Source organism: Caretta caretta, chromosome 4 (assembly GCF_965140235.1).
Source record: "Caretta caretta isolate rCarCar2 chromosome 4, rCarCar1.hap1, whole genome shotgun sequence".
In the NCBI taxonomy this organism is placed as follows: domain Eukaryota; kingdom Metazoa; phylum Chordata; order Testudines; family Cheloniidae; genus Caretta; species Caretta caretta.
In genome coordinates, this window is record NC_134209.1 from 63,108,485 (window position 1) to 63,252,663 (window position 144,179).

At 42.8% G+C, this 144,179-nt stretch overlaps 1 protein-coding gene across 2 annotated transcripts; it reads left to right on the forward strand.

The window, feature by feature from the left end:
• Positions 1-18,645: 18,645 nt before the first annotated feature.
• Positions 18,646-117,806, forward strand: IL15 (interleukin 15). 2 transcript variants are annotated; one of them, XM_048847035.2, is made up of 7 exons: positions 18,646-19,163; positions 57,447-57,576; positions 108,708-108,817; positions 111,309-111,402; positions 112,010-112,051; positions 113,181-113,345; positions 113,910-117,806. In XM_048847035.2, exons 2-7 carry the CDS (start codon positions 57,514-57,516, stop codon positions 114,033-114,035), a joined length of 600 nt encoding a protein of 199 aa, XP_048702992.1. In that variant the 5' UTR covers positions 18,646-19,163; positions 57,447-57,513; the 3' UTR covers positions 114,036-117,806. The 2 variants fall into 2 exon arrangements, with proteins under 2 accessions (XP_048702992.1, XP_048702993.1); XM_048847036.2 differs by lacking the exons at positions 18,646-19,163; positions 57,447-57,576 and adding an exon at positions 69,284-69,478.
• Positions 117,807-144,179: the final 26,373 nt, after the last annotated feature.

The following is a 144,179-nucleotide window of genomic DNA, read 5'->3' on the forward strand; positions in this document are numbered from 1 at the left end:
TGAATCCATGCTGACTGTTCCTGATCCCTTTCCTCTCCTCTAAGTGCTTCCGAATTGATTCCTTGAGGACCTGCTCCATGATTTTTCCAGGGACTGAGGTGAGGCTGACTGGCCTGTAGTTCCCCGGATCCTCCTCCTTCCTTTTTTTAAAGATGGGCACTACATTAGCCTTTTTCCAGTTGACCGGGACTTCCCCCGATTGCCATGAGTTTTCAAAGATAATGGCCAATGGCTCTGCAATCACATCCGCCAACTCCTTTAGCACTCTCGGATGCAGCGCATCCGGCCCCATGGACTTGTGCTCGTCCAGCTTTTCTAAATAGTCCTGAACCATTTCTTTCTCCACAGAGGGCTGGTCACCTCCTCCCCATGCTGTGCTGCCCCGTGCAGCAGTCTGGGAGCTGACCTTGTTCGTGAAGACAGAGGCAAAAAATGCATTGAGTACATTAGCTTTTTCCACATCCTCTGTCGCTAGGTTGCCTCCCTCATTCAGTAAGGGGCCCACACTTTCCTTGGCTTTCTTCTTGTTGCTAACATACCTGAAGAAACCCTTCTTGTTACTCTTAACATCTCTTGCTAGCTACAACTCCAAGTGTGATTTGGCCTTCCTGATTTCACTCCTGCATGCCCAAGCAATATTTTTATACTCCTCCCTGGTCATTTGTCCAGTCTTCCACTTCTTGTAAGCTTCTTTTTTGTGTTTAAGATCAGGAAGGATTTCACTGTTAAGCCAAGCTGGTCGCCTGCCATATTTATTATTCTTTCTGTACATCAGGATGGTTTGTTCCTGTAACCTCAAGGATTCTTTAAAATACAGCCAGCTTTCCTGGACTCCTTTCCCCCTCATGTTGTTCTCCCAGGGGATCCTGCCCATCAGTTCCCTGAGGGAGTCAAGGTCTGCTTTTCTGAAGTCCAGGGTCTGTATTCTGCGGCTCTCCTTTCTTCCTTGTGTCAGGATCCTGAACTCGACCGTCTCATGGTCACTGCCTCCCAGGTTCCCATCCACTTTTGTTTCCCCTACTAATTCTTCTCAGCTTGTGAGCAGCAGGTCAAGAAGAGTTCTGCCTCAGTTGGTTCCTCCAGCACTTGCACCAGGAAATTGTCCCCTACACTTTCCAAAAACTTCCTGGATTGTCTGTGCACCACTGTATTGCTCTCCCAGCAGATATCAGGGTGATTGAAGTCTCCCATGAGAACCAGGGCCTGTGATCTAGTAACTTCCGTTAGTTTCCAGAAGAAAGCCTCGTCCACCTCACCCCCCTGGCCTGGTGGTCTATAGCAGACTCCCATCACTACATCACCTTTGTTGCTCACACTTCTAAACTTAATCCAGAGACACTCAGGATTTTCTGCAGTTTCATACCAGAGGTCTGAGCAGTCATACTGCTCTCTTACGTACAATGCAACTCCCCCACCTTTTCTGCTCTGCCTGTCCTTCCTGAACAGTTTATATCCATTCATGACAGTACTCCAGTCATGTGAGTTATCCTACCAAGTCTCTGTTATTCCAATCACATCATAATTCCTTGACTGTGCCAGGACTTCCAGTTCTTCCTGTTGTTTCCCAGGCTTCTTGCATTTGTGTATAGGCACTTAAACACACTGATCATCCTGCTTTCTTTCTGTGGCAGGAGCCCTCCCCTCTTGCGCTCTCCTGCTCGTGCTTCCTCCTGGTATCCCACGTCCCCACTTACCTCAGGGCTTTGATCTCCTTCCCACAGTGAACCTAGTTTAAAGCCCTCCTCACTAGGTTAGCCAGCCTGCTTGCAAAGATGCTCTTCCCTCTCTTTGTTAGGTGGAGCCCGTCTCTGCCTAGCACTCCTCCTTCTTGGAACACCATCCCATGGTCAAAGAATCCAAAGCTTTCTCTCCGACACCACCTGTGTAGCCATTCGTTGACTTCCACGATTCAACCATCTCTACCCAGGCCTTTTCCTTCCACAGGGAGGATGGACGAGAACACCACTTGAGCCTCAAACTCCTTTATCCTTCTTCCCAGAGCCACACAGTCTGCAGTGATCTGCTCAAGGTCATTTTTGGCAGTATCATTGGTGCCCACGTGGAGAAGCAGGAATGGATAGTGATCCGAGGGCTTGATGAGTCTCAGCAGTCTCTCCTTCGCATCGTGAATCCTAGCTCCTGGCAAGCAGTAGACTTCTCTGTTTTCCCGGTCAGGGGCGGCAGATAGATGACTCAGTCCGCGTGAGGAGGGAGTCCCTGACCACCACCACCCGCCTCCTTCTGTTGGGAGCGGTCGTCGTGGAACCCCCATCCGTAGGACAGTGCATCTCATGCCTTCCAATTGGCGGAGTCTCCTTCTGCTCCCTTCCCTCAGATGTATCATCTAGTCCACTCTCCGCATTAGTACCTGTGGAGAGAACATGAAAACGATTGCTCACTTGTATCTGCATTGCTGGTACATGAACGCACCCCTTTCTTCTTCTGGAGGTCACATGCTGCCAAATTTCTTCACCATCCTTCTGTCCCCGCTGCGCAGCCTGCTCTGAATCTTCAGAATGTTGTGTCCGTAGAAGCATATCCGGACGTCTGTCCAGGAAATCTTCAGTTTCTCTTATGCAACGCAGGGTCGATACTTGTTTCTCCAGACCTTGAACCTTCTCTTCCAATATGGAGACCAGCTTGCACTTTGTACAGACAAAGTCGCTTCTGTCCTGTGGAAGAAAGACAAACATGGCACATCCTGTGCAGGTAACAACAGCTGAATGCTTACCATCCATATTACCTTCCTTCTAAGAGCTTCCTCAGGTGCTGTAGTAACTACTCAGAGAAGCCTGCAAGATGAAAGCCTCAGTGGGCTCTCCCCAGTGAACTTCCCTAATTGATCAGTGACGTAACAACAAAACAGTGTTAACCGGGACGACTTTAAGTGAGGAGTTACTGTACGTAGTATTCCAATACTCTGTTTCTCCCCCTCTCTGTGTTACCTTTGGGAATGAGGAAGCGGAGGTGGAGATAAGTTAGGACCTGATTGGATCCGATTGCTCGGTGGAAGCCGAAACACGGATATAGAAGAGCACAAAGTGTTTTCTCTCGACGCTTCTCCTTGTGCCCCTGCACAGTAGCTGGGACATATTGCAGTCTTTATGCTCCTTGGGAAGTCCTGCCCCCAGCACACGCACTGGCAAGCAAAGCTGGCCAAGTTCACAGAGTGAAACTATACTAAACCCATTTAAGGGGTGTAGAACCAGGCATGCTCCCCTTGTATGCTGGGAGTGCCTAAAACAAAAACCATCTCAGAGATCCAGAGTCAAATTAAGACAATCCAGGGCCTAGACACAACCCATAAGATCCCCATCGAACACATCCCCAGGCCACCCCTCTTTGCCATGGCAATGGGTCTCAATTAAGATGAATGGGGCAATATATATTGTGACGCTGGCAGACCAGGTATCACCAGCTCACGCCAAGGCCACTGGGCCTCATTGAACAATGCATAGCTGGAAACCAGTCTGGCTCGCCTGAGTGCTGGTATTGTTAAAATAGGTATATTAGAGTTATAAGGATGTGTTTAATGTTTAGATTTTATGAAGTGCTTGTAGGATGCTGCATATGTTAATCTTACTTATAATGTCTGTATCCTATGTTATAAGGCAATATTTAAGTGTTTGCGCTGTAACTATAAGAAAAGGAGTACTTGTGGCACCTTAGAAACTAACCAATTTATTTGAGCATGAGCTTTCGTGAGCTACAGCTCACTTCATCGGATGCATACTGTGGAAACTGCAGAAGACATTATATATACACAGAGACCATGAAACAATACCTCCTCCCACCCCACTCTCCTGCTGGTAATAGCTTATCTAAAGTGATCATCAAGTTGGGCCATTTCCAGCACAAATCCAGGTTTTCTCACCCTCCTCCCCCACACACAAACTCACTCTCCTGCTGGTAATAGCCCATCCAAAGTGACCACTCTCTTTAAAATGTGTATGATAATCAAGGTGGGCCATTTCCAGCACAAATCCAGGTTTTCTCACCCCCCCTACCCCCCTCCAAAAACCACACACACAAACTCACTCTCCTGCTGGTAATAGCTCATCCAAAGCGACCACTCTCCCTACAATGTGCATGATAATCAAGGTGGGCCATTTCCAGCATAAATACAGGTTTTCTCACCTCCCCACCCCCATACACACACAAACTCACTCTCCTGCTGGCAATAGCTCATTCAAACTGACCACTCTCCTTACAATGTGCATGATAATCAAGGTGGGCCATTTCCAGCATAAATCCAAGTTTAACCAGAACGTCGGGGGGGGGGGAGGGTAGAAAAAAGCAAGGGGAAATAGGCTACCTTGCATAATGACTTAGCCACTCCCAGTCTCTATTTAAGCCTAAATTAATAGTATCCAATCTGCAAATGAATTCCAATTCAGCAGTTTCTCGCTGGAGTCTGGATTTTGGGGGGCTGTCTGTAGGCAAGGAGTCAGTCCTTGCCTACAGACAGCCCCCCAACCTGAAGCAAATACTCACCAGCAACCACATACCACACAACAGAACCACTAACCCAGGAACCTATCCTTGCAACAAAGCCCGTTGCCAACTGTGCCCACATATCTATTCAGGGGACACCATCAAAGGGCTTAATAACATCAGCCACACTATCAGAGGCTCGTTCACCTGCACATCCACCAATGTGATATATGCCATCATGTGCCAGCAATGCCCCTCTGCCATGTACATTGGTCAAACTAGACAGTCTCTATGTAAAAGAATAAATGGACACAAATCAGATGTCAAGAATTATAACATTCATAAACCAGTCGGAGAACACTTCAATCTCTCTGGTCACGCAATCACAGACATGAAGGTCGCTATCTTACAACAAAAAAACTTCAAATCCAGACTCCAGCGAGAAACTGCTGAATTGGAATTCATTTGCAAATTGGATACTATTAATTTAGGCTTAAATAGAGACTGGGAGTGGCTAAGTCATTATGCAAGGTAGCCTATTTCCTCTTGTTTTTTCCTACCCCCCTCCCCCAGATGTTCTGGTTTAACTTGGATTTAAACTTGGAGAGTGGTCAGTTTGGATGAGCTATTACCAGCAGGAGAGTGAGTTTGTGTGTGTATGGGGGTGGGGGGGATGTGAGAAAACCTGGATTTCTCACATGAGGCTAGCGCAGGGCCTGTTTGTGTATGTTTGTGAAAGAAAGACTCGTTAAAGAGGAATGTATAGGTCTTAATGTTTAACATAGGAGTTATGTGCTTAATATAACCTTTTACTGCTTGTGTAATTCCTCCTTAATAAACTGCTGTGTATTGCAGATAATTACTGTGGACCAGTGGTGGACAACGTGCGGCCCATCAAGGCAAGCTGCTGGCAGGCCACCAGACCATTTGTTTACATTTGCACGGCAGCCCCGCAGCTCCAAGTGGCTGTGGTTCACTAAGTAATTTTCGTAAAGTAGTTTTCCCTCCGTTGATACACCTTCTTGTCAACTGTTGAGAATGGGCCACATCCACCCTGATTGAATTGGCCTCGTTAGCACTGACCCCTCCACTTGGTTAGGCAACTCCCATCTTTTCAAGTGCTGTATATTTATACCAGCCTACTGTATTTTTCACGCCATGAATCTGATGAAGTGGGTTATAGCCCACGAAAGCTAATGCCAAAATAAATGTGTTAGTCTCTAAGGTGCCACAAGGACTCCTCGTTATTTCAACTAGTTTGGGGTTTGTGCCCTGCTTCTTGACAGTCTGCCCTGAGGTTGGCACCCACGTTCATGAGCCACTCTAGACAACCTGACACATATCTCTTGGAGTTATTGTTTCAAGTTGTTTACGGAGTCAGACAGCATGTGTTACACTCAGGTCCAAGCTTTTCTTTGCATCCTTGAGGGCTAAAAAGTAAATTTTTTAATGAGAGCTGACATTTTAGTCTCATTAGGTGACGTAAGGAGCAATGGCCCTAAACATAGGCACTATATGCTCAGATTTATAATGGCATTTAAGCATTGCTCTGCTTGGTGTTGCAAGGCCGAAGTGACTTTGCAGTCTAATTCTCATTTTCAAAAGTGACATTTGCAGTTTGGCCCAGATCCTCACAAATATTTAGGTGTCTAACTCATTCTGATTTCAAACACTGAAACACTCAGTGGAGCAGTGCCAAAATACACTGTCGTTCCTATGTATTATTCAAGCCTCCTGATACTCTCTCAGGCAAGGAAGTTCCGAACAGCCCCGTACCAGAGGCTCTGCCTAAAGGTATGGTTGAGCCCTTAATGACACTAACTAATTTTCTTTCTTTCTCTCTGATCACCTGATATTTAATAAAGGTATGACGGATTCTTTATTATCGGATTTATCGGATTCTTTCCATATTGCTGATTTTTTCCTATCTCTGCAGCATGTTTAGAAAACTTACATTTCTACATACTTGCCCAGATAATATAGTTTGACCTTTCACAGGGGTTTTGCCTTTGTTAAAATCATGTGAATTAAATGAAATCTGCTACCTTTCAAGGTAATTGGATTAATCTGAACTTTTCAGTGCCTGCGTCAAGCGGGTATAAATGGTATGACATCAAATGGGGTTAAAAAGTCCCCTATAAACCACCACTGCTGTTATTAAATTTAATTAAGATACAACAGCAGGCAATTTAAATAGGAAAGTGTTGTGTAAAAATGGCAGCACAGACAAATGACTCTGATGTTGTCATTAGAGCTAATTGGAAGCAGGGGTTTCTAAAGGAAGATGTAATTAACAGGCTAATGAATACCATATTAGGGTTGTTATTAACAATGACATTTACAAACATACATGAAAAACCAGTTGCAGATACAATATTATTAGAGCTATTACAATGTAAATCTCTTCAAACAAATTATATAGCAGTTTATCAGTTAATATAGTGCCCTAACAGAACAGCAGTAATAAAGCCTTCTTCCTTTCACCTTCCACTTCCACAAATTAAGTACTAATTACCACATAGTAGCTGTAATGTATATGTTTTCAGTAAATTGGCCATTCTAATGCTTCTATGCAAGTTTAACCAAAGAAATATTTTTGAAAGGTAACTGTCAGCATTTAAAGGAAATCACATAAATGCTCCATCATGTTACTATGATGCATGGAACACATGTAGCTAAGTTAATCATTCTGTAGAAAGTAGCCCCGACTGGCATTCATCACTAAAAATATGTTCCATATAGTTGAACAAAAAGCTTCTGCAAAATTAAACTGATTTAAGCTAATTTATGCATACAAGATTTTGAGCTAATTTATGCATACAAGAAATTTTTTTTATCTGAAAAGGATGACATGCTCAGCCTGTAGTAGGAGGTATCGGACAGGCTACTTTTCTAAAGACCCCTGCTAGGTGACAGAGAGCAGAGCTAATTCAGATCTTAAAGGAGATTAACCTCTGCATGGCAATCTGTATAGTTTTAGTGCCTGAAAAGGAGAAATGGAGCTTTTAAGGGTGGGAAAAGCAGGCTAAGAGTTCTGAGTGGGAGTGAAACAAGGAAAAGTGGCAGCTACACACAAGTAAAAAAGAAATCGATGTAACTATTAGTTTAAAATTAGGTACTTTTGAGCACAGCTCTGGTTTGGTGGTTCAGACCATTTGGTCTGAAAATCAGGCAGGATACCTAGTAAGACTGAATGCAGCCGATGAAGTGAGCTGTAGCTCACGAAAGCTTATGCTCAAATAAATTTGTGAGTCTCTAAGGTGCCACAAGTCCTCCTTTTCTTTTTGCGGATAGAGACTAACACGGCTGCTACTCTGAAACTTGTTAGTAAGACAAGTGTTATGTATGAGCTTTCCAATATTTCCTGGTTTTAGGTGAGTTGGAAATAGCTCAAGAATATAGTCCGAGGATAAAAATTTCAAAAGTACATAGGGTGACCAGATAGCAAATGTGAAAAATTGGGACAGATGGGGCTAGCATATCCAGCTCATGTAATATCTTCCTCCTGCAGACTGGAAATTCCAAAATTTGTTATTCCAAAAAGGACTACAAAGTACTCCATGCAACCATAGACAAGTTAGGGACAAAATATTTTAAAATTACGGGATTTAATGAGAGACGGTCTAGAAAAATATAACTTGATTGAAGGCACAGAGGCTGGAATTTAGGAGAAATTTTACTGAACTAACAGCTGGGAGCAAAGAGAGATGACAAAACATTACGCAAAGATCGGGAGAGACTGTAGGGAGGAAAGAAGGAAAAATTCACATTTTTCCGCAGTTGTACTGGATGGATAGCAGTATCTTGCTCTAGGGAGCGTACAAGTATTGAATGCCCCAGGAGAATACCAGACTTTAACAATATTTGTTATTATGAAGAAAAGTTAATAAGATTAAACTTATTCTTACTCGGGGGAAAAAAAGAGTTCAGTGGCCACTGACTGAAATCCTTCAACAAGAAAAAAAAATACATTGTGGTTGAAACCTGGCCTCTCTGAGTTTGATGGGAGTTTTGCCATTGACTTCAACAGGACCAGGATTTCACCCAATATATTTCTCTCTTATGGACATGATGGAGCTAGGAAAATATCCATGAAAACGGATCAATCTTAATTCCTACACGAGGTTGCTAATTATTACTTTTTATAATGAGAGACAAGGTGCGTGAGGTAATATCTTTTATTGGACCAATGTCTGTTTGGAGACATTGCTTTCAAGCTTTCAAGAGACAAGCTTTCAAGCTACACGGAGCTCTTCCTTAGGTCTGGGAAAGGTACTCAGAGTGTCACAGCTAAACACAAGGTCGAATAGATAGTTTAGCATAAGTTGGTAGCACATATTCCAAGGGACCATTCAAGGTGAAGTGGTTTATTAACACCTTTGTGGTCAAAGGACAAAAAGTGGGGTTAATAGGTTACAAATTGCTGTAATAAGCCATAAATCCAATGTATTTATTAAGACCATGATTTTTAGTGTCTAGCAAAGTTATGAATTTAAGCTCCCATACTCATCTTTTGAAAGTGTTGTGCAGGTTTCCTTTGAGGATGAGGACAGATAGTGCAGATATAGAGTGATCGCTTTGGGAAAAGTGTTCACCCAAAGCTAATAGGGTGTTTTTGTCTTTTGTAATTTTCTTGTGTGAGTTCATTCGGGAGTGTAATGATTGTCTGGTTTCACCCATATAGCTGTTATTGAGGCATTTAATGCAGTGGATGAGGCACACCGCATGTTGGGACAGGCATGTGCAGCACTCATGGATCCTGAAACGGGGGTGTTGATCATTGTACCAATGGAAATGTGTCTGCAGATTTTGCATCTCTTGTTCTGGCAGAGTCTGATTCCTGCCCAGAGCACAGTCCATCCTGTGCATTGAGCTTGTGCGAACTGAGATTTTTCAAAGGCTTATAACACAACAATATTTTGGCAGTTTTTAAACAGGAACAGCAAAAGGTGCACCCCAACGTGAAAGCAGCCCCCTGCCACATTTCAGGCACTAGCACTTCTCAGCAAAACCTGAGATTTACTGTTATAAAAGCAGAGCAACATATTTCCACTGATCTCGTTGTTGGAAATAGCTGAACCAAGTTTGCTGGAACTTTCCAGAATTATCTAGCCTGAGGAAGATGATGCCCAGCATGAAAAATTTCAGCCCAAACTGTTGAGGTCTGACTAAGTTATAAGTAGGTCTGTAAGTTTGTCATGATGCAGAAAACGTCATGGATACCGTGATTTCTCAGTTTGTATGTGACTTCTCTGTCTGTCTGTGACTGCCTGCAGGAAGGCTCTAGGTGAGTAGGTCACTGGGCAGGTGTGGAGGGGAGGCCCTGGGATTGGGGTCAAAACACTGCTCAAGTGTGGCCTGACTGCCCCTCTCTTGGTTCTGCAACCCCATGTGCAAGGTCATAATGCTTGGAGTGGGGAGCTGGGCCCACCCCTGGGGACACAGGAGCTGCCACTTCTGGGTGAAGTGTGGGATGGGCTCCCTCGCCATTCCCAGGCCCAGCAGTTTTGGCTCCCAAACTCCCCTGCCTTGCCCCTGCACCCTCCATGCTGACCTGCTGCCATGCATCCCTGCCCCCCACCACATGAGCCCGGCACCAGGGAGAGAGATCATGGCCAGTTCTGGTCTCTCTGGTGGAAAGGGAGGGGGAAGAGGTCTCAGCCAAGGAAGGAAATACTGGGACGTGCCAAGCCCAGGCCCCCGGTGCCAGGGCGGGGCACAGCCGAGAAAGCACAAGGGAGATACTGTACAGCCCTATGGGCCCCTTACATCCCTACTCCTCATGGAAAGCCATGGCCTCTGGGCTGCAGCCCTCTTTCCCACTCCTTTCCTGCCTGGGCAGGAGGCTCGGGGAAGTGCTGGAGCCTCTCCTCCAAGCCTGCAGCACTGGGACTCACACAGGGGCTCCACTGTTGTGTGGGGATGTAGGCACCCCAGCCCATTACCTCCTGTGCAGGTGGCAGGTCCCCCGACACTTCTGTCTTTGGCCTGGCCATGAGGAAAGGAGTGGCAGCTGCTGGGCTCTGCTCAGAGCTGGCCAAGGTGGGGCAGTCCTGGGATTCTTGGCTCTCTCCCCTTTGTTGCACTCCTAGAGACAAGGAGGAGGAGGAGTCAGAGAAGAAGGGTGCTGGCCTTTGAGACGTGGTTGAATTTCATTTATCATGGCATTTTTTATAAAAAATTAGGGAGCAGTCATGGAAAATTTAGTAACCTGTGACTTTTACTAAATTTACCATGATTCTCCCTTTTTATACAAAATACTGTGACAAACCTGCAGCCCTAGTTATAAGAAACTAAAAATATGGTTTCAGAGTAGCAGCCATGTTAGTCTGTATTCGCAAAAAGAAAAGGAGTACTTGTGGCACCTTAGAGACTAACCAATTTATTTGAGCATAAGCTTTCGGGAGCTACAGCTCACATCATCGGATGCAAATAATAATAAATAAATGCTCAAATAAATTGGTTAGTCTCTAAGGTGCCACTAGTACTCCTTTTCTTTTTAAAAATATGGTCTTATAAGAGCAAGAGTTACCCAACCTTAACTATAGCCAGTGTTATCCGCTTTGCCTATAATATTTGTGACACATGGCCAATGCTATACTAATAAAATAAAAACCAGCAGGATCTTATTAAAGGGAAAAAAGCAAAATACCACATTTATTGTGAATACAGAAAGAATCATAGTAAGCAGCTAGTTATAGTTATAACATTCCACTCAATTTCATATTTATTCACACATTCATTCATCCAAACGCACACACGCAAGGTAGTTATTATAGTTACCAGCCTTGGAGTTGCTCATGCCAAGCCACTGGCCAGGTGGCCTGGACATGAGGAGGGAGCAGGGCCTTGACAAATGCTCATCTGATGCTCCTGGAAGTTGGTTTTCAGAATCAGACCCCAAAGTTCTCACTTTCGAGAGTCCATTTTTATAGGAGTTTCTTCTTATGCCAGTCTATGGGAATTGCTTCATCATGCTGTTGCTAAATCAATCAGCAGATGGCACATTCCTGACGGCTCCATGCTGCTGGATGTTATCTTGTTCTTTGGTTCTCCCATTCTTGAGGCTGTTGGGTGGATTCCAGTCTGCCCTCTGGGGGGTCCTCTGGTTATTTCCAATTGACGCCTTCTTCAGCCAATGGACACTGCATTCTTAGGCTGGCACCTCCCTGATCATTCAGTTATTGTCCATACCAAGCATCCATTCACATACATCCTCTACCTCTATTTTAATCACAATTGTTAATACAACAAAAGGGCGGGGAGTCTCTGGGTGCTGTTTCTGTTGTTACAGAGTATTGCTTTGAGTCTCTCTCTGTGTGAATTGCTTTGAGAACAGACTCTGTCTTAGAATGTACTAACGCAATTAGCAGCTTGCAAGTTTCACACAGAGAGGGAGAGAAACAGTACTAAAAACCAAGAGACCTCTTAATTAGTAATACCCTGGAATTTAAACTATGGGGAATCAAATTCATTTGTGATTTTAATAGAGAACTTCTTTAATATGATCCAACACCAGAACGGGTTAAACATCCTGCAAAATAAATGACTCAAATTCAACCCTTAAAGACATGTGGGAATATAATGTTTGTGTTTTCGTGTATTTACATATGTATCGGTAGTGGTCAACAATGTAATCAACAATGCTGTATTCTGATAATTCATTTATTTGAACGTAAGCTTACGTGAGCTACAGCTCACTTCATCGAATACATTCAGTGGAAATTTGTTAGTCTCTAAATAAATTTAAATAATCTAAATAAATAAATTGGTTAGTCTCTAAGGTGCCACAAGTACTCCTTTTCTTTTTGCGGATACAGACTAACACAGCTGCTACTCTGAAATCTGATAATTCAAAAATCAAAAAAAAATCCTAGTATTTAAATGAAGTGTAAACATGGCATATCTCTGTAGTCATCTCTCTCTGAAATGTATAGCAAATTGTCGGTGAATGGTGGAGGAAAAGGTGATTGTCTTATGTTAAATACCAGTGATAAACTTCCTTATGTTAATCTGTGTGAATAATTAACTATGCTGCTTAGGAAATAAGGGTCTGTTGTTCCCTGAGGGATTCCAACTTGTCAAAGACTAACTGTAATTTATATAAAGGATCCTTGGGTCCTGACCCTTTTTTTCTCAGATTAGTTTAAGCTTCATCAGGGGATACAGTATTATGGTACTTACTATATTTCACAAACTTAAAAACATTCCTATTTTCTTGTATATATTGCTATTTACTTTAGAAATGATCCAGTAATCTCCCTCCAGTAATCCAGTAATCTCCTTCCACATTACCATGACTTTACCAATTTATCAATTGTATGTCTTCAGCCTGTGACAATGGATGACTTTCATTTGTTAAAACAATCTAGCTCAAGTAAAGCTTGCTCATGTTTAATGGTAATGTTAGATAAATTGCAATATGCCAGAACTACCATGCATACTTCAGAAAGGCAGAATATTAATGTCCTACCCATGTGTCTAGACAATTAAATAGCATTTTTAAGATGCCAAAAGTTTTTAATAACCAATCTGAAGAGTCTGTAATGTAAGATTCATTATAGTTTAATTCTGAGAGGCGATGAGTCTATGAAATGCTATATAGATCATAAAGTGGGAGTTAGCCAGTTTTCTCATAGGGCAAACATTCACATCTAAAATATATTTGCAATAAATGTAAATCCATACATTTAAATGTATTGCAAGTTATAATATAAATCCAGATCTGCCCTACAGTCTTTCAATGTTTATAGATTGTTTTTTGTACTATAACTGACCCTGGGAAATTACCAAATGCCATTGTTTATATGATATTTTGAATACTATAACTTGCACAGCAAGTCAGGTAAAGGTTAGACTTAGTTTACTGTCAGCCCATAGTAAGGGATACTGCATCTGCACTATCCAAGAGCAGATGAGTGAAGGAACTGTGACTTAATAACAATTTCCTCCTTGACTCCCCCTTATTTCTGGGGGAAAGCAATCTGCTACTGGCTGTAATGAGTACCACCAAGGTTCTCGACTGTTTACACACTAGTATTCCCTTCCTACTTTGCCAAAATACATCTTCCTCCCTCTCCATTTAAGATGGGAAAGGCTCAGCTCCACTGACTGCTGCATTGGGGAGAAGCCAAAAATTACAACTATTTGTCATTCCTGTCTAGGCACTCCCATCCCCGAGCTATTAGGGAAGGAGAACAGCCAGTTCTTCAGAGTCCACTCTTTCCTCCACATTCCTAGAGTCTAGCTCACCATATCATCAGACAAGTAGTTCACTCCTGCAGAAATATTTTGGGATGCAGGGGTAGGGCTTTGGTTAAAAATTCTCAGGAAGCAATTCCCTCCCAAACTCCTATGTTTGCTTGTGCCATTGGCACTCAGATGACTTCTACATCTCTACCTTTCCACAAATCATGATGAAACCCTGGAATTTCACTCAAAAAAGTGTCGTAATCAGTAACACTCTAATTTTTAGATAGGCTAGCTGCTTGAGGGTGTGTAAGGAGAGAAGGCCTCAGTTTCGGTCTGGCTGAAAAAGAACTAATGTGAGCAAATGAGGGACCATGTTCATCTTTAATCATGTAGGAGTTTATAGAAGCAGCACGGGCCTATGCAGAATTGGTTGGGGACATACCTGAGGTGAAATCTTCCCTTTCAAGCGCATGGACTCTTGCTTTTATGCAAGGGTGGAATGTTCAACATCAGCTGACTTTCTTTTATGTTCATGTGTGACCCTAAGAACACCTTAATGCCAACTGGCAAGGGGTATACAAGAATATCATACCAGAATCAGAACATGGAGGAAAGAGTGGACTCTAAAGAACTGGCTGTTCTCCTTCCCTAATAGGTAGGGGATGGGAGTTCACCGAAGAATGTCATGTCATGGTTCACCAATGAATGTCATGTCAGGTATCAAAGAAAAGCTGGTGTCACACTGGTTATGACTATCATCATAAAATTTATGTGCTGCCATTATCTCAGGTGTTACCTTATAGTTTGTATCAAGGTGTTAATCCCCAGAAAAGGTGAAACACTGATTTTCTGCCAGACCAGAGATGTTTATCCATCTACCTATTGAAATATAAACTCAGTATTGTCTCATTCGGAATCAGCAGTCTGAGTTAAGTGAGTGTGAATGCTTGTGAAATTTTACAGGAAGAGAAGAACAGCAATGGGAAAAGAGCCTTATCGGGGGGCGCACTTCAAAGGTTTACGGGACTATAACTGGATGACAAGGAAAGCACCATGTTATCCTGCACCTAAGAAGTAAACAAACAGTATGTTTACATTTATGAAAATGGGATCACAACCAGCCTTGGTTGGAAATGCTGCAGAAGGCTTTTGGTGGAATAAGGCTGTTCAAGACAGGTAATGCACCTATTAAGTTTAGTCTGTAGAAAGTGTGTATTGATTTTGCTTTATATGTAACCCTTCTGTTTCCTTTATCCTTACTCACTAGCTCTTAAATCTTGATCTATGATAAGAAATGTATGATAGTTTTCACTATAAATATATCTGCGTGTTTTGGTATTACATAAGGAGCTGTTCATAAGTTGAATCAAGTGTGTTAGTGTTCCCTTGGGGACAGCAAACCTTGTATTACTGTGAGTTTTCAGTGGATAAGGGCCTGGACACTACAGGGGAAATGCTTCAAAGGAGCTTGGGGACTGGGGTGCACCTACTGTTAACCTGCAAGGCAACATAAGGGCTGGCGTAGACCAGACTGGGTGAATGTCTGGGTGATTAACAGGCTGGTGGTGTCGGGGAGCTGACATCCATTTAAGCATATGCAAGTCTCTTTCTCACTGGAGGTGGGAAGGGGGGAACAAAGTGACTCCCAACCCTGAGCACCCTGAGAACGGTCATATCTTGTTGGTTATTTATTATTTGTATTGTATAGGAACCCCAGTCATGCACCATTGTATTAAGTGTTGTATATGGAGCCTTGTAAACACCGCACAGTATTCCTATTCTCCCTGCTGTCCCCCATGAGTTTATGGTTCTTATATACAACACATTTCTATTATAGATGCTGATAGTACTCTTTTTTTTCTCTCTATAAGCAATGCTTTAGGGCCAAATCCTGCACCCATTGTTCCGTGACAAAACTGATCTTGACTTCATTGGAACTGAAGTGCAAATAAAAACTGATTTCTTCTTGTGGAGCCACAATTGCAGGGAAGGTGATGTTTTTTAAATTGGGGTGCTCAATATTATTATATGTCAGTAATCACATTTTTATTTTAAAATTACATTTATACTTATACTTTCAGTTTAATATACACACATTCTAAATTAGTCACTTTCTTTGTCACTGCACTTAAATTACTAAATTGTCATTTAGTTGCTCATTAGTGAGAGTAATTGTCAATATCTTGCCAAATAGCCTGTGTCCACTAGAAATAAGACTTGCATAAATTTAAAAGGGATATTTTGCTGGTAGTCAACGTACCACAATAATTTATGCTATAAATAATCACCATGCTATGGCTAGTAGTGTTTAGGCAGCTGTAAAATGCCTTTTGTGTAACTAGGAAGCACATTTTTATATCATTAAGAAAATTGATGAGAGTTAAATGTTGAGGGAATGCAGGTGGTATATTGTCTGAAACCTGCATAATTTTTACATGCTACTAATGTACTTTTAACTTTAGGTATGGTTTTATAATGAAACTGGTGACTATATTTTAACCTGTTAAATGCTAGAGAAATATACTTCTCAAAAGCAACCAGAGGAAGCTTATTAGAGCTGATCAAAAAATGGGAGGAAAAAAAAAATCTCACACACACAGAAATAAAAATTTTAAAGTGTTTCCATTTTGCAGGGTTTGAAATGGATTTTTCTTCACTTTTTTTTGGAAAAACAAACAAATGTTTGTGTATGCCTCCTTCCTTCCCCCTCTTTGCCACTGAGTGCAATAAAATTCATGATGCCCACTACTGGCTTTTTAGAATCTGTAACTTTTCCATAGTTGAGGAAGTTTTGAAAAGTTACAGTCTACAGAGTGGCAAAAGGGAAAATGGGAAATAAAGAAAAATGAAAAAGTGAAAAAACTCTCTCTCTCTCAATAGCATTCACTCTACTGCCTTCAGTGACAAAAAGGAAAAAGAGGAAGGCATCTATATTTCAAATATCAAAATATTCAGGCTTGGGAAAAAAAACCCCAAAGAATATATTGAAACCCAAAAAGATTCCTATGAAACCTGTTGATTTAGGGGGAAGAGCCATTTCTTTGATCAGAAGAAGGTTTTTGAATTTTTTTTTTATCAGCTCAGACTTGTGCTTAGGCAGGTGTTTGTTTCACACACAAAGGAAAAAAAATAAATAGCGGAAATATTGCTGGTGACTCCTGCCTGGGGAGTCTCCTTTTCACTTGTACTTTCACACCAGCAGCTGGAATTCCTGCAGCAGTCACCTACCCTAGAGTTCCTGCTCTCAGCTTTTCTTTGCTCACTGCTTTCCAGTCAGAGGGGGCAGTAGGTCCCAGGTCTACACTGATTTTGTGGAGGGAAGACTGGTGCTTAACATCAACCAGTTCCTCGTCACAGATCCTACTGCTTGTCCACCTGGCTTCAATCTGCCACATTGTCAGTGGGCCCTTCTTAACTGACTCCGGACTGTGCAGCCAATCAGCACTGTCGAGGTCTTCGAGACCATCCAAGGTCTTCGAGACCATCTGTAGTGCAGATCAAGCAATGATATGCACTGTCGAGGAGTGCCCACTAACCAAATTCAGCGGTGGGCTTCGAGAGCTCCATTTGGCCACTACGAACACTATTACTTGGCTTGGCGAGTACGCAAACGCTAAATAAATACTACTCTTTACAAAGTGACGTTTGAGCCTCTTAACTGAAAGAGACCCGAGCAGGAACCCATACAGATTTCCTTCTGGAGAAACCAAGATCCAGCTTATACAGTCTGCACAGCCGAGCATGAGTTTCCAGGGTTGGATAAGATTTGAGTTCTGATCTTAGGTTTTTCTACTAACTGGTAATAATATTTTTGTGTAGTTCAGAACCATTATTAATTACCAAGATCTTATATCGGTGTGCTAGGAAACAGAAAACTATCATTTCCTAAATTTTATAAATGGAGTACCTGAAAAAGTGCCCAAGGTCATTCCAGGCAGAGGAAGGAGAAGAAACTGGGTTGCTAATGTGACAGAGCCACATCCGCTGTATCACACTGCCTTTTAAAATAATGCCAGGTTTCAGAGTAACAGCCGTGTTAGTCTGTATTCGCAAAAAGAAAAGGAGGACTTGGGGCACTGTAGAGACTAACTAATTTAATTGAGCATAAGCTTTTGGGAGCTACAGCTCAGATAAATTGGTTAGTCTCTAAGGTGCCACAAGTCCTCCTTTTCTTTTTGCCTTTTAAAATGAATGTGCCAAATCTATAAGCTGAAAGCCATTGCTGTCACCACTAGACACCAATCTGCTGCTCCCTGAGCTAAGAATAAGAACCCAGGTGTCCAGATAGTGAACATCCCATAACTGCCAAAGTTTGTGTTCCATTCTAATGATTCTTCCTCCACACAGAGGACCACTGCCTACTTCTACTAGTTACTCCATGAGCTTAAGTGAAAGAGGTGAAGCGAAGGTCCTTGGTACAAACCCATGCAGGGAAAATGGTAACAACGACAGTTCTAGTGCATATACACAAATTGACAGAATTAAGCTTCTACAGACAGGACACACCATAATTATATTTAACTTCCCAGTGTTTGACTTTGCAACGTTTTTAGTGTAGATTTAGTAAATAAATAAAACAAGCCAGCCTCCTCCCCCTCCCTTAAAATTGCACGTATTGCGTGATTCCTGCAAGACTCAGAGCAGCTAATGAATTACAGAGCCTTTCCTCCAGAGGTCTCCAGTTGAAAGCTCAGTAGGGATTAACTGCTACCCTGGAGATAAACAGAGGCTTTCCCGCACTGGAGCTGCGAAGGCTCGTGCCCTTTCACTAGCACTAGCTTAATACTCCTTTTAAAGCTGAAATGCATGGTTACACCCCCCTTGTTTGCAAATGAGTTTATTAAATGTGCATAGGTCAAATCGCTGCACAAAACTCGCCACCTGTGCCCTGTCTGCCCTGGCACCGCCTCTCTGCCCCCCTCTGACTTCTCAAGGGGTTGTTCCCTCTTTGCTCCGCCACCCCTTTTTTCCTAAGGGCCAACTCTTGCCTCAACTGCGGGCTGCTCTGGCGGAAAGCCGCCTGTTTGGGGCGCAGGGCCGGGGAAGAGGCCGAAGCAGCCCGTCCGGGTGAGGCATGCCCGGGAGCCCCGTCTGCAGCGCTCCAACCGGGAAGGGGACACCATTGGGCTGTGCAGGGGGGAGGGGACTCTGTATAGACGGGTTGCACCTTTTCCTTCCCCTTTAGGGACTGATAGACAGCTGGCTGTACAGCCGTGACAGCCCAGGGCGCCGAAGGGCTTGTTAACCTCCCAGCCTTCAGGTCCCTGGCTGCCCCCGCCGCCGCCGTAGTTTTCTTTTCTTTGCAAACCGAGCAGCCTGACAGGGCGCAGAAGGAAGAATTCCCCGCGGCCGTTCCTGGATTAGCCCCAGTCTCCGTCAGTCACAGCTCGAGCGGCTGAGGCGCCGCTCGCCTCCCTCCCTTTCGTAACAACCGAAAGTAAAAGAGGCCGGGGCGGGCTGCGGGGGGGACGTGATTTGCTGTCATTGGTCGCAGCTCTCTCCACCGGTGCTGTCTCTGCGGCCACGTTCCCAGGCTTGTGAGTACTTTACAAACGTCAGCAACATTGTGTTTCTTTGCTTTCAGATCATTGTATCTTTGTTGTCGAAAGAAGGACTGTGGTCTGCTTCACTTTTCGGGGTGATCTAATCAGTAGTTTCCAGTCCTGCGTTTGCCTCTGATTGCCCCACCGGTTCTTCATAATTGTGCAGTCACCTTGCTGCTGTGGGAAAGACTTACGCAAACAAGGAAAATCAACTGTAGTCAGTGAATGTAACTATGCAGAAAATAGTGCAAAATACACAAAGTAAACGTTGTGAGCGGACGATAAGGAAGTTCCAGTCGTCTTGGGAGCTACTTCTAGCAATGATGGGTTAAATAGAGACAGAAGTGCAGGGTTTTTTAATTGACGGCATCTCTTTAAACCAGGGTCTTTGAAATAGCTTAATGACAAGGTGTAATTAAACATCAAGATGTATTACCATAGGACCCTACAACCTAGATGAAGTCCCATTGAAGTAAAGGGTGCTGGGGCATGCTAGCTCTTTCCAGTGTTAGGACTGTGCTCTTAACGGACCACTATGCTAGATGGGGCAAATGCATTAGTAGTTTTGCTCTTTAAAAAAATGCCTGTTGTATTTTCCATATAAAGATAGTCAAATGGCATGGGTCGCCTTGTTTATGCCTGCAAAATTACTTGGATAAAATCCACAAAAGCAAGAAAATTCACCATATTGTGCCCAGGAAGTGTCTTTGAGGGGATCTCTTCCTCTGTCTCTAGCCTGCATACCTATGCCTGGTTCTTTTAAGATATATTTTATTATGGATTACAATGTCAAATACAGTGGAACATGCTAGTAGTTCTTTGTTATAATAATCAGCTTGTGTTATGTGAATACCTGTCAAATGATCAGCAACGTGGCAGCCCCTTTGGCCATTATTTACGTTTCCCTGTATTTACATATGTCCATTTATTTGCCTCATGCAGGACAGGTGAAATAAATACAAAAGTGATCCCTTTTCATTTTGCCCTAAAATAAGGAGACACTCAATATTATAGTGCAATTAGAATTTAATATAAGGAAATATTCTTTACACAGCAGTAACATTGACCCATGGAATACACTCCCTTGAGAGGTTGTTGACACAAATGTTTTGGCTCGATTTTAAAATAGTTGGGAATAATTTAATTTATAATAAATAATAATTTATACGACTATTAATGACATTTTAACCATGCAAACTAAAAGAACAGATGGAAGCAACTCTCATGCTTTGAGGTATAAACTGATAGCGTGTTGGGATTCAGATGGGATTTCCTATGATCTACACTGTGCATTCTGAAGTTCACTAGCATTGCTCTGAAGTATTGGACATAAAATGGTCAGACTTTGGTGTAGCAGTGTACTATAAATAACTTAGACTCTGAGATGTCTCCTCCCTCTTCATTTGGCAGTCAGCTGGCTTTGTGAGAAGATATGCAAACAAATCTTGAAGCTGTTCAGCAATTAATTTTATGCCAAACTTTAGAACCCTGCCACTTCAACATCCAAAACACTTATAAGTCTTCAGTTTGTTCTGTGTTGACTGCTCCCCTCTACTACATGGTATGGAGAATGAAAACATGGAAAAGGAAGTAGGAGCTGTGCTGAACAGAAGCCTGGCTATGCTGCAGCATTTTCTTTTTCTCAATTTCATCTATCTCTAGTACTTCTATGTTTATAATTATGGAACTCAGCTTCATGGAGCCTGGGTATTGTGGCAGGGGAGAAGAGGAGCCAAGGAAAAGCTGCCCCCTGCCCCCGACATGGCATATTGTCCTGTTGAATTTAGGGTTGCCTACTGTCTAATCACACAAACCCAAACACCCTTGCCTCGCCCCTTCTGAGGTCCCACCCTGCTCACTCCATCCCCCGCTCAATCGCTTGCTTTCCCCCATCCTCCCTCACTTTCACTGGGCTGGGGCAGGGGGGTGGGGTGCGGGAGGGAGTGTGGGCTCTGGGCTGGGAGGTGGGGCTGAGGGGTTTGGAGTGTGGGAAGGGGCTCCGGGCTGAGCCTGGGTCAAGGGTTTGGGGTGCAGGAAGGGGTGCGGGGTGCAAGCTCTGGTAGGGAGTTTGGGTGCTGAAGGGGATTGGGGGGCGGGTGAGGGCTTTGGGAGGGAGTTTGGGTGCGGGAGGGGATGAGGGCTCTGGATGCAGGAGAGAGCTCCAATCGGGTTGGGGTGCAGGAGAGGTGCGGGGTGCAGGCTGCAGCTGGGAGGTGCTTATCTTGGGTGGCTCCTGGTCGGTGGCACAGCAGGGCTTAGGCAGACTCCCTGCATGCCATGGCCTCACGCTGCTCCCAGAAGTGGCTGGCACATCCCTGCGGCCCCAGGGAACTCCATGCACTGCCCACGTTCACATGCACCGCCTCCGCAGCTCCCATTGGCTGCAGTTCCCGGCCAACGGGAGCCAGGGAGTTGGCACTGCGGGGGAGGCAGAGTGCAGAGCCACCTGCTTTCAGGAGTGGCATGAGGGCAGGGTAGGCAGGGAACCTGCCTTAGCCCCGCTGCGTTGCCGGAGTGTCAGTGTGTAAAATCTCCCGGTTTGGCTTTAGTAGCCTCCGGGAGATAGGGTGAGAAATCGGGAGGGTTGGCAATGCTAGTTGAACTTGTGTTGCAAAATGCATCTAAATTAGTGCTTCTCAGAGACACTGTGTAGGGAATATGGGTGTTTAGATTTCAGGGGGTGTCAGGGTTTCCTCCCTCTGAACTCTGGGGTACAGATGTGGGGACCCGCATGAAAGACCCCATAAACTTATTTCTACCAGCTTAGGTTAAAACTTCCCCAAGGCACAAATCTTTCCTTGTCCTTGGATAAGTACTGCTGCCACCACCAAGCAAGTTAGACAAAGATTCAGGAAAAGGACCACTTGGAGTTCCTGTTTCCCCAAAATATCCCCCCAAGCCCATTCACCCCCTTTCCTGGGGAGGCTTGAGAATAATCTACCAACCAGATAGGTAAACAAGGTGAGCACAGACCAGACCCTTTGGTTTTTAGGACACTAAAAACCAATCAAATTCTTAAAAAACCAGACTTTATTGTAAAGAAAAAAAAAAGAGTAAAAGAAGCACCTCTGTAAAATCAGGATGGAAGGTAACTTTACAGGGTGATAAGATTCCAAACACAGAGGATTCCCCTCTAGGCAAAACTTTAAAGTTACAAAAAAACAGGGATAACTCTCCCTCTAAGCACAGGGAAAATTCACAAGCTAAACCAAAAGATAAACTAACGCATTCTCTTGCTATACTTACAGTTTGTAAACTTAGAAGCTTATTCCAGGTATGGTTTTAGGAGAGGTGTTTTTTTTTTTTTTTCTGCCTGGTCCCTCTCTTTGTCCCGAGAGAATGCAAAGAAAAGCCTTCCCCCACAGATTTGAAAGTATCTTCTTCCCTTATTGGTCCTTTTGGTCAGGTGCCAACCAGATTATCTGAGCTTCTTAACCCTTTACAGGTAAAGGAGGGATTTTATGCTACCCTTAGCTGTACGTTTATGATGGGGGGGGGGGGGATATCTGGCAAGGCAGAACCAGGGCTGCCAGCTCTTGTGATTTTTGGCTGGCGCCAGAGCCAATCTAGTAGTGATGTGAGAAGCTCCAGCCATCCCATGAATTTCAACTCTGTCCTGGGGAAACCCCCCCTCTGATGGGCTGCTTTCTCCACTGCCCTGTCTCAGGGGGAAAGTGGCTCTGCAGGCATGTTGCAGGAAGCAAGCAGGACTGTCCCCCTCACCACCATTTTCACAGAAGGGGAGGGGAGAAAAAAAGGGAGCATAAAAAGCCCAACAGCTCAGAATGGCACTGCTCCCGCCGCCCCATCTTCTTTTGTGAACGGTGGGGCAGTTCCTCTGCTTCTCAACTCTCCCTCCCTTGCTACACCAGACATAGGAAGGAACAGAAGGGGGAGAAGAGGGACCCCACTGCAGCTCACCCCAGGCCTGGGAGAGTAGGAAGAAGCTTCCTAGGAGCTGTAGGAGGGGCAGGGATGAGGCAGCAAGGCAGAAGTGGGGGTGAGAACTCCTGCAGCAGGGACCAAATGCTGAATACCTTTGAGAGCACTGGCAATGCTAATTGTCAATACACACAATGGGGATGGGCAGGAAGAGGTCAAAAATCAAGACAGACCAAAACACATTAAAATAATCTCATTTGGGTGAGTGGGTGGGGTCTTGCTCATGATTGTTTAACACTTGAGACTGGCAATACTTGGATTGTGCCTGTTCATTTACTCTGTAAAATAATGAACATATTATTTGTTTATTTAAAAAAAAATTCTGCTCTTGTGAATTTCAGCAGATTGCATGCTCACAAGAATAGACCAGACCTGCAAGAGCTGAGGGCAAAAGAGGCTTAATTTAACAACAAATAAAATTCTGACGCACAGTGTCTACAGAGACCAAGTATAATGTCATTGCAAATTAAAATAATACAAAACAAGGAAAATAATGTTACACTAACGCATACTAACAAGGATATTTTAGTGTACAGAGCAATGTATATATATTTATATATGGTTGGGCAGTTCTGCTTCTTGTTTTTCTATCCAGTCGTATATTTGGTTAGTCTATTATCTGAGCCATGGATTCTCTACTTGGTATGTTTCAGAGTAGCAGCCGTGTTAGTCTGTATTCGCAAAAAGAAAAGGAGTACTTGTGGCACCTTACAGTTAGTCTCTAAGGTGCCACAAGAACTCCTTTTCTTTCTACTTGGTATGATGACTTCGTCTATAAAAATCACCACTATTCCTGCCAGGCATAATGAGTCTTATTTAAAACTCATCAAAGTTGGACCCAGACCCTGTAGCTGCCTTCCTAATTTTTCGCACAAGCCAGCTGACTTTAGGAGATTTCAGAGAATGGAAGCATATGCTCCGCCATAACAAATGAAACCACCATCACTGATGTCAAAAACTGAGGCAGTAAGCCTTAGCTAGAATTAATAAGAATACTGAAATGATTATTTCAAAAATTTTAGCAGCAGATATGAGAATTACTGATTTGAAAAATACAATTGAGAAATATTAATGTGTTATAATGAATGGTTTATATAACTAATAACATCTCTTAGGCCAATATCCTCCACATTGTGTTTACAAACAAGCAGAAAGCCCCTCTTGTTAAGACCTCTAACTCCAGGGCCATTGCTTCACTCCTGTTTCAGCCCTGCTCGTAGCAGAATAGTAAAAATAAACAATAAAGCCGTGAGTTCTTGTGGCTTAAAGAGCCAGAAGAAACAGGGGTCTTGACCTGTACGCGCACTCCTTCAGGTTTCTCCATATCCTTGAGGGCTCAACAACAACAACCCAAGTTCAACAAATGCTACAAGGACTATTCATATGCAAGTGAAAAAATAATTATATACTACAAGGAAAGCACTCCTTTGGACAGCATGGAGGACGAGGTTGTAGGGTTGAAAAAAATTAGTGTGAGATGAAAGACATATCTACCAAAAATTTAAGGCATGTCTTATCTGTAGTAGTCCCTGATCCTGCAGACACTTAAGCATGTATGCCACTGTAAACATCTGACTAGTCCATAAAGTCAGTGGGACTACTCACATGGTTAAAGTTACACATGTGTTTTTAGGACCAGCACTTTTTAATTTGGTGCCCCAGATGAATTGCCTGCTCCTTTCTTTCCTGCTTGGGGCTGGGCTCCCGTGCTGGACCTGCAGTTCATTTCTCTCCCTTTCTGCCTCCTAGGCTCTCTGGACTGGAATGACTGCTATTTCTGTTCTCTGCGCAACACATGGATTTCCTAGATGGATGGCTGCACCAATAGAGAGGTGGTCATCAGAAATAGAGCACTCACTTGCTACATTACAAAATGTGGAAATTAAAAGGTCAGCATATTTTCAGCAGCATTAAGGAAGGAATGGATGCTCAAATTAGGTGCAAAACTGATTACTGAATGAAAATTATCTAAGCTATTATATGACATACAATTCTAAAAGGTCAGCCAGATGTGGCCTTAAATAAAAGGGGCTATTTTATCACATTTTACTCCAGCTAAGTCACTGGTTGACATTAAGCATAGACCCAGACTTCTGGAAAATATTAGTTATTTGGCTGCCAAACAGTTGTAACTCGGCACTGGAGAGTTCAAAAATCTAGGAAATTTTATGGAATATAATTTTTATATATTTATATATTTCAGTATACTGACATTTTACAAGAATAGATGGTTACGTGTGAGGGAAAGTTACTCACATGTGAGCCTTTCACTACAGAGAAAATGTGCACTAACTTATTGTAGAGTCTCAAACAATGCATTTTATCAATAAAATTAGCTATGCAGCCTCCTTTGTAGTAACAGCATTCCATCGGGTCTCTTAGAACAGATTTTACTTAGAATAGAATAAGGTTGATCAAATTTTGCACCTACTAACCTTGATTAGATTAATGTTCCACTAGCATAAATAATGCTATTTGTAAAGTGACATATTTGGACTTTGACTAAGTTGTCCAACAGTTGACTAATGCAAAGGCAAGAGACCTATCTCAATTAGTGATGCGGGTGAAAACACTGGCTGTCAAGAACAGGAAAAATTGATTTGTTTGAAAGAAAAGCATGTGCTGTGCAGCTTGGTTACTAATATAAACTTGCAAATTCTAGCAAACTCAAGTTTTTCCTTGTGACTTCTCTAATCAAAATCTGTCTGTCTGAAAGATCCACAACTTCTGATTCTGGACTCTTCAGTAAACTGAAGATTTGTCCAAATTGAAATAGGCTTCTCGACTTTTTCACATTAGCCTTGATTGTGTGTGTATATTTCCATACGTTGACCTGTTTCTTTCACATGCTGTAGAAGATGGAAGAAGCTAAAGTAAATGGGTAGCAACAGGAATCCGAGATTGTTTGTACAAAGGCCTTGCCATCATGTTGTAGGAGTAATATGCTTGGCAGATTCCCAGATTGTACTCCTGGACCAAATACCTGAAGAGGTTCTGCAACATTTGAAAAGTACTTTTCCAACATCTGGTCTAAGTGTGTTGCTTGTTTTTAGAATACAGTCAAATGCTGTAACAATGCTATCATCACTAACATTGCTACTTTTGATCCAAGAAGTTTGCAGCAGCATATATTGGTTTGTAAATAAATTCCTCCCGTCTGCGAAATAAAATCCTTCACTTTTACTTCTTTGTGACATGTGAGTGGAGATGCACTTATTCTCAAAAACAGTAAACTTTATCTTTGCCATAAATTGAGGAATGTCTGACAAAATTACTTTGTCTGATTCAGATACAATGATTGCAGAAGCAGTTGGATGTAGAATCTTCAGAGAGTTCTGCAGGTGAACACAGATGATATGACAGTGTGCCATACCCTTTTAAATACTTTAAGATTTTCAATTATCACTGTTTCTTGAAAAGATTCTTTGTTTTTAATAAACTGTCAAATGACATCACATTTCCCTATTTTGTTTTGCTGGAAAGTTTCAGTGTTACCATTTTTATCCTTATCATGTTTTTCATCCTACTACTTCTTAAAGACAGCAGCTACAATATGAGTAGTTTAAATTTATTTTATAACTTCTTTTGCTCTTGTAAAGATGTTTTCCAATATGCCAACCTTCATAAAGTCATTAAGAAGCAGGTTTAGGCCACAGGAAGCACAGCCTCTTGCAGTAGTATGTGGATATTTGTCCATTATAATATCCCTTGCTGCTTTCATATTAGTGGCATTATCAGTCATCAGAACAAATACTTTCCCACTTCCAATCTTCTTTAGTACTTCACATATTTCACTAATATACTCTGTAGTTTGTCGGTTCTCAGTAGTATATACCTCAAATAGTATTCATCACCATGTATTTTTTGAAAGCTTTCCCCGCCCTATTTTGGGCTTATGTCCTGCCCTCCATTCCCGTGTCTGTTGGTGTTGAGGTTTGGCACCACCGCCATTTTGAACTTTTTAAAGAAAAAATATTTTTATGTTTGAATAGGGGGAATGTTGCGTGCTTGTGCTTTGATATGTTTGGTTGATTGTTTAGAGAAAAAGTTTGAAAGAATAGAAAGAGGGGCCTTAAAGATTAAAAAAAAAAAGATTTGGTTAGGTTTAGAGGACAAAAAGAAAGAAAGGTTATTAAACAAAAGAAAGAGTGTTTGGTTAGGTTTAGTAAGGTCAGATGATTTTAAAGGACTAGTCTGGCATGTTATTAAAGAATCAAAATTTTTTGAAATAAATTTAACATATTTATTAAATATAAAGTTAGGTTAAAAAAGAACACAGAGCAGAAAAAAGTGAATTTTATAAAGCAGAAACTGTTTAGTAAGCACATGGTAAAAAATTATAAAGGCAGGTTAATAAAGAAACATTTTAAAACTTGAAAATATTAAATATAAAGGTAGGTTAAGAAAAGAGAATTTTAAAATATTAAATAGGTTAAAAGAGCACTTGGCAGTAAAAAGGGAATTTTATAAAGCAGAGACTGTTTAGTAAGCATATGGTAAAAATATAAAGGTCGGTTAATAGGAAAGCATTTAAAATTTGAAATATAAGGATAGGTTAAGAAAAGAGGATTTAAAAATATTAAATAAAAGAAACATTTTAAGATGGCAGAAAAGAAAGCCCCTTTGCAAAGGGCAAAGATAGGTAGCACGTGGTTGAGTCAGAGAGAGATCTTACCCTTGTGACTGTTCCTGTGGAAAGAGAGAGATGCCAAGGCTTAAAACCACTCAGGTTAGTTATCTCCGCCTTTGGGTCGGACCAATCAGATGCTGTTCTACAGCTGTGTCATAGAATACATTTTCCTGAACCAATCCTATAGTCCCAAGATTTTTAAACAAGAACCATCTTCCTCCCCTCCCCTCACTACTTCCCCTTTAACTGCCTTCTGTTAGATGTCCAGAACGTAGAGATAAGAAGTTTTGTTCCTTTTCAAATTTTTGAACAAAAGCAAGTAAAAGTTATATTAAGTTTTGTAAAGAAATAAAGCTTTATTTTATAATCACTTAAAAAGACAAGCCTATTTGAAGAAACAGCCCTTTATTTATAGGTGTTTTAATAAAAAAATGAGCATGCAGAAATACCCCAGGGTTAAACTACAGACCACCAGTTTATCAAAGTAATTTATAGTAATAAAAAAATTTCCCCTATACTTTTGCTAGCATTGGTTATTTTTTAGTGAGGACAGTTTGAAGCAGCCTTTCAAAGTTAGTGGATTAGAAAAGAAGACCGCTTTGCAAGACAAGCCTATCTGAAGAAATATCCCTCCATTTAACACTTTTACAGGTGTGTTCCAATAAAAAATGAGCATGCAGAAGCATCCCAGGGTTAAACCCACAAACCCTTACTAACAAATAGGGTTTAAAAGCTTTTCCCTATGCTTTTAATGAGGACAGTTTGAAGCTGCAGCAAAAACAGCATCTTTGAGCCAGTGGATCAGAGATAAGAAGATTGCTTCTTTCCCTACTTTTTAACCAATAGAGGTGAAAGTTATCTTAACCTTTTATAAAGGAATAAACACTTTAAAAGACAAGCCAATTTGAAGTAACAACCCTCCATTTCGCACTTTTACATATGCATTTCAATAATAAGTTAGTATGCAGAAACCATCCCGGTATAAAACCACGGACAAACTGTTTATAAAAGTAATTTATAGTGATATTGTTTTCCCCCTGTGTTTTAGACTAACTTCATTTTTTAGTGAGGACAGTTTGAAGCAGCATGCTTTTGCAGGAAAGCCACTTTAGCAAAAACAGCATCTGTGAGGCAGTGGATCAGAGATAAGAAGGCAGCTTCTTCCCCCACTTTTTAACAAATACAAGTGAAAGTTATATTAAGTTTTGTAAAGGAATAAACACTCTAAAAGGAAAGCCTATATGAAGATACAGCCCTTTTTAAAACATTTTTACAGGTGTGTTTCAATAAAAAAAAGGAGCATGCAGAAACACCCCAGAATTAAAACCACAGAACCTTAGTAACTGTTAGTTTATATTCCCCATATTCTGTAATCCACTGGACCAGAGAGAAGTTTATTTTCCTCCCCACTTTTTAACAAATCCATGTGAAAGTTATATTAAGCTTTCATTTTCTTAGGACTTCTAGATTTAAGTATGAATTTTTCTGTTGTATTATCAGAATGTCTTTGTTTTTAAATGTTTGCATCCCATGTGCTGAGACACAGGTACAATCTCCTGTGTTTGTTTTGGGTCCATAGGTGTTATTAAAATAATACATCACAGGCTGGAGCTGTGGTTTTCTCTGCATTTTACAAACCGATAAGACTAATTAGGCTAGCCAGTGATCCATGCACCATAGTCTGCCTTAGCAATGCTCTAGGGCAGGGGTTCTCAAACTGGGGGTCGGGACCCCTGAGGGGGTCACGAGGTTATTACATGGGGGAGTCGTGAGCTGTCAGCCTCCACCCCAAGCCCCACTTTGCCTCCAGCATTTATAATGGTTTTAAATATATTTTAAAAATGTTTTTTAATTTATAAGGGCAGTTGCACTCAGACGCTTGCTATGTGAATGGGATCACCAGTACAAAAGTTTGAGAACCACTGCTCTAGGGGGTCAACCCTTCCCTTTGCTTGTTGTTTTACACAGACTTCTTTCCTAACTTTTTAAACACTGGCTTCAGAGTAGCAGCCGTGTTAGTCTGTATTCGCAAAAAGAAAAGGAGTACTTGTGGCACCTTAGAGACTAACCAATTTATTTGAGCATAAGCTTTCGTAAACTACAGCTCACTTCATTGGATGCATTCAGTGGAAAATACAGTCGGGAGATTTATATACACAGAGAACATGGAACAATGGGTGTTATCATACACACTGTAAGGAGAGTGATCCCTTAAGATGAGCTAATACCAGCAGGAGAGCGGGGGGACGGGGAGGGAGGAAGGGGAAGAAAACCTTTTGTAGTGATAATAAAGGTTGGCCATTTCCAGTAGTTGACAAGAACGTCTGAGGAACAGTGTGTGTGTGTGTGTGGGGGGAATAAACGTGGGGAAATAGTTTTACTTTGTGTAATGACCCATCCACTCCCAGTCTCTATTCAAGCCTAAGTTAATTGTATCCAGTTTGCAAATTAATTCCAATTCAGCAGTCGCTCGTTGGAGTCTGTTTTTGAAGTCTTTTTGTTATAATATTGCGCATTTTAGGTCTGTAATTGAGTGACCAGAGTGATTGAAGTGTTCTCCGACTGGTTTATGAATGTTATAATTCTTGACATCTGATTTGTGTCCATTTATTCTTTTGCATAGAGATTGTCCAGTTTGACCAATGTACATGGCAGAGGGGCATTGCTGGCACATGATAGCATATATCACATTGGTAGATGTGAGGTGAACGAGCCTCTGATAGTGTGGCTGATGTGATTAGGCCGTATGATGGTGTCCCCTGAATAGGTATGTGGACACAGTTGGCAACGGGCTTTGTTGCAAGGATAGGTTCCTGGGTTAGTGGTTCTGTTGTGTGGTTGCTGGTGAGTATTTGCTTCAGGTTGGGGGGCTGTCTGTAAGCAAGGACTGACCTGTCTCCCAAGATCTGTGAGAGTGATGGGTCATCCTTCAGGATAAGTTGTAGATCCTTGATGATGCGCTGGAGAGGTTTTATTTGGGTGCTGAAGGTGATGGCTAGTGGCGTTCTGTTATTTTCTTTGTTGGGCCTGTCCTATAGTAGGTGACTTCTGGGTACTCTTCTGGCTCTGTCAATCTGTTTCTTCACTTCAGCAGGTGGGTATTGTAGTTGTAAGAATGCTTGAGAGAGATCATGTAGGTGTTTGTCTGAGGGGTTGGAGCAAATGCGGTTGTATCCTAGAGCTTGGCTGTAGACAATGGATCGTATGGTGTGATCTGGGTGAAAACTGGAAGCATGTAGGTAGGAATAGTGGTCAGTAGGTTTCCGGTATAGGGTGGTGTTTATGTGACCATCGCTTATTAGTACCGTAGTGTCCAGGAAATGGATCTCTTGTGTGGACTGGTCCAAGCTAAGGTTGATGGTGGGATGGAAATTTTTGAAATCATGGTGGAATTCCTCAAGGGCTTCTTTTCCATGGGTCCAGATGATGAAGATGTCATTAATATAGCGCAAGTAGAGTAGGGGAGGGATACAATTAACCTAGGCTTGAATAGAGACTGGGAGTGGATGGGTCATTACAGAAAGTAAATCGATTTCCCCATGTTTATCCCCCCCCCACCCCGTTCCTCAGACGTTCTTGTCAACTACTGGAAATGGGCCACCGTGATTATCACTACAAAAGGTTTTCTTCCCCTTCCTCCCTCCCACCCCTGTTCTCCTGCTGGTATTAGCTGATCTTAAGTGATCGCTCTCCTTACAGTGTGTATGATAACACCCATTGTTTCATGTTCTCTGTGTATATAAATCTCCCCACTGTATTTTCCACTGAATGCATCCGATGAAGTGAGCTGTAGCTCATGAAAGCTTATGCTCAAATAAATTGGTTAGTCTCTAAGGTGCCACAAGTACTCCTTTTTTAAACACTGTTCAAATTTTAACAAATGGTGAGATTACATTGAAAGACACTTTGTGAAAGTTTTCAAAAGTATTTTATTTCATTTACTGATTGTGAAAGACAAAACCATTGGTTTGTGGCTGCATGAAGCTCAGATATAGCCTATCTGAAGAACACCCCCCTCTCTACTTTCCCCCCCATACTTTTAACACTTGCTAAACATGCAGTGTTTCATTATATTAAATAAAGGTTTTTTTAACATTTAACATGAGAATACAGCATTGACTGAGATGCAACATAACATGACCTTTTTAAAGGATATTCCGTATGCAGTGAGGCCTATTTGAAGCATTTTGGTTTTGTTGGTTTTGTTTGTTTTAAAGTTTAACGTGAAAAAACAGTATTGACTGAGCTGCAACAAAACAAGGCCACTCTTAGGGATATTTTGTAGAAGTTCTGTGAACTAAAAATGTTTAAGATACTAGCCCATTCTTTTAAAAAACAGTATTTTTAAAGTACCAAAACGGCAACTGGCTAAGAATATGAAAACTAGCAATTGAGGGGAGTTTACATGTGTGTGTTAATAAAAAAAAATTTTTTTAAAGTTTGGATTTATACAAAATACACAAGAAAAAATTAGCTTATGTAAAAAAGTTAGTTCTCCCCCCGCTCCCAGAGATAAGGAGTCAGCCCCCTCACTGACCCACTTTCTTCTTTTCTAATGTTTTTTTAAAATATAAACCGAGGACAAACAATTTTTTTTAAAAAGCCACAGTGATCAGGCCATGGGGTAAGAAAGCTGTTCTGAGTTTTAGGGGGAATGTTGATCACTCTTTTAGTGAAAGTTTGTAGGCAGCCATTCTGTGTTAGTTGTTATGCTTTAGCACGGGCAAGCGCTTGTCATTTGGAAATACTTTCCCACTTTATGAGGTATTATCTCCCCCATTCTATGGCCTATCAGAAATATTAACAAAAACAAACTTAAAGATATGTTGTAGCCGTGCCTGCAAAGCAACAATTTCACTGGCTTACAAAAGCTGTTTTTGCTAACAGTGGTTTTGCTGCAAAAGCATGCTACTTCAGATTGTCCTTACTAAAAAATAACCAATGCTAGTCTAAAACGTAGGGGGAAACTTTTTTATCACTATAAATTACTTCTATAAACAGGTTCTGTGTTTTTAACCCTGGGATGTTTATGCATGCTCATTTATTATTGAAACACACCTATGTAACGATGCTACCTCTGGTGGGACACTGCTGAGAGTATCAATACAGGACAAATTGCTTAGAGCAGGGCAGTTACAGCCCAAAGCTGGGGTTTTTCCACTTATAAGGCACACCAAATCAGTCAGACAGAGAGGACTTTGGTTTTACCCCACTGGCTAACCATAAGTCATACAATCAATTCCCTTAGACACTCCAGTTTCTCAGTATCACCACTAGTGCCACTCGTTATGGGGATGAATGGTTATGAAAACCAATACCCCAGTAAAAGAAAAAAGGTTCTCTCGATCCCAAAGGACCACGCCTCAGACCCAGGTCAATATACCAGTCAGATCTGACCCACAAATCATGCTGTTGCCAATCCTTTAGAATCTAAAATCTAAAGGTTTATTCATAAAAAGAAAGAAATATAGATGAGAGCGAGAATTGGTTAAATGGAATCAATTACATGCAGTAATGGCAAAGTTCTTGGTTCAGACTTGTAGCGGTCATGGGATAAACTGCAGGCTCAAATCAAGTCTCTGGAGTACATCCATAGCTGGGATGGATCATTCAGTCCTTTGTTCAGAGCTTCAGTTTGTAGCAAGGTTCCTCCAGAGATCAGAAACAGGATTGAAGACAAGATGGAGGAGATGGCAGCAGCCTTTTATAGTCTCTTGCCATGTGGCCTCTGCTTTCTTTGTTTCAAAGACAAGCTATGCAACACAAAGCACAAAAAACCCTTAGGTTTCAGAGTAGCAGCCGTGTTAGTCTGTATTCGCAAAAAGAAAAGGAGTACTTGTGGCACCTTAGAGACTAACCAGTTTATTTGAGTATAAGCTTTCGTGAGCTACAGCTCACTTCATTGGATGCAACATTATGCTCAAATAAATTGGTTAGTCTCTAAGGTGCCACAAGTACTCCTTTTCTTTTTTTTTAAAAAAACCTTAGAGTTCTGTCCCTGCATGCCTTGCTGAATCACAAGGTGTATCTGCCTTCTCTTAATGGGTTGATTGTATAGCTGATGGTCCTTAATGGGCCATCAAGCAGGCTAGGCAGTGCTGACACCAAATTGTCTGTCTGGGGTGTCACCCGGAAGCATAGCACAAATACAGACAGTATAGAGCCAATACTTATAACTTGAAATACAAAAATGATACACGCGTACAGATAGCATAATCATAACCAGCAAACCATAACCTTGTCCTAGACACCTTATTTGACTCTCGTTAAACAAGATTTGGTGCCACTACAGGACCTTGGTTGCAAAAGTGATCTATAAGGTCCCAGTTCATGTTAATAACATCACACCCCCGACACAAAATTGATGCAGGAAGGGGTGAGACAAACACCACTGACTGCATCCCAAGAACTCCCTATCCTTGGTTCTGTCTTACAACAGCTAGTATTGGTATATAACAGAAATGGGTTATCAAAGTCATGTTCAATAACATGATTGAATTTCTTTACAAACTCAAGGTAAAACTTGGTTAGAACAATAGTGGTTTGGATCTGCTCTTGCAGCATGGTTCCTGTATGTCTTATGTGATCTTGCCAAGAGCTAAAGAACATAGCTACTTTAACCATACAACCTCTAGCAAATCTTTGGAACCCAATTAATATCAAGACAATGTAAATATTAAAAATCTTGGCATTTAGCTGTGAAAGCAATATGGTAGTGTGCCTCAGTTTCCCTTTTCATACAGCACATCAGGTCTGGAATGTCTTTTCTCCTATGAAAATTTCTAAGACTGTTTACAGCCATTAACGGTGAAACATCACTATAACAAGGCCTTTTAACATAAAGCGTGTTCTTATGTATTCCTTTTAACATGTTCAAGGGTTTTTTCAAAAGATTAGGCACATTGTACATTTTTACAGTTCTTAGTAATAGCAACACATTAGTTACAAAAATCACCATTAGCAATAACAACAAATCCATTGCAGGTCTCCATTTACAATCATTTTTATTATGCCACACTTTTGGCTCAATACCATTGGGGTTTGGGCCTTTTAGGGTTACCCTGTGGCTTCCCTTGGCAAAATTAAGTTCTCTTTTTTCCTCCTTGTTCTGTAGGATCAAACCCTGATTTCTTTTGCTTAACAGAATCCACTGGCTGATTGGGTGTGATCTCTTTGCTAACCGCTATTAGCAAGTCTTTCTTCTCTCTGTCAGCCAAGTAAGTTGCACCAACACAGACAGGAGCTTGTTCACCAGTTTTTAGATCCTTAACTGCTACCAATTCCAAGGCTGCACTCTGTCTTAAAGAGATACCATCCATTTTCACTAGCAAGTTAGACTCCTCAAGGTTCTGTGGTCCTTCCATTACCAACCTCTGCTTCCACATGAAATCAGATGTTAAGTCCACTGAGGGTATGTCTACACTACAGAATAAGGTCGAATTTATAGAAGTCGTTTTTTTAGAAATCGGTTTTATATATTCGAGTGTGTGTGTCCCCACAGAAAATGCTCTAAGTGCATTAACTCGGCGGAGTGCTTCCACAGTACCGAGGCTAGAGTCGACTTCTGGAGCGTTGCACTGTGGGTAACTATCCCACAGTTCCCGCAGTCTCTGCTGCCCATTGGAATTCTGGGTTGAGATCCCAATGCCTGATGGGGCTAAAACATTGTTGCGGGTGGTTCTGGGTACATATCGTCAGGCCCCCCTTCCCTCCCTCCCTCCATGAAAGCAAGGGCAGACAATTGTTTCGCGCCTTTTTTCCTGAGTTACCTGTGCAGACGTCATACCACGGCAAGCATGGAGCCCGCTCAGGTAACCGTCACCGTATGTCTCCTGGGTGCTGGCAGACGCGGTACGGCATTGCTACACAGTAGCAGCAACCCATTGCCTTCTGGCAGCAGACGGTGCAATACGACTGGTAGCCGTCATCGTCGTGTCTGAGGTGCTCCTGACCATGTCGGCTGGGAGCGCCTGGGCAGACAAGGGCGCAGGGACTAAATTTGGAGTGACTTGACCAGGTCATTCTCTTTAGTCCTGCAGTCAGTCCTATTGAACCGTCTTATGGTGAGCGGGCAGGCGATACGGATTGCTAGCAGTTGTACTGTACCATCTTCTGCCGGGCAGGCAAGAGATGAGGATGACTAGCAGTCGTACTGTACCATCTTCTGCCGAGCAGCCATGAGATGTGGATGGCATGCAGTCCTTCTGCACCGTCTGCTGCCAGCCAAAGTTGTAAAAGATAGATGGAGTGGATCAAAACAAGAAATAGACCAGATTTGTTTTGTACTCATTTGCTTCCCCCCCTCCCCTGTCTAGGGGACTCATTCCTCTAGGTCACACTGTAGTCACTCACAGAGAAGGTGCAGCGAGGTAAATCTAGCCATGTATCAATCAGAGGCCAGACTAACCTCCTTGTTCCAATAAGAACAATTACTTAGGTGCACCATTTCTTATTGGAACCCTCCGTGAAGTCCTGCCTGAAATACTCCTTGATGTAAAGCCACCCACTTTGTTGATTTTAGCTCACTGAAGCCAACCCTGTAAGCCGTGTCGCCAGTCGCCCCTCCCTCCGTTGGAGCAACGGCAGACAATCGTTCCGCACCTTTTTTCTGTGCAGACGCCATACCAAGGCAAGCATGGAGGCCACTCAGCTCACTTTGGCAATTAGGAGCACATTAAACACCACACGCATTATCCAGCAGTATATGCAGCACCAGAACCTGGCAAAGTGATACCGGGTGGGGAGGTGACGTCAGCACGGTCACATGAGTGATCAGGACATGGACACAGATTTATCTGAAAGCATGGGCCCTGCCAATGCATGCATCATGGTGCAAATAGGGCAGGTTCATGCTGTGGAACGCCGATTCTGGGCTCGGGAAACAAGCACAGACTGGTGGGACCCCATAGTGTTGCAGGTCTGGGACGATTCCCAGTGGCTGCGAAACTTTTGCATGCGTAAGGGCACTTTCATGGAACTTTGTGACTTGCTTTCCCCTGACCTGAAGCGCATGAATACCAAGATGAGAGCAGCCCTCACAGTTGAGAAGAGAGTGGCGATAGCCCTGTGGAAGCTTGCAACGCCAGACAGCTACCGGTCAGTTGGGAATCAATTTGGAGTGGGCAAATCTACTGTTGGGGCTGCTGTGATGCAAGTAGACCACGCAATCAAAGATCTGCTGATATCAAGGGTAGTGACCCTGGGAAATGTGCAGGTCATAGTGGATGGCTTTGCTGCAATGGGATTCCCTAACTGTGGTGGGGCCATAGACGGAACCCATATCCCTGTCTTGGCACCGGAGCACCAAGCCGCCGAGTACATAAACCACAAGGGGTACTTTTCAATAGTGCTGCAAGCTCTGGTGGATCACAAGGGACGTTTCACCAACATCAATGTGGGATGGCCGGGAAAGGTACATGACGCTCGCATCTTCAGGAACTCTGGTCTGTTTCAAAAGCTGCAGGAAGGGACTTTCTTCCCAGACCAGAAAATAACTGTTGGGGATGTTGAAATGCCTATATGTATCCTTGGGGACCCAGCCTACCCCTTAACGCCGTGGCTCATGAAGCCATACACAGGCAGCCTGGACAGTAGTCAGGAGCTGTTCAACTACAGGCTGAGCAAGTGCAGAATGGTGGTAGAATGTGCATTTGGACGTTTAAAGGCGTGTTGGCGCAGTTTACTGACTCACTTAGACCTCAGCGAAAGCAATATTCCCACTGTTATTACTGCTTGCTGTATGCTCCACAATAACTGTGAGAGTAAGGAGGAGACGTTTATGGCGAGGTGGGAGGTTGAGGCAAATCGCCTGGCTGCTGGTTACGCTCAGCCAGACACCAGGGTGGTTAGAAGAGCACAGGAGGGCACGGTACGCATCAGAGAAGCTTTGAAAACCAGTTTCATGACTGGCCAGGCTACGGTGTGAAAGTTCTCTTTGTTTCTCCTTGATGAAACCCTCCCGCCCCTTGGTTCACTCTACTTCCCTGTAAGCTAACCACCCTCCCCTCCTCCCTTCGATCACTACTTGCAGAGGCAATAAAGTCATTGTTGCTTCACATTCATGCATTCTTTATTCATTCATCACACATATAGGGGGATGACTACCAAGGTAGCCCAGGAGGGGTGGTGGAGGAGGGAAGGAAAATGCCACACAGCACTTTAAAAGTTTACAACTTTAAAATTTATTGAATGCCAGCCTTCTTTTTTTTGGGCAATCCTCTGTGGCGGAGTGGCTGGTTGGCCGGTGGCCCCCCCCACCGCGTTCTTGGGCGTCTGGATGTGGAGGCTATGGAACTTGGGGAGGAGGGCGGTTGGTTACACAGGGGCTGTAGTGGCAGTCTGTGCTCCAGCTGTCTTTGCTGCAGCTCAGCCATACACTGGAGCATACTGGTTTGGTCCTCCAGCAGCCTCAGCATTGAATCCTGCCTCCTCTCATCATTCTGCCACCACATTTGAGCTTCAGCCTGTCACTTACTCTCTTCAGCCCGCCACCTCTCCTCCCGGTCATTTTGTGCTTTCCTGCACTCTGACATTATTTGCCTCCACGCATTCGTCTGTGCTCTGTCAGTGTGGGAGGACAGCATGAGCTCAGAGAACATTTCATCTTGAGTGCATTTTTTTTTCTTTCTAAGCTTCACTAGCCTCTGGGAAGGAGAAGATCCTGTGATCATTGAAACACATGCAGCTGGTGGAGAAAAAAAAGGGACAGCGGTATTTAAAAAGACACATTTTATAAAACAGTGGCTACACTCTTTCAGGGTAAACCTTGCTGTTAACATTACATACATAGCACATGTGCTTTCGTTACAAGGTCGCATTTTGCCTCCCCCCTCACGTGGCTACCCCCTCAACCCTCCCCCCTCCCCGTGGCTAACAGCAGGGAACATTTCTGTTTAGCCACAGGCAAACAGCCCAGTAGGAACGGGCTCCTCTGAGTGTCCCCTGAAGAAAAGCACTCTATTTCAACCAGGTGACCATGAATGATATCTCACTCTCCTGAGGATAACACAGAGAGATAAAGAACGGATGTTGTTTGAACGCCAGCAAACATACACTGCAATACTTTGTTGTACAATGATTCCCGAGTACGTGTTACTGGCCTGGAGTGGTAAGTGTCCTACCATGAAGGACGCAATAAGGCTGCCCTCCCCAGAAACCTTTTGCAAAGGCTTTGGGAGTACATCCAGGAGAGCCGCGAATGCCAGGGCAAATTAATCCTTTCACATGCTTGCTTTTAAACCATGTATAGTATTTTAAAAGGTACACTCACCGGAGGTCCTTTCTCCACCTGCCGGGTCCAGGAGGCAGCCTTGGGTGGGTTTGGGGGGTACTGGCTCCAGGTCCAGGGTGAGAAACAGTTCCTGGCTGTCGGGAAAACCGGTTTCTCCGCTTGCTTGCTGTGAGCTATCTACAACCTCATCATCATCATCATCAATCATCATCTTCTTCTTCTTCTTCTTCTTCCCCAAAACCTGCTTCCGTGTTGCCTCCATCTCCATTGAAGGAGTCAAACAACACGGCCGGGGAGTGGTGGCTGAACCCCCTAAAATGGCATGCAGCTCATCATAGAAGCGGCATGTTTGGGGCTCTGACCCAGAGCAGCCGTTCGCCTCTCTGGTTTTCTGGTAGGCTTGCCTCAGCTCCTTAAGTTTCATGCGGCACTGCTTCAGGTCCCTGTTATGGCCTCTGTCCTTCATGCCCTGGGAGATTTTGACAAAGGCTTTGGCATTTCGAAAACTAGAAAGGAGTTTTGATAGCACGGATTCCTCTCCCCATACAGCGATCAGATCCTGTACCTCCCATTCGGTCCATGCTGGAGCTCTTTTGCGATGCTGAGACTCCATCATGGTCACCTGTGCTGATGAGCTCTGCATGGTCACCTGCAGCTTGCCACGCTGACGAAACAGGAAATGAGATTCAAAAGTTCGCGGTTCTTTTCCTGTCTACCTGGCCAGTGCATCTGAGTTGAGAGTGCTGTCCAGAGCGGTCACAATGGAACACTCTGGGATAGCTCCCGGAGGCCAATACCGGCAAATTGTGTCTACAGTACCCCAATTCGAGCCGGCAAGGCCGATTTAAGCGCTAATCCACTTGTCAGGGGTGGAGTAAGGAAATCGATTTTAAGAGCCCTTTAAGTCGAAATAAAGGGCTTCATCGTGTGGACGGGTGCAGGTTTACATCGATTTAACGCTGCTAAATTCGACCTAAAGTCCTAGTGTAGACCAGGGCTGAGAGACTACAAGTCATATCCAAAGTGTCTAGAGCTGAGAGTATACCTGCCATCCCCTGCATTCCTCAAGAGATTAACTGCACAGCTGTTCTGCTCTGCAGACTCAGCTACCCAGTCTTCCCTCTGAACCTGAGACACAGACTGTTCACTTAAAGAATTATCATAGAGACATTCCTCTCTTAACAACGTTGTCTTCCTAACAAACTGGTCAAACACAGCCTCTTTTTTATAGGGCTGTTCAACTTTCTTAACAGCTTTTACTCCATCTAAGACCTTCTTAAAGCTATCCACACTGGGTCTTTCAAAAGGAAAGTCAGTGGATCCATTCACAACAGAAAATTTCTGGCTGTTAGGAACTGAAACTTCCTTGATTAATGACAGGTTTCAGAGTAGCAGCCGTGTTAGTCTGTATTCGCAAAAAGAAAAGGAGGACTGGTGGCACCTTAGAGACTAACCAATTTATTTGAGCATCAGCTTTCGTGAGCTACAGCAACTCCCTGAAAAAGCACAAGAACAAATCCGCACAGACACACCCCTGGAACCCCGACCTGGGATATTCTCTCTGCTACTCAAGATCCATAAACGGGGAAATCCTGGACGCCCTATCATCTCAGGCATTGGTACCCTGAAAGCAGGATTGTCTGGCTATGTAGACTCCCTCCTCAGGCCCTACGCTACCAGCACTCCCAGCTATCTTCAAGACACCACTGACTTCCTGAGGAAACTACAGTCCATTGGTGATCTTCCTGATAACACCATCCTGGCCACTATGGATGTAGAAGCCCTCTACACCAACATTCCACAGAAAGATGGACTACAAGCCGTCAGGAACAGTATCCCTGATAATGTCACAGCAAACCTGGTGGCTGAACTTTGTGACTTTGTCCTCACCCATAACTATTTCACATTTGGGGACAATGTATACCTTCAAATCAGCAGCACTACTATGGGTACCCGCATGGCCCCACAGTATGCCAACATTTTATGGCTGACTTAGAACAATGCTTCCTCAGCTCTCGTCCCCTAACGCCCCTACTCTACTTGCGCTATATTGATGACATCTTCATCATCTGGACCCATGGAAAAGAAGCCCTTGAGGAATTCCACCATGATTTCAACAATTTCCATCCCACCATCAACCTCAGCCTGGACCAGTCCACACAAGAGATCCACTTCCTGGACACTATGGTGCTAATAAGCGATGGTCACATAAACACCCCCCTATACCGGAAACCTACTGACCGCTATTCCTACCTACATGCCTCTAGCTTTCATCCAGACCACACCACACAATCCATTGTCTACAGCCAAGCTCTATGATACAACCGCATTTGCTCCAACCCCTCAGACAGAGACAAACACCTACAAGATCTCTCTCAAGCATTCTTACAACTACAATACCCACCTGCTGAAGTGAAGAAACAGATTGACAGAGCCAGAAGAGTACCCAGAAGTCACCTACTACCGGACAGGCCCAGCAAAGAAAAAGGAATGCTTCCGATTAAGTGAGCTGAAGCTCACGAAAGCTTATGCTCAAATAAATTTGTTAGTCTCTAAGGTGCCACAAGTCCTCCTTTTCTTTTCTTGATTATATCACTTCCACAGCCTTCCGCAACAGCAAACTGCTTCCATGGATTACCATGAGGATTTCTTTCCCTAGGAGCTTCTCTAAGCAACAATTCACCCCTCACAGAAATTCTTCCCTTACCCTCTTCACCTAGGTCTTGCTCTAAAGGAACACTTTCCTGAGCAACAACAGATTCTTTCTGGGGTTTATTTACACCCAGGATTACCTTTGGCCCATCAGGTGGACTCCTACACCATCCCCTTTCAGGCAAATTTATAGACTCACTAGATAAAAGGTTAGAAGCATTCTCCTTCCCTTTGCCACACACAAGTTCAGGAATCTTTTCCTTCTTGCTAGAAGTTTCCAAACTGTCAGTAGGTAACACAATTAAATCACCTTTATGCTTTTCTTGTGCCCTGACTAGGATATCACCCTGATCAGACAGAATTAAGAATTTTATTCAGATGATGTTAAAATAAAAAAGAAAATGGTAAAGAGTTTAAGTATAGAAGTTTCTGGTTATCCGGGAATAACATACAGATTATCAAGGGATGCCAAGTTCGGTTTAGTGCTACACTCTTTCCCAGCCACACATTAGCAACAGGCAAAATACAAGCACCAGAATTGTCTGGTGTCTGGGATTTTGCTAGGACACTACCTGGATGCAACCTAGTTACAGTGCCATTCTCTCAAGTAGACACAAATTCAGGACCATTCCCTTCCTGGGCTTTAGTTGAATCCAGAACCAACTCTGAGACAACTGTACTATTCTCAACCATCACAGGCTGAAAGCACCTTCTGTCTGCTCCACAGACAAAGAAGAGCTGGAGAAACTTCCCCTTTAACAGACACACAGTTTGGGATTTCCTTTCCCTTGTCCCAGCACACAGGGCTGTTCACAGACAACTGCTTGGAGGCTGGGGTAGCTCCCTCCTTAGGCAAGTCATTACCCCAACAGACACAGGCATATTTTCTTCACTGTCACAATTCTCCACACAGGTAACAGGTAAGGTATAGGGACACTCCTCTTCCACTATCCTTGCCTTCCCAAACTGCTGACTAGATAAAGCTCTCAGGTCACAAGGCTGCCTAGGCTTATCCAAACTTTCCTTACCAGGCACATTGCCACTCCCAACAGATAAACTTCTGCTCTTCTCACTACACTTAGGGCATGGCTACACTTGCAGATGTAGAGTGCTGTGAGTTAAATCCTCCTTCGTAGAGCGCAGTAGGGAAAGCGCTGCAGTCTGTCCATAGTGCCAGTTGCAAGCACACTGACGTGGCCATATTTGCGGCACTTGCAGCGGCATTGGGAGCGGTGCATTGTGGGCAGCTATCCCACAGAACACCTCTTCCCATTCTGGCGCTGTGGCTTGTGGGAAGGGGGCAGGGGGTGTGGGGCATTCTGGGTCCTGTCCCAATGCCCCGTGATGCATCCCAGCATTCCCTTTGCTTCCGTCCACATTTGGCGCCATCTTTCAACGTTTTTTGCACTGCGCGCTCTGTGTTCCCTTTTGGTTTGCGGGAATGGAGCCCGAATTGCTGAGGAATATGCTGACTAGTGTCGCCAGCGCATCACGTTTGGCAGTTGAGTTATTCCTTAAGATTCAAAGCAACAGTGAGGACTCTGACGATGCTATCGACTGGAGTAACGCAAACGACATGAGTTTGCTTGTTTGCATTCATGGACGTGCTCACCACCATGGAATGCCACTTTTGGGCTTGGGAAACAAGCACTGAGTGGTGGGATCACATCGTCATGCAAGTCTGGGATGACGAGCAGTGGCTGCAGAACTTTCGGATGAGAAAAGCCACTTTCATGGGACTGTGTGAGGAGCTCGCCCCCACCCTGCGGCTCAAGGACACGAGATTGAGAGCTTCCCTGATGGTGGAGAAGCGGGTGGCTATTGCAATCTGGAAGCTGGCAACTCCAGACAGCTACTGATGGGTTGCTAACCAGTTTGGAGTGGGAAAGTCAACTGTTGGAATCGTGTTGATGCGAGTTTGCAGGGCCATTAATTGCATCCTGCTCAGAAGAACCGTGACTCCGGGTAACGTGCATGACATTGTGGCTGGCTTTGTACAAATGGGTTTCCCTAACTGTGGAGGGGTGATAGATGGGACGCATATTCCAATTCTGGCACCAGCCCACCTAGCCTCCGAGTACGTTAATCGGAAGGGGTATTTCTCTATGGTTCTCCAGGTGCTTGTGGATCACTGTGGGCGTTTCGTTGACATTAGTGCAGGCTGGCCCAGAAAGGTGCATGACGCACGCATCTTTTTGTAACACTGGCCTGTTGAGGAAGCTGCAAGCCAGAACGTTTTTTTCCCAGACCAGAAGATCACCATAGGGGAAGTCAAAATGCCCATTGTGATCCTTTGAGACCCTGCTTACTCTTTGATGCCGTGGCTCATGAAACCCTACACAGGGAGCCTTGACAGCAGCAAGGAGCAGTTCAACAACAGGCTGAGTCGGTGCAGAATGACTGTGGAGTGTGCTTTTGGCCATTTAAAGGATCGCTGGCGCTCTCTGTATGGGAAGCTGGACCTGGCCGATAACAGCATCCCTGCAGTTATATCTGTGTGCTGTACCCTCCATAACATTTGTGAAGGGAAGGGTGAAAGATTCACTCAGACATGGAACTTGGAGGTTCAACACTTGGAGGCTGAATTTGAACAGCCAGGGCTATTAGAGGGGCCCAACGTGGGGCTGCAAGGATTAGGAATGCCTTGAGGGAGCAATTTGAGGCTGAAAGCCAACAGTAATGTCTGGTGTGCTGCCCTGCACGGGAGTGAAGTGTGGTAGGAATCTGTGTTTGCTACATATAATACACTGACTTGCGGTGCCTGTTGATTTCCTGGGCTAAGGTTTCTTTTACGTTGTGCAATAATAAAGAATGTTTTCAAAGCCAAAAAAAAAAACCATTTATTGAAAAGAAACACAACACAACTGCTTGGGAAACACAAAGGGCAATGATGTGGGTTGGGGAATGGTAAATCACAGATTTGCGAATGCCCTGTTTGGAGTGCTGTGCAATGCGTGCTGCACTTCAGGATGGCTATACTGCATGGTGATGGGGGTTGAGTGCAGTGGGTAAGGGTCGTAGTTTTCAGGGCTGGGTGGTGAAGCTACAGGTGTTGGAGGCAGCAGGTGGCGGTAAGAACCCGGATGTTGGGGAAAGTCGTTTGGAGGTGACATGGTGGCACAAGGGAAAGAGTTTTGGGACAAGGGCTGCGGGGGGCAGTAGTGTTCCACCTGCATGGCTACGAGTGCCTGGATCGAGTCTGCTTGGCGCTCCATTATACTTATCAGCCGCTCTGTGCTTTGGTGCTAGGGGACCCTCCTTTCACTCTCCTGCCACTCCTGCACTTTTTTATTTTCATTAGTTGAATGCTGCATGACTTCATGCAGCATGTCCTTTTTGCTCCTACATGGCCTCTTCCTGATTCTTTGCAGCCTCTCGGCCATCGATAACACAGATGATTGAGATCTCAAGGTTGCATCTGTAAAGGCAAAATGCAACACTTAACAGAGGCAGCATTGTTCACACCAGACAGAGGAATGATTCCCCCGTACTCAAGGGCAAGCACAGTCTACAGTAAGCCTAACCACATTTTTTTTTTAATCTTTAAGGCCTCTCTTTCTGTTCTTTCAACCTTTTTCTCTAAACAGTCAACCAAACGTATCAAAGCACAAGCATGCAATATTCCCCCTATTCAAACATAAATTTTTTTTAAAAATAATTTCAAAATGGCCAAACCTCGACACCAATGGAAACAGGAATGGAGGACGGGACATAAGCCCAAAATGGGGTGTGAAAACCTGTCAAAAAATAAATGGTGATGAATACTATCAAGGTATATGTGACGTGCCCCTGGTGTTATCTGGACCAGTGATCTGCTAGGTCACTCCAATCCTTGACTCTGGGAGCCAGCCTTATTCTGCTCTGCTGTGAGAACCCCCACTCCTGGGCTGTTCACGCACAGCCTCTAGCATGTAAACTGCTCCCAGCTATGTAGTTGAGCGCTTTTGGCCAGCTGCTGCTTGGATTGTGCAACCGAATGACACTAGCCAATATCTCCGGTACCAGACACAACCCAAGGAACCTCCGTCTTGCATTGTCCTGTTATGCCCGCTAAACACTGCAAGTTTATGAGTTCGTCAATTTAACGAAGAAATTGATATGTACCAGGCTTGTTATCCCAAGGGGAGTCTCTGACATGATCCAAGCCAAACACACTGCTTCAGGTAGAATAAACAAATTTATTAACTACAAAAGATAGATTTTTAAGTCAAAGCACAAGTCAGATTTGGTCAAATGAGAAAAGCAAAACGCATTCTAAGCTGATCTTAACACTTTCAGTGCCCTTACAAACTTAGATGCTTCTCATCACAGGCTGGCTGGTTGCCCTTCAGCCAGGCTCTCCCCTTTGATCAGCGCTTCAGTCACTTGGTGTTGTGTCTGTAGATGGAGGTGGAAGAGAGAGAACATGGCAAATGTCTCTCCCTTTTATCATGTTCTTTCTTCTCTCTTGGCTTCTCCCCCCCCTCCTGCCCCTTCAGAGTCAGGTGAGCATTACCTCAGTGTAGTCCCAAACTGACCACCGGAAGAGGGGTGACTCATTCCAGAGTCCAACAGATCCTCTGTTGCTGCCTAGGCCAGTGTCCTTTGTTCTTGTGAGGCTGGGCTGGGTTTGTCCCATACATGCCCTGATGAGGTGTGAACTGCCCCTCTGCTCCTGGAGAGTTTTTCCTGGGTTTGTTTTAAACCCCGAGGACACATTTTCAGCCTCATAACTATGTACATGAAATTACAACCTATAACATTACTATAACAATGCTCAGTGCACCGCGAGCCTTCCAAAGACACCTGGACATGACAAACTTTGCATTGGATACCACACAATCATAAGGATAAACATGGGGGTGCAGGGTGTTCCCCCGAGGTACAGAGTGTTACAGTATATACTACTGTTCACTCCTGTTTCAATGCTCTTGTAAAAAACTGGTTGAGGTGTTATCACAAAGGTTATAATTCCTCCCTCCCAGACATTTGTGCACCCATTTGTAAGTACTGCTAGACAAAGAACTCCATTAATTTTTTCTGGCACAGTTTGTATTACACGTTCAGATTATGACTGTAGAAAAGGCTTGCTCAAAGACTGTCTAATGGGTAATTGGTCTTAATGGTTTAAATGCTGCCTGCCAATAATTGTTTTCAGTGACTGATAATGGAGTACCAGAAGCCAATATTGCTCTTGTGAGAACTTGGTCAATTTTTTGTTGATATTCAGATGTCATCTTGTCTATAAATGAAGTCATTTTGGGGAGTTTTTTGGATATGACTGGTTAAAATGCCTATTGTTTTCCTGATGTTTGAACTTGAGTGAACAATACTTCCAGATGATGATGTCACAGAAGCAGGATCACAAACATTTGTTGCAAGTGCAACTACTCTCAGTGTCATCTACTTTATGCTTGTCTCCTTTGACCTTCATTTCCACTCATGAAAGATAGTTTAATGTCTGTAGGACGTTTCAGACATTCAAAAATGTGTTTGGTCATCCTGGTAGCATTTGGAAATGCATATTTCATTTGGCAGTATTTGCAAAATACAAGTCCTTTTTTGTCTGAATGACTTTCAGTGTGGAAATACTTCCATATGTTAGAAGATGTCACACCATCTTTTCTGAGGAAGACAAACCAAAAACTAAAAAACCAAGAGCTCCTCCTCGCCAGGGCTGTTGATTCCTCCTGTGGACCTCTGGGTCAGGATTCAGAGCAGGATTCATTCCAGCCCCTCAAGTTTCTCCCTGACTCTTTTTATCTGCCCCAGTGGCTCTGCACAAGCAAGCAGGCAGAAAATGGTTCCCCTGCCAGGTTGAGGGTGTCAACCTGTCAGGCCACTGCGGAGAGAAGGTCGGTTGGATGAATGGGCTGCTCCCCAGGGCTAGTCAAGAGGATAGCAGTTTCAGGGTAGCAGCTGCTTGTCCCAATCTTCTCACATTGTCTCCACACCAAACACCACTTCCAGGACAGAAATCAAGGGAGGCAGACAGGTGGCAAGCCACAAGGAAGGGCCCCTGAACTCAGTCCTGTTCTCTAGTTAAAATGGCATTTCTCTCTACTGACTGAGGGTTACATAGATATATATGGTATATAGGCCTACTAGTATATAGGAATTACAATTGCCTAATAATGTAAGTTTTGAAATAAACTTCATTTGAAATATTAGTTATTAAAAACATTTTGAAGGACTCAAGTGTAGCAATTACATTATCATTTTAAACATTACTCTAAAATTCTGTCACTGGTCATGCTGAGAGGAAATATAAGAACAGCCATACGAGGTCAGACCAAAGGTCCATCTAGCCCAGTATCCTATCCTCCGACAGTGGCCAATGCCAGGTGCTTCAGAGGGAAGGAACAGAACAGGTAATCATCAAGTGATCCATCCCCTGTCACCCATTCCCAGCTTCTGGCAAAAAGAATATTTCACAAAGTTTTTTTCAATTTCCCCTCAATTTTTCCACACCAAGCCTCTGGAAGAAATGGGGAAAAAAGCCTAGTTTTGTTCTGAAAGTTTCCAGGTTATTTCCAGAACCTCATGTATCTAGCTGTGTTGCCTGTTGTCCATCCCCATGATCACTGTGCTGGTCAGGACTGCAGTGACTGGGCCATTCTCCTAGCCTGCTTCTGAAGCCGATCCTCTAACCCTAGATTCAGGCTGTATTTAGGTCTCCTAGAAGCAGCAGCAACAGCATGTGCTTCCACCTAAGCTCTCTTCACCCCCATCCCTGTGCCAGCCCATTGGCCCAGAGCCACCAAGGTGGCCTCTCCCCACTTGGGGAGGGCAGAGCTCCCTCTATGCCATGGCATTACTGACTTCCCCAGTGAGAGGTAGTCTGGCAACAGGAAGTCAAAGGTGGGATTTCCTCCCCATCCTCTAATCAACCAGGGCTCTGGGGCCATCTCTCTTTTCTGTCTGGCCACCAATCAGTCAAGGATTGTAGGGGTAGGCTTGGCCCTTTCACACTGTAGACATGTGCATCTAAACAGTGAGGGCTCCACAAATGTTTCTGCTATAACCCTTCTGCCAGGCGGTGGTGGCAGCAAAAAGTGTCGAATTCAATACCTAGGGGTTCAGAACCATCTAGAACCAGCTTGAGACCCCACCCTGAAATCTGGGAAAGCTAGCCACCAGCCCAGGTGCCTCTAAGAGGCAATACTTCCCCACTCACAAGCACTAAATCTATGTACCACAAAAGTAAACTTATTAAAAGGTGAGGGTGCCGTGCGTTAACTTGGGAAAACACCAGCATGGCAATTCATAAGGAAGCAAACAATAAGGAAACACCAACCCCACGGTATCTTGGGCAGTCATCCTTTGCCTCAGTTTCTGCCCTTGCTAAGTGAAAGTCTGATGGATGAAAGTCCCTTTAACATCCCGCTCCTCTATTTCCCCTGCACTGCAACTCACTTACGGTTGGTTGCCCGAGGTCAGCGAAGGCCCAGAATGCCTGTACCACTGCCGCTGCTTTGCTGCTGTTGCCTCTGCTGCTCTTGCTGCCCCCTGGCATCACTGGCCCCTCTGCCACTGCCTGCTCATGATGCTGCCACTTCTGTTGCTGCTACTGCCTCTACCACCGTTGCTGCCCACTGGTCTTGCTGCTGTCTTCGCTTGCTGTTGCCTTTAGCTGCGGTGCCGTGAGCTGAAGCTCCACCGCTTAGCCCCATTCTTAGTGATTTGCCTGCTAGTGGGGAACCTCAGTGTTTCTTCCTCCGCATTGCTTTTCAACCGGACACCATCCCCAAACCAGCCTCCGAGGCTAGCTCATCAATGATTTCAGTTCTAGTGGTCACTGAGAAGAAATAAGGCCTCTCAGTTGAGTCAGATCAGCTCTGTCTTTAAACACTGGAAGAGGAGAATCAAATAGCATCTAGAACTCCTTTAGCAGAGTCTACAGCACCAGGTAGGAACACCTATCCCCACTCGTTCCTTTCACTTGGATTTGGCATCACTTCCACCCCTGCCCCCAATCACTTGGTGAGTGAGGTTAACATTAGATGGACCCCTCCCCATTAGGGCATATTAAATTCAGTTCAGCTGCCCTTTAGTCATACAGTAAGGATAACATTTTATTATCCCTTCATCCAACACTAAGGTGAATTTTAACCCCAAACCTGCCAAAGTTGATCACTTCCGCAAAGTAGGACTGCCTGCTGATCATCTAGGCAAAGAAGGTGTGTCTGTGCAAATATGGTCTGGTCTAGAGGTCTTTTCCCCCAGTTCATCAATAGATGGCAGAGCCCATTCAGACTGTAGCTTATACTACATTTAAACCATTTGCTGAAGTCTCAGTCTTCCGGTCATTAAGTAAAGTGCCAGTGTAAAATCAGGGGGATGAGACGATAAAGCTTAAGTATTTTTTTTTTCATTAAGAAGTTGGTGAAAAGCAGCAATAATATTTGGAAGTCAGTCATTTGGCAGCAGGAGAGGTACTGTATAATTAAACTGTCACCCTGTCTGATAGGTTATTACCAGCAGGTGGTAATAAGATATGTGCGTCATTGCGAATCATTATATGGTATGTCATGCTACAACAGATTAGGTATGATTTCAATGGCAGCACAGGGTGATCACTTAGAGATTGTTATCGTTATGGGCCTTATAAATCACAATCAACAGTGTAATAGTTTAACAGCTATCTGTACTGGCAATGCTGGAAAATTGTTTAGCAATGAATGGCTGATTTTTTCAGATGAAGAATGATTTAAAAAGACTGCATTGTAAAAATACCTGTAAATGACAAAGTTGGCTTATACATTTAACAATTTTATTTTTTTATTTTCTACAGAAAGATGCTTAAATAAAAAAAAACTTGGATTGGTATTTACCGTTTAAAATAATTTTCTAGATTCATTTCTAGGCATTATAATATATTTAAAGTGAGTTTGGTGGTTGCCATCCATTTTTGAGCATCATAAACAACAACAAATGGCACTAACTTCCCCCTTGCTGCAGTCTCAGCAGAGAGGCCAAGAACTGAGTAAGCATGGTAATTCCCTCCCATATGGGTTTTGTTTGCGCTAGAGTTGAGGCACATTCGTGGGGGCAGTGTGGGGAAGATTGTATAGCTGCTGCCCATTCTCTGACTGCTAGAGAAAGAACTTCAGTCTATGGTGTTGTTAAGCCAATGTTTTCAACAAACTATACATTTGCAAAATATGATGATATAGGTGAAGAGTTTGTGGGTGTTTCTGAAAGCAACACACCCGTGGAAGAGTAGTTTTGAGTGGGGGAATAATGACAGTGTCTCTGGCCCTTTTTTTTGTTTTGTACATCTGTTTGTACGTCTGTTTTGTATCTCAAATAATGTCATACTAATTAGCCTATTCTTTATTTAACATGATGAGAAATTGAGCACGAGCTCAGTGAGCTGGTAACTTCTTCAAGCTGCAGAGCTGGTTTTATAGCCTTGGCCAGTGCACCAGTGTTGGCTGCATGTCTCTCCCTTAGAAGCCACAATAATTATTAATTCCTTCCTGGAAGGAGCAATAGGAGTTAAGGATCTTCTCTTCCCCTCCCACAGCTCAGAAAGAGGTTGCAAGAGCTGGGAATTCTTGTTCCCTACGAATCTGAAGGCTGCACCTGATTGTTGCCATCCACCAGACCTCAGCCTGCTTGGATGGGTGTTTTAAAAAAGAAATAAATGAAAGTTAAAGAATCTGTTGAGAAGAAAAAGGTAACCATTAAAATTGCAGTCCAGTGGTTTCAGCAGTGATAAGATGGCATCCATGGAAGCAAAAAAGGAGGCCAAAAGAAGTGCTGCTAAGCTAAAAATTTGGCATGTGATGAGCTATATAACTGACTGGGAGGGAGAAAAGACCAGCTACAAACTTGCTAAGGCAAGAGCAAAAACGATGCAGGGTGTAAATGAGTTTTCTCATATTAGAAATGAACATAGACTATTGCGAATGAATGGTGACTCAGCCAAGTCTGGAGTGATCATTTGAATGAGTGAGGAGAATCCAAAGGAGGAATTAAGAATATGTAAAATGAACTGGGCCAGGATAGATTGCATACAGGAAGAAGAGGCTGTAGAAGGACTGAGGAAAATGGAAAAGGAGAAAGCACTTGGGCGTGATGAAGTACCAATGGGTTTGTTGAAGTCATTGGGAAAGGAAGGTGTCAAGTATTTTACAAGTCTCTTCAGTGACATTCTTAAGAAAGAAAACGCCAGATGAATGGCATAAAAGCTTTGTGGTGACTATTTTTAAACACAAAGAAGATATTACACTGTGTGCTAATTATCACGCAATTAAGCTGACATCCAACACGGTAAAAGCATAGGAGAAGATTATTGAAAAGCGTCTGCATGGAACAATTGAAATTTGGAAGGGTCTGTATGGATTTAGGCTGGGAAGGAGTACATTTGATGCCATATTTGGTCTATGAATCCTCATGGAGAAGCTCAGAGGAAAGAGGCAGCAATGGAGTATGGTCTTGTGGGCTTGGAGAAGGTGTACCATCACGCACCAAGAGAAGTCATTTGGTGGAGTTTTGTGACGGAGAGGTGTGCCAGAAGCCTGTGTCCATTTTGTCCAGGACATGTGTGATGGAGTGGCTACCGTTGGCAAACCTGAATGGAGCTACAGCCTTGTTTGTTTGTGGTTGTTATGGATGTAACGAATGAGATTATCCTGAGAGAGCCGCCTTGGAATATGCTGCTCACTGGTGATTGAGTGATGTGTGTGTAAAACTGTGAGACCCTGCAAACGAAATTTGAACGGTGGCAACACAGTTTTGAGCAGGTGGGACTTAGAGTGAATGTTGATAGGACTGAGGCTTTCATAACTGAGGGAGCAGACCCACAATAAAGGATATTACAGGCAGAGAACTTAGAAGAGTGAAAGAATTTAAATACCTAGGATCAATGGTTGCTGACAATAGCGCCTTACTGAGTGATGCCCGGCATCATACCAAAGCTGCTTGGTGCAAATGGCAGGAGTTGACCCCCAGTTGTCTGTGATTAAAAAGATGCCAGTAAAGTTAAATATAGAGTATTGTGCGAGTGCCCGCGAGGGCCGGGGCCAGGGTGGGGAGATACCAGCGAAAGGAGGACACTCTGGCCTAAGAATAGTAAACTGCTTTATGGAAGGAAGGAAGGAAGAACTTACGCTCCAATCTGTGCGGGGAGCCCTTAGGACGCGCGGAGGGGCTGCAGGGGACTCTGGCCATTCGGGACAGCTGACCAGGCAGGACTCCGCCGGGGGGAGTCCTCTGCGGCGCTATATTCTCCGTGTTTGTCTCACGGTTACATGGGGTCAACAGCTGGTTACATTCTTATATGTCTGATTTATGCTTATTACATACACTAACTTATTTACAGGCAAAAATATGCTGAGCTATGCTACAATATCTTTTTGGCAGGGTCTGTCGGACAAAGTTAATTGAAACTGCCTGCATCCTCCGCTTACATCCAGTCACATACTCAGTCCACCACTTAGCTCCTTGCCAATCTTCCGCAGCCTTGCCCCTACAAGTATAATACTGTATTTCAATCCATCCTGATATATGGAACAGAGACTTGGCCAGCCACAAGAAAAGATACGTGTACTGGATATCAGTGGACCATAGAGAGACCAATTTTCATGATAGCTATGTGTACAGTCATGAGTTTTGGAGAGTTTTATAGCCTTTTCCCAACCCTGAATAGGGAAACTGCAGGAAAGGAGAAGTGCTCTTGTGGTTATAAACTCTTCTGTTTCTGTCCCACAAAGCCCGATCTCCCCTTCTCTTCCTATCCCATCCATCCTGCCGCTGTTCCCAGCCCTCCTCCCCCTGCCAGTTCCTGCCTCATTCTCCCTCCCCATCCCAAATTCCTGTCTCAGTCTCCTGCCCAGTTCCTACATTCATCTCTCAATATTCAGGTCCTTCTCCTTCATGCTGGTTGTGTGCCAGCAAGGGGTTCAGCGAGAGCACAGGAGAGACAATCTCCTTTCTCTGAGTTCCCGTGCCTGTCACCACAGCACCCCTAACTTCCAGAAGAAACAATTGCGGGGAAAGCCTCACTCTGCCTTGGAACTCTGGATGGAATCTTTGGAGAATTTAGGTAGCAAGCTCCAACAAACCGCTACTGAGCATATGCAAATTAAGATTTTTAAAGGCTTACAACTTTGCCAAATTTTCCATGCAGTCAAATTTCAAATCCTTGCTCAGAAACATGGGCTTCTACAGCTTTTCAGTGAAATCACTGTAAGAATTTAAAATTAGCCAAACTATGCATTTTCCCCTAATTTTGTTCTTGGAAATGCTTGAACCATTTTTGATGGAACTTAAAAAAATCAGTCAGCCTGAGGCAGTCACTCAGCATGGAAATTTTCAGTCCAAATGGTTAAAGTTTGGCCAAGTTATAAGCAAAGGACAACAGGATCTTACAATAGAAAGGGGTAGGCAACTTTAACTCTAAGCATCACTTTCTTTGGGCCTGCTCCCATTGAATTCAATGGCAAAAGCCCCATTGGGGACACAATCATATTCCCATTCTAACCAAACAGTAGCATTGGTGTGACATTATTGACTTAAACTGTGACCGTATAGATCATTGTTATATATTTGCAGCAAATATTGTACAAAGGTTATCATGTAAGGTGTCTATGGAAAGGTTCTGATTTGCTGGTTCTGATTATGCTATCTGTATATGTGTATCATTTTTGTAGTTGAAGTTATGAATATTGGCTATGGACTTGTATCTCTATGTGTTTTGATTCTAAGTAGGCTCAGTGACGTATTTGGTCAGCTTAGTGAGAAAGGACTATTCTCAGTAAGTGCCCAATCAAGAAACATTTAACTGACAATGAACTTTGGGACACGCCAATCCACATCTGAGCTTTCCTGGGAACATTCAAACTAACATGAAAACAATGGCGTCGGCCTGCAAACTGAATCATGTGTGGACATGTGATTTGCCCATGTGACTTCAGACTCCATCTTGCTGCTGTGATTTTCCACAGTAAGAACAAGGGATGTCCTTCCACAGGCAGAGAATATAAAAGGCCATGAAAACCCGTCCATCTTGTCTTCAGTCCTGCTTCTAACGTTGGGAGGAACCTTGCTACAAACTGAAGCTCTGAATAAAGGACTGAATGTTCCATCCCAGCTGTGGATGTACTCCAGAGCCTTGCTACAAGTCTGAACCAAGAACTTTGCCATTACTGCATGTAATTGATTCCAGTTAGCCAATTTTAACTCTCATCTATATTTCTTTCTTTTTATGAATAAACCTTTAGATTTTAGACTCTGAAGGATTGACAACAGCGTGATTTGTGGGTCAGATCTGACTGGTATATTGACCTGGGTCTGGGGCGTGGTCTTTTGTGATCGGGAGAACCTTTTTTTTTCTTTTAGTGGGGTATTGGTTTTCATAACCATTCGTCCCCATAACGAGTGGCACTGGTGGTGATACTGGGAAACTGGAGTGTCTAAGGGAATTTTTTGTGTAACTTATGGTTAGCCAGTGGGGTAAAACCAAAGTCCTCTCTGTCCGTCTGGTTTGGTGTGTCTTAGTGGAGAACCCCCACTAGGTGATACCTAGCTTTGGGTTGTGACTGCCCTGCTCTAAGCAATTTATCCTGAATTGATACTCTCAGAAGTGTCCCACCAAAGACAGCATTGTTACAACTGGTAAAGTGTTTTAATCAGTATTTTGGTGTGTGATGTAATGGTATTATATAGTAATTTGTTTGCTAGATTTGTTGTAGCTATTAATATTGAAAATAAAATACAAGTATTAATTATATAAATATTTATTTTACAGAAAGCTTTAGGTCTCAGAGTATTGGGTACTTTGTTTTCATAAATATTATGGTTAAGAAAGATTTATTAAGACATTGGATTGTTATTTGCTTTTGGTTGTAACACATCCAGCCAACAGAAAAAGTTCTTCTCAAAAAGTACATGGGAAAACTATGCTATCTGGGCCTCAGGCCATAGAAAGAAAGTGGTGAATTACTGGACTGGGTTGTTCTGCCCCTTGTGGTAGGTTGGGCAAACTTCCCCTACTCCTCTTTGACCAGTTTCAATTTAGTAAGCTCCCCTTCTCCAGGTGCAGCATGCTCTGCAGGTGTGCCTAATTGACACTGCCTCAGTGCAGGGATGCTTGTTAGACTGGGTGTCAGTGGGATGGGGGCCTTTCCCATCACACCCTGTTCGCAACAATTTTGACTTTATGATTAAGCCTACCCGTAAAAAACAGCTGGTACAAGTTAAAGGGACTCTCTCAGGCAGAGCTGTAACTAAGCATTTTAGCACTGGGACAAGCAAGCCTATTTGTGTCCCCTGCCACTTTTTTCATAATTTTTGTGCCCCATTCGGAGATGACACATAACTATTAATAGTAGGGTATGGGGGAAATGTGACCGCCCCATAGAGGTTTTCAAACTGTTGGGCATGCTCCCTTAGGGGGCGAGTGGCCCTGCGTGGTGGGACTTTGGGAGGGAGCGCCACTTCCATCCCCTGACTCACCTCAGTCCATGTGCCCCCTTCTGCCCCCCCCCCACACACACATCGCTTCTGGCCCTGTTTTTCCACCCCTGTGGCTTTGCGCACTGAGTGGCTGCCTTGCTTGCCCCACCATGGTTACAGTTCTGGTCTCAGGTGAAATGTTTTCCATATTTTCCTTTTTGTAAAATGGGTTTTTACAGAATTTAAGACCAATAGAAATATTCCATAAATGTTGTTTAAATTAAAATGGCAACAGATTTTTTTTAAACAAATAAACATTCTCCCAAACACTTGTGCAAGTGCACCAGAACCCATGAGTGCAAAAAACAAAAGCTGACTCTAAAACAGAAACAAAATTTACTAGTTTACTTTCATTGTTTTAGCTGAGACAAATATAATATAAAAGGGAATGGGCTGTTAACAGGATAGTAGGAGATACTGGCTGGGCAGCTGTCGTGTTGCCCCCACTACAGAAGCACTGCTTAAATAAAGCTGGTGGAAAAAACAATGGGTAGCTTCTTAAGAACTGGCCTACCTGACATGTTATGATAATTACTTAATTCACTTTGTTTTTAGCTTCTTTCATAGAATCATAGGGTTGGAAGAGACCTCAGGAGGTCATCTAGTCCAATCCCCTGCTCAAAGCAGGACCAACACCAACTAAATTATCCCAGCCAGGGCTTTGTCAAGCCGGGCCTTAGAAACTTCAAAGGATTGAGGTTTCACCACATCCCTAGGTAACCCTTTCTAGTGCTTCACCACCCTCCTAATGAAACAGTGTTTGCTAATATCCAACCTAGACCTCCCCCACTGCAACTGGAGACCATTGCTTCTTGTTCTGTCATCTGCCACGACTGAGAACAGCCTAGCTCCATCCTCTTTGGAACCCCCCTTCAGGTAGTGATTAAAGCAAGAGTTTTCCTACATCTGCATTGTACATTTGTCTGTGCAGGGGGCGAGTGTGTGTGTGTGTACATGTGCATGCACAAAAAGCAAAGTTTCAGTATTGTTAGGGCAACCCTTCTGCCATTGCATCAAGCATGGAACTGTATTGACATTAATGGTACTAGTACTGCTCCTTTTCTAACTTAGGTTCAGTCTCTCTTGTGACTTGTCATTATCAATCACAAAAAGTGATTCTGCCAAAACACCCCTTTCCAAAATAACCCCAAAACATACTTCAGCATTCAAAGATGACAGAAGCAAGATGGGTCTCCGGCACTGAACAGATAAATGCAATCTTTTAAAAGTCCATGTCTTGTTTTTCTAACGTTTAGAAGATTTAAAGATGACTTGCAAAGATAAATTACAAAATTTCAGCAACTGAATGCCCCCAATAGTTGTAATGTTCTGAATGCCTTTCAGCCCAGCATTAAACCTACTGGGTTTTTTTCACCTCTAGGTCCTCAAAAGAACTTTTCTGATGTAGCTAATCTGCTTCTGATTTGAGTGATGTCCCAGTAGGCACCATGCTGGTGATGGCATGGCCACCATGGAACTCTGTTGGAGCATGGCACTGGCTAGGGACTCAGGTAAGTCACATTTGTTACCAAGGTTTAAGAATATTTTATGTTCCAAAGGGTGTAAAATAATTCAACAATTCCAACCCTATACTTTTATGATGCTCAAAACTGTTATGATATTTAAAACTTTAAATTAACCCTAATTTTTTAGATGACAGAATTGGTTCTCTTGTGTTTTTTCACTCCCTATTACCCATTCTTACCAGAATGATTCAAAGAATGCTGAAGGTTCGTAGTTTATTAAATTGTTATTAATGTTCTTTATTTAGCACAGCAACGTCTAGTATCAGTTTTATTTCTTTCTCATTTGCTGGTTTGTTATTTAATAAACCTCAAGATAGTTACATCTAGGCCAAAGGGATTTGATGGAGGGAAAACAGCAGCTGAAGTTACTGCTGCCATTTTGCTTGTGTCCTGTATGGACATTACAGTGCTGTATAGTTATTTCAGAACGACGCAGTATGAGTTTGAACTTTCAGAAGTGACACAGTTTCTATTGTGCATGTGCAAAAGTGGTGATTTTACATGGATTATAACTTGGTAAAATCTGGATGGATTTTCATGGGGACAGTGAATGGCTGACCTCAGAACTATTCCTTTCTCAAACTTCAAGTTCCTATTTCAAACCACTGAGATGCTAGAGCTGTTCAAAAGATGGTGGGAATTTTATTTTTTAATGTAGCCAAAACTTTCTATTTTTCATTTACCTCTTTCTTGAAAATGGCTACACTGTTTTTGATTAATCCTCCCTCTTCTCCCAAAAAAAAATCAACTTAAGGCAGTCTGCAACCATGGAAGACTTCATCCCGAAAGATTAACATTTGTCAAAGTTATAAACAATTGAAAACAGGGGGATCATGGAAATGGTTAGGCTACCTTAATAACAGACATCATGATTACTTTGTGTGCAAAATCTCTCAGCAATGGTCTGAAGCCATACAGTTTCCAAGCAAACTATGGAAAGTTGAACATTGTCAATATTTGGGGGAGAGACTTTCAAGGAAAATCAGAGTGATGCAAATAGTGGGATGTTTGTGATTTAGCAGTTGATTTTTTTTCTCTCTGACTGTTCTGATACAGAGACCAAGTATATTATTAAACTGCACAGTACTATGAAAAGTACTTTTTCTATTGCAACATAAAACAACCTGCTTGACTCGCTTTTGGGTTTTCAACATCTCATGTTACTTTGTTGCAGAAGTAGAACTATTAGTCTTAATGTCCTGGCCAAATTCCTGTTTAGCTACAGTAATGAGCCAGTTAAGCCAGTTTTGCAGCAGCCAGAGAAAGGACCAAAGATTTGGCTGTTTCCTTCAATTCATATCCCTAAATTGCTGTGTGACAATACTGTGTGTCACTACCAGTTGAATTTTTTCCCAGAGACAGCTACCTTTCGATGGTGAGATGATTTCAATATCTCCTACCTCCCTCTAAGAGGTATTGTGGAATATAATTAATGGTTGTGATATACTTGCACAGACTTTTTGAGTAAAGGAACTAAATAAATGTAAAATAATATATTTAATAGACTTTATCTTTGAACCTGCAAGTCTGATCATTTTGTTTCTCACAAAAAGAGACTTTCTTCCATTATCCTTTCTCACATTATTAAAGATAATGTCCCCTTCTGTCTCCTACCCTTGCTTCAACTCCGAATTAGTATACTATCATAATTATGCTTGTTCTAGAATTTTCTGACATACTGTAGATGATTTTAAACCTTCCAAGAGAGAACTTTCTGGTGTTACTGAATAGTTACAATTCTAAAGCTGTCTGAAATATATTGTGAACTCCAATTGCATCATTACATTAATGCAATCAAGGGGGAGATGACCAAAATATATATATGGAAATTAATATGACTGAGTCATATTAATCCTCAACAGTACTTTCCACCTAATTTACAGTTGTCTTGCTAATTAGATTGTCAACTTAATTTGATTGGTATGGACTAGCATTTTGTATAATTCCTTACTCATTTCTTGGTTTACAGTAAGTAGTTCAGATTGACCTATACCAGGAAAATAAAAGAGTAATATTTTTGGATTCTATTACGCCGTTAACTAAAACTCAACTGTACCCCACCCCTGTTCCCTAACCATCACTCCTTTGTCCCTTCCGGTACAAAGACTACATGATCATAATGATGGTTAAGGAGGAAATGGTTGGAGTAAATTCAGAGCCTATTTTGGCCCTGTGACCATTAAAAGGGTTTGATAGTTTGACAAGTGAGGATTGCAGAAGACCGCTAATTGGTATATTGCTGAAATATGTTTGATATAGAGCCTGATAGGTCTTCTTTATCTAGCAAAAAGGGGAGAGCTGCTGGGTTGCGGTGGGCTCGGCTCTATGGAGAGGAGATTGGAATTGTTGCTGCCTTGGAACTGGGATTGCTGTTAAATGATCTCTGGGTTCTCAGGGAAGTTTATGATCTCAGGTGTTTTCTTAACACTTTTTTATGGGAGAGAAAGGTTAGTGAATTGTTTCACATGTTGCCTGCCTTAGATGACACCCAACTGTAGGAGCCCTACAAGCTTGAAAAAACTTGTTATACATTTATCCAGAAGGGAGAATATAGTCCTAGAGATTAGCAAACAAGATTCAAATGGCAAATGTCCTACTTTTAAAAATAAATGGGTCTGGCTGATCCAGTAAATGAGTGATAGTGTTCTGCCCTTGGCTTTGTAAGTTAGTGTATTCTTAAAATGATGTAAGAGAGAGAGAATTAATTATAAGAAAGTTCCTTGTTTCAAACAGTTCATTTAAAAAGTGAATTGCAGCATTGGATTTGCAGAAATCTTGTAACAATGAGGACATGTTAATCCTTTATATAATTCTGTTCTGTGTGCCATTTGAGCAATCTATTATTCTTCTACTATTTACATAGAATATACTTAATCACTTGCTAGAAATTATTGATTATTCACAAAATATATACCCACCTTTGCTGCAGCCTGGAATTTGTTTAAATGAAATGATATCTTGTGCCCTTTAGAGATTTGCACCCGTCTGAGAAATCTGGACATACAATTTTGCACACATTCATTCTATAATTGCATATCCCCACAGTGGTTCTCACTATTTCAGATGTTTTCCCTCTGTGTGCTTGTTTGGTGTGGTTTCTTTAAACAGTCTGGACCCTCTCACTGCTTAGAAGGTGCTTATCTATGTAATTAAGAACATAGTTGCTACGTATTAGACCTAGCATTAAATGGAGAATGAGATAAAGGGCTGTGTCAGGCTGCTGACAAATAATCAGCCTGTCTGGTTGTGGGTTATTGATTCTCTTTTCTTTCTTATTTAAAATGTTAAGTCCATTTAAAAATAGATATACAGTTCTAACATAGCTGCTATTGGCATTAATCCCTAGCTAATCCCACAAATCAGACAAAAATATTTGAAGTAAATTGTCCCTTTTATGATGAAGGATGGAATTTTCAAAAGCAATTAAGTGACTTAGGAGTGCAAGTCCCATTAAAATCACCCAAAACCTTTAAAAACAGGCTAACAAATATTGTCATATTCTACATTAGTCTTATGTTATTTGTAGTGTGATAGGGTTTATGTGCTGCAGAGATGAGGATTCAGTTTTACTAACACACAACAGAAACACGCTCCCTGCCCCCCAAAACTTATTACTTTCACATTTTAATTCCACTCTCGGAATATAATTTATAAATGGTATCAACTTTTTTTTAAACAATGTTTTGAAAATATGCTACATTTAATTATGGCGGCCCTGGTTGTGACACTACACTTCAGGCTGAGTTCCGTTTCACACTTAAAGTTGCGATTCACATCTTTGTTACATATGGAAAATATTCTGTAACCTCTCCAAACTTACAGTACTTTCTCTTTGAGCTAAAGAATGAATGAATTTTCAAGATTTTATAAGTAAATAAGGTGAAAGCCCATGCTGTTGTACAGGTGTAATTCATACAGTGTAAAAAAAACCAAAAATGTCTGAGTACTTAAAAATTGGACAGTAGCAGACCGCAAATCTTGGTGATGAATAAACATGGTGATATTTTAAATAAAAATAGCTCTGAACATGCGTGTAGCTGTTTCCATTGCTTCACCCTGACTCAACAGAGTGACATACGGAGTGACAATTCTGGAATGTTGTTATATAAATCTGACAGTTAGTTAGAGTTAAACTTAATTAAACACTGGGTTCTTAAAGAAATTTATCATCTGCATCAGGGTTTTCTTGGTCTCAAATGATAGCAATAATAGAATAAAACAGAATCTTCAAACATTCCTGATAGTTAAAATTGATTAAAGTTTCATGTGTAGGTTATATTTAAAGAGATTAAGGTATAATTAAAGTTTACATTATTAACTATTTTTGTATCTACTTATTATAAGCTACAGGCAGGGTCAGTTCAACAGCTCAGGTAACACATAAGAGGGGCTACTGTGATATCAGAAGTAACTAAACCCCGTTCTTTCTCTACAGCTAGTTTTCATGCAACAATTCTAGTGGTTGTAATGGCTCAAAGATATGAGGGAGACCGTACAGTTTACTTGGCCCAGCTGTCACTGCTCTTTAACAGTTCTGTAGCTGCATACTAACTTGAGCATCTGTGCTTGAAAGACGACTCCTCATGACTCTTCTGCCTCAGCTTTGCTATGCACCAAGACAGCACTGCTGGGGAAACTGACCAGAAGCATTGGGGGTTGGGGGAGCCCTTAAAGTGGGAGCTTGAGATTTGGCTAATCATTGTCCTTCCTTTCACACAGTTTCAGTCTCTGTAATATCACCCTCTAAACCAAAAAATCAATTGCAAATTAAAGGCCAGATTAACCACTACACTACAGTTGCCTTGCACTGCTTTGAAGATGCAAAGCAGCTGTATATCCAGCTTAACTGGCCAGTAAGCTCTGACTGTTTTACTCTGGTGCATTTTGTCCTTAAAAGTTAAAAATATTAAATAATATATTTAAGGTTGATACTACATATTTCAAACCATTAGAAATATAGCATTGTGGTTTCTCTTTGGGTTTCTTGTTTAGTATTACAGTGTAAAATTTTAATAAGCTGCAGCAAACCAAGGAACTCCCCAGACCAAAAACTGAGTTAAAATGGAATTAAGGTTGAAAGCAAGTATCAATAATTTTAAAGGTAAAACTCATTACAAGAATGTTGTAATTAACTCAAGAGTAGGCATTATAAATGCAGAGTTAAGATTACACATAACAGAAATCCAAATATGTCAGGAAATGCACGTTAAAGTATTCACATAATCTTGATTCTGCCCTACAGTGATACCATGATGGGAAACAAATGGAAACAGCTAATGTGTTTTTAAAAGTCAGGTTTCAGAGTAACAGCCGTGTTAGTCTGTCGTCGCAAAAAGAAAAGGAGTACTTGTGGCACCTTAGAGACTAACCAATTTATTTGAGCATGAGCTTTCGTGAGCTACAGCTCACTTCATCGGATGCATACCGTGGAAACTGAAAAAGACATTATATACACACAGAGACCATGAAACAATACCTCCTCCCACCCCACTGTCCTTCTGGTAATAGCTTATCTAAAGTGATCATCAAGTTGGGCCATTTCCAGCACAAATCCAGGTTTTCTCACCCTCCGCCCCCCCCCCCCCACACAAACTTACTCTCCTGCTGGTAATAGCCCATCCAAAGTGACCACTCTCTTCACAGTGTGTGTGATAATCAAGGTGGGCCATTTTCTGTGGTCACTTTGGATGGGGTATTACCAGCAGGAGAGTGAGTTTGTGTATGGGCGGGCAGAGGGTGAGAAAACCTGGATTTGTGCTGGAAATGGCCCAACTTGATGATCACTTTAGATAAGCTATTACCAGCAGGACAGTGGGGTGGGAGGAGGTATTGTTTCATGGTCTCTGTGTGTATATAATGTCTTCTGCAGTTTCCACGGTATGCATCCGATGAAGTGAGCTGTAGCTCACGAAAGCTCATGCTCAAATAAATTGGTTAGTCTCTAAGGTGCCACAAGTACTCCTTTTCTTTTTAAAAGTCAGTTCAACCTAATCTGGGACCCCAGACACAAAATGCCGCAATCATAATCATATGGCTATTGCACGGTATCAATATAGGGCAGAGTTAAATTGTGTATCTCTTGGTTTTAGGTTAACTGCAATCTCTCTCTAATGTTTTTACTCTTAAATTACTAATACATACTCTGAGTCTTAATTCTATTTTAATGTAGTTTGTTTTTTTTTTTGTATAGGACTAAATTACTCTCACCAGGGATGCAATCTGAGTAAGGCTATCCAACCATTCCACCTTATTTAGAGAACACTTCTCTTCCAGTATTAGGTTATAATTTTTGTCACCATTAATCATATATACATCCAGGTTACATTCTAAAAGCCTCAGTTTAGAATTCAAAATTATCTTGACAAACTGGAGAAATGGGATGAAATTCACTGAGGACAAATGTGAGTCCTACACTGAGGAAGGAATAATCAATTGCACACATACAATACAGACTTTGGATGTTGGGAGCAGATCCTGGCCTGAGAATTTGGTCAGCAATGTTTCTGGGAACATATGGTAAGGGACTTCAAATTGAACCAAGTCTAGTTTAAGTTTTAATACTAAGATGTATTTTATCTTTATTTCTCCTGTAACCATTTCTGACTTTAATGCCTTATACTTGTACTCCCTTAAAACCTATCTCCTTGTAGTTAAATAAACTTCTTTTATTCTTTAATCAAAACTAATCCCCTGTTGTGAACTGTGTGGGTAACTCCATGTAGGGTGACAAACTGTTGTATATTGATCCCTCTACAGGGGCAACAGACCTATTATAGCTGGACTGTCTAGGAGAGGACTGGACAGTGCAGAGCACACATTTTGGGAAAAAAACCAGGACTGGGAGTGTGTTGGGGTCATCCTGCAAGTGGAAACCCAGGCCGGTGGAAGCCAGAGAGTGACTGATGTATGGCTGACAGGCTACAGCTATACACAAACACTCAAGGCAGTAACAGCATGCTGTTTGTGAGGGACCCACATGGGAGTTACAGCAGCAGAACATTGTGAGGCACCCAAATGTGCAGGGCAGGGGTGACACAGCCCCTCACTGGTCTGGGTTGTACCCCATAATGTCATAGGTATCTAGGCCCTGTAACAAAGATTTGTACAAGAAAAATAGTTTACCGGAGGGATAGCATAGCAATACAGCTCTTATTCACTTTTCACAGGCTTATACAGAAAAAGACTGGGAGCAGTTAAGGCTTCAGATAACTAGTGCAGAACCAAATTGATTTTTCTCAGCACATCTGCAGGGGAGAATCTCAGAGTGAGAAATTGCTTAGGGTCCAGACATTCTGTAGTATAGCTGCTCGGTCACCACCCCCAACACAGCTCACAATTCCCTTTCGATCCTTCAGCACTTCTGGTGGCACCATCCGGGTCAGTAACTTCATAGCATACCTCACTGCCCTTTGCCTTTTTGAGAAAGGCCATTCTCTGCCACCTGGTCATGTGCCTTAACATCCTGGAGAGTCAGGGCAGTCTAAAGGGAATGGATAGAGGTTTAGTATCCAGCTTGCCCGCAGAGACCTCCCACCCCATGCTAAGCTCTCCAGCACCACACAAGCTCCTCCAAGGCACAGCCTAAACTGAAAATCCAAGCTGGGAACATAATTCCCAATCCTCCACTGCCTCCAAAACACAACTAAACAGTATACACTGCATGCCCCGAAATCCCAGTCTAGACTAGGGTTGCCAACTTTGGTTAGATGAATTCCTGGAGATTTCATCACATGATGATTAATCTTTAATTTCTGGAGACTCCAGAACAATCCTGGAGGGTTGGCAATCCTAATCTAGACCTCCACATGCACACACAATTTACCATCTCTGAGGTCTCCCCCAAGACTGGGAAGAATCTCAGGGAGGGCAAATCAGAAATACATGTTAAAAATGCTATCAGAGCCTCTTTGGAATAGAAGCAATAACTGCTTGGTTTTTTCCCCTACTCCTCCGGTCATGGCACCTGTAGTGGCCAGACCGTCAAGGACAGAGCCTTTGTCAAACAGCTGTGTGGTGGACTAATTTGAGGGGGGAAGAAATAGAGAACTCAGGATGAAATGTTCTCAGACCTCATTGCAGACTCCTCAGAAACAATGGAAAACTACAGAGAGCTGGAGGTTGTTTTTGAAGTTGGAGATGAAAAAAGACAGGATGCTACCCAGAGAAAACATGAATTGGCCAGAGACAGCATTGCCATGGCAAAAGACACTAGAGAAAGACAGGGAGATAATGCAGAGGCCACTCCTGGAGGCAGTACAGAATCAGAATGCTCTGCTGAAGCACATATTTGTGGGCACAATGACAATCTAGTGCTCTCAACCAGGACCTAGCCATGTTTTGCAGCTCCTGGACAATACAGGTTACTGGGAACACCAGTATATGTTTCCCACTGTGCTCCCACAGCCATGCTCCCAGAGGCCAAGGCCCCGCTCAGGGCAGCAAGAATAATTGCATTTGGGAGCCCGGCTCTTTTGAGTCATCTAATGCCCCTGATAATTTTGAGCCCTGACACTCAACACCAAAAGACAGATGAGCAAGAAGAGACAGACGGCAAGATGTATAATCACCTGTGACTTGGAGCCCCCCTTTGTTGTGTGCTGCCCTCCACTGCACTGTTTCACTTTAAAGCTGTGTTTCATTTTTGTTTTAATTAAAGGTTTATTACTAGCTGTTATATAAGAAATTGTTGCTTAATAATAACCATTACAATTAATTCATAAAAAAATCTGCAATGTGTGGTACACAGAAAACCTGTGAACTTTACATGTCACAGGTTTTTACAAAGAGACTGCAGTGCTCACAACCTATCCCCCACCTCCACCACCCGGGATAGCAGCTGGATGTTCTGCTTCGCATTTTCAGGCCTCAGACTCAAAATAAGAGCAACAGGCATTCCTGACAGTATTGGCCTGGCTGGTTCCATTTTCTAGTAGACACCTTGCTGACTGCTCAAACTGAGCAAGTCTCTGCATCTCAGCCTCCCACACTTCATTAAAGCTTTCTCCGTGACTCTCACAAATGTTGTGCAACATAGAACATACAGCTATAATCTTAGGTGAGCTCTTCTTCCAACCTAGTCCATAAACAGCCCTACCTGCCTTTCAGGTGACCAAATGCACATTTCACTGCCATTGTGCAACTACTCAGTCGATCTTTAAACTGTTCCTTCCCTCTGTCCAAATGCCCTGTGAACGGCTTCATTAATCAGGGAAGCAGAGGATAAACTGGGTCTCGTAGGATCACTGGCACAATCTCCACACCATTAATGTCCATAGTGATCCTGGGGACAAAGTCTCCTTTATTAATTAAGGTAAATACATATGAGTTCAGAAAGATCCTAGCATTGTGGACCTCCCTGAATTTGTTTGTGAACCTGCCATGGTGGCCAACCAGGCCTTGGAGCACCAGGGGAGGAATACCCCTTCTTGTTTATAAGCTCCAAGCCCTAGTGTGGGGGCAAACAATAGGCACCTGGATCTCATTAATTGCTCCAATACAGTTTGGGAACCCCATGAACACAAAGCCACCAATAACCTCCTGAGCATTACCCAGCTTTACAACCCAGTGCAACATACATGCAAGACAATGGCCCCAAATGTCAGTCTCTCTATGCCCGATTGGCTACAGCCTAGTAATATTCGGGGTTGGCCAGCTTCCAGAGGGCAATGGTGACCTGCTTCTCAATGGGTACAGGCCACTGTCTGTTGGTACTTTGTCACTGCAACTCTGAGGCTTGCACAGCACAGATCTCAAAAAAGATTGCCTTCGCCATCCTGAAATTTGGTCATCCCAGGTCTGCAGGGTGATTCTTTCCCACCAGTTGATCCTGGCTTCTGAGCCCAGCAATGGCGCTACACTATGTGAAGCTGCTTCAGGAAGAGTTCATGTAGTAATAGTTGCCTGGTGTCATCCTCATCTTCCTCTGTCTGCTGCTGAAGAAGCCGCTGCTGCAGCAACTTCATCCACTCGGTGGTGCAGCAGACAAAGTCCAAAACCAGAGTCACTTGGCTCTGAGAGCTCACATAAAGCACAAACAGCCTCCGTGGCTTCACAATTGCCAGCAATGTGGCGCAAAGCATTATTTATTCCTGTGGGAATTCTGTGCCAAAAAATAAAAAATTCTGCAACAAAAAATAAAAAATTCTGTGCACCATATTTTCCAATTCTGCAAAATTCTGCATATTTTATTTGTCAAAATAACACAATATAATCATACCAATTTCAATTATTTGCATCATTTATTTCAAAATACCTGTCAGCAAGTATGACTGTAGCAATACAGACAACAAAAAAAGATTCAGAATTTTTTTTTTGACAAATAGCTTCCTCACTAGGAATATTAATACAGAGCTCTGAGTAATAATTCATTTAAACTACAATAAAGAACCATATTTCACACACTTCCCAGAAGCAGTGTGGAGGCTTGGGGGAGTTGGGGTAACGGAGAAGCTGAGGGAGAGGGAAATAATTGCTGGGAAGGAGCCTGGGTGTGAACTTGGAGGGTTGTTGGGTATGGATGGGAAAAGTATGGAACAGGTTTTTTGGTGGGGGTGGGGGGAAGGACTGTTAGAAAGCTTCCTCCATGCAGACCCTGGCTGACCCCTAGCCTCTCCTATTCAGTCAGGCACACGTGTCCCTCCACTCAGACACCCACTCTCCCCAGCCCCATGTGGCCCTGCACCCACTCCCCCTGTGCCCATGTGTCTCTGTGCCCCCACTCAACCACCCTCTGTCTCTATGTGGCCCTGCACCCCTCCCTATCCCCATGTGTCTCTGTGCCCCCACACAGCCACTCCCCTGTCCCTCTGTGGCCCTGCTCTGTGCCTCCCTCCCCCCCGCCGTGGCCCTGCACCTCCCATTCAGCCCTGCCCCAATCTGTACTCCCCCACTAGCCCTTATGAGCCCCTGTCTGATCCCCCAGCAGCCCTACGCTGTCTGTCTCCCCATAGTCCCTCTCTCCTGACCTGGCCTGACAGGCAATGCAAAGAATGCTCTTTGGCTCTTTTCTCTTCCCTAGCTGGCTGAGGGCAGCTGCTGTGTTCTATCACTACAGTGCCCTCTGGTTCTGCAGCAACTTTTCAGCAGAAGCTTTTTTCTGTGAAAAATTTAAAAAATATGCACGGCTCATGAATTATGCACATGCGCAGTGGCGCAGAATTTCCCAAGGAGTAATTATTGGGTACAGCTGGCTGACAGCAATTTGAAAATGACCTGTCCTGAAAGAGAGGAATCATGGGACAGAAAGAGTGGAATCATAGGAGTTTTGGAATTTGATCCCAAGTCCTAGAATTCCACTGGCTTCCACCTGCCTTCTGCTAGGCATCCCACAATATGCAGTGAGAAAAATCCCAGAATGCACATACTTCAGCAGCAAAACAAAAGATCATTGGATATGCTCCCAGAACACCAAGTACAGTTGATTTTTAAAAGAAAAAAATCCACTCTATATCTGTATTTTAAAAATGAGTTTAAAAAACCTCAAATATTTCATTTCAGTTAAGTTTATTGGCTACATTTGACTTAGCTGTAGTTAACCAGGGACATAAACAAAGTAATCAAGTGAAATGGATGCCCAGAAATCAGTCCACCTTAAGAAAAGCTAATCTATACAATGTGGTGGTGTATTTGTAAAACTTTAACAATAGCACAGAAATGACTCCTCCCTGTCACAGCCGAGAGTCTGTGATTAAGGAAAAGATCATTTGACTATGACATGACCTTTGAAATACAAACCTGGAGGTTATAGCGAACAAGCATAGCTTTGGAAAAACTGCTTAAGCCTGAGAGATTGATTAACATCTGCGATCCTATTGACACTAAGCCTTGTGTCTGTCTTTTTTGACTTCTGCTTAACTCTTGCAGACCCAAGGATGACATAGAAATGCAGGTAGGAGAATTAGAAAAATATAACCTTCTGCTGCAGCACATTAGTTTGTTTTGTCTTTTCAAATCTGCATACCTATTAATCTATAACTGACTGTGCCACTACAGATTTGACATGCAGTATACTGCTATGAACTTAGAGCAGGGGTCGGCAACCTTTTAGAAGTGGTGGGCTGAGTCTTCATTTATTCACTTTAATTTAAGGTTTCGCGTGCCAATAATACATTGTAATGTTTTTTAGAAGGCCTCTCTCTATAAGTCTATACATTATATGACTAAACTATTGTCGTGTGTAAACAAGGTTTTCAAAATGTTTAAAAAGCTTCATATAAAATTAAATTAAAATGCTGATCTTATGCCGCAAGCCCGCTCAGCCCATTGCCGGCCTGGGGTTCAATTCACATAGGCTGGCAGCGGGGCCTGTGGCCAGGACCCAAGCTGGCAAGGGACAGGCAGGCAGCCAGAACCGCAGACTGGCAGTGGGCTGAGCGGGGCCAGTGGCCAGGACTCCAGACTGGCAGCGGGCTGAGCGGGCTGAGCCAGGGTCCTGGTTGCCGGCCTCACTCAGCCCGCTGCCGGTCTGAAGCCCCGGCCTTGTCCACATAGAGTAGGTACCTAACTTCTCCCTGGTTCTAGCCATTCTCTTCCCCTCTCTGCACTGAGATGAGGGCGGGAGTGCACTGAGTACAGGGCTGGGGGTGAAGGAGCGGGCTGGGGGTTGGGGTGCAGGGTCTGGCCAGGAGCTAGAATGAGGGAGGGGGCTCAGGGTTGGGGCAGGAGATTTGGGAGTGGAGCGCTTACCTGGGCAGCTCCCATTTGGTGCGACGAGTGCAGGTGGGAATATGGGGTGTGTGTGCAGGAGCTCCCGTTTGGTGCTCAGGGTGGGAGTGGGGATGTGGGGGGTGCAAGAATCAGGGCATGGGGTGTGGGGGGGCTGGGGATGTGTGTGGGGTGCAGGAGTCAGGGCAGGGGGCTGCAGGTGTGTGAGGAGGGTGCAGGAGTCAGGGCTGGGGTTGGGGGGGTTCAGGGGTCAGGGCTGGGGGTGTGGGCTGGGGTCGTGGGGGTGCTCCCAGCCCCCTGCCCTGAGTGGCTCACGGCAGGGGGCCTGAGGGGATATGCCCTGATTTCACCCCCTTCCCCAAGGTCCCCGGAGCAGAGAGCGCGCTGTGGCTCCGATTTTACCTCTCCCTAGCTTTTACCTCTCCCTCTCTGTAGCAAGAGCCATCAGCTGATTGGCCCCAGGGAGGGAGAGAAGGAGGGGCAGGAACCCAGCACTCTGGGGGAAGAGGCCGGGGGAGGAGGAAGCTTGCCTGCCTTGCAAAGAGAGAGAAGTGGGCCGGGAGTGGAAAAGAGCGGGCCAGGCCGGGCGGGATTTTTAGTGGCATGCTGCTGGGTACGGCAGACAGCAGCGTGCCATTAAAAATTGGCTTGCGTGCCATGTTTGGCATGCGTGCAATAGGTTGCCAACCCCTGGATTAGATGATCACAGTGGTCCCTTCCAGCCTTGGAATCTATGAATCCTATAGGTACAAGGTCCACCAGTGAAATTTCAGGGCTCATTTACCTCTGAGATCTGGCTGTTTTGTCTTTTATCTGCACTGGACATCAGCCACAAGTTAAAACAAGCTGAACGGTCTTACCTTTTCTTATATTAAACTTGCCTGCCCTGCAAGGAGAGAGTGGTGGTGGGGGGCGGAAAAGAGTGGGCTGGGCAGGATTTTTAGTGGCACACTGCTGTCTGCCCAGGTCCGGCAGATAGCAGCGTGCCATTAAAAATTGGCTCGCGTGCTGTGTTTGGCACACATGCCATAGGTTGCCGACCCCTGACTTAGAACATACTTTTTGAAAATATCTGGTTATCTGTATAGATTCCAGAGACCTAGGGTAGGGTTTTATTTAAGATGAATTAAACAGACGCATTAAACTATTGTACTTTGTTTTATGATTGCTTTTCCTGCCTCAGTGTCCACTGAACCATGTGGTTAATTTGTTTTCGTGTACTGGGTTGTCTTAATTTTATTCTCCTAGTTCTAAAAATATCGCTGTGAATATTATTTGCAATATAGAGGAAGTAGACTGTTAAAAACACATGCATTTATGACTATTTAACGGGAGATAAATAGCAAAACAGAGAATAAAGAAAACAGGTTCTAAATAGAAAAGGAGTACTTGTGGCACCTTAGAGACTAACCAATTTATTTGAGCATAAGCTTTCGTGAGCTACAGCTCACTTCATCGGATGCATACTGTGGAAAGTACAGAAGAGCTTTTTATACACACAAACCATGAAAAAATGGGTGTTTACCACTACAAAAGGTTTTCTCTCAACATTTTTATGGCTGACTTAGAACAACGTTTCCTCAGCTCTCGTCCCCTAACGCCCCTACTCTACTTGCGCTATATTGATGACATCTTCATCATCTGGACCCATGGAAAAGAAGCCCTTGAGGAATTCCACCACGATTTCAACAATTTCCATCCCACCATCAACCTCAGCCTGGTCCAGTCCACACAAGAGATCCACTTCCTGGACACTACAGTGCTAATAAACGATGGTCAGATAAACACCACCCTATACCGGAAACCTACTGACCGCTATTCCTACCTACATGCCTCCAGCTTTCACCCTGACCACACCACATGGTCCATTGTCTACAGCCAAGCTCTGCGATACAACCACATTGTCTCTGTCTGAGGGGTTGGAGCAAAACACCTACAAGATCTCTATCAAGCATTCTTACAACTACAATACCCACCTGCGGAAGTGAAGAAACAGATTGATAGAGCCAGAAGAGTTCCCAGAAGTCACCTACTACAGGACAGGCCTAACAAAGAAAATAACAGAACGCCACTAGCCGTCACCTTCAGTCCCCAACTAAAATCCCTCCAACGCATTATTAAGGATCTACAACCTATCCTGAAAGATGACCCAACACTCTCACAAATCTTGGGAGACAGGCCAGTCCTTGCCTACAGACAGCCCCCCAACCTGAAGCAAATACTCACCAGCAACCACATACCACACAACAGAACCACTAACCCAGGAACCTATCCTTGCAACAAAGCCCGTTGCCAACTGTGCCCACATATCTATTCAGGGGACACCATCACAGGGCCTAATAACATCAGCCACACTATCAGAGGCTCATTCACCTGCACATCCACCAATGTGATATATGCCATCATGTGCCAGCAATGCCCCTCTGCCATGTACATTGGTCAAACTGGACAGCCTCTACATAAAAGAATAAATGGACACAAATCAGATGTCAAGAATTATAACATTCATAAACCAGTCGGAGAACACTTCAATCTCTCTGGTCATGCGATTACAGACATGAAAGTTGCGATATTACAACAGAAAAACTTCAAAACCAGACTCCAGCGAGAGACTGTTGCATTGGAATTCATTTGCAAATTGGATACAATTAACTTAGGCTTGAATAGAGACTGGGAGTGGCTAAGTCATTATGCAAGGTAACCTATTTCCCCTTGTTTCCCCCCGCCCCGCCCCCAGACATTCTTGTTAAACCCTGGATTTGTGCTGGAAATGGCCCACCTTGATTATCATATACATTGTAAGGAGAGTGATCACTTTAGATAAGGTATTACTAGCAGGAGTGTGGGGTGGGGGGAGAGAAAACCTTTTGTAGTGGTAAACACCCATTTTTTCATGGTTTGTGTGTATAAAAAGATCTTCTGTACTTTCCACAGTATGCATCCGATGAAGTGAGCTGTAGCTCACGAAAGCTTATGCTCAAATAAATTGGTTAGTCTCTAAGGTGACACAAGTACTCCTTTTCTTTTTGCGAATACAGACTAACACGGCTGTTACTCTGAAAAAGGTTCTAAATAATAGATTTTAGTTTCTCAGTTAATTTCTGTAACCTGTATTCATTCTCTGCAGAAGGTAACATATTGAAACATAGAAGCATGTAAAAAAGTAGAAACCTTGTTAGAGCTTTTTCGAACAGAACCTGACAAGTGCATTGAATGTTATCAAACTTAGCCCAGTTTAGAACTACCCTTTCCCTGTCTAGTTTACCATAGCCTTCCTCGATCCTGCAACAGGCTCTGGAATATTGCCGTTTAAGGTATTTCAGGCCATGCAAGATAAGCAGTCGTTATAGCAAGACCCAATGGAGTCTTTTGGATCCCCGTGCTGCTGAATGACAGTGTGGACAGGCAGCCGAGTCTCTTAAAAATCTTCGATTGTGTGTAGAGAGAGTTACTTTTCTGGCCACAGTCACTCTCCCAAGCATAGGGGAGTGGGCTAGGTTGCTGCTGAAGGGAGCAGAGAGGGCCACAAGCCATTGCTCCCCAAAGATAGAAAAGTAAGAGGGTATTTTGGAGTTATTTGTGGGATAAGAATCCTTGGGAAAGGGAGGGGTTTATGGTTTTGAGTAGAAACTATGCACAATTTGATGAGTCTGTGTGATTTTGACTCTAAACTAGGTGAAACTTGACATTTGTGTGTACTCTGTACAGGTTATTATTGTATAATTCCATATTCCATACTTGTCCAATACATATAGCTTTGGACTGAGCGAATACTTTCAGAGGTTTCATTTGGTGTAATGACTTTAGCACAGGTCAGGAAATCTTTTTAAAGAACAGGAGGAGCTGAAAATTGACTAAACCCTTGTACTCCCAATTCCAATAGATTTGTGAAAGTGTATTAGGTAATGTACAGTGTCTCTCATGTGGCTCAGAGGAGGCATACCTGACTAGTATAAAACATGTAGCACCCATAATATGAAACAGGGGAACACCTCTGCCGGCATTTTTACTCTGATTTTATAAATGAATATGGGCTGGTACCTTCATTTCTTCTGATACAATAAAAGCAGAGGTCCATCAGTATTATTTAAATAAGTCTCTATCCTTCATTATTTATCAATTGGCGATAAGAAGCTGGAAAAGAGTCAGGGAGAAGACTCAGTGAAATCTCAGACTGTAAAGCTTTACATTTCTTATGAACATGAAACCAGTTTTAAACTCTTGTTCTATGAGCTTGCTGTTACAAATTGCACTGTTGTTTAGGTTTGATCTTTGACTGATCATAGCATGAATTGTAAGTGGTAAGTGATTATCAATTCTATGGTAAGCTTTGAGAAAGATGACTTGATCTTTTGTGGTAAGCTATCTTGTGGATGTATACTCTGGGCAGTTTCACTAACTTTTCCCTGCCATCCATTTTACTATCCTGTGCAAGACTTTGCTGATTGACTTATCATAAATAGTGACACTTAACCTGTGTACTTGTCTTATAAAAATAATACTTTTACTATTTGTTAGCAATTAGGGTGTTATGTAATTGTACCTGAATGGAACATGGATTTATGTTTATACAATGACAGGTTTCAGAGCTGTAGCTCACGAAAGCTCATGCTCAAATAAATTGGTTAGTCTCTAAGGTGCCACAAGTCCTCCTTTTCCTTTTGTTTATACAATGGGATGACTGGAGTATACTCAGTGTGTAAGCTGTAGCTGCATATCTTCCTTTATCAAATGTGTGTGCTTGTCGCAGAACTCTTCTGCTGGCTGGAGCATCCCTCCTAACACAGGTGGATTTGACAGGGGTTGATTGTGTCCCTTTATGCCACAGGTGTGATGGAAAAGGTAAAGCTGGTCAGGAATTTTCTGACTTTATTTATTTCCCCCACCCCCGATTTGTCTAACCTGAAATGTTTTGTGGAAATGTTTTGTTTTCAACAAACCTTTGCCAAAACAGAGGCAGGATTGTGACAAACCTGCCTTGTTTCCTGCCAGCTCACTTGGTGGCCTGCTGGGGACTCCAGGGTTTCCAGGATCCATGGCTCAGGAGCAGCCCCTCCAGGCACTCGCCGCCAGAGCTGGCAATTGGAAGCCCTGGGAACCCCAGCTCAGGCAAGGGCTCTCAGAACTTCTGGGTTCCCTGCTCGGGCCCAGGGGATTCCAATAATTCCCAGGGACCACCTGGGCTGCCCCCCGTGAGTCTCCAGGAATCAGAGCAGCCAGCTGCTGCATTTCATAAAGAAAGGAAATTGAACTGATATAGTTTGATTTTTCCTAAATGATAAATTGTTGATATTTTCTATCTGCAGGAAAAAATGTATTCCAAATCAGAACAAGGACTTATTTGAAATTTCCTGCTAAATGGAAATTCTGATTTTTGATTAGCTGTTTGAGAGGCCACACCAGAAAACAGACTCAGGGCCACTGATTTCAACTAAGACTTGCCAGGCTGCACAGTGGTAACCTGCTCAGCTCCCAGGCAAAGAGTAATGAGGCCAGTTTAAGAAGCCTGAAAGTTGCAATGCAGAGCATTCAATGGGAAAGGCAAAGAGATACTAGCTTTCAGTGCAGACGACTTTTCTGTATGAGACAACTGACAATATTAAGTCTGGTACAAAGAACTTCCAAGAAAGACTTTCTGTGATAGAACTCTGGATGGAAAGCATTGAGGATAGGGTAGTGACACCTTGTTCTTAAAACTGGAAAAAATCAAACAGGATTTATAAAGATCCAGGAAAATTTTGAATACAGAACAAGAAGAATGGCTGAGACTGGTATGTCTTCCTAGAGGAGATATGCTGTTATCTATAAATAGCTTCCTTAAGGAAATTTTTGCAATAGGAGGATACTGGCTCTGTATTTGTATTATAATCCATGGTGTAGCACTTTACCAACCATTCCAAAAGCAGTGCTAATAAAATTTTTAATATTCAACATTTACCAGTGAAGAGTACTTTGTACCTCTTAAGGTAAAAATAATATTCGTATCTGATGTCTAGAATAGTGGAAGCTGTAGTGCAAACGGGTGCATATGTTTATAACATTGTGTTGTCTAACCTTCCTATTCATCTTTTCCTGGAACTGCACTGGTGCTGGACTAGTGGTAGGAAAAGTGACTAATTCTTAGAATAGACATGCACTCAGAAGAAAGATGCAATTTATTCCAGTAAAATGACTAGGACAAAAGATTGTGCTTCACTCTATGGCAGTGGTTCCCAAACTTGTTCCGCCGCTTGTTCAGGGAAAGCCCCTGGCGGGCCGGGCCAGTTTGTTTACCTGCTGTGTCCGCAGGTTCGGCCAATCGCGGCTCCCACTGGCCGCGGTTCGCTGCTCCAGGCCAATGGGAGCTGTTGGAAGCGGTGGCCAGTACGTCCCTCGGCCTGCGCCACTTTCAGCAGCTCCCATTGGCCTGGAGCAGCGAACCGCGGCCACTGGGAGCGATCGGCCGAACCCGTGGACGCAGCTGGTAAACAAACCGGCCCGGCCTGCCAGGGGCTTTCCCTGCACAAGCGGCGGAACAAGTTTGGGAACCACTGCTCTATGGTATCTGGCAAGCCTCAGAATTATTTATGGAAATCAAGTTAAATTTTTCTGCACCCCCAAACAATTTATAGCTTACCTGTATCTTCTGGCAATCAATATGGATCTCCGTAATTCACTTGTGAGGGCAGCAAACCACCATGTACTGAGCCTAGCAGAGAGGAGCAGAGCTGAATTTGAAAAGATTGCTCATGTTTCTAACATTTTAGATCAAATTAAAGATAGTTTACAAAGAAAATATATCAATGTTTTAGAAAGACTGTTGTAAGAGAATGCGTTTCTAGTTAATAATTGTGATTTTAAAAAATGTAAGAATATGGCTACAAACTCAGGCCCCAGTTCTGTTAATACTTATGCTCATGCTTAACTTTACATACATGAGTAGTCCTACTGAAGTCATGGAACCACTCGTGTGTAAAGTTAAGTGCTTAAGTGTTTGCAGGATCTGGAAGTTAACAGCCTACACTGGCTCACTAACTAAAATGTTGATATTGGGAGGAATATTTGAGGTCCGTCCCAGCTTATTGTTGGAATATTTCTGAGTGGATGGCACCAGCTAATTGACAGGCTACCAAAAAAAAAAAGTTTTCTTGTTTAAGTATGTGTTTGGAGGGTTTTAAATTGTATTTTTATTAGTTTTAAACATGCTTCATGAAAACATACTTCCTTTTCTCTTTCTTTTTGTCCATACACAAACATTTGTTTAGATAAAGGCACTGTTTCTGGTTACTTGGCCAGCCATTCAGTAGTAAAAAGTATAAATTAAACTTGAGTGTTAGAATGGATCACTGTTTATACTTTTAAATAATGCAGACCCATAGGATTTATCAGATAATTCCCTGGAATGTTAATGGTTTTAATATCCTAATTAAGAAAGAGAAGGTGCATAAGCATTTTAGAAAATGACATCATGATGTCATAAGTGCACAAGAAGATGATCTTGCATGAAATGGATCAAGCAAATGAAGAAAAGGTTGAACTAAAGAGGTATTTTCAGCACCTGTAAAAGGAAAAACAAAGAGGGGTCACTCTTAATTAGAAAAACTTTCTATTTTACAAATGGGCTAGAAAATAACTTTGTAAATTTCTGTTACCCTAGAGGAGTAAAAGAACCCCCATGTATTCATAGTATGCTTTTAGCTCTAGCGCAACACATTACTGGGAAGGTTACATACATAGCCCATAAAAGCATATATACGGGGGTCAGGGGAGGTATTGTTGTAGAGGTTCTATAGTGGCTTTATACCAGCCAGGGATTTCCTTGACACCAGAAGATTCCCCAGTGAACTGGAACTGCTGGATTTCTTATTTGTGACTGGGAATTTCAACTGGGTGCAAGACTCTAGTCAGAAAGTTTGACAAACCATACCATTTGAGGAAAGAGGGAAAACTTGCTAATCAATATCCCCAAACAATGTCTGAAATGCAATGAGCCGATATATGGGAAGAATTACTATCTGGAGAAAGCACTACACTTTATATTGAATGTGTGTAGAATAGAATATGCATATTACAGAATAGATATTGGGTCAAATCCTCGGCCCTGTTCATGCCGCTTCATGGTGTTCCAGCAACTCAAAGCAACCAGAAGTCCAGCAGTTCCAGTTCCCTAGGGAATCTTCTGGTGTCAAGGAAATCCCTGGCTGGTTTAAAGCCACTATAGAACCTCTATAACAATACCTCCCCTGACCCCGTATATGTGCTTTTATAGGCTATGTATGTAACCCTTCTGCCAGATGAAGTCAGCAGCAACACGAGCAGGGTTCAATATCTAGGGGTTCCTCTTAATGCTACAGAACAGAACTGGCCCTAGCCCCCCATCCAGTAATCTGGAAAAATTTACTACCACCCTTGAGTACCTCTAGGTGGCAAGATTTCCCCACTTGCAAGCACTGAGTCAGTGTATATCAAACGAGAACTTTTATTAAAAGGGAAAGGGAACCCAGCATTAGTTTGGGAAAACACTACGACCATATTTGAAAACATGATTATCAGCCAACCCTACCCCACAATGCGTTCAGCAGTGTCCTTTGCCTCAGTTTCCCACCTTTTGGTGTGAAAGTCCAAACAAATAAATGTCCCTTTAGCACAACGCTCCCTTTTCCCTCCACTGCACCCCACTCATTCTTGGCTGTCCTGGGTCGGCAAAGACCCAGCGTTCAGGGGTGCATTCATGTGGGTTCACTTCCTACCCCTGGAGGGAGGGGAAGCATTGACCCATGCCTGAGCTGCTGCTGACGTTTCTGCAACTGATGCACAGTTGCCATTATTCACTCTGCCCTTGCTGCCTGCTGCTGCCACCTGCAACCGCCATTCACTCTGGCACTGCTGGCTGCTGCTGCCACCTGCCACTCTCTACAGTGCCACATTCTGAGGTTCCACCACTTAACCTAGCTCTCAGTGGTTTCAGTTCTCTGTAATTTCAGTCGGTAGTGGGAAACATCACTGTTAGTGCAGACTGGGCAGCCTCTTTCACTGCAACACTGTCTCACAACAGGCCTGACGCTCGGCAGCTCGACCTGGTTATCAATAATTTCTGTTCGAATGAGCACTGAACAAAACGATTACTGACAATTGAGACTAATCAGCTCTGTCTTTAAATAGCTGAGAGGGGGAAGGTCAAATGGTGTCTAGGACCCTGAGACAGAGCCCACACCATCAGGTAGGAACACCGTCTCCTCTCCCTGAGAAACCTGACATTTTCTTTAACAACTCTGCATCTGAGACAGGGGATGGTGGGGACTGGCTTCCTGAGCCTACCAGCTTCCACATGCTGCCTGCCATTGCTTCCTAATAAAAAGGATACCTGAGGCATTTGGTGAGGGCTCAGTTAAATCCACTTTACGGGCAGGCAGAGAATGCCTGGGCAAGTGCAGAATGCGTGGGCATATTTTTCTGAGGGATGATGGTACCTTTATACCACTCTGTGAGCAGCCAGTGGCAGTGGAACCCCTACAAGTTCCAAGTCAGATAGAAGTCTTGCTTCTTAGAGGTGCCCGGCGTGATGTTACATTTCCCCAGATTAGTGGATGGGGGCCTGAGCCAGTTCTGTCTTGTATTGTTAAGAGGAACCCCTAGATATTCAACCCGGCCCTTGTTGCTGGCGACGTCACCTGGCAGAAGTGTTACATCACAAGCACATCGTGAGTAAACCATTAATTTGGGAAAACAATTTTGTTATATTTTCAGGAATCACAATTTGAACAATGACTCTAGACATGTTAGCTGCACAAACTATAAAGGAAAAACACAATGAAAATATTGGAGATTAAATGATACCCTAGTGCAGAACAACGAAGGTTGAGCTGCAAATTTTAAAAAAAGATTCTGGAATATGTAAAATTGAACTTTATGGGATATACTTGTAATGCTACTGTATCAATTCCAAGATAAGTTATTGGAAATGGTGAGCAATTTAAAAGAAATACTGTTGGAAAGAATTGCCTCCCTTGAAAGGGAAACTAAAAGACTGGAGGATTGCCAGAATTGCAGAAAAACAAAAGCAATATAGAATGCTAATACATGTAAGGGAAGAACTCAGTACATTGCTGTTTGAAAGCTGAGTGGCACATAAAAGCTACTCAAAAGAGCTATATTTGAAAAGGGCAATAAAGCTGACAAGATTTTGCTTATCTGCTTAAAGGAGAGCTCATAAGAAAGATATTTGTCAAATTAAAACCAAAGAGGGTATGAAGCAAAATCTAAGAATTATTAAATGAGCTTTTCAGGATTTCTAGGCTAATTTACATACCTCACAATATGTAAATATCTTAGAACAGATACAACATTATTTAGAAAAAACAAAACTACCTCTCTTGTCATCAGAAGCAGTGGCGAGCTGGAGCCGGTTCGTACCGGCTCGCACAAACCGGTTGTAAAATTTTGAAGCCGTTTCAGAACCGGTTGTTAACCCGCTTCCCTGCCGGGGGCGCTGAGGCTTTGATGGGCTCTGGCTGGGAAGTGATGTAATTCCTCCTCTGGCCGCCGGGGGCGCTGCGCTGCGGGAGCCATGTGGGCTGCTGCCTGGCCCTGGGCACGAGCCCTGCTGCTGCTGCTGCTCCCCTGGCCCTGGGTCTCCCGATGCTGCCTGGTGGGTCCCCGGCTGCTCTGTTGGGCCTGGGCTGCATCCTGCTGCTCTCCCCGTGAGTACCTGCCACCCTGTCTGCAGCCAGCCCCTGTCTCCAGCCACCCCCGCACCCCCTGCCTGCAGCCAGCCCCTGCCGCACCCCCTGCCCTGCCTCCAGCCACCCCCGCACCCCTTGCCTGCAGCCAGTCCCCGCCTCCAGCCACCCCCTGCACCTCCTGCCTGCAGCCAGCCCCCGCCTCCAGCCACCCCCTGCCCTGCCTCCAGCCAACCCCCACCTCCAGCCACCCCCTGCCCTGCCTCCAGCCACCCCCTGCACCTCCTGCCTGCAGCCAGCCCCCGCCTCCAGCCACCCCCTGCCCTGCCTGCAGCCAACCCCCACCTCCAGCCACCCCCTGCCCTGCCTCCAGCCACCCCCTGCACCTCCTGCCTGCAGCCAGCCCCCGCCTCCAGCCACCCCCTGCCCTGCCTGCAGCCAACCCCCACCTCCAGCCACCCCCTTATCTGCCTCCAGCCACCCCCTGCACCCCCTGCCTGCAGCCAGCCCCCGCCTCCAGCCACCCCCTGCCCTGCCTCCAGCCACCCCCGCAACCCCTGCCCGCAGCCAGCCCCTGCCGCACCCCCTGCCCTGCCCACAGCCAGCCCGTCTCCAGCCACCCCCTGCCCTGCCCGCAGCCAGCCCCTGTCTCCAGCCACCCCCTGCCCTGCCTACAGCCAACCCCTGTCTCCAGCCACCCTTTCACCCTCTGCCTGCAGCCAGCCCCTGTCTCCAGCCACCCCCTGCCCTGCCTGCAGCCAGCCCCTGCCGCACCTCCGGCACCCCCTGCCCACACCAGCCCATCTCCAGCCACCCCTACACCCCCTGCCCGCAGCCAGCCCCTACCTCCAGTCAGCCCCTGCCCTGGCTCCAGCCAGCCCCATACCCCCGTGCCTCCAGCCAACCCCGCACCCTTCTGTCTCCAGCCAGCTCCACACCCCCTGCCCTGCCCGCAGCCAGCCCTGCACCCCCTGCCTCCAGCTAGCCCTGCCCCATGCCCCTGTCTGTAGCTGGCCCCATGTCCACTGGTGCTCTGCTATTCCCAGGGCAGTAACCCTGCACACTTGCTTCAATTAGGGGGGCAGGGAGCAGCTGGGACCCACACATGTGCACACCCTAGGGTGACCAGATAGCAAGTGTGAAAAATCAGGACAGGGGGTGGGGAGTAATAGGAGCCTATATAAGAAAAAGACCCCAAAACCGGGACTGTCCCTATAAAATTTTGACATCTGGTCACCCTAGTACACCCCCAGGGAGCGGCGGGGACCCACACATGTGAAACGGAGCTCATTTCTAGTTCAGGCCCATCTTTTTAAAAAAGAACTTTAGGCAGGGTTAACATACATCCGTATTTTCCCGGACAGGTCAGGCTTTTTGGTTCTTAAATCGCCGTCCGGGAGGAATTTTTAAATTTTAAAAATTCCTCCCGGGAAAATACAGACGTATGGTAACCCTGTTGGTACAAAAAATACATATTAGGGCACATCCCATAAATCAGAACTTTTTATAGGGAACCGGTTGTTAAGATTTTGGCAGCTCATCACTGATCAGAAGTTACAATTCAGTAAAGAGAAAAGGAGTACTTGTGGCACCTTAGAGACTAACCAATTTATTTGAGCATGAGCTTTCGTGAGCTACAGATGAAGTGAGCTGTAGCTCACGAAAGCTCATGCTCAAATAAATTGGTTAGTCTCTAAGGTGCCACAAGTACTCCTTTTCTTTTTGCGAATACAGACTAACACGGCTGTTCCTCTGAAAAAAATTCAGTAAAGGGAATGGATATGCTGAGCTAAAACTGAGATTGAAAGTGTTGTAAACAGCCTAACTCTAGAAAAAGTCTGGGGACCAGATGGCTATATTGCTACTTTTTAAAAAACTTTCCAGCTGTGAAAGCCCCTTTACTGAGTAAGAGCTATTGAAAACTACATGAGAAAGGGGAGTTTCCCAGGCCTCATGCATCGTGCTACCACTACACATATACGAGAAAACACATAGTTGGGTATGAACCCCTCTTTTGATCAATTGCCCTTTTAAATACAGACATTGACATTTATGCCAAAATACTAGCAACAAAATTAGAGACTGAAATTGTCATTGATACATAAAGTCCAAACAGATTTTATTTATGGAAAGCAGTCTTCAGACAATTTGTGACATCTATTCAGCCCTGTCAAAGAGAAAGGAACCTGCCTTATTACCTCATGATTTAGATAAAGTATTTAACTAGATCAAGTGATCTTTCCCAATAGACTGTCTTGAGCAAAATAGATTTAGTTCCAAATTTAGGAAACAGATACCTTATATTTAACCTCAAGAGCTATTTTATTGAATTGCTCCCTTCCTAAAGAAATATTCCTGAAAGAGGGAACACGATAAGTACAACTTCTGACCACTTCTGTTTGCACTAGTAATAGAAGTGCTTGACAAAAAGTTGGAGCTAATGGGTGTATTACTTGGCCAATAATTTAGACCACAGAACATAAAACAATCCCTTTTTCAGAGGCTCTATTTAATTGTTTACACAATCCTTTATCTTCAACAGCTGCAGTTTTACAGGAATTAGTTTTAGCCAGATACCAGTCTACAGAATGAATATTCAAAAGACAGAATTACAAACTATATTGATGAGCAGAAGAAGCTAGAGAACCTTATGTCAGGCTTTCTTAAGCATCTAAAAAACTAAAATCTTTAAGTGTACATGTAATTGATTCAGTAGACTTGCTCTGTAAGACTTTTCTTCCCATCGTACAAAAACTTCAGGAGGAATTTAGAAAGTAGAAAAAAGTATGAAAGTTTGATAGCTACAGGAACAATGTAATGAGAGCATATTCTAGAATCCTGTTATTTGATGAGAACTCAGCCTTAACTCGTAGAAGGATTCTATAGACTCATGAGACATGCTGGAGAAACTGCAATACAGAAGGGAATTTACAACACATTGTTTGGTTGTAGACCAAAATATAGACATAGTGACAAAAACAGTAACTGATAGTGAAAGTGGTGTTGAAAACAAAAATATTGAGTTCTTCCCCTAGAAATATTATTGGGCATAGATAATACAGAAATACTAAATGCTCAATCAAGAAAGCACTTTAAAATGCTTTTCCTGGCAGGGAAACCTATTGTAGTGAAGACATGGAAGTCACTGAGCCAGATCCCTGGTTATGATAGCTCAGGAGGTGGTGCAAATAGGTCATAAAGCCCTCCTTTATACTCTCCTGATCATAGCTTGGCTGTGTGACATGCTAGCCCTTTAAGTGTTAGTTAGAACAGGATCTGCTGGCTTCAGGGGAACCCCCGTTGCCTCCCAATGCACCATCTGTGGCCTCCGATGGAGCAGCTTGGAGACAGTGATGTAGGAGCCACTATGTTGACTCTACACCATCAGAGGCTCCCCTATGTTTAGGTGATCTTGCAGTAGGTGATATGCTGACTTTGGGCCACTCTGCACTTGCAGTGTGGCAGAAGAATCCACAGTGCAGAATTTGGGCCAGTGAGCCTGCCTTGCTATAGTGATGAATAGAATGTTGCATGACATGCAATAGAAATGGACAACTAGGTTTATTTCAAAAGAAAAAAATATGAAAGCTGTGTAGTCACCTTTCAAAAATTACACAGTAGCCTTCGAGCTTGCAGGAGCGCTAGAGAAAAACTGACAATTTGAGCTGAAACTGGCCTCAGTTTAACAAGCAGTGGTACAGTCTTTGTGTGTTAGTAGAGAAAGGTGTAATTCTTTTGTATGCTCAAATTGCCCCTATATTCTGTGCTGCACAGAGCTTCTGGTTGGACAGCTAAGGTGGGGGAGCTTTAGGGAGCCTGTTATGGCTCCCTGATCCTCCGTGCCAGTCTGTGCCAATATCAGCCCAGTTTAGGTTAGGGAATCGAGGGGGCTGTTGTAACCCAGGCCAACTGGCAACAGTACCCAGGGACCACACATCGGCATGGGATAGTCTGAACACAGCAACTCCCACCATGCCCCTCCTGTTGCAGCCAACTGGGGAGCAGGGTATAGCACCTGGGCACACCAGCTGAAAGTTTCAAAATGCCAGGAGAATTTTTAGCTGGACAGATCTGGCTGCTTTTAGGCCCCTTTGAGCTGCCACAGTTGCACAAATGGGCTGGAATGCAACCAGGATTTATTAGTAGTATTTTTCTGATATGATGCATTGATATGCATTCAGTAAAAAGCCCCGCAAATATTTGCATAAGGAAATCCATCTACGGCTGAGAAAGATTGGGTACCCTGAACAGGATGTTGTCCCTATCTGTGCTGGTTTTTCCACTGAATCTTCACCGCTGTTTTCATTTTAGCTACATTCAGCCAAGTGTCTTCAAGTCTTATACGCATCCTATTGGACTGGGCTTTAGAGCTGAAGGTGCCTGGCTGCATGCGGTTAAGCTGAGTACAGCAAAGCTCTTTGGGGAAAATAATCAAGCAATAATGGCCTTATGACCTCCTAAATGGGATACCACCCAAGTGTATCATCCATGATAGACATGAATTTGAGAAATTTCCACCAAAACCAAACTTGGTAAATTATTATCATAATAGCAGCAAAGCGGATCTGCTTTCAACATAATATGTCCATCTGGGACCAGTGAGGGCTTTATTTGACCTTGATTGATTTGTAGAGTACAAGGAAATAACATAGGGCCAGATTCTCTTGCTGGTGTAAATGGGCAAAACTCCACTTATGTCAATGGAGTTGTACCGATTTACACTAGTCAAGAATACGATCCATGGACAGTGTAACCAGACTTGGTCTGAGGCCACTGGTACTGCATTTAGAGACTCAGTTCACTTTCAGAGTGATGTGTTAGACTAATAGACTTGATTGAGTTACTCTTGTGCTTACACTGACCATAAAATAACACAACTGTGGTTTTAGATTACTTTCTCCCATATTCTGATCTGTATGTATACTCTGTATGTGTGTGAATATCTTTACATATATTTTATTTCCCTTCTGACACTTCTTCCTGTTACCAATCTGACAGGCTCATATCTGTGGGGAGTTGAATCCTCACAGGATTCTGTTTGCAGGTTTGCTGGACAAAATTGCTGCTGGAGCCACACCAAGTCTTACTTATTTGCTGTGGGAGGGAGAGGAGCAACATCTTCTCGCGGCTGTGGTGGTGAAAATGAATTGCTGAAAGGGCCAAGTGAAGAGCAGGATCCAAAGCATGGCATGAGACTATCAGGCCAAACATATCATCCCATTATCTCTTTTATTAAAGATTCCACTTTTTCAACAGAAGCAAACATTGTCCCCCCTCAAGAGCATATCACCTCTTCAGATGGGATGAGAGAGAGAGAGAGAGAAAAACACTCTTTTCCAGGTTGACCAACTGGCCCAGGGAACAAAAGAATGATCTGATCCTGCTGGTCATGAGACCAGCTGATGAATGAGATGGAAGAATAATAGACATACGTTTATGTATTTATAACCACGTTATAGTAATACCCCGTGAAAACTGTAATTAGCATCATTAATACTTATTTGTATTATGGTAGTGCCTAGAGGCCAGGGTTCCATCATGCTAGATACAGTACAAACATATAACAAATAGCCCGTTCTTGCCCCCAAGGAGGGTATAATCTATGCAATTTTGTTCACTACACTTGTATTCTGTCAACTAATCCATCTGCATCATGACTACCTCTCACATTCCAATCCTCTAAGTAGCTTCAAATCCCCACCATTTTTTAAAACAATCTGAGAAAGGAACTTTTACTTGTTCCTTCCCCATGTATAATCCCAATCACCAACATGCAGATGCAAAATTACATTGGTATGGGAGTAGGATGGGCACTATTCAGTCCTGTATGTGTATAGATGTGAATGCATAAAGTGATTTGATGGCATCAGAACTAGACATGGGGGCTTTACACAAATGGAAGAGGAAGAGTCCCTTCTAACCCTGTAAGGTTCTGAGATAATAGCATCAAGGACTTAGAATTCAGTATCTCTAAGTAGAGGTTTTTGTCTATTTAGAAGTGTTCAAAATTCATGGGTCAGACTATTCCTGTCATTTCAAGCCCCTTGTAATTGGCAATAACAACAACTAAGGCCCTGATCCAGCGTAGAACTTAAGTACATGTTCAACTTTAGCACTACACACCTGCTTCAAGTTAACATGTGCTTAAGTGCTTCATGGCCTGGGGTTCAGGCAGCCTTGCTTCACAGGCAGACAGGTATGAAAATTACTAATTTAAAAAAAAGTCTTTAAGACTTTTCTTAAAAATATGGAGAGACATACGGTGGTACATACGATGTAGTAAAAATATTTTGTCAGCCCTCCTTTGGGATAACATTTATAACTCACTCAGTTTTGCTACTAATCAGTAATAGGAAAATAAAATATTCGAAATAAGATACTTCTGAAATTTTATTTTGGATTTCTTTTGACTGGCAAGTAGTAATCGTACACCATCTTTCCATTCAATACTACAAAACTTATTTAACCTCTTTCATTCCTTCTTTGTCATCTCTTTATTACTCTTTTATTTAGTTCATTTATTGCATTCCTTCTTCCTAAAGTACCAGTTTCTTGCATGCTCATCACTTTGTTCCACTCTCTTCCTTTTCTTTATTCTTTGGTGAGCCCAGTCATTGTGCTGGGTATGGAACAATACATACTGTAGAAGAAGACATGTCCTATGACTTCAGGAGCCTTCACTCTATTTCGACAGACAATACAGTTCAGACACATGATTCACAAGATAATCAGAGAGTGGAAAGTTCAGTCTCAAAGCAGTTTGAGGCTCATGAATTTTAAAATTATCTTTGGAGGGCTATCATTACATGGTTTCACAGAAGAAGTATAAATCCCTCAAGCAGGGATTTGAACAGAGAGAGACATGACTTGGTGCATCAGGAGGGAGTCAATTCCAATTGAAGAAGGTGGAGTGGAAGAAGGCATAAAGGTGCTAGTTGTGGAGAGAGGGGGAGGGAGTGGTGCAGAGGAAGCTTGGGCTAAGCAGAAGAAATAAGCATCTAATTAGGGATTCATAGGCTGGAAGGGGCCATTGTGATCATGTAGTCTGACCTCCTGTACATCATAGGCCATAGAACTTCCCCAAAATAATTCCTAGAGCATATCTTTTAGGAAAACATCCAATCTTGATCTAAAAATGGTCAGTGGTGGAGAATCCACCATGACTCATGGTAAATTGTTCCAATCATTAATTACTCTCACTGTTAAAAATGTATGCCTTATTACCAGTCTAAAATTTGTCTAGCTTACAGCCATTAGTTCATGTTATACCTTTATTTGCTAGATTGAAGAGAATATTATTAAATAATTGTTCCCCCAGGATTCTTCCCAGTATTTCCCTTTTAAACTTCCCAGACCCAACAAGGGCCATGCATGATGGCAATATTCCCTCTGTCTGAGGAATGCTGGATGTGGGTCCCTCTGAGCCCTTTGATTTTGCTCCTTCAGTCACCCTAAGGTTATTAGAGCACTGTAAAGCAGTTCACTTACTTTGGGACTGAGTATTTTGAAGTATTTCCAGCCATAGTTAAAACAGATATAACACAGCTTTTGAAATATACTGCATGCTACCATTATGTCACTGGGCTAGTCTCCTCTTGTACATTTAACATATTTATTTATTTAGTAGAACTGGCGGGAGAAATTTGCACAGAACCATATTCCATTTAAAAACGTGCCTCCATCAGGATCAAAATGCTGCATGAAATCAGTTTCACCAGAATTTTGTTTCAGAAGAAAACTGGAACGAAATTCTGACAATGTCTAAACATCCCGTTTTAACATTTTCAGAACAAGATGGTTTTCATTTTGAACCAACTTTTTACTTTGATTTTGTAGATATTATATACTATACTATAAATATGTACGATATTATATACTATAATGCAAAATAAAAAAGTCAAACGTGAAATGAAACATTTTGATCGATCTGAAACAAAAAAAAATTCTGAATTTTCCTTACATAGAATTCTGATTTTTCATTTTTCTTTTGATTCAGAGCAAAGACAAATTTCCCAATCTTAAAATCATTTGTGAAACTGAACTTCCACTCTCTGTAAAGTTCTATTATTTAAACGTACAGTATCCAGTTGTGGAATGAATTGGAGTGTAGCACCTATCTGCATCTTTGGGCACCTAAATACCTTTGAAAATCTGGTTCTAAGTGCCTAAGGACATGTCTATATAACCACTTAGTAGGCAGCAAACTGGGGTGTAATCTGCTACACACTTACCGTGGACCCTGCTGCTGTGCACTAAAAGCTCCCTAGTGCTCTTTAAGCTACTCCCACTTCAAAGCAGGGTACATCAAAGTGCACAAGAGAATTTTTAGTGCATGGCAGCAAGGGCCACACAGACACTTAATGCATGGCAGGCTAGAGTGGGATGGATTTATGCCCCAAGACAAGTCATAAGTCCCTTTTATGACTGGGACATAGGCTCTTAAGTCACTTAGATACTTTTGAAAATGTCATCCTGCATCTCTGTCTGCATGTTTACAACCTAGCATTGACTCATCGTGTAATCTTTTTTAACTCAGAAGTAGCATTAACAACATAAGTTCCTAAATCCCTGACCTGATAGCCAAACATGCTGAGCACCCAAAGAGTTGCCATTCATTTCAAGGGGAGGTGCTGAGTGGTTAGCATTTTTGAAAATGAGGTTATTGATGTTCAATTATTGTCTGTTTAAACGTGTGGTGTTTCCAATTGGTAAAGAGTGTTCATTTTTATTACAGAACACATCAGCTCCTAGAATGCTTGGGTTTTTTAGCAATGGTTATCATTATTTAAAACAAAACAAAACAGCACAACATAATTGACTGACCTTTGGCAATAAATAGTAATATCTGAGATATAAACTCATCATGGTTATTTCAGTTTCAGGCACCAGCATATCTCAAGTGCTTTGTGATGCACAACTAAAGATTCATAGATTCCAAGGCCAGAAGGGACAATTGTGATAATCTAGTCTGATTTTCTGTGTAACATAGGCCATAGAACACCCCAAAATAATTCTTAGAGCATAAAGATATTTGCTACCAGTTATTTTCTGTCCACGCTGTGACAGGTTCCCGGCGGGGGGCGGGGCAGGGGTGCAACCTGGAACGGGCATATCACTGAGCCCTCTGTCTTACCAACCTGGGCTCCATCTCACACCGTGCTAATGTGACAAGCTGCAAACCTCTCAAGATCCTGCACTCTCACACATATTCACAGGCAGGGACACACCCAGCTGCATTACAGGAAGGCTTTTGCCAGCTACTCATGAACCAACAATAGGGAGGCTCTAGTCAATTCCTCTAGCCCCCCAGCCTAGAGCTATACCATCTTGCCCTGGTCAGAAGCCTGACTAGTGTACATTTATTACCCAGTCTGCCCTTTCCTCAGTGTGGAAAGGCTATGCACGAGCCTTTTGTTATCTGAGCTAAGATTTCCAATGCACTTCACTCAAAACACCCTGTTTTAGATAAAATATAAAACAGATTTATTCACTGCAAAAAGATAGATTTTAAGTGATGATAAGTAATAGCATACAAATCAAAGTTGGTTACCTAAGAAATAAAACAAATTCGCAATCTGAGTTCTATAAACTAGACAGGATTTGAATCAAGCAGTGTCTCACCCTGATAGATGGTATATAGTTCCTTAATACACAGGTTAAAACTCCTTTCCAGCCTGGGACTACTTCCCCAGTTGAGTCTTCTTCTCCAGACGTGTTTCCAGGTGTTGAGTTGTGGTGCAGTGAGGCCAAATAATAATGTCACTTCCCCCTTTTATAGCTTCTTCCAGCTTGCTGGAAAGATCCTTCACTGTGACATAAGTCAAACAGCCTCCATTGTATATGTGCTATCTCTGAGCGGTTTCCATTGTATAATTCCTGGGGTAATTCTTGTGAGTGTGTGTATTCCCCTTAATGGGCCATCAACACTGTCTGGCTTCTTCCTTGATGTACCTGAAGGCTACTTGTGGATGTTCAAACTTTACAACATATTTCAATAACACATACATAACAAAACTTCATAACTTCACATACAATGATAGCACATACAACTTAACAGGATATTAATGTTCAGCAGATTAAGACTAGAGGTATACAATTAACACATTAATTTTGTTTTCAATTAATCGCAAGCGTTAACTGTGATTAAGTGACAGCCCTACTTATTTTCTGTCAAGTTATTGTTCTGCACAGGTGTGTAACAGAAAAATATCGAGAGGATTACTTGTGTTTTTTTAGAATTAATCATCCTTTTATTCTATACCTCTTTCAACATTTGTGAACTTATTTTCTCAGTCTTTTATAAATGAAATTGTCTCAATGAAAATATTGGCCACAGGACTCATCATACTGTGGCTTAAAGAAAAGCTGTGAGCATTGTGCCATAACCTGTATAAAAATGTAAGTGACAGTATTCCTGACAGAGCTCCAAAGCTACCATTCAGCTTAATATACTTGTGTATTGTTTGGTCCTGCTTAATTTGCAGACAGAAAGCTTTTTTATTACTTTATGTATTCTTGGCTTCCCAGCCAAGTAATAAACCATAACCATCATCTGTAAGAGTTAAAGAAACCAACCCTAATCATAATAATTTCTGTGTTGCTTCTAGCATTGTAAACTTGTGTGTCAGAGAGAAGAGCTCTTCACATTGACATTTCATAGAATCATAGAATATAAGGGTTGGAAGGGACCCCAGAAGGTCATCTAGTCCAACCCCCTGCTCAAAGCAGGAAAAATCTAATCCTTCCAAGCCTAAGTATCTTCCACATGAGCATCTGAGTATCTTTCACATAACATAGAATCATAGAAGGTCAGGGTTGGAAGGGACTTCAGGAGGTCATCTAGTCCAACCCCCTGCTTGAAGCAGGACCAATCCCCAATTTTTGCCCCAGATCCCTAAATGGCCCCCTCAAGGATTGAACTCACAACCCAGGGTTTAGCAGGCCAATGCTCAAACCACTGAGCTATCCCTCCCCCTAATTTCATCTTTTGCTGCATTCTACACCAATTATTTGAAATCGTGGGCGTTTATCTGCATAGGGCAGGGAATTCTTTGCAGCTTCTGTTTTCTGAGATGAGTAACTAAGGATGATTCTTCTGCTTATTGCTGAGTTCTGTGATAGATGTGAGTGGGGAGCTAACCAAGATTGGAAATTTTTTCCTTCCCACAGGCTGCTTGCCTTTCTGTTGGGGAAATGCCAAAGAAATGAAAAAAGGGCCACTAGGTTCTTTGGTTTGTAGTTTGCAATGCATTTTAACACACTCGATGCTTCATTTTTCATTTGCTCCCTCGGTAGATTGTTCCCAGAGTGTCAGTGGGTGTAAGTTGGCATAGCTCCACTGGAGTCTCTGCTTCCATTCTGAACCGTACCGCTTGCATACCTGACTTTAGAGTCTTGGTTTAATATGATTACGTTTTCACAGGCATTGTTTGCAGTGCACCCTAACCTCAATGAGTCATCTTGCCCTATCTTTCCTTGATACAATGTGACCACACTGCAAAACAGCAGTCAAATTTCACATGCCTGCTGTCATATCCTGCATCCACAGTAGTGCTGTATCCAGTCATGAGAAACATAGAGGTTTCTCGGTACATATCCCGTGGTTCATAGCCAGAGGTGCAACCAGTATTTTGCTACCGAAAGGGCCCAGATCAAGTGGTATACAGGCTGGCGGGTGCCACGGCAGCTACTCCATGCCCTCTGGTACCGCTTGTTTCCACCCCCCATGCATACACACAGTTTACAGGGAACACCACACAGGGGCAGAAACACAGATTGGCCATCTACAGTATTTTCATTGTGGAGCATTAGCCCCCGCCACTCCCACCCTGGTTCCACTGCCTCTTGGGGTGTCCGTCTGAGCTCGGCATAGCTATGGAAGCAGGCCCAGCCTCCAGGGTGTGGGGTAGTGGGTCACCCCTGGGGCCCCAAGCCCAGCTGTAGCCCACCCCAGGGCCGCCAGCTTCAGGAATCATGACTCAGAAGTTCTCAGGCCACATGCGGTGGGGGTGTCCCCCTGACCACCTCTCACGATCCTGCAGAGGAGGGGAAGCCCTGGGTCTATGATTCCTGGACCTGGGTGGTTCAGACCCTGGCTGCTCGGGCAGGTTAGGGCTGGGAGGCCCGGAAGTGGGAGCTGGCAGGCCTGGGGCCCCTGGGGGAGGCCGCCAGGGGCCTCAGTGGCCAGGCCTACTCCTTGGTGGCCACTCCCTCATGCTCAGACGTGCCAAGGGGCTGCTGCTTCCAATTGTTGCCTCTGCCATCTAGAGCCTGGGCCCTGTGTTCCACTCTTTGTGCATCCCTATTCATAGCACCACAACTCAGTGCATCATTCTGTGCTTGCTTTCTCAGGGCATTGTGGGACAACGTGTCTGTCCCACAGTGCCTTGCAAAAGCAAGAATAGACTGTCCCTTCTGGGAGTTGTGAGCAGAAAATGTTGAAGACCCAGGAAATTCATTTCCTGGCAGGACTCAAGCTGGTGTGCAGTTACTTGCTTGTCCTCTAAATGATGGGTCCAGCTTGTCCAGCTGAGACCAACAGCTGCTGGTTGTATGGAGGTAATGTATCTTTGACATGCCTTTGCAGAAGCTGCTGCTAAAAGACAGCAGAGGGCATTTAAAGGGACAGCTTTCTGCCCTGTAACAGACCGCAATGGCAGGTTGCTGGGACAAGCAGATGGAGACAAGGTCAGTACCATGTGGACGTGGAGGCAGTGACTCAGCTGATGCTATCTTATGCTAGAGGCTGAGTGAAACCTCACTGAAGTTGGTGGGAGTAACAGCCGCCCTTCATTCAGGATAAATGCACAAAGTAATTGAGCTCTTTTTTTATGGAATAGACAGCTGGAACAATAGGAGCCACCACCTAAAACACAAGTTGCATGTACAGTTGGAGTAGGGGTGCTACCAGGTGATCCGAGGGATTTCCATGGGAACTGGATGCAAATGCAAAACACTGTTTGCTGGAGCTGTGTTAGTGCATGTGTGAGTGAGACGCAGCAAAAGCAGCACCAAAGCATACAGAGAAGGCAGCAAGAAAGCTTGACAGCCAGCCATAGAAGCACTTTCAGCTTTTTCTCAGGGTCATGCTACGAGAAAGAGCTTTCAGGTAAAATGCTGGCTGGAAAGAGACTTAGAACTGTGAGCAAAGAAACTGTCTCTGGCTGTTTGTTTCCCACCATGTTCAGGGAAATAGGACATTCTTTATAAACAAACAGGATTGCATCGAAAAAATACCACACCGCAACATCATTTTCTCCCCAAAAGGAAACAATTCACAAGGCCCTGAATATTGGCTAACCGCTCAGGTCAAAACAGTTTCCTACACAGACTGCCACTTCTGGACTGGAACCACACACAGAATGTTGGGACTACCTTGTGATGGAAATGTGGGATGACCAGCAATGGACCCAGAACTTTCATGTAGGGAAAGCAACATCCCTAGAGCGTGTGAGCAGCTCATGCTGGCACTTGAGCACCAAGGCACTCAAATGAGAGAGACATAGGTCCAGATGGTCCAGAAGCGTGTTGCTATCACCCTGTGGACGCTGACTAGAGATCTGTGGTAATCTGGGGTTGGCACAGTAGTTGTGGAGGTTTGCAAGGCAATTATCACTCTACTGCAACCCTGCCTCCCTGTAATATTACGGGTTTTTAACAGATGGGATTCCTGGATTGTGCAGGTCCTATTGATGGCACACATACACCCATTTTATGCCTTCCACTTGGAGCAAGTAAGTACATTAACAGAAAAGGATACTACTCTGTCATTATGCAGGCCTCTGTGGACCGCCATTACAGATTCATGGACACCTACATGAAGCTGGTAGACCAGGTGCCAGCTCTTGCCAAGTCTGTAGGCCTCCGCTGAGCACTGACAAATTCATAGCTGGAAACTAGATCAGCTCACCTGTATGTTAGTAATGTTCAAGGTAGGTGTTAGACTTGTATGGATGTTTTGAGACTCTAAAAAAGTCTTGAACGCATTGATCTTACTTGTAATGTCTGTATATCATGCTATAAGGTCATATTAAAGTTTTGCTTTATAATGGAAAAAATGCCTGCTCTGACCTTGTGAACTCAGATATGAGGAATGGTTCCCCTGGACCACCAAAACTAAGGCTAGCGGCACTGTCTTTGGTGTGAGATACAAATTGATCTGGAAGAAGTGACTGGGCTCTTGAGACTGGGAGCAAGCTGACTCTAGTGATTTTTGGTGTAAGTGACCATTTATCACTAAGTCCAGCTTGTCTGGGTGGCAAGAGAGACTGGAATGCCCAAGGGGACTGTCTGTGACTCCATGATAAAACTGTTACAATGATCCAGGAGTTCACATTTTTTACTGGGTTGGTGAAATCTAATAGAACATACCACCAGTTTGGGGTGTCTGCCCTGCTTTTTGACAGTTTGTCCTGAGGTTGGCACTCACGGTTGTGAGCCTCTCCAGACAGCTTGACAACCTACATTGGATACACTTTTGGGGCAGCACCAGATTTGGAATTTCTTTCCTTAGCCCTGCTGTAGCTCACCCTGAGCACCTTTATATTTTCCCCAACAGTGCAGGGAAAATATGGTTGATCCCGTGACTGGCCAGCAATTTCTAAAGCTATATTTCGTACTTTTGGGCATTCCTCTCTGGGTCCCAAAGTCCCACGGGTTTTGCTTCCTTTGACCCAAAGGTTGGCCAAGAGTTTGGTATTGGCTACTAGCCGAGTGGCTGCATCCTGACACATCGTCTTCTTTCTGGGCAGTCTTCTCACTGGTGTATTGGACACCAAACATGACCAAAGCTGAAGGTATTGCAATGTGTGGCCAAGGACACCGAGTAGAACTATATGAAGGTCAGTAACTTGTAGTCAGGAGACAGAGCACAGGTCGACTGCAAGTTAGGACACAGGATTGGATGCTCTGGGGACTTGTGAGACAAGACTGGTTGGCCATCATCTGTAAATTGTTATGACTGATTGCATCTGCTCCTTTCACTGCAGACATCTTGCATAACCAAAAAACAAGACAAGCTAACTTGTAGTTTGCCGTATACTTCAGGGTGTCATGGCTGCCCAATGCTGTGGCATCACTATGGAGTGTTGGTGTCTGTATTAACAAGAACATTTATGATTATGATTCACAATGAGTTATTTCTAGTGAAGACAAAGCCATATATGATGGAACTGGGTTTTTAAAAGTTTAGATTTATAATTCGGAGAAGGTGTTATTGTGCCATGTTCTGTAACTTCCTCACCCATGATTGATTCCATACAGGGTCAGGTCCTTAAGTCTCAGGTTTCAAATTACAGGACCTGATTAAGACAGGAGGGAACAAAAGTAATTTAGAGCCACCTTATGCTCCTTCATTCTGGAGGCCAATTAGTCCAAAAATAAGGTAAACTACTCTCAGACCAGTAACATCACCGCAGTGAGGTTGGAGGTCACAGATTATGTGACTTGTTCTTTTTAAAGCTCATAAACTGCTGCCTCACTCCACAACTTTGGGAAATGTAACTGTAGCCCTCTCTCCCTTTATTCAAATTATCCATGGGACCCTCTAATCAGCATGTGACTTCATTACAAATCACTGGGCTGAATGGTCTGTCAAGGCTGAGGCATTTTGGCTGGGCAAGGTGTAGAAGATTGCTCTGCTGCTGCCCATATTATACCTGTTCTGTGGATTGATGATTTCTAACCTCCATGCTGTCAATATGACGTCTTTTACAAGCAGGAAAGTCAGTGTTCAAAGGTTCCTGTGCTCAAATCTCTCTAGGTGTTTGACATCCTACTTTTCAAGATGCTGTAAGCTTTAAACTTCATTTCTGATTGATTATAGCTTGGTTTCCTGTTGGAAATCCTATTGAGTATTGGTTACCAGGATATCAAAATATCAAACAACAAAATAGTCAATACTTGACCTGCTAGTGTGAGTGATTGCAGGATGGTAGGAGTGTATATATGACAGGTAATTAAGGCAACATAACCCCTAGGTCAGATCATGCTAGTTATTTTTGTATTTAGCCCTTAACATACCAGTTTGCTACATGATTTTGCAATACATCTGTATTCCCATTAGGTCTGACTATAAATATTGCTTCCCTGGGTCTTTCAAAGGATTAAAAAATAAAATCTAGTATGGATGAAAGCACAAGCTTTCTCTGAGGCCTTCAGCTAAGTATAAGGGTATATCTAGACTACGAAATTAGGTCAAACTTATAGAAGTCGATTGCGTATGTCCACACTAAGCGCATTAAGTCGGCGGCGTGCGTCCTCACTACAGTGGCTAGCGTCGACTTTCAGAGCGTTGCACTGTGGGTAGCTATCCCACAGTTCCCACAGTCTCCACTGCCATTGGAATTCTGGGTTGAGCTCCCAATGCCTGATGGGGCAAAAACATTGTCGTGGGTGGTTTGGGGTACATATCGCCCCTCCCTCCATGAAAGCAACGGCAGACGATCATTTCGTGCCTTTTTTCCATGCAGATGCCATACTGCTATCAGCAGACGGTGCAGTAGGACTGCTAACTGTCATCGTCATCCACCGCTTCTGCTGCAACTCTGCTCTCCTGGTGCCATAAATCTACCTTGCAGGTCCTCTCGTTGTTCTGTATTTATATCTATTCTCGTGGCATCCGTCGTCATCCACCGCTTCCACTGCAACTCTGTTGTCCTGCAGACGCCATACCACGGCAAGCATGGAGCCCGCTCAGCTCACCGCTGCTGTTGTGAGCATTGCAAACACCTCTTGCATTATCCTGCAGTATGTGCCGAACCTGCAAAAGCAGGCGAGGGGATGACGACAGCGCGATCACGATAGTGATGAGGACATGGACATGGACTTCTCTCAAAGGACAGGCCCTGGCAATTTGGACATCATGGTGGTAATGGGGCAGGTTCATGTTGTGGAATGCCAATTCTGGGCCCGAGAAACAAGCACAGACTGGTGGGACCACATAGTGTTGCAGGTCTGGGATGATTCCCAGTAGCTGCGAAACTTTCGCATGCGTAAGGGCACTTTCATTGTGACTTGCTTTCCCCTGCCCTGAAGCGCAAGAATACCAAGATGAGAGCAGCCCTCACAGTTGAGAAGCAAGTGGCGATAGCCCTCTGGATGCTTGCAATGCCAGACAGCTACCGGTCAGTCGGGAATCAATTTGGAGTGGGTAAATCTACTGTGGGGGCTGCAGTGATCTAAGTAGCCAACGCAATCACTGAGCTGCTGCTATCAAGGGTAGTGACTCTGGGAAATGTGCAGGTCATAGTGGATGGCTTTGCTGCAATGGGATTCCCTAACTGTGGTGGGACGATAGATGGAATGCATATCCCTATCTTGGGACCGGACCACCTTGGCAGCCAGTACGTAAACTGCAAGGGGTTCTTTTCAATGGTGCTGCAAGCACTGGTGGATCACAAGGGATGTTTCACCGACATCAACATGCGATGGCCGGGAAAGGTGCATGATGCTCGCATCTTCAGGAACTCTGGTCTGTTTGAACAGCTGCAGGAAGGAACTTACTTCCCGGACCAGAAAATTACTGTTGGGGATGTTGAAATGCCAATAGTTATCCTTGGTGACCCAGCCTACCCCTTAATGCCATGGCTCATGAAGCCGTACACAGGCATCCTGGACAGTAGTAAGGAGCAGTTCAACTATAGGCTGAGCAAGTGCAGAATGGTGGTAGAATGTGCATTTGGATGTTTTAAAGCTCGCTGGTGCAGTTTACTGACTCGGTTAGACCTCAGCGAAACCAATATTCCCACTGTTATTGCTGCTTGCTGTGTGCTCCACAATATCTGTGAGAGTAAGGGGGAGACGTTTATGGCAGGGTGGGAGGTTGAGGCAAATCGGCTGATTACGCGCAGCCAGACCACCAGGGCGAATAGAAGAGCACAACTGGGTGCCCTGTGCATCAGAGAAGCTTTGAAAACCAGTTTCATGACTGGCCAGACTACGGTGTGACAGTTCTGTTTGCTTCTCCTTGATGAAAACCTGCCCCCTTGATTGACTCTACTTCCCTGTAAGCCAACTGACCCCCCCCCCCCTTCAATCACCGCTTTCAGAGGCAATAAAGTCATTATTGTTTCAAAATCAGGCATTCTTTATTAATTCATCTTACAAAGAGGGAGAAAACTTGCAAGGTAGCCTGGGAGGGGTGGGTGAGGAGGGAATCACCGGGTGGGGTGGTGGATGAGGAGAGGCGGGAAGGACAAGGCCATACTACAGTTCAAAACTTATTGATTGCCAGCCTTCTGTTGCTTGGGCAATCCTCTGGGGTGGAGTGGCTGGGTGCTCGTACCCTTCTCTTCCCCCCCCCCACGTTCTTGGGCATCTGGGTGAGGAGGATATGGAACTTGGGGAGGAGGGCAGGCAGTTATACAGGCGCTGCAGCAGCAGTCTGTGCTCCTGCTGCCTTTCCTGCAGCTCCACCAGACGCCTGAGCATGTCAGTTTGCTTCCCCATTAGTCTCAGCATTGCATCCTGCCTCCTTTCATCGCGCTCCTGCCTCCTCTCATTGCGTTCATTGAATGCTTTCCTGGACTCTGCCATTGTTTTCCTCCACGCATTCTGTTGAGCTCTTTCAGTGTGGGAGGACTGCATGAGCTCTGAGAATATTTCATCGCAAGTGTGTTTTTTTCACCTTCTAATCTGCGCTAGCCTCTGGGATGGAGATAATAGGGGGGAGCGTAGAAACATTTTCAGCTGTGGGAGGAAAAAAGGGAGAGTAGTATTTAAAAAGATACATTTTAGAGAACAAAGGAAAGACTATTTCACACTGAATCAAGCGATTCACATTACATAGCACATGTGCTTTTGCTACAAGGTCGCATTTTGCCTCTTATATTGAGTGTCTGCCAGTTTGGCGTGAGACATCACACATGCTCGGCTGGGCAACAGAATTCGGTTTTCAGGCAGCCATGGTAAGGCACAGGGTTTCGGCTTCTTCAACCTTCATAACGTGTGGGAACGGTTTCAAACAGCAGCACCCTCCTATACCCTTCCCATACCAAGCAAAGCCCACTGAGTTGGCCATTTAAAAGGAGGGGCTGTGGTTTTAGGGTGAATGTGCAGCACAACACAACACAACCACCCCCCCCCAATTCTCTGGGATGATCGCTTCACTCCCCCCCTCCACCACCATCACCACCACCACGTGGCTAGTATCAGGGAAGATCCCTGTCAGCCAAACGCAAACAGCTCAGCATGAACGGGCCTCCCCCCATCACGTGGCTAACAGTGGGGATGATTTCTTTTCAGCCAAAGGCAAACAGCCCAGCAGGAACGGGCGCCTCTGAATGTCCCCTTAAACAAATTTCCCGTATTTCAAACAGGTCACCATGAATGATATCACTCTCCTGAGGCTAACACAGAGAGTACCTCCAGGAGAGCTTCATGGAGATGTTCCTAGAGGATTTCCGCTCTATCCCTAGACACGTTAACAGACTTTTCCAGTAGCTATACTGGCCGCAAATGCATCCCAAGTCTTCAGGACAAATTAATCATTAAACACGCTTGCTTTTGTATTATATTTACAAAGGTACACTCACCAGAGGTGCCGTCTCTGGCTTCATGGTCCAGGAGCCCGCCTTGGGAGGGTTGGGAGGGGATTGGCTCCAGGGTGATGAACAGTTCCTGGCTGCCGGGGAGAAGGTATTCTCCGCTTGCCTGCTGTGCGCTATACTCAACCTCCTCATCTTCCTCATCCACAAAATCCTCATCCCTGTTGTGAGAGACTCCCCCCTTGCAGGTGTCCACAGATAGTGGTGGGGAAGTGGTAGGGGCGCCCCCTAGAATTGCATGCAGCTCATCATAGAAGCAGCATGTATGGGGCTCTGACCTAGAGTGACCATTTGCATCCTTTGTTTTTTGGTAGGCTTGCCTCAGCTCCTCAACTTTCACGCAGCACTGCTGTGTGTCTCTGTAGCCTCTGTCCATCATGCCCTTAGAGATTTTGGCAAATATATTGGCATTTCGTCTTTTGGAATGGAGTTCTGCCTGCACGGATTCTTCTCCCCATCCAGCAATCAGATCCAATACCTCCCATTCGGTCCATGCTGGAGCTCTTTTGCGATTCTGGGACTCCATGGTCACCTGTGCTGATGAGCTCTGTATAGTCACCTGTGCTGATCAGCTCGCCATGCTGGCCAAACAGGAAATGAAATTCAAAAGTTCCCAGAGCTTTTCCTGTCTATCTGGCCACTGCATCGGAGTTGAGAGTGCTGTCCAGAGCGGTCACAATGGAGCACTCTGGGATAGCTCCTGGAGGCCAATACCGTTGAATTGTGTCCACACTTCCCCAAATTCAACCCAGCAAGGTTGATTTTAGTGCTACTCTGCTCGCCGGGGAGGAGTACAGAAATCGATTTTAAGAGCCCTTTAAGTCAACAAAACAGGCTTGGTCATGTGGACGGGTGCAGGATTAAATTGTCCTAACAGCTAAATTTGACCTAAACTCATACTGTAGACCAGGGCTAAGAGAGGACAGAAAAAATGGTGGCACAAACCCCATGACTATTTTGTGAAAAAATGTCAAGGGAAATATTAAACTTTACATTGCAAATTCTCATGTTTAGTTATTTGGTATGATCCAGTTGCCTTCAGTAACCTTTTGGGCAAAATTTTCAGATAGGCTTCAAAAATTGCAGCTGCATACTTTTGTGGACAAATGTCATTTTGCAAGAGCAAATTAGTTTGGGAAATGCTGACAATTCAATTGCTGAATAGCTACCAAAAGACAACCACCCCACAACAACTGGCTGGACTATAAATCTCAAAAGGAGATTTGCTACACCAATTACTGGAATTACTTCACTCTCTTTTAGAGGTCAACCTGTATTCGTTACTCACAAACAAGCAGGATAAACTAGATGGAATTTACAGTTTTCCACAGGAGATTCTGCTGGTGTACAACAAAAATGTAGACAACCAATATGCTTTTTGTTTGAAAGCAGTCATCATAGTAAGCCTTTAGCAATAACTGCTATGTAGCATGCTTGAGAAAGCATATGACTTGGTTCTGTGGGAGCTTGTGTTTGGAGTATTGTGATGATGGAGATGATAGAAGAGCTCTATTGAGGCTCAAGAGCTAAGGTGACAACAGTACATAGAATTTCAGGGAGTTTTGAGGTGATGGTAGGATTGAGACAAAGCAGTGTGCTGAGGCCTCTTCATTTTATCCTAGTTATGGGATTAACTAGCAGGAAACCAAGCCTGTGGAGACAGAGAAAACTAATGTATGCTGCTGTCAGCCAAAAGGGCCAAATGATCAAAGAGGAATTGGTATCAAAGTGGGCATCTGTGTTTGAAGACCATGATTTCTCAGTGGTTTGAGCATTGGCCGCTAAACCCGGGGTTGTAAGTTCAATCCTTGAGGGGACCATTGAGGGATGTGGGGCAAAAATTGGGGATTGGCCCTGCTTTGAGCAGGGGGTTGGACTAGATGACCTCCTGAGGTCCCTTCCAACCCGAATATTCTATGATTTGGAATTAAACACAAAGAAAACTGAAGTTATGCAAGTAGGGAAGGTGGAAGAAGAGCTGTTAATTGAAGTTGCAGGAGAGACGCTGAATCAGAAGACAATTTGTGTACTTCGGAAGTACAATTAGTGCCATTGTTCAGAGATCTGGAGAATTGAAGAGAAGAACCCAATGTACATGGGTGGCAGTGAAAGAGGTAGCAGGAGTACCATGGGACCAGCAATTAACTAACAAACTGATAGGGATAGTGGATGGTGCGTGTGTGTGTACCCTCCTGCCTGCTCTATCATTTGGAAATAGTGGGTCTTACAAAAACGGTAGAAAAGATGCAGGTAGTAGAAAATACTATGAGGTGAATGGCAGGCAAGCAGAGGGTAAACAGAGCATTCATGGTAGAAATGAGGGGGAAAATGAACTTGGGACTCTCAGTAATGGATGGGCTGGGCAAGAACAGAAGAAAAACAATCAGCAAAGAAAGCATGGGTGAAAGAGGACAGCAAGAAATGATATGAAAGACTGAGGATAGAATGGAAAGACTCTGTCAAGAGACATTTGAAGAGGAAAGGGCTGACACAGGAAGACCTCCAAACCTGTGCCATGGACCAGAAAGAGTGGCAAAGAATCACGGGCACCTCTGATTCCATGCAAGTGAGAAAAAGGAGTCAAAAACGTCTGTGGACTGGCACACTAGAAACCCTAACCTCCTTGTCCCAAGCAGTGACAGGCATAGTGGACTGTAAATAGAGGCTAGTGCCCAGTGTCTACTTACCCATCCACAGACCACATCTATTGTAGGTGATGACTAGTAGCCTAGGTAACAGGGTTCAGCAACCTGGAATTTGGCATCATGCTCATCAATGAAAGACAGGTCAGCCAGATCATCCAGCTAGATCATCCACAAACTGATTTTAGATGAGGTGCTTTTCCTTGCTCCTAGCTAGGCACTGGAATAGCAATACATGAAAATGCTTTTTTCTATCTTCAGCATTTCTTTTGGTATGGCCTAGCCACACATTCATCACCTCCAGGGTTCCCTGAAACGGTTTCATTCAACACAGAGAGGCTTGCCTTGTGGGTAAGAGAGAAAGACAACATATCACATGACTGCTTCAGATGCTACAGTCCATCTCTAGTTCCAGTAGCTTTTCAAGGTCTTACTCTTTCCAGCATTCTTTAGGCAAGGGTCTACCTATCTCAGAAACCATTTCACTCTTCAGGCCATGATAACACTGCCATCAGTGGGGATGTTTCCACTTGACACAGTCCACATTGAAACTTGGGAACCCAGAATTTACTCAGTGGAAGGCTGTCTGCTGCAGGAGACAAGGATGAACCTAATCTTGCTACTTTTAGAGAAAAAATGTAAGATTTCTCACCTTCTTGTAGACCTTCCCTCAATAAGAGTTATCACAGGGTAGTATCGTGAAATCTCTCTTGGATATAAACAGTAGCATATGGGTATAAAAAATGCCATTGACTGTCCATGGGATCTTTGATCCTAAATCCCTTTAGAAAATAAGATTTAGGCTCCTACATCAGTTATCTATCATTGATCACCACAGTGCCTAAATACTTTTAAAAATTTGGGCCACAGCATCTTAGAAATGCATAGAGAGATTTGTGAGTAAATCTCAATGAAGTAGTTTGAATATATGGTTTGATCGACACAAAATTGTAACATTAGGTTTCAGTAGCTTCCCCCTAGTGTAAAACATAAATAATGTATGTAGCTATAATCTTTCTTGTGTCTAACTTTACTTCAAGTCTTTATGACAACAAAGTTAGCAAAATTAAGCCTTGCAGCATTAAAGTCAAGGGGAATTTTGTCATTGACTTACTTATATGGGATTATGATCAGGTCCCCAGTGAAGAAAGGCTACTACTGTGGCTCAGATTTTACTCTGGTAGTAATTTTAAGTGTTTCATTTTAACTTCATTATTAGAAAGCAGTTTAATAAGGACATTTTTCAAATGAATAGTTTGTGTCATATTTAGAAGTATTTTTGGCAGCAGGGGATGGTTTGATGGGATCTTTGACTATTAGCGGTAAATATGCCCAATGGCCTGTGATGGGACACTAGATAGGGTGGGATCTGAGTTACTACAGAGAGTTCTTTCCTGGGTGTCTGGCTGGTGAGTCTTGCCCACATGCTCAGGGTTCAGCTGATCACCATATTTGGGGTCGAGAAGGAATTATCCTTCAGGGCAGATTGGCAGAGGCCCTGGGGGGTTTTCGCCTTCCTCTGCAGCGTGGGGCACGGGTCACTTGCTGGAGGATTCTCTACACCTTGAAGTCTTTAAACCACACGTTGAGGACTTCAGTAGCTCAGATATAGGTCAGGGTTTGTTACAGGCGTGAGTGGGTGAGATTCTGTGGTCTGCGTTGTTCAGGAAGTCAGACTATAAGATCATAATGGTCCTTTCGGACCTTAAAGTCTATGAGCACCCACCTATATTTACTATAGAGTTCATTTTGTTTTAAACGTTTTGACAATGCCATTATATGTGGTTACCAGTAAGTGCAACATAGTGAAAAACAAAATATTTAAATATCATTTATTCCTTCACTTTTACTTGTAGAGTCCCAAGTTCAGGGATTCCTATTTTTATTTCACCCAAAAATAAGACAAATGTAGTAGAAAGATAATAATATAGGGCAAGAGAGTGATGAATTGGCTACTGATTTAGGAGAACCAGAAGTGAAAACCTGAAAGTGGCAAAGGGAAAATTTTTAATTGCAATGGTGAGTTCAAGCCAAAGGAATATGTTATCAAAGTCTGTAGTTGAGCTACCATTACTAATGTTGCTCAAGAAGAGTTGTCATAAATATAAAGGGAAGGGTAAACCCCTTTGAAATCCCTCCTGGCCAGGGGAAAGCTCCTCTCACCTGTAAAGGGTTAAGAAGCGAAAGGTAACCTCGCTGGCACCTGACCAAAATGACCAATGAGGAGACAAGATACTTTCAAAAGCTGGGAGGAGGGAGACAAACAAAGGGTTTGTGTCTGTCTGTGTGCTGCTCTTGCCAGAGACAGAACAGGAATGGAGTCTTAGAACTTTTAGTAAGTAATCTAGCTAGGTATGTGTTAGATTATGATTTCTTTAAATGGCTGAGAAAGAATTGTGCTGAATAGAATAACTATTTCTGTCTGTATATCTTTTTTGTAACTTAAGGTTTTGCCTAGAGGGGTTCTCTATGTTTTGAATCTAATTACCCTGTAAGATATCTACCATCCTGATTTTACAGGGGGGATTTCTTTATTTCTATTTACTTCTATTTTTTTATTAAAAGTCTTCTTGTAAAAACTGAATGCTTTTTCATTGTTCTCAGATCCAAGGGTTTGGGTCTGTGGTCACCTATGCAAATTGGTGAGGCTTTTTATCCAACATTTCCCAGGAAAGGGGGGGTGCAAGTGTTGGGAGGATTGTTCATTGTTCTTAAGATCCAAGGGTCTGGGTCTGTAGTCACCTAGGCAAATTGGTGAGGCTTTTTACCAAACCTTGTCCAGGAAGTGGGGTGCAAGGTTTTGGGAAGTATTTTGGGGGGACAGACGCGTCCAAACAGCTCTTCCCCAGTAACCAGTAATTGTTTGGTGGTGGTAGCGGCCATTCCAAGGATAACGGGTGTAATATTTTGTACCTTGGGGAAGTTTTGACCTAAGCTGGTAAAGATAAGCTTAGGAGGTTTTTCATGCAGGTCCCCACATCTGTACCCTAGAGTTCAGAGTGGGGGAGGAACCTTGACAAGAGTTAAGATAAAATATTTAATAAATTGGTATACAAAATGATCCTGCATTGGACTAGATGATCTAGGAGGCCCTTTCTAACTGGATACTCTGTAAATTTCTGAAAACTTGATGAGACCACAAAACACCTGTGAAAGTATGCATGGAGCTTCTGTCCTGTGCCCCTCTCCCCCCATTTTTAGAGGCATTCGAAAATCACTACCTATTCAAAACCCAAATTCTTTATTTCAAAAATCAGTTAAGGTTGTTAAGTGACAATAATGTAGTTACCTACTATATTTACAAAACCCAGCACTTGAAAACAAGAAATGAATTAGTCCAGATATGATGACCACATAATGAGCAACCACATTTGTATCGAATATAAAGAAAGGGCTTTTTGATGTGGAATGCAGGCGAAAGAGTAATTTTACCACATCCTGGAATTTTCTTTTGAAAAGTAGTCCTGGATGGGTGAGAAGTCAACAATAAAAATATTCTCCATCTCTATGGGTGGTTTTCCCACTCTGGCAGTTTCACTATTGCCATTTTCAAATAATGGCAATTTCTGAAGGTTGTTTTTTTAAAAAAAATTCTGGACCTTTAATAATACTGCCTCTTGTACCAGCCAATATCAAAACCTACCACTGCTTAAAATTGTGAAATAGTGTGATTTTGTTGGAAAGAGCAAAGGACACAAGGAAACATTGGACACTTTGCAAACAAAATAAAACAAACTCTGTTGTCAATGAAACTTTAAATCATATCCTAAATTTGAAAGCATGGGGATTTTAAGTTTTCTTCATTTTGGGGTATGTTGCTTTTTTTTTTTAAGTTATATGGGAGATTAAAATCAGCCTTATTATGGGATTATGACTGCAACTTTTACTAGCTATCACCAGTAAAACAACAGACACTATCAGAGCTGCAGGCTTCTAGAATTTTGCTTAAGGAAGATCTCTTACTTACTTCTTATAATGCCCAATACTGCACCCACTAAAATCAATATAAAAAACTCCCATTGCCATTGCCATCAGTGAGTGCAGGATTGAGCCCCAAACTGTCCACAAGAAACAGTAAAATTTTTTGCTTAATGACACCTTCTTGTTTTCAGTTATACTGAACATATTGGTTTTTAACTTTTTTATAGATAGTTTGAAGGAGGAGTAACAGGCCATTTTTGAGATAGAAATTGACAGAAACTTTAATCTAAAATTAAAGTTTTTAAATGGCTAATATTTTTATGACCTGTAAATGAAAACTAGTTTGAAGAATTTTCTCCAAATCTGTACAGAAATGTTTTCCTTTGCCTTAAGAGTAAATGTGACCACAGTCAGGTCAAATTGATTTTCCAAGCCAAAATTATAGCAGAAAGTGATTGCAACCTTAACAACAGAGAGGCTGCTGCATCTCCATAATACTTAGCACCTGGACTTAAGTTGATGTTACCACAGTAGGTCTGTCCTGGTTGAAAGAACCATAAGCTTGTCTCTCTCTCTCTCATTATAGGCTTACAAGTGTGGTGGACAGATAATTTGTTACTTAACGTGTTCGCATACAGCCTTACAAGCTATTATATACTCAGATTTTTCAGATTTCCATTCACTGGTTAAGCTCTTTTTTTAAGATGAGTTGAGTCACTACTGTGAGTGATTTTCCATACTGAACCAGTTAAGAAAATAAAAATATGTACGAGTATTATTTGTCATGTTCTTATTTTAGTACAAATTATCTATTTGTGGTTTGTTATGGATATTTTACATAACTAGCTTCCGGATACCTGGAACTGTCTTCCACTAAAAACATGTAAGGTTATATGGTCAACAGACTGCCACATTATTTAAACTAAGCCTTTGGAACTTGGAAACAATAAATACTACTTACTAATCCTTATATAACATTGTTGTGTGTTTAAAGAATTTTACAAATATCAGTAATCCTCACAATAACCCTGTGAAATAAATGACTATTATTAGCAATAAAACATAGGGCCCAATCCCCAACAGGTGTATCTCCATAATTAAACTATGCCAGTCTACATAAGAGGGGTTTTGGCTCAGTCTAGAATGAAAGTTTCCAAATTCTGAATTATGGAACACTTGCTGGTGATCCATGGAGAGCTGCCCCCCGCCCCCCTTCGTATTTCCAACTGCTAAATTGCATTAAAAGAAGGTGCAACATTTTTAAAAAACCCTTTGCCAATATTACTTTTTCCCATGTTTAATTGCTGTAGATGCTACAGAGATATTATGGAATGCAAAGGGGTGGGCAAGAGGTGGTCTTCAAAATTAAGAGTGGGAAAGCATATGGTCTAATACAATACCTGTATTAAAATGTGATCTGTACTATTAGGAACCCATGATCCAGAACACATTCCTGTTTCTTGTGCTGTGCCCCCGGCATCTGCTTTTCTACCAGCATTTTACTACCTATTCCTAAAAAGCTACAGAGTGGTTTGGTCTTTACAAAATATCCACTGTGTGCAATATTGTCTTTACTGGATGACTTACCTAATGGATTGATTAAATCTGTACTAAAATATCCTATGAAGTCAAATTGTGCCATACAACTCATTTAGGTAACTCATTATTTCCTGGATCTTATCTTTCAGAAAACACACCTGAGAAGTATTTGTCTCTACTGCCAGCAGTATCTTATTCTGAAGAGACATTTTCTCAGCTTTTTAAATAATGCAACTGGAATAACCATCTTCATTCTTTGGTAATTATAATTTTAAAAAACAAAACTAGTAAATAAATAATTATTTGTAATTGCGCAGTATCTTTCTCCCAATGATCTCCAGTCACTTTACAAAGCTGGATTCCCCAGGGGTCCGTTCCCCAATCTCCGCCCCCTGCTGCCCCAGTGCTTTGTGCTCCACATCCCTTCTGCCCATTGCCCCACTATGTGCCCTGCATGCTCACTCCCCACCCCCTTTTTGGGTCAAGTCTCCCTAATAGGGGCTGTCTTGTCCCTTCCCAACAGTACCTTCCTCCATCTCATTGGGAAGAGGGCTGGTGAGTGTCCTCTGTCCTCTCATTGCTCCAGGTTCGTTTGGAGGGAATTCTTCCTCTCCTTTCCTGTAAGTGTAGACAATAGGAAGGAAGCTGGATTCTTTCCTCTGGATCCACCTGCTGTTTGAATTGGGTGCCACCTCTGCCTTTCAGTTTGTTAGCCCCTAAGGAGGGTGAGAGAAGAACGCTAAATCTGCCACTGCTGCACACAAAATCAGCAGAAGGGCTGGAACTGGCCTGCCCTTACCTCCCCTGTGCCACAGGCTCAAAGACATTATTGCTCCCTCCTGCTTGGGAGTTTGAGGGAAACGTCCCACTCTTTTCCCCCAAAAGAATCCTCCAGTGGTTGCATCTATGATTGAGGCCTTCATTTTCAAAAACGTCCACCAAGTTTGGGGTGCCAAACTTGAGACTCTAGATCCACAGGAGGAACTAAGGGTTTGTCTACATGGCAAGTTAGCAAGGCAGCAAGAATCTATAGTGCACCTATTTGCCACACAGTCATGTCCAGGGCAGTGAAAGTGTTAGAGTGCAGCTTAATGTATTAGACTTTCAAGTAGTAGTAAACCAAGTGCACTCTGGGACTTTCACTGAGCTGTAAGTGACCACATGGGATGTTACTGCACGGCAAGCTGGTGCACTGTAGATTCACAACGTGGCTTGGCGCACAGTAAATTGCTATGTAGACAAGCCCTTAGATTCAGCATTGGAGTGCTTAACATTTAGGAACCCTGTCACATAGCAGCAGCCACAGCTCCAATTAGGTGTCCAGACTCTCTGCACAATGCATGAAGCGAGTTAGGTGCCTAAGAATAGGATTCACAGAAGCCGGCAGCAGGTGAAGATGGTGGTGCTGTCAGCCCTCTTATATCTTATAGCCCCATTGTGTAGAGCAGTCATCTAGGATGAGGGAGACTTGGGGTCTCCTCCTCAGACCAGTGAAAGTGTGTGTGGATGGTGTACGTGCACTCATCCGAAACACTTCTGTGAAGGGTCTTTTTTAAAAAAAAAATTCTATCAGCTGTTTGACCTATTGGACATTTGGAATATTAGTTGTCGTTCTGGTGGAATCCAGGTGAGACAATCAAAGGTGCGCGACAAAGGCAAACTATCATACAGCTTTGCAGTCACTCACAATATTATCACCAAAACGTGTTTATGTGTATGACTGGGAACCATGTGATAAATTAGAGGGCTATAAGATAATCTACACACGAAGGTAAAATTGAACAAGCAGGTTATATATATGTACTTATCACATGCCTGTGACTACATTACCTGCCCACTGATCAATCTCTGTGATTATATTTGACTATTTCAAACCATTGAGTGGCTTAAAACAACTGCCATTTATTTTAAAATCAACCAGCCAAATAAATATTTCCTCCTTCTCTCCCAATATTACCTGTATTGCTGTAATACCTAGAGGCCGCCAATTAAAGAATAAGAGTGAGGCACACATAACAAACAGTCCCTGTTCCTAAGTTCTTACAATCTAATGTGGAAGGAATTCTTCCCTGCGGTTCAAGATGGGCAAGATTCAGTCCTGAGCCAGTGACAGCTTTTGATACATCAAGAGTTACAGTTTAAAAATCCAGTAGCCCACACCTTCACAGGGCTAAAAACAGGCACTGTACTATTTGGAAGAAGAAATTCCTTCCTCAGTGGGACTCGGAGCTTGAATCTAGCCTTGTACGAGGCTGAGCTGTAAGACTTCAAATTTGTGACATTTTTATATCTAGGAAGAACAATTTTAGGTATTTTACTTTACATAGTTTTAACCTCTCACTCTGGGCCCCGTGGAGCTGGACCCTCTTTAAAGTTGGTAACATTAATTTTTCAGTAATATATATGGGCATATGCAAGATGATGTGGGATAAACATTTTATCAACAGGAGATAAAATGATGTTTAGTATAATTTACTGGTGGCTTTCCACTTCTGAGTAAGGGAATCATCCCAGACTCCTGCTGATTAAAACCCACATACCAGTACGTACCATCAGTATTCCCTATATATTTCATGGTTCCACACTTTATCAGAGGGCTTCACAGTCTGTCACATACGCCTGCATATGTGGCGTATATGTAATATGATACTGCTTTTCTGCCAACCACTCTTCGTTACATTATTATCTTCAGAAAAGATGTGTGTATGTTACTAAATATTCTAATTGTTTTTGTGGTTGTTTTGTTTTAGCTGCATCAGTGCATATCTACCAAGAATAGAAGCTGAAAGAAGAAGGTGGGAGGCGGTTATAGAAGATTTGCATATGATTAAAGGCATAACTGATGTAAGTTCACAAAGCATTAATGTTTCATAGAATCATTTGGGTAGGAAGAGACCTGGAGTTGGTTGTCTAGCCGAGTGCTTAAATAATAAGTAAGTGGGGGGAGAAGGGAGGGGAAGAAGAGTACTCATGTAATGTTGTAGCACAGGAATAAGCAGGGGAGTAGATAACAATATGTGACACTTAGAGTGGACTCTGCATTACAGCCCCTTAAATTAAGCGTTTTCGTCTTCAATTTTTATTTCTTTCAGTGATCTACTTTAATCTCTGCAGTATTTGTTCTTAGTCAGATAAAACAAGAAAAGAGTTTTTCTGAAGAGAAGAATTGGGAGTAGGCTTCTTCTGAGAAAGTACTGCTAGAACTCAGTTACAGAAATGTGCTTCTTACTTTGAGCCTCATGCTGTGAGGTGCTGGGGAATCTCATGCTTACAAGGGCCTCATGCTGTGAGGTGCTGGGGAATATCAATGTCCACTGACTTCAGTGATCTCCAGCATCTTGCAGGATTGACCCTTTGAGCACTGAGCTAGGCCATTCCCCTGGTAGGATTGACTTTATTATCCCTAAACTCAAGAATTATTGTTTATATATCCAAATCTGTTTTCTTTTAGACCATTGATGCCTGTTTATACACTGCATATATAGACAAGCCAGTAAGTACATTTTGTAAATTTGACCTAGACTGGTCTAAGGGTGATATCCTTATTTCTTCTGAAGTAACCAGCTAAAGGCAATTGATGTTTAATTTGATCAAAGCTTCTGAAACCAAATCATTTGCATTCAAAATAAGTTCCCATTCTTTATGTGTATTAATCGGGATGACTATAAGCAGATATGGCTACTGAATCATTGGCTATAGAAGTTTGTCAATTAAAAAGGCTATAGAAGTTTGTCAATTGACAAAATGATTTTTATCAAAAGGAAGAACTTTCCTTTTTGTCAAAAGAAAACATGATTCTCCAACATTGTGCACTTTGCTAGAGCATTCTAAAATAGTGTTAAGATCTAAACTGCATAGGCATTCACCTTCAGATAGTTTCTAACTGGAAGAATGGCAAAGCTAGGGATAACTACCTTATACAGTTATTTCAGTTTAGGTGATATAATTTATATCACAATCATCAGAGAGGTCATGTAGCCAATCTAATTTTAAAATGATCTCCTCAATGCAGCTTCTGCACTCTCCTAGGAAGACTGTTCCACAGCCTAATATATGTTACTGTCAGGAAGGTTTTCTTGATAGCTAAAACTTTTAGTTTTTTTGAAGAGAGAGGCAATATAGCCCATGGACAAGGCATGGCTTTGGGAATCAGAACACCTGGGTTCTGTTCCTGGCTCTATCACTGACCTGCTGTGGTACCTGAGGCAAAATCAATCCATCTCTGTTTCTCCATCTGTAAAATAGGGATAGCGATACTCCCTTTTAAAAAAAATTGTTTGAGAGTTATGGATGGGAATTGCTATCAGAGCTAAGTATTATTAATAATAACTTGATCTTATTATTCTTAATTATACCCCAAAGTATATCCTAATTAATTCCCATCCTATCTTGGTATTTACATTGTTCACCAAGCCTGTTATGTCCTGACCCACCTTTAAATGTAATTTAACCAAGCTACACATTAATTCTCATGATCAGTGTAGATATTTACAAACATTTGCATGGCAAAACAAATACACAGTAGATCAAAATCAGCTGTGGGTTTGCAAAATTTTATGCCACATGTGGACCTCTTTCTTTAATTTTTTTATTGTAAAGCCACTGACATTTTTCATTTTTAGGATGAGTGTGAAGTACAAGTGATGGAATGCTTTTTGTTAGAGTTGAAAGTGATTTCCCAGGAATGTGAAATCAGAAAAGGATGTAAAATCAAACAGTATATACGCAACGTGCTGGCAAATGTAAAAGCAAATTTACCAAAGAACACGAGTTTACCAAACAGTCCGGTAAGTGCCATCTACAATCAATGGAAAGAGAACAATCCAAAAAAAGCGCCTTTAATGGCTTGAGATAAATTTTGCTGTCAGATATGCATGACGGGAGCGTGAATGGCAGTCACCCACTCACACACTGATTTACACAGACAGAATTTAGCTCTTCTCAGAATAAAGTTTTCTAGAATATTAGCAAAACAAGTACTTCAGAGGGTGCATCTAGTGTGTATGCAGGTGTAAACTGGTATCCCATGGCCAACATTTTCAAACTGAAGTTCATAGAGTGGACCATATTTAGACACCTAAAGACATATCCCCTGGTTTTCAAAGGGCCTGAACACCTGCATCTCCCACTGAAGTCACTGGCAGCTCTGCAAGCTCATGTTTAAAAATCAGGCCACTTACATTTCAGTACTTAGGTTCCTTGGCAGCCTCCAGCAGGGCTCCTGTGGCAAGATTTGGCTCTCTATCAAAACCAATTCAACTATCCCCAGTTTTAATATCAAACCAATTTTTACTCAAAGAATTGTCATTTTTCTATTCTTTTGTTTCCTTTTTTATTTATTTATTTTGCAGAACAGGAATAAAATAACATGCAAACAATGTGAAGAGTACGAAGAAGGGAATTTTACCTACTTTATAGAGACTTTTGAAGAGTTTGCAAAACACAAGCTGAAATTTTTACTGCACGTTTCTAAATAGGCTTCCTTTTTGAAAGTGCTTTAGGGAAACTCCATCAACTTTTCTGGCACTTCAAGCAATATAATCACTGGATGGACGGACAGACAGACTGGTTGGCTAGAACTTTGTAAGACAGAAAGGCAGAAAAAACCAAACACAGCCAAGAATAATCTGAACTATGAACTGTGCCACAGACTATTTTATCTTTTTATTTTTAATTTACTACTTCCTCTGGGAAGCTATTAAAATGTAAACTTATGTGTATTTTATAAACATTTTAGATAAATATTTGCTCTTTGCATGTCTCAGTAATTGACTACTACTTAGAAAACATAGTAACTTGTACCGCAAATATTTTATTTTCCAGGAAAGCTAAACTGGTGTAACTGAGAATATATAAAGAAAAGGAGTACTTGTGGCTACAGCTCACGAAAGCTCATGCTCAAATAAATTGGTTAGTCTCTAAGGTGCCACAAGTCCTCCTTTTCCTTTTGCGAAGACAGACTAACACGGCTGCTACTCTGAAACCTGAGAATATATATATTCTCATTTTATATATATAAAAATCACTAACCAGTATGTGTTTGGAGTCCTCCTCTGTGCCCAATCCCCACAGGATCAGAGTCTGTCACAGTCCCCAACTACAGAACCTGGCTTTTTAGCTCAGGCTGTACAGTCTCATGCTTTAATCTCTGGAGAGCCCTATTTCAGTTCCCTGCTGAGACCCAGATAGCAATCACCACATGTGTAAAGTCATGGGAAACAGAGGCGCACATAGCTCTGACCGTAATAAACAGGGTTCTGATCCTGCAAGTTGCCCCCTGTGGACAGACCCCTGTGGCCAAGTAATACCCCACTGATTTCAGTGGGGCTCTACACAGTTGCAGCACTCTGCTTTCATAGGACAGCTCACAAAATCAGGGCCTACATGCGTGGAAACCAGAGTCTGGATTATCAGAAAAATGCTGGACTGAAAGAGGCAGTTGTAAATTGAAACTGTCTGAATCTGTCTGCTTTTTATAACTTTCACTGATGGAGTGAATAAAATGGATTCTCACGATGATGCAGTACAGTGAAAATGCAGTGATGGTAAAACATTTGAGTAATTGTTCTAACAGGAAACAGTCATCCCCATCAAGGAATAGAATGAAAAGATGAAGGGGATTGAAGTTACCAAAAGCTGATACTTAATATCACAAGCATCTACCCGAGTCAAATTTTAAGGCACTAGTAAGAGACTGGCAATAGACTGCCAAGCTAGTTGTGATTTCCTGCTCTCTCTTTTCTGGCTTTATTGAGTTTGAAGTGCAATGACATTCTGGACCAAATTCTGTTTGCCTTACCCAACTAATCCCATTGATTTAAATGAGATGAATGTGTGAGTAAAGCCAGCAGGATTCAGGTCTATATGTGCGCAGGCCAAAAAGTAAATTTTTTCCATTGTGCTATTTATATGTAGTGTGGGAAGATGTAACTAGAAATTAACTGTATAGCTCAAGAAATTAGTCGTGGCATATAGAGTTTTCCACCTGTAGGAGCCTGATTCTCTTTTGCATGCCCACCAAAAATTCCAATTCATCAGTCCCTGGTTAGCAATTAGAATCTGGCCAGGAGGTTGGAAATATGTGAAAGCTATTACCATCTGATGACTGTGCAGTGGTCTATATGAAATGAATTGGTGATTTTTCTCAGTCTAGTTCCTACTGAACAGATGTCTATCATAAAAATCCCTATAAAAATTGGCACTGTTTTGTCAGTCTTAACAGAAGGATTGATCACAGAATCTGTGCATTTCTAACAGGAGGGATGGCTACAGCAGGTTAGGAAGCCATTCTGGAAGTTACCTCATGGGAGTGGAAAGCCTGAGTAGTAGCAGAAAGGACATAGGCGTGGCTCAGTATTTGTCAAATTCGAAGATACTGCCAATTCTCTAAGAAACCCATCCAATTTCTGATGCAGCCAGTGCAAGTCTCCCCATTGATTTTAATAGGAGTTTGATCAGGCCCTTAGAGTTTAAAAATCAGCTAGACAAATTCAGACTAGAAATAAGATGTGACTTTTTAACAGTGAGGGTAGTTAACCATTGAACAACTTACCAAAGGTTGTGACGGCGTCTCCGTGAGTAGAAATCTTGAAATTAAGATACGCTCTAGTTCAAGCACAGCTTGAATTCATGGTTATCCTAAGGCTTGTGCTCGTCAGGAGGTCAGACTACATGATCACAATGGTCTCTTCTGGCCTTAAAGTATAAGAAAGTCACATGAGAAATGGATTATATGTGAGTCAAATATATTTTTAGTGTAATATTGTTAATTCACCAAGTCCTGTTTCCCTGAACAAGAAACAAACTACAGCAAGCAGTTTCCTTACTCAAGTCTGCCACTCCAGTGAGCTCAATACCCAAGAAGCCCTGTCTCTAGCCTCTGGGGGTCACGCTGACCACTCCTTCTCCAGGCTCCCTCTCCCGCCGAAGACACAGGCTACAACTGAATCTCCACCCTCTGCATTTGCAACCAGGGAAATCCCCCAGTCCACATGGCTTAGCTCTGACCTACCACATGGTCTAGTTCCTTTGGCAGTAGCACCCCCAGCTCCCGCAGCTGTTTTTATGACATAAAGAGACTTAACTGTGCCTTCCCTTGAGCTTGAAAAAGAATACTTGGCACAGCCATTGGCTTAACAAGGTTTGTGATTGGCTTTGGATCCAAGACCATCCTCTACTCCCGATGGCAGCCATTAACATCTTTCAGCAGAACCAGAGATTAGGTGGCTCTGAGTTTCCACTTTACGCCAGGTCGATACAAACGTTACTATGTTTGTTTAAAACTGGTGAGACTGAATGGAGAATTAAGCCCACTATTTTCTCCAGTGCCAACATTTAGATGCTATATTATTCTGTATGGGATTGTGAATCTTCTGTCAAATAAACATATACATAATGTTTGGGGTGGAAATTATTTGTTGTGCAATAGATCAGCCTACAGCACAAATGTATTTTTATTTCATAATATGCTTGTTCTATCTTCACAGAAGTGTATGCTATTGTTTTGTTTGCTTTGCCCAGATGGCAAATGTGCCATTAAGTTTATCTGGCCTAAATTCATTCTATTTTTATAGTAACAAAAATCCTCTTTTGACAAGGAAGATGTACACCGTATTTATGAATAAATATAGACAGCCTTTATAGACAATGGATATATTAACATTACACTGTGTGAACAACTCATGTTGGAGAAAATGAAATGTTTTCAATCTAATATGTGGTCTCCATGTCCCAGGATTTATTAAATGGTGATAACCATAGTCATGGTAGGAAAAATTAGATTAAAACAGGGAAAGAAATCAATGTATATCTTCTAGCATGGAACCTAATACAATCAAATTTTTCCCATGGTCCTGGAAAATGCATAATATGTTGCTAAAGAAAAATGGAATTTACCATAATTGATACTCCTGGATTCTTGTGCAGTATTTATAAATTAAGATAACTAATTCCAGTCATGAAGCAAATACTTAATGTCTTTTGCTATAGATTATACAGTGCACAATCCTACTGGCACATAATTTGTGTGAACAGTATTCCTGAGTAAAGTCCAAATGTTATCATCTTGTCAGCGCAAGCAGTGTCATAAGTTTCCATTTTCCACTGGTGCTATGGGGACACTTGAATTTACATCAGCATTTATAAACCATTTGTTGTAGCAAAAAACACCAGCCACTGCGTTAGAGACCATGGACTGATTGCTGTGTATCCAGCTCATGAGAAATAAAAGGTTTTGTTTGATTTACAAAGTGTTGTGTATTATTTGTTCTGAATAATACACCTGAACAGGGACTTGAGTGAACAAGTGGTGAAGGAAAAAAAGACTATGGGATCTGGTGCCAAAACATTTTACATACACATCTTGGGTCTTCTTACTATCACATATGGGGGGAGGGGGGAACGAGAGAGAGAGAGAAGCTTGAAAATGGCCTGGAAAAGGTCCAGGAATCACCCAAATAAGCAATTTTAACTTATTCTCCAAAGGCATGTTTTCACTTGAAACATGGTGTGGGTTTGCTGTATCCATGTTACGTGAACTGCAACAAGTGGTGTGCAAACAGTATGTACACACCACATTGTTATCCCACAGTTAAGGTAGTTTTGCCTCAAATCATTGCTGCCATACAGCACAGTGCTGTTGAGAGAAGTGTTCAGACATCCCATGGTGCATTGCTCCACTGTTGTGCTGTATTTGGGGATTTTTCATGCTATGCATTGTGGACCTCCTGGACAGCAATGAAGTTCTGGGACTTGAGGTCAAACTAAATAATTCTCTGATTCCTCTCATTTTATCCTATCATCCTTCTGGCTCCTTGCAATCCAGTGCCATTTTCAAAGTGCTTTCAGGCTGCATGGAGGAAGCATCGGTGAGCAATGCAATTCTCATGGTAGTGAATGTCAATAAGTTGCTGCAAGCATATCTAAATTAATCCAGCACAAGAGCACTAATGGCCCCTGAGGAGGAGGAGACACTTCTCCTTGAACTGTTCCTGAAATGCTCCTTTTGGGTTTACCCAATTAGCACTGACAGGTGGGACAGAATAGTGCTGTAGACCTGCGATGACCAACGGTGGTGGCAGAACTTCAGGATGTCACAAACGCCTTTTCCAAGAAATCTGTGCAGAGTTCACACTGCAGCTTCAGTGGTGGAACCTATGTGAGAGCTGCCCTCCATATGGGTGGCCAGTGCCATCTGGAAGCTCACCTCCTCCATTTGCTATTGTAACTAACCAGTTTGGTGGCTGTAGATCAACTCTTGGGGAAATTGTGATGGAGGTGTGTGCTGCTATTAAGAAATTGCTTTTCTCCAGGGTCATAAGGCTGGGCAACTCACAGGAGGTTATTAATGGGTTTGCAAACACTTGGTTCCCAAACTGTATTGGGGTCGCTGGCGGGACCCATGTGCCTATCTGTAAGTATTTTAAAAGAATCTAAGCAATACTTGACTAATCTTTGTTTTGAAAGATTTCATGCTGCTTTTTCTGAGCCTATGATCTTAGACAGGCCATTGTTACTCATCACCTTTTCATCTTTTTTTAATTTTCCCACCTATTGCTCTAGATTTAACAGAACTCTTAGATTCATGGCACCAAAAAAAAAAAAGAGTGATGGGGGAAAAATATTTCCCCCTGTCTTGTATACAAGTCTGTCAGTAGAGTTCTACAGTACCAAATAGAGATGTTTTTACCTTGTATGCTTGTTGTATTCACCTTCTGATATACTTAGATTGTAAGCTGTTCAGGGCAGGGACACTATTTTTGTTATGTTATGTTACATATATGTTATGTTATATATATGTTACACTATTTTTGTTTGTTATGTTACATATATGCCATGCTGTGCCTCCCCTCCAGGGCCGGCTCTAGGTTTTTTGCCGCCCCAAGCTCCGAGAGCGCAACTGCCCAAGCAAGAAAAGAAAAGAAAAAAGGATGGCCAGAAGAACGCCGCCCCTGGAATTGTGCCGTCCCAAGTATGTGCTTGCTTTGCTGGTGCCTAGAGCCGGCCCTGCTCCCCTCCCCTCCCTAGACCCCAAGCTGCCTGGGAAAAGCTGCAGCATGACAGAGTCTCTTCCCGAAGAAGAACCTGAGCTTTTGATATGCCCCATGCAGGGTCCAGGGCGGCTGAGGCAGCGGAGTCTGCTGCTCAGCTTCCTGGGTTCATCAATAATCTCTGGAGTCCAGGGAGATTACTGATGAACCCAGGATGCTGAATAGCACAGACCGCCTCCTCAGCCACCCCAGAACCTGCATGGGGCATAATAAAGCAAAAACTTCCCTGCCACACCCGCAACCGGGTGTCCAGTGACAGTGGCAGCGCCCAGGGAGGCAGAGCCTCCTCTCACCTATTATACCGGCCACCCACGCGTCTGTGGCTCAGAGCCCGGATACCAGCAGCATGCTCACAATGGCTTCACCCTGGCTTCCAGCAGCCTGTTTACTCCTTGCATAGTGACATCAACACCCTCCCAGTCCCGAGTTCTCCCCAAAAGTCTCCCTCTGCAGTGGTCAGCCCCTCTGACTATAGCACCCACAAAACCTTATAAAGTTTGCTGCTCCCTTAAAGAGACAGTACACAGCATCAGCCTCTTAGTTTGGCTGAGGATTTTACTCTTCAGTTTGAAACATTGCACAGAGATGGTTGTGTTATAAAGCAAGATTAAGGTTATTAACAGTGAACAGATATTTAAGTGGTGTCAAGCAGAAATCATTTGGATAGAAATGGTTACAAACAAAACAAAAAAATAAAAATACATTTTAATACTAATGTCTATCTTGAACTCTAGTTTAAGTTAGACAGTAGTATTAAAATGTATTTTTATAGTCTTTTATAGTCTTAAAGCAAGTTTCTCACCTATATTCAATTTTCCAAAGTTCAAATTTCCTGGAGCTACCAGGAGTGGTAAGTGGCCATCCATCCCCAGTCTCATTTGCCTGAAGGTTTTGTCTACTTTGCACAGAAATGTAATCTCATTGTCTCTCCTTGCTCTACTTACACTGGAGACACATTCAAACAGGCAGAACCATATTCCTTTGTCTAAGACGGGATGACTTAAGCCCTGGCTGCCAAAGAGCTTTTAAGAACCTATTTCCAGCACATATTTATAAGTCTTATAATACCATACACGCAGCACACAGTAAAACTGATGACCAGCACATTACCAGTTCACCTGATACCTTACATTGACACCTTCTCACAACAGTGAGTTGAGGTACACCAAGCTGATCAGGCCAGCTAAGATTCACTGCTAGATACCACAGAGTGCCCTCTGGCCTTGGAGTGTTCTTAGGGTCACAGTGTTACTGCAACAAAAAAGAATTTATAAAAAAACTTCCACAATTGTTTCTAATCGACTCTCTTGCTGGTGGTATATGAAGAAACCAAAGAGTGAATGAGTGATGGAACCTAAATAACCCTTCCACCTATAGAGTTGGTCCTGCCAGGACCCACTAGATGTGTAGGCTTAAGGAGGAAGTTTCTACCTAATATGATGTAAATATGATTATGGTGTAACAAGGTTCACTCACTACTATGGTGCCGTCCTGTGGCTGGGTCTGGGGATTAGCGCTTGCCCAATTTGGCATCCCCTTCTGTCAGTCACTCCATCACAGTAGTCGTCTCGCCTCCCATACTTCACAGCACCCCCCTCTTCATGACTCAGCCCTCTGGCTAGGTCACTATGTAGTCTTCCCCTCCTGGGGTATCAAAGTCCCTCTGGAGCAACTGTCTATACACCATCCCAGGCAGCCCTCTGTGCCAATTTCCAGTCTGTGCCACTTCCCAATGTCTGGTAGGGGAACCCAGGCCCACCTGCTACTCCAGGGTCCAGACCAGGGACTCTATCATCAGCAGCTAAGGGCTACACAGTCTAAACCCTGGCTGCTCTTGCCCTGGGTTTTTTCCTACTCTGCTTTCCACAAGCTTTCTTCCTCACAACTCTCTGGGTAAACCCCTTCTGTCAGGTATAGGATCCCAGGATTTTTGCTCCACAATGGGTTTCCTCCTACCCACCTCTCTGTGCCCAAAGAGCAAATGTAGACTCTTTCACTGTAGCCCCATTTCTGGTGAAAACTTCCTGGCTTTATACTACTTCTCCCCCCAGCTAGGCTTCATCAGCAATTAACCTTTATCAGGTCCTGGCTGTCCCCCAGGAACTGCCTATAAGGTGATCTGACCGTTTTTGAGTCACCTTAACCCCTTCAGGGCTGATGTTGGATGAACACCCCATCACATACGGTAACACCACTGTATTATAATATCTCAAAGGATTTTAGACAGTAGAAAAGCTAACTCTTCCATTATTACCAAGCCACTTTTGTGTCCTGGACCATTTTAAAGAAAGTCTCTCTTCAAATAATTGGGACCCAGGGACATATTTTGTATACCTAGCCACAATGAATAACACATCTGCAAGGAAAATGTCTGACATCGCTTCAAACATATGTTCTGTCAACACTGTTACTGTGAAACCAGCATACTCTAGGAGATACTGGAGACATAACCTTGCAATTTATTATACTTTAAGAGGTGCAAAAATCTATTTAGGAAAAGTATTTGTGCTTCTTATTTTCTTTCTGCAATGTTCTTGATTTAATGTAGTTTGCAGAGTTTCAGGTCAAGTTATTTACTCTTGAAACCCAAGTTTATAATGGTAATACTGGAGATACCTTTAAGTGTAATTCTACAAATAATGATTTTTTTTAACCTTGCAACAATTATGTAGTTATTGATTTCCCCTTCCAAAGGGAACAGCTATTGAAGAAAACATGAAGAGACTTTGCACTGAAATAGTTTGTGTCTTTCCTATGCTTTAGGATGACAGCAATTGTGGGTACTGTGCAGACATCATTGTAAATTCAGTTTAATCACTAAGGATATGAGTATTTGATCTATACCCCCCAAAATATTTATCTATTTTGTCCTGCTTCCCAAGAAGAATAATTGGAATCTTCCACTTTTATGGTCTAAAAAAGAATCAGGATAAAACCAATTTGAAATGCCACACTGGTAATTAGCTGAAGAAAGTTGTGTCTACATTAGGTACATCCAAAAAGAGCAAGCACTTTGCTTAAAAATATTCATTATAAACTAGAAAAACCACAAAGAATGTTTAATATAACCCACCATTCCTGAACTGGGTTTCAAGAATTGTTCAGACAATATCTGGTATGTGCTTCTGGCAGTATTTATCCATACAGTTATGCAAGCTAGTTCATGTCTTAGAAAAAACAGTGCTGAAATAGGATTTTAAAGAGGTTTATAATCTTAGTTTAAAGATATTTATGATGGAAACAAACTTTTCTTTATTTGAGTTACCTTATATTTTTATTCAAATGAGGTGAAAATAGAAAAGTTGATGGTTTCTCTTATTTAAAACTGGTATGTTTTCCAAATTATTCCTAATGACTCAAGAATCCAGCTTCCTTTGTTACTAGTGTTGTCTAACACTAGTTGGAACTTTCTTAGATAATACTCTTTGCTGGTGTCAACTACAGAAAAATTTTATACTGAAGTGTTTTTTGCTTTATTCTCTTTCCTTCCTACCCATTAGCCCTTTATTAGCAACCCCTCTACCACCAAAAACAACTGAACATCCTAGGAAAAGCCCCAAAACCCTAGCACGAGATTCATGTTAAAAAAACAATGAGAAAAAACTATCTATTCTGTCAAGTTTCAGAGTGGTAGCCATGTTAGTTTGTATCAGCAAAAAAAACCGAAGAGTACTTGTGGCACCTTAGAGACTAACAAATTTATTTGGGCATAAGCTTTCGTGGGCTAAAACCCACTTCATCAGATGCATGCAGTGGAAAATACAGTAGGAAGATATATATACACAGAGAACATGAAAAAATGGGTGTTGCCATACCAACTGTAAAGAGACCAATTAATTAAGGTGGGCTATTATCAGCAGGAGAAAAAAAACCTTTTGTAGTGATAATCAGGATGGCCCATTACAAACAGTTGACAAGAAGGTGTGAGTAACAGTACGGGGAAAAAATTAGCATGGGGAAATAGTTTTACTTTGTGTAATGACCCATCCACTCCCAGTCTTTATTCAAGTCTAATTTAATGGTGTCCAGTTTGCAAATTAATTCCAATTCTGTAGTTTCTCGTTGGAGTCTGTGATTCACAGTATATTAATCACACTTCCTTCATGCACCCAATGTGGATCAGATGGCTATAATTTAATCTTATATCATGACACCCTTGCATTCTTGATATCACTTTTAATCCCCATCCCTTATAATATTCTTTCTTTCGGCATTTTCTATAATTCTTTCTATCATTCCAGTTTTTAAGCCTTTAAAGAGCTGTTTCCATACTAAAATGATTCTGTAAAGTTACATGGTGAGGGCTAGTTTGACAGAATTATATTTTAGTTTACATAGCAGAGGAGATACAGACCAATGATGTGACAATTGTTCTGGGTTGAAAAGCAGAACTTACAGAACTCTGCAGTTCTCTGTTTTTTGCACTGATCACCCAACTGCACCTGTGGGGTACAGCAGAAATTAGGGCAGCATTTGGCAGACTTGATGTGCTGCTTTTCTTTCTATGTAGATACTTATTGAGCTTTATGAAAGCAAAAGAATACAAATAATTGTTTATTGAAGCTACAAGAAGCACTGATAAACACTGCTGTGCAGAGAGTTATATCTCAGTGCAAGACAGACCACCAGGATGTTCCCAGTCTAGGAACCCATAGAGCAGAGGTGGAATCTCCCCATGCCAAGTTCTCTGAAGGCAGGTGGTGGGGAGAGAGCAGCAAGGACTGCAAAGGGACCAAAGAGGCCTTAGATCTTTTCAGTAACACAGGCACCCTCTGACTGGCTATTTTTTCCCATCCAGCTGTAGTCTGTCCATCCCTTCTCCGCCACCACACACACCCTGTCTATTTTTGTGGAGTTGGCAAACATCATCTGATTGTCTAATTCTTTTCTTCCTCTCCTGTTCCTCTCTCCATTGCCGCTTCCCTCCACCACACACACTGACCCTGTTTCAGTTTCAGTGAAGTAGGTAGGGCGAAGAAAGGCAGGTATGGTCAATAACGGTGTAACATACTGGCTTAAGCACCTAGACAGAGTGATAGGGTAAGCAGGAAGTATAGTGGGGGAACGTACCTTTGACATTTGCTTATATACTGTCTTCTCTTTTCTATTTAGATTGTAATGTCTGATTCAGATTGCCTGAGGTCTAACAGAGTGGGGAACCAGTGTTGGCGGGCCCATGCTGAGGCTATTAATAAAATCCAGGCATAGTCTCGCTTGATCTTTAATAGCCCTCTGTGTAGGAGTGGGATTGGGGGAAAAGCATATTAAAGTTGTCCCATCCAGGGTAGCAGGAAAGTGTCTGTGATAGGACCTGGACTGCAGCTTTGAAGGGAGCAGAATTGGCGACACTTTCTGTTGTACTTGTTCAGAGAGGTCTATTTGGAGAATCCCCCAATGTTGGAAAATGCCTCTGGCTACAGCCAGGTGAATAAACCACTCATGGTGACTTGGAAAAGACCTGCTCAGGTGATCTGCCAACTCATTCTGTGCTCTCGGAAGGTAAGAGGCCTCAAGGTTGATTGAATGGGCTATACAAAATTCCCATAGGTGAATTGCTTCCTGACAAAGGAGGGAAGAGAGAGCTCCTCCTTGCCTATTCAGATAAAACATGGCTACCGTGTTGTCTGTAAGAACAAAAACTTCTGTCCCCAATATGAAGCAGCAATGTCTGGCAGGCAAGATGAACCACTCTGAGTTCTCTGACATTGATATGATGAGAGAGCCCCGCCCGAGACCAAAGGCCCTTAATTCTGACGGGCCCCAGGGTGAGTTCCCCAGCCTAGAACTGACATGTCTGAGACCAGAGTCACTGATGGTGGAGGACAGATGAAGGGAATTCCCACACAAATGTTGAGAGGATCCAATCACCAATACAGAGAGATAAAAACCTCTGAAGCTACCATGAGTACAGTGTGCAGATGGAGACGGCCTGATGAGTACACTGAGGCCAGCCACGTCTGGAGGGGTCTGAGCTGTAGTCCAGTGTGTTGTTCCAAATAAGCCCATGAGGACAGGTTCCGGGCTCTTGTGATTGGATGACCCTTGAGGGAATGGATTGAGAGGAATTGTAATTCTGTGAATTGCAATGCCCTGGCCTGGGTAGAGTCCAACACTGCTCTGATAAACTCTATCCTTTGTACTAGACAAAGGGCAAACTTGTCTGCATTTATTAGAAGGCCTAGGCCCTTGAACATCAACTGGATGAGCCAAACACTGGACACCACCTGAACCCTGGACCATCCCTCGACTAGCCAGTAGTTCAGATAAGGGTAGAACTGTACCCCTATTCTCCTCAGGAATGCTGCCACATTTTGTGAACACCTGAAGAGTTGCAGACAGGCTGAACAGGAACACCGTGAACTGGTAGTGTGAATGGTTCACTACGAACATGAGGGACCTTCTGTGCCATCGTTATATTAATGCATAGAAATAGGTGTCTCTTAAAGAGATGATGGTGTATCAATCTCCAGGATCGAGAGAGGGAATAATGGATGCCAGGTGACCATGCGGAACTTTATTTTTTTGAGATATTTGTTGAGTTGGCACAGGTGTAGAATAGCCTTAAACCTCCCTTCGCCTTTCGAATTAGGAAATAACAGGAGTAGAAACCCTTCCTCCTTAACTTCTGCAGTACCTCTTCTATGGCTCTCACCTGAAGGAGGGATTGAACAGGTGCAGAAGTTTTTCATGAGAGGAGTCCCTGAAGAGGGATGGGGAGGGAGGGTGGAACGGAGGGGTAGAAATAAGCTGAGGATGTATCCCACTTCTGCAGCACTCAATACTCAACAGTCCCTCATGATATGGGACCAATCCCTGAGGAATTGGGAAAGGTGGTTTGCAACTAAAGGAAAAATGGGGTCTGGCATCATGGAGACTGGTACGGCGTCCTCAAGCATTCCATCAAAATGCCTGTTTAGAAACCGCTGGAGGTCTGGGTGGGGCAGGCATTAATGCAGAGGTAAAAGGCAGAGTATCTACACCTATCACCCTCATTTCTTTTTCCCAGCAGGTCCTGATGGGTAGCTGGGGCAGAGTACCGGATGGGTTGTTGAGGCCTGTAGTGATTCCTGGAAAGGACAGTGGTGTTCAACCCAAGGGACTTTAGTGTTGCCCTTGAGTCCTTTAGCCCATGAAGTTCACATCCGTCTCCTCTGAAAAGAACAAGGATCCCTCAAAGGACAGATCCTGAATAATCTGTTGGACTTCCTGAGGGAGCCCAGAGGACTGTAACCAGGAATTCCTATGCCTGTCACTGCAAAAGCCATGGACCTGGCAGCTGAATCAGCCGCATCCAGAGCAGCCTGTAAAGAAGCCCTCACCACTGATTTTGCCCTTGTGCAGTAGCGAGAAGAACTCCTGCCTAGCCTCTTGTGGCAGCAAGTCTTTGAATTTTTGCATGGAGTCCCGCAAATTGAAATCATACTTTCCCAGTAGTGCCTGCTGGTTTGCAATCCTGAGTTGTAACCCCCCAGAAGAGTAAACTTCCAATGAAACTGGTCTAGGTTTTTTTTTGTTTTTTTTTTTGAGTCCTTTGGTTTCGGAGCTGAGCCCTCTTGTCCCTGCCTTTCTCTCTCATTGGCAGCAGACACTATAAGGCACCCTGGGTGGGATGGGTGTACAGGAACTAATAACCTTGGGTGGGTACGTAGTATTTTCATTCAGCCCTTTTTGAAGTGGGGTGAAGGGATACAGCGGTCTTCCACAGACTTAACTGGGTCCATACTGACGAGGCCATTATGGACCTGCAGTAGCTAGAATATCTACCAGGCTGCGGGAGGACTCTTTTGCTACCTCCATCTGAATGCCCAGATTTAAGGCTACCCCCTTTAACAACTCTTGATGAGCCTTATAGTCATCTGCGGGAGGCGACATGCACCCTCCTGATACTGCCTTGTACAGGGAAGAGGAAGATGATGTCACTACTGGCTGTGGGTGCTCTTCTTCCCATTCTTAATCTGCAGGATCCTGTTGAGCTGGCTGTTGGGGCCCAGTACTGGGTTTGGTACCAGAGTGCACAATGGGTACTGCGTAGTGAGAAGGTGCCACACGCCTTTCTGAGGCCACCAAATAGAAGCACCTAGAATATGTCCTGGAAACTAGGGGAAATCCCCATGGATTCCAAAAGGGCCACTGTACCCACACAGGTCCCCAGTTACCTCCTGGCCAACCACTCAATGGTACTCCTGTGACCGGATCCATGGAAGAGTGAAAATGTCTGGAGGAGTAGCAAGAGCGGCTCCGAGGGTAGAAAGAGTAGGGCCCAACCTCCGACTTGCAAGAGGACAAGTTTTCTTCTGCTGACCACAGGGGTGCCATTCCTGACAGTGCCAGCAATCAATGCCAAGGTGGCAAGGCAAGCATCACAAGTTTTCCCTTTGACAGTGCCAAAGGATGAACCGTCCTGGGTATGTGAGGCTGGCATGGTAACAAGCATTATAACAATCCAGCCAGTTCCTCCATACCTGCTGGCACCGATAATGGTGACTCTTGTGGTGCTGGTGATACTGGTACCCGACAATGAGAGGAGATCCCTGACAGCCGCAAATGCCTCTGGTGTAGTTAAGATAGTATAAGTATGGTGCAGTGCCACCAATGTGGAAGCCTCTTCTGGCTCCAGACTCGTCAGTACCTACATAGGTGCCAGAGTAAATGGTGCCGGTTTCTGTGGTACCGAGGCAGAGGACTGCCTGGGTTTAGATTGCACTCTACTCTGATCCCCATGCCTGGCAGATCTTGGTTGCCGGGAACCATCCCCTTTCAACAGCCTGTTTCTTATGCTTTTTTCTAGGCACTGGGCATGGTGATCAGGCTGGGACTCTGATACGATAGGAGGAGCATTCCTTACCGACACCATGGCACTTGGAGCCGTGTCTGACTGGCCTGGCCCAGGTGGAGGTCTCAGTGCCTCTTCCATGAGCAGAAATTTTAGCCTGGCCTCTCGATCCGTCTTCATGCAAGACTTAAAGTCCTTGCAGAAGCCCCCAAATGAGCTTCCCCAGACACTTCAAGCAACTTGAGTGTGGGTCACTCAGGGGCATAGTAGGAGATGTAGGGCTTGAAGCCTGGTGACCGAGGCATCCCTTGGCACTGGAGATCAGACGAAAAACTGATAAATACCAAAAACTAACTACTTAACTAATAACTACACTAAAACTAAATATCTACACTATATAGAGAAAAGTGCACAGAGAACTTGGGAATGCAAGAAAAGCAGCTCCAGTGACTATCATGGGCAGTAAGAAGGGACTGAGGGGGCACAGGGTGAGCTGGGCACCACTTTATCCTGGTGCTAGCAGAGCATGGCAGTAGAGGGAGCTTGAGCCATCCCAATGGGTAGCACTGAGGGAAAAATTTCTGGCAACTGTGTGCGGGGAGCACACACACCAAGAGAGGAATGCACATGTTCAATCACGCAAAGAAGAACCTTTATACCACATCTCATGTGTTCTCTATAGCTCACTTATATTACAGAAAAACTATTTTGTGAATGTTTTAGAGAGTTTTTTCACATTTTTATTGAGACACTAGGCCAGTTTTACAGGGCTCAGAGGGAGAGAAAAAAATTAATTAAAAACCCTTCACAACTGATCTCAACTATCTTTTCTATATGGAAAAATGTCATAGGTTTCTGACATCCACATGAATGCTAGATCCTCTGCAGCTGCCTTGAGGTCTGTGTGGCTGCCCTCTGGATCTTGGAATACCTGTGTGTTAGAAGAGTCATGTTCACCACTTACCCTACCCAATGGCAAATGCTGCAATTCTTCCCCAAAGTGTTGGTTTGGATGAAAGTCTGCACACTGAATCCCAGACCTTTTGCAGGGAGGCGTTCTGATACCATTGTGATAAGCATGGCATACATAATTAGACACAGATTTGCCAGGGGAGAGCACAATTTGGCCACTATTGTAACCTGTAGATATAGAATCGTTAGCAGCACACATCTGAACTCAAAAGCATGCTGGCTGCAGAGATCCCTGATCATATTTCATGGCACATAAATGACCTTTTTATTCATTATCCCAGCCCCAACATGCACTACTCAATATACTCTGTACACTAAATACATTTAGGAGTTGCTCAGGATTAAAAATCGGCTGAGACAAAACTAAACTTTTCAAATTAAGTAACCAAGACGAAAATACCAATTAAGCAACATCCCCATTCCATCAAAGACATAAATATTCACATAAATAGCAACTTTGAAAAAATATTTGAACTAAATTAAGATACAGTTTTTTACAAAAATGGTTTACAATAATACAACCAGATCATTGGAGAAAGCTACTTTATCCTTAATAAGCAATGTTTTAATACTTTATCCTCTGAAAATGACACCGGTCCTGAAATCCACTACCTATTTACAAATATTGTTGGATCATATTAAAGAAGTTCTGTATTAAAATCACAAATGAATTTGATTCCCCATAGTTTAAATTCCAGGGTATTACTAATGAAAAGGTCTCTTGGTTTTTGGTACTGTTTCTCTCCCTCTATGTGTGAAACTTACAAGCTGCTAATTGTGTTAGTACATTCTAAGACAGAGTCTGTTCTCAAAGCAATTCACAGAGAGAGAGACTCAAAGCAATACTCTGTAACAACAGAAACAGCACCCAGAGACTCCCCGCCCTTTTGTTGTATTAACAATTGTGATTAAAATAGAGGTAGAGGATGTATGTGGATGGATGCTTGGTGTGGATAATAACTGAATGATCAGGGAGGTGCCAGCCTAAGAATGCAGTGTCCATCGGCTGAAGAAGGCGTTAAGTGGCAATAACTAGAGGACCGCCGGAGGGCAGACTGGAATTCACCCAACAGCCTCAAGAATGGGAGAACCAAAGAACAAGATAACATCTAGCAGCACGGAGCCGTCAAAGGAATGTGCCATCTGCTGATTGATTCAGCAACAGCATGATGAAGCAATTCCCATAGACTGGCATAGGAAGAAATTCCTATAAAAATGGACTCTAGAAAGTGAGAACTTTGGGGTCTGATTCTGCAAACCAACTTCCAGGAGTATATCGATGAGCATCTGACAAGGCCCTGCTCCCTCCTCATGTCCAGGCCACCTGGCCAGTGTCTTGGCATGAGCAATTCCAAGGCTGATAACTATGATAACAACCTTGCAGAACCTGTGTGTGTGTGTTTGTATGAATGAATGTGTGAATAAATATGAGATTGAATGGAATGTTATAGCTATAACTAACTGCTTACTATGATTCTTTCTGTATTCACAATAAATGTGGTATTTTGCCTTTTGCCCTTTTAATAAGATCCTGCTGGTTTTTATTTAATTGGTATAACAATATATCTCAGATGACCCTCTTTAAGATGCTAGACTCAGTGATATCCCCATTCATCTGAATCAAATTACACTGCCAGAATTAATTTGTAGACACAACAACTCATCTAGCAAACAGAGCCGTTGCCCTTCTGGGTCTCAAGTGCCTAGGATTATGCAGCCCAGTGAAGTTTATGTTAATATAGCTAGAGAATAGAACTTTCACCCCTGTGCTAATGAACAAACATGTGCAGACGATTCTGACTGAGAAAGCCATTATATAATGGAGAAAGGAGGCAACTAGACTATGCCCCTGAGTATCCCATGTGAAGACCAATGGACTGAATTTATTTAATACTACAGATGGCCAGAAGTGGCGGTATTCAGAGCTGGAACCAGGTTCAATTTAGGCCAGGGTTTCCTTAATATCTAATGCTAGAATTCTGCTTCAAGTTTTGAAGCCAAATCTAGTTTGAGGTTTTGGTTCAGATTCAACAATAGTTAATGGAAAATGGTAAGAATCATACAAGGTCAGCTGTCTTTTTTGAGATTTCTGCCACCTTAGGCAAGATTTTGGCACTTTCAAACTAGATCTGGATAGAAGATTTCTTCCAGATTTGGGTTTGAGTTTTTGCCCATATCTATTTAATATTTTATGACAAAAGAAAACTTCCTGGTCACCAGTCTGGGTGCAGCCAGCAGCTCAAATAGTAATCCAGTGTAATAGTAAAAAAACAAACAAACAAAGTCATCATTGTTAAAACATTTGTTGGAAGACAATGTTCCAGATCATAATCCTGTATACACTGCAAAAATTCCAGGGAAACTTCAGTTACGTCAATGGAGATAAGCCAGTTAGAATAATATAAATCAGATCAAAGTCTAGCCCAGTGAACTGAGATTATCTCCTATTGTAAGTGTACTATCAAGTGAATTCAAGTTTACTGACAAAAACTTCTTCCAATATATGTTGTGTTTGAAACAGAAATGGAATTACTTTTTTCCACAGTGCTTTTATTATCAAATATTCATTGACCAGTAAGATTTTGTAAAAAGCGTTGAAGATAAAAAGTGCTATACAAACTGCTCAAGAGAAAATACTAGGGAGAAGAAGATACATACGTTGAGTGTAATGTTGAAGGAACACTTCACTGGAACCTAATAAACTACAGAAAGGACTAAAGAAGAGTTCATTCATTTGAAAATATGCTAATGCCAGCAATTGATTAAGTTATCAGACAAAGTATTGATTGTTAGGTAGTTACATAACCTGTGGTAGATTTCTGAGGAGTCAGATATGTTAAGGATTAATTTTGAGTCCCACCTCAAATGTTATGGGGTTTGGTTTTGATGTAACACTAAGTATTCTCTTTATAGTATCCAGGTTTGATTAATTGCCCATGTTGGTAGCTAAATACTAATGAGAAACCACTCAACATTCAAGAAGGCCTTTGATTGCATCTGAGAATAATCTAGTATGCTATTAAGTAGAGAATTTCTCACTTATTCTTACATTTAAAATGTTATATTTTATCAAAATATTAATCCAGGTGTGACTATTAAAATATAAAATTCTTCATATCAGGTATTAGTGACCATCAAACAGATGTCCTGGTTGCTTAGAATGCACAGGAGACAATATAATATCCATTAGAGTCCTTTAAAATCATTCCTTGAGATTGATAGCATATAATCTTAGCATAATGCTTTAATCAGGCTGAATGCCGAGAACAAATGAGATAGAGTTCTGCTTCCTGGGTATTCTAGAAATAGATGTAGACTTTACAGAAAAGCCGTAGCTAACTCAGCAATTTCCTGTCTTGCTCCTAGAGAATTGTTCCTTCAACTTAATCCCTACAGAAGCAAACTATGGCGCCATCCACTGTCAGCTTCCAATGTTGCAAAGCAACAATTAAATGAAACAGTTGTTTATGCTACCACTATTACCTGCTTTTAAATGAAGAGGAGTGATATTAAGTTGCTATGTTTAGTTATAAGAAAAAACCCTTCTAATTAATGTACATGCTGAGGAAAACAAGGTTCTTGATAACAGAGCACAGGGTTAAATGCTGTAAGATCTCTTTTCTGCAGTAATACAGATCAGTGGCTGTGTATGAAGATAGATTCACCCTACAGTTTAATAATAAAAATATTTTTTCATTTCTGAAGACGGCATGAGATGTGCATGTTCTTACATCTTAAGGACCGATCCTGCAAAGATTTATGTGTACGCTTAAATTTGAGCACACAGATAGTCCCAATGACTTCAGTGGGATTGCTCACATGCTTAAAGGGAAGAACATTTTACAGGGTCTGGGTCTAACTTCATGAGCTTTATAGCTGACAGTGACACTAACATTGTATACACAGCTGGAGAGCCATTAAAATGAATATACGGCTGTTATCACTGTGACAATTACCAGTGATGAAAAGATCTGTTTCCAGGAGGTGAATAGTTGCAGATTAGTTACTTTATCAAGGCCATATACACTCCCAATTACATGACTCATACAATAGTAAATTACTGGAGTTGAATTACAGGATGCAATTCCAATGACAGTGATTGGCTGTTTGTTATTAAGAGGTCATCTGCCTGTATGATGAATGCAGGTGGTAAAACCTGAGCCTGATGACAACTGGCAAATACAAGTACAAACTATCTGAAATGAAAAAAGACTTTCAAACTTTGCATACACTGAATGTGGATTTCATTAAGATTCTATTATACTTTCCATTTGTATAGCACCTTTCATTTTGGGGGATTTCAAAGCATTCTATGAAAGTTGGCATTACTTCCCCATATTTACAGAGGAGGGAAAATAAGGGAGAGAGAGACTCATGCAAGGTCACAAAGCAAGTACATGGCAGAAACAGAACTCCTTTTTCCCTGTCTTGTGAGCTAACCAATCAAATTTTTTCTTCCCTTATATGTTAGTATTAAGGAAAATGAATATGAATTGTAATAGCATGACTGGAGAAGTGCCCCCCCCCCCCTTGGTGGATCTTCCAGGCACCCTGACATGATCACAGATCTCTCTGGGGGTGGGGTGGGGTGTGGAAGAAGTCTCTGTCTCCAGTGTCTCTTCAGGTCTTATCTCCTACGGGGGAATGGGGGGAGAGTTAGAGGTCATAGTCCCAAAATCTTTTAAAACAAAAAGCAAACTCAATATTGGATCATCCATCAGTCTTCCCATGAGGAGTAACTCCCCTTTCTTTCAGACTTGGTTTCCAAACCATCTATTACTTTTGTGTCACCCACTCCTTGGGGATCTAACTGCTCCTAATCACTGGCTGCTCTTCCCAACTCTGCAGGCCAAGCTCCCTTCAGGCAGAGAAGCAGAGCTGCACCCTCCTTCCTGGCCAGTCAGTCCTGAACTGAGATAGGCTCTATTCTTTTGTTCCCCTTCCAGGCTTTGCATTAGCTGTAGGTATGGTGGGGATGGGGCTATCTGGGCCCATGAGCCCTCCTTAGTCCCTTCTCTGCTGGTGTTGAACCTCTCTGCCCTATCAATCATATATAACATAAATAATAAACATTATTATGTGAGGAGATTGACAGTAAGGAAATACACAAAATCGCTCCTCGGGGACATCTAATACTATAAAGAGTTTGCTAATCTGGAGATTTTACTGAAATGGAATTCAGAAAAAAGAAAATGACATAGTGCTTGAAAGTTAATAGATATATGCTTTACCCCACTTTTCAAGCTGTTTATTCACACTCAAAGCTTTGCAATTCAAGTCTCATGATCCCTGATTCCTCCCCATTGCTTTTTTTATTAGGTAAAGGAGATTTCCATATGTTTTCCTATGAAGGAAAAAAAAACAGGGTCAAGTCCCCTCTTATCCATTGAATAGTAGACTAGCTGCATCTTTTAGAGGTTTTCTTTATGTTGTTAAAGGATTACAACAACTAAACTATCAAGTTACATTTTTATGGAGCTTACTTTACAAGAAAATTATGTATTATTAATGTCCCACTCTGAAAATGTGTAAATATAAATATATGGATTCAGATATCCAAAATGAACATTCAGAATTGTGATTCTCTTGAGCCGTCCAATTCAATAATGACATCTCTTAGATGCACTTTCCTTACTAAATCCAGTTCTGTCTATTCCAGTGAGAATCAATCAATTGTCTCAAAGTACCTACAATTTACACTGAAAATAGAATGATTGCCTGTGGCCAATCCATGACACTTTGCAAGACACTTTGCATGACGCAGCATTAGTTGGGTCACAAGGCTTACCTAAAATCATGAACAAATAGGTGTGAACACAGAAATTACCTATTTGAATGCCTCATTGAACTCGCAAATATCAGGGTGATGAGATGAGGCTCCTCAGGAATTTAACAACCCTCTGATTCAGAGACAAGACTGAGCCATTGTCATAAATCAAAGGAATGACTGCTGCATGCTAGGAGACAGATTCTGGCTCTTGCTGCCGCTTGAAGACACCCCCCCCCCCATTAATCTTTGAGGGATACTATAGATATTTTGGGGATCACTCCTGCGAAAGTATAGGTTAGATCATTGCTGTTTTGCTCTGAAAAGGTTCAGATTGTCTCTTCATTTGTAAACTGATGGGGTTATTGTAGTATGCTTATAAAATGTGGTTTTAAATCTGTACAGCTCATATGCCAAATTCACCTCTGAGGTTGATGGAGATCCACCAGAGATGAATTTGGTTCAGTGTGTTGTAATGAGGTTTCACTTTTGTTTGTAAGGAATCGCTTGAGAAACACACAAATCAAACCACACTCCATACATCTCCAGCATTCTGAATTCAAGCTCTGCTGTGAAAATGCATTCTGTTTAAGATACTTGCATTGTCTAAGTGCCTCACACTCATAGGCTGCTCTGTAACTGTTGAAATGAGTCTGTGACTGAACCCAACAAAGATGGTAACAATCGGTTCTGTATTTTTTAAACAGCAGATATGGAAAGAAGCCACAGGTCTAGAATCAAGAGTCACTGAAGCTTGATAAGAACAGAAGACTAGGTAGAGAATTGAAAAGAGAACAGAAAATGACTGTTCATTTGCATTTTAAATACATTCTTGAAAACAAAGATGTATCAGTGGCTCTGGAAATGGCTGAGCACAGTGACTGGTACATGAATTATGGATTCTTCAGCATACATGTTGAGATGATAAATAGGAAAGAAGAAGCAAAGAAAATTCTATATATTTCTGGCAAAACCATATCATTATTGCAGCTAAAGTATGATATTGCCATTACAAAACTATTTAATATTCAGTTGCTTCCTCAAAGAAAGGGAGAGAGAGAAAAATCAAAGTATCCTCTCCACATTACCCAAAACATTCCAGCTAAAATACTTTGATAATCTCCTTCTCTTGACATTGTCGCCATGCCCCACCCCCACCCACACCCCTGGAGTCTCCTCACTTATTTCCAATCTCTTTGTGTTGGACTCATAATGGAATGCTAGCATTATATTTATGAGTGCTCTGTCCCTTTAAGGCCATGCCATGTATTTTTAAGGATCTCGTGCTCTGCTGAAGAGGTTAAAGGGGAAGCAAGGTGTGGTCCCAGGGGAGTTTGGTGTGCACTGGTGAGACTGAGCAGGGGTGGGGCTTGTTCTGCTCTGATTTCATCCTTCACCCTGTCCAGCTCCTTTGCAATCCTCTTCATCATCTTGGAGGATAGGTCCATCAAAGGCTGTTAGCCAGGATGGGCAGCGAATAGTTGACGGGAGATGGATCACTTCATGATTACCTGTTTTGTTCATTCCCTCTGAAGCACCTGTCATTGACCACTATTGGAAGACAGGATGCTGGGCTAGGTTGGACCATTGGTATGGCTATTTTTATCTTCCTAAATTGGAGAATTGGAGGGGGATCTTGGGGACTCTGGGGAATACTTAAAGAGAATTTAAGCCCTGTGTGCTCGTATTAATTCTGGGCAAGTAGTGTGTTGGACTGTAATTTCTCCATGAGCCGCATTTTAACTGTAAAATCACAAGCTGTGGTTTGGCCAGACCTGAAACAGGCAGAAAGAAACCTAGCTGCAGCAAGCCACTGGAGATCCCCTGTAATATGGATTTTTCTGTGTGCTATTTCTACTTCTTCTGATACTTTTATGGAGCACAATATAGGGGGAACCTCAAAAGTTTAAAAAGATCCACCATTCTCTATGTGACTTTACTGTATTTATTGATGGATTTGGCTTAATTCTCATTGCTTTCCTCAGACTGCTCTTTGATTTGAGTCCTACTCCATTTCCTCAATAGCTGCCCATTGAAATCTCTAGTCTCTGAGTACTCTTTGAAATACCCTTTTGAAGTGTTCATTACTTCAAATTTAGTCCAGTTTATTTTATTATTTGAGCTCTTACTGAATTTTCCTATTAATTGTAATATTTCAGGGATTATATCATACTTTGTGACAATACAAATTGAACTACACCATCATCATATAGCATTTTCTTATATTCTTTATCTAATTGTCATTCTTTTGACATTGCAATATTCCCCCTCCCCTGCCACCATGGTACCGGTACAGACCATATTGCCGAGTTAAGTAATATGAGACATAACAGACAGACTTTGATGAGTCCTTTTATTTACCGAGAATGCTTGTGATGGAAAGTCATTAGTAAACACCAAAACACATACAGTATTTTAGAAAAAACTAATCTAACCACGTGGAGCCTTAACCAAAACAGAATTCACCTAAACATAAAATTCTGTATCACCGAAATTCCTTTTCTGTATCAAAAGGGTAATGTTAACACTTGGCTTTGCTTTTGGTGATTGGTATTGATAGTGGTTAAACATTCTTATCTGTTACTAAAATATCTGTTTGGAAGGGATTAGCAGAGGGAGAATATATTCTTTGTGAATAGTTATTAAAAGCTATAAGATGACAATGAATGCAACTTTCAGTAACTCTCTCTTCTCAGCTACAGTATATCTGAAATCAAACATTTCTTTGTAACTTTACATTCATGTATAATGTTTGGTTAGCATATTATTCTTCAAGGTGTTATACTGAATTAACAAGTCACTGGGTCAAAGTCTATTCCTATTTATATTGGTATAAATCCAAACTCTGGTGCAACAGAACGAAATGTGGCCTCTTTGTTCGAGAGTGAAAGAATAAAACAGCTCTGTGTCTGAAGAGTTCCTGTTCCATTTTACAGCATTCCAGGTAAGTCTGTCAATGTTTTCAGAGTGGATGAGGCAGCTGTTGTTGTCTGGCTGAGATTGCCACGCTTATATATAGGATTCCTTATGAGTTCCAATTCTGCAAGAGTGTCTTCAGATCTAGAAGATAATTTTTCAAGGACTGTAATTGGGTTTTATGATCCCTAGACATTTATTGTTAAAGTGCTTCAGGCTCTCAGCATATGGAGATTCTTTGCTTTGCTGTTAGTATTGCCAGCTTGCAGAAATCTGTCTTAATAAAAATCTAGTGTGACATATTCCCTAATACGTAGGCAGGATATTTTGGGGCATGGAGTAATTATTATTTAAATTATTTCAGAAATGTTTTAAAATTTGTCCTAGACACTGTTGGTTTGAGGGCACTCCTGGAAAACATGCATCTGTGTTCCCATGTGCATTTTACGCTTTGACAGTGGTGGGATGTGATTTGTATATGCAGCTAGTTTTCAGGAGATACATTCGTCGAACCAGATCCCCTGAAGCTGAAATGGGAGGGTTTACATTAATTCTCCCTGTGCCAATAAGGCCCTGGCATGCTAAGGTAGATTCACAATGAAGGAGGTCAGGCGGCGGCATGATTTCCAAGGGGGAGGACATCTCTAAATCCCATTGGTAGAGATTACCAAGGGGATAAGACGAGTCAGCACTTTCTTTTCTGTCATAGTCTTGGCTGCTTTCTCACCAGTGCCACCCTTTTTCTGAACAGCCCTTGTCTCCTAAGGGCTCTCTCTGACGTCCAGGCTGAAGGAAGTTTGTGGTAGCTTTCCATTGACGCAGACTTTCTAACACCAGAGTCTTGGACCAGAGTTTATACTGTAACACAAATCTAGCCAACTACAGATAGCACATTTTAAAGAATGAGGAGTATTACAGAGCATCTGTCTCCTGTCAGTGCAGGATTGTTCCCCAGAGAATATTCTCCAGTGCTTGTCCATTACTGTTTTTATATCACCACAGACGCTGACTTTTATTTTTCCCAGTGGGTACTCCACCCCAAGGTCCTGCCCCCACTCCGCACCTTCCTCCGAGGCCCTGTCTTTGCTCCACTCTCTCCCCTGAGGCCCTGCCCTCATTCCACCTCTTCCCGCATCTACTCCACCCCTCCCCTAAGTTCCCTTGCCCTCCCGCTGCTTGCTGCTCTCCACCTTCCCCAAGTGCCTCCTGCCAGCTGCCAAACATAAGTACTGCAACTATTAGAGCCATGTGGGTATTTAACAAACCCTCAGAGTTCACCTAAGAATGACACTCATAGATTTCATAAAATATAAAGGAACTTTATTCATGCTTGGGCAGAAATAAGTTGAAGACCGCCTGTATGTTAGAGTGTGAGGAAGGTTCAATTATCATCACACCAAACAGTATTAAACATCAGAAAGACAGATAAGTATAATAGTCCAAGAATAAAAGTGTATATAATCCTTGGGTGCCATGGTCATCTGATTAGCCACCATAACTCCCACATCTTTTTCAGTTTTCTAAGTTTTGCAGAATAAAATGGTGGTCACAAACATACCCAGCTTACAGAGTTGTTGGGGTTTTGTTAACAGCATTGAAACTTGTCCTCGAAATCAGTCTACAGTAGTACAGTGTGGAAAGATTCCAGTGCAGTATCCATTAAATTCTAGCTATCTTTAGATCTTGCTGCTTTTCAGATTTGATTCCTCATTGTCACTGTGCCATGCATTACAAGCATAGTCCTGGGGTCTGGAAATGTAACACCTTTTCTGTAGGGCATTCTTACCACAGTTAAATTGTATAAACTCTTCAGGGGTAAGAATCTGTGTAAAGCAAGCTGAAAAATAAGTTTCTATTTTCTTTGGTTTCTACTTGCTCATGAGCTAAAATAATTCATACATTTTGTATTTTGGTTTTGTATTTTGCAGTGATTCCACACTGTTCAGCAGAGCTTGATTTTGCTTCCAAATTTCATCAGAAATGACACTGTACCCCCAAACTGAACCTTTTAAATATCCCCTCAGTGTGCAAGTCATTTTATTTCCCCTCTACTCTTTGCTCTTTGCCATGTCAAACCTCTTATTGAATGCATCTAGCTCCTTGTTCCCACTGTTTAAAAAATTGTCTGAGTAGCTGCTGAAGCAACCGCTCAGCTATTGTGACTGTCACTAAGGAATGAGAGTGACTTATCACCTTCCTATCTCCTTATGTCCAGAGGAACATAGCTCAAAATATTTCCTTTGCTAGTTTTGCCAGTTCATTTGCTGGGTAACTCCATTAACAGAGAAGCTCCTCTTATGAGGGGGTTAATTCAGGAGACTTTGCCATTTTGATACTTAAGTTTCCCAAAAGACCTTCTGTCCTCCTGATTCATGCATGAGCGCCCCCCCCCACACACACACACACACCTTCCTACCTTTGCAAACACTTTGGGCATGAAATCACAAAGTAATGGTCTCTACTCTGACCAAATAGGTGGTTTTGGAAAGGAGAAAATGTTGTTTTGATAAAGAAGGCTCTTAACATATGAAAATCATGAGTTAAATAGGACTCTAGTTGGGAGGCCAAGCAAATTCTTGATATCCAGCACTGAATACAGCATGTCACTATAGGGGAAAAAGACCGATACCATTCTTTTTTGTCAGAATGAAAACATAATTAACAGTAATGCCTATATAGCACTTTGAATATCTACAATGATGTGTGCTATGGATTTATAAGGTTAACTGCGAAAAACATATGATATGCGTAGTGTTACAGCACTATGGTTCATGGTCAGATAATGAACCGGGGTGTCATGACAGCCCGAATACTAATCCCAGTTTTTCTACTAATGGCTGGGTGTCCTGGTCAATTTACTTTGTTTTTATCTCAGCTTCTCATTGTATAATCTAGGTATAAGAAGTATTTAGCTGCCTCACAGGTATATGAAGAAGACTAATTAAACACAGGAGTGTTTTAAAGGTCATAATAATTTATAATGGCATTCTAATTTATTATTTTTGACCTTTGGTTTTGCTTCACAATTATTCAGTTATTAATCTTACTTCAAATGTTTCTGCCTCCAGTCTTCTGTAATTACTTACCAATCTTTAGTAGTAATAGTGTTACTGGGTTGGCACCTGATCCTTAACACACATAGGAGTAATTTTACTTACCTAGGTAGGTCCATTGTTAAACCATTACTTTCCTCTATTTTTAATTTTCTGTAGAACAGTACTAAAATGTTACCCTGCCATATTGTATATCAATACTTTAGACTTCTCAGAGGTCTGAAATTTGACTTTTATCTGTGGACCTACTTAGCACAAGAAAGGAGAGGGCTTCCAGTAGTTGCTGTTCCCTGGTTTAGATTTTGGCTGGGCCACTGATAGTTATAAAGTTTAGTTTCTGATATTGTGAACCATGGTAAAACTGATTATAAGAAGGAAATATGTTGGAATCATAATCAAAGTGTTATGTATGTCCCATGTTATTTATTATTTGTATTATGGTAGTGCCTAGGAGTCAATTAAAAATAGGAATCCATTGTGCTAGGTAGGGTCAGAGTCATCCCTTGGGTATGGCGAATCGGGGCAACCGCTCCGGGCCCCGCACTTCAGTCTGTCGTGCAGGGCCAGGCGTCGACTTTTCAAACTGCCGGGAGATGCTCGACCCCCAGCTCTGTCCCAGGCCCTCCCCCAACTCCACCCCTTCCCCCAAGGCCCCACCCTGCCCCACCTCTTCCTGCCCCTGCTCCACCCATGCCCCGCCAAGGTCCACCCCCTCCCACGAGCACGCGGTGTCCCTGCTCCTCCCTGCTCCCTCCCAGACTCCCTGAATGCTGTGAAACAGCTGTTCACAGTGGGTGGGAGGTACGGGGAGGGAGAGAGGGGAAGGTGCTGATCCGCAGGGCCGCTGGCGGTCAGGAAGCGCCGGGGGGGGCTGGGGGGGAGCTGATGGGGGGGCTGCTGGTAAGTGCTCAGCACCCACCATTTTTTCTCCATAGGTGCTCCAGCAGTGGCCCATACAGGCTGGTTTGTCCTGGGCCCCGCACCCTCCTAGGGATGGCCCTGGGTAATGTACACTCAGAGTAGCAGACAGTCTCTGTCCCACAGAACTCACAACCTAAACAATTAATGATAAGTCATGAGTAATTAGTATGGAGTAATGTATTAATATAGGACAGCTGTATTCATCACATTTTAATTGGTGAACAAATATTTTAGAAAGACCATATGAAAGAAGGGACATTTGGTAACCCAACAAAGAATAATTACCAAGTTTCAGTCTGCACAAGAAATTCTGTTCTCCTCACAGAACAATTACTGTACCTTTCAGTTTCCACTCAGTGGTAAATACCTGGAAGCTGTGCTTAAAGTGACTTGTCTACCACCCATCATTTACATTTCATGTTTTCCATGTTCACTAGACTAGAAGAGACCCATTATGTACAAATTCACTAGCTCATTTTACACTTCCCTGTCCAAAAAGAGACAGAATCAGGCCAGATAAATATATTGCTGGGCCCATCAACCGATTTATGTTTGTAGAAAGACATTATTTTCAATCACTCCGGCTTTTTGGGAACGGCAAAGGCAACACTTTACCTCCACTGGCGTTAGCACCAGAAAAAACATTTGTTCTTTGAAGTGTATAATGTGAAAAGGTAAGGTATTCCCTACCAGGCGAATGTAGTCCATGTCAGATAGGGGAAGTGAACTGACACTGAAACTGTCCCTCACACCGATTCTCTCTAATTAGGTTGTGTTTGAGGACCACAACTAACAATGATTTATCTGTTTGTTTTAATTTGTGAGAAAAACAGTCCTCATGAAAGTGAGGAACTAAAAGCACGTATGTGAGTCAGTCACAAGGCCTGATCACATGCCACTGAGATCAGTTGGAGCCTGTGTCTTCAGTGAGTACAGCGGGATTATGACCAATGTGTACATGGTTCTGCCAGTGCCCCTCCTTTCTGACCTTTGAATAATTCAGCCCAGACCTGTCCTGAGTCAGAGATTCAAATACTATGAGATGGCTAAACTAGAATACAGTATATAGGATATTTTTCAGGTTTTATGATACCATCTGTTACTCTCTAATTTAAAAGAATTAATTATATTTCAGTGCACAGGAGTATTCCTGGAAAGTTTCACAATGGGGAACTCTGAGCAGTATGTGACTCCAAATGTGGTGAAAATAGAGCCTTTTAAACTCAGGTAAACGATACCCCAGGGTTTCTTGTGCATGAATGCTTGTGTGTGTGTGTGTGAATTATATAAACTCTTTGTCAACGCACAGCTTCACTTGTATTCACTTGAGCCAGAACTGATTACACTAGCACTTAGTGGTATAAGTCTCACAAATGTTGAATGAGACATTTACTTTAGTAATACAGCAATCACATGGACTGTACTGGGACTATGTTTAGTGATAAATGATGCAAACAGCAAAATATCCCTATGTTCTAATGAAAACAATTTCTGATGGTTTTTTTTAAGTTTACAAAATAGGGGCAAATACTCAGTGTGCAATGTATGGTGGTTAATTTCTCTATTTCCCTTAGTGTTAATCAGCCATGTGGCCTGTGACAGATATCTCCAATAGCTGGTGATGGGACACTAGATGGGAAGGACTGTAAGTTACTACAGAGGGGCTTGTCCACCTGCGCACTGTCTAACTGATCACCATATTTGGGGTCAGGAAGGAATTTTCCCCCAGGGAAAATTGGCAGAGAGCCTGGGGCATTTTCACCTTTCTCTGCAGCATGGGGCACGGGTCACTTGCAGGTTATACCACTGTAAATGGTGGATTCTCTGTAATGAGAAGTCTTTAAATCATGATTTGAGGACTTTAGTAACTCAGCCAGGGATTAGGGGTCTCTTACAGGAGCGGGTAGGTGAGGTTAATGTGCAGGAAGTCAAAGTAGAAGATCATGATGGTCCCTTCTGACCTTAAAGTCTATGACTCTGTGAGATATTTCAACCACATGCAGTATCTTTGGGACCCTCTGGTATTAAGTGTATAAATGGTTTAAATATTACAGCAGGCAGGATTGTTTGTAGGTCTGGGGGAGAGGGGGTTGCCACAGCTCTGACAGAAACTAAAAACATTAGATGAATCACTTTAGGTTGTAAACACCTCCAGAGGTACCATCCCCTGG

Coding starts and splice junctions, on each gene's coding strand:
- IL15 (XM_048847035.2), top strand. CDS start 57,514: ATGCTGGTGATGGCATGGCCACCATGGAACTCTGTTGGAGCATGGCAC. Junction 111,403..112,009: donor TGATTAAAGGCATAACTGAT/GTAAGTTCACAA, acceptor GTTTTCTTTTAG/ACCATTGATGCCTGTTTATA. Junction 112,052..113,180: donor CTGCATATATAGACAAGCCA/GTAAGTACATTT, acceptor TTTCATTTTTAG/GATGAGTGTGAAGTACAAGT.